The sequence below is a fragment of the Hippopotamus amphibius genome, chromosome 8, assembly GCF_030028045.1.
Source record: "Hippopotamus amphibius kiboko isolate mHipAmp2 chromosome 8, mHipAmp2.hap2, whole genome shotgun sequence".
NCBI classification, from domain to species: domain Eukaryota; kingdom Metazoa; phylum Chordata; class Mammalia; order Artiodactyla; family Hippopotamidae; genus Hippopotamus; species Hippopotamus amphibius.
In genome coordinates this window covers 125,508,015-125,652,193 of record NC_080193.1, presented here as the reverse complement: position 1 = coordinate 125,652,193, position 144,179 = coordinate 125,508,015, and the positions used below count along the sequence as shown (strand labels likewise).

The 144,179-nt window shown below is 36.1% G+C and overlaps 1 protein-coding gene across 2 annotated transcripts; it reads left to right on the top strand.

Annotated features, from left to right (window-relative positions):
* Positions 1-38,316: 38,316 nt before the first annotated feature.
* MTX2 (metaxin 2) lies at positions 38,317-104,290 on the top strand. 2 transcript variants are annotated; one of them, XM_057746554.1, is made up of 10 exons: positions 38,317-38,551; positions 63,029-63,076; positions 64,056-64,102; positions 88,275-88,347; positions 92,684-92,760; positions 94,059-94,151; positions 94,663-94,701; positions 95,087-95,212; positions 96,702-96,778; positions 103,830-104,290. In XM_057746554.1, exons 1-10 carry the CDS (start codon positions 38,512-38,514, stop codon positions 104,002-104,004), a joined length of 795 nt encoding a protein of 264 aa, XP_057602537.1. In that variant the 5' UTR covers positions 38,317-38,511; the 3' UTR covers positions 104,005-104,290. The 2 variants fall into 2 exon arrangements, with proteins under 2 accessions (XP_057602537.1, XP_057602538.1); XM_057746555.1 differs by lacking the exons at positions 63,029-63,076; positions 64,056-64,102.
* Positions 104,291-144,179: the final 39,889 nt, after the last annotated feature.

Genomic DNA, 144,179 nt, shown 5'->3' with positions numbered 1-144,179 from the left:
TATAGTATTTAATTTTATCATTAATTTTGTAACAAGCATTTAAAGCAACATATTAAAAAATCACTTTTTTTTACTTTGAAATATTTCTCTTTCCTTGTTGAATCCTTTAATTTTTTTTTGTTGTGGTAGAATATACATAACATAAAATTAACCATTTTAACAACTTTTAAGTGTACAGTTCAGTGGCATTAAGTACATTTACATTGTTGTGCAACCATCGCTACCATCTATTTCCAGATTGGTATTATCTTCTTCTGGATTAGGAATTTATTGTAGGTGTGATTACGGGGTTAGAGGGTTTGAATCATGTTCCTGCTTTGAAATTCAATAATATTGTACTGTCAAGCACATGAATTATAGAGCTAGACAAACCTAGATTTGAGTCTTCTTTTTTTTTTTTTTTATTATTATTTTTTTTGGGGGTACACCAAGTTCAATCATCTGTTTTTATACACACATCCCCGTATTCCCTCCCTTCCTTGACTCCCCCCACCTCGAGTCCCCCCCACCCTCCCCGCCCCAGTCCTCTAAGGCATCTTCCATCCTCGAGTTGGACTCCCTTTGTTATACAACAACTTCCCACTGACTATTTTACAGTTGGTAGTATATATATGTCTGTGCTACTCTCTCGCTTCGTCTCAGTTTCCCCTTCACCCCCCGCCCCCTCCTATACCTCGTAGATTTGAGTCTTGAATCTGAGTAATATTTTACAACATCGGGGAAGTTATCTAACTTCACTAAATCTCATTTTCCTGTTCTCCAAAGTGATGGTAATAATGGCACCTAATATACCTAGTAGTAATTGGTATGAAATTATATATATATAATATGTATATATATAAAGTACTTAGTATGATGCCTGGCACATAGGAAACACCCATTATTTATTTATGTAACATATGTAGTATGTAATTTATGTAAACATGTGTAGTATGTAAACCTATTATGCATCATCCTTATCATCGTATTCACAATCATGTAGAATCAATCGTTCTTTGAATACTGTGGCTTCTGGCATTTTACTGCTTTTGTCATATACCGTATGTTGTAAGGAGGTTTTAAACCACGTTTGCGTTTTGAACAAGTTGTGATGGTATCAGATTGTACACAGTGCCATTGGGGTGATTCTCATTAAACTTGAAGGATTACCTTTTTACAGAATTAAACCACGACAGTATTCACAGCACACCACAACGCAGATTTCAATATCAGTTGAAGTGCAGTGGGAAAGAATATAAAACGATGGGGGGGGGGGGGAGAAATAGATTGATTTTGAAGAAATGAGTAGGAAGAGAACTAGGGAAGCTCCCAGTTATTAAGGCATTCAGGAAAGCAACTGTAGAAAAAGAGGGGATCAACACATAATCAAGTCCTGCAAATATCCTCGCAATCCACTCATGAGACAGTGAAGAGTGATTAAGCCTAAACACAGAAAAGTTTACTGTTTCCAGCATTACACAGCCATTTATTGGCTGATTAGAATTTAGGCTCCCAATCCCATGATTCCATTTGTTTGCGGTTCACTGATTAAGGGCTGATTTTAGAAGGAGGTCCTTTTTACTTGGAATAAGTGGGTCTTTACACAGACACAGACTCATGGAGAATGGACAGAGCACAGCTGAGCCAGAGAGCTGGCATTGGTCCCCTGAGATCCCTGTCTACACTTCTCCACCTTGCTCCCTGCATCAGAACTGGTGGGCAGAGGTTGCATTAAAGGGCTCTCTTGCCCTCCAACTTCCTGTTGGTTTTGGCCAAAGAGACTGGAGGGACGAGAGTATTATCCTTTCAGTTTCCTCCCTGAGGGGTTTCTTCCGGCTGGCTGTGTCCTGGCTCCTGTCTGGCATCCCGCTGGGCACAATCTCTCAATTTTCAGCTTCCGATAACTTCTCTATACCCTTGTTATTGCAAGGTGAAAACAGCCCAGGGCACTACCATACTATTCTTTGTTGATTCCTTATACCCTGATCATACCCTTGTAGATAGTTCTTTTACCAAAATCACCTCAAACTATCTCCATGTTATCAGTTTAATGCTGAGACTCCAACTGATACACAAGCTTTATTGCTAGTAACTAGGACTTTGGGGGAAGAAAGAGGAGACGACCTAGCCTATGAGACAGTCTAATCTCTTACCATTCCAGACCGGGTTTGGCACTTGCTGATGGTAAAAGAAGGTGAGTGGAGTTATTCCAATAGCTATGAGTCCTCCAGAAAACTGCATGCTTCCTCTTCCAGTCAGAGGTTAGATGATATTTCCATTGATGGGGTCCTACCAGGTCAAGAAGAGAGGCCTGGACTGGGTGGTGTCCTGTTGCCCTGGGCTGTCCTGGAGAGATGGCCACGAGGTCCCTCCCCTGGGTATAACCTTTTGTCTAGAGTGGCCAGGCAACCTGGGGCTGGGCTGCCGAGACATCTACTGATTCTTTTTTTTTTTTTTTAAGAACTTTTATGGAGATAAAGTTAACATACAATAAATTGCATATATTTAGAGTGTACAATTTGGTATCCCAGCCTCCCAGTTCATTCCCCCCCAACCCTCCCTGCTTTTTTTTTTAAAGTCATAGAGCTAAAAGGCAGTTCAATACTTACATTTCAGATCTATCGTTAGCACCTAAACTACAGGGTTTTTTTTCACCGCACCATGCTGCATGCGGGATCTTAGTTCCAGGGATTGAACCCATGACCCCTGCAGTGGAAGCTCAGGGTCCTAACCATTGGACCACCAAATAATTCCTAAATTACAGTATTATAAGCTATATATTTTTATATCTAAGGCTTTCAGGCTTTGGATATTTTAAGGAACAGCCTAGAGACCAAAGTCATTTGTTTGGAGGTCTCTAGACTCCAGAGAAGAGTTGTCCTGGGAACCCCTACCACAATACCACTGTTGTCTTATATGCGGATGGCAGCTTTGACATTGGAGTTGCTGCTTTATGCTCTTTTTTGGGAATACTTTATACATCTGATAGGCTGCCAGGCTCTAGCCAGCAGGGAAAGCTACTTCTATTTTGTATGAAATGGGAAGACCCACTTCTAACCTTACCTTCAAACCCCCTGACTGTCATTTAGCCATCTTTGCTTCTCTAACCGCTTCAAGCTTCAGTTCTCTACCCCTCACTTTGGGACCTGCCCGTGTAGAGGCTACCTTTTGTTGTTACTTCAATGGTGTATGTTCATTTATTTATTCAAGCATTTATTGAGTGGGCAGGGACTGGGCTATAATGGGCAGCTGTGAATATGACTATAATCTCTACTGTCCTAGAATTTACAGTCTAGTGGAGGATACAGATACGTGAAAAGATAATTACACATGCCTGTTCCTTGTTTTGCCAAGTTTATTGTAAGCAGAAGGCAAAATTCATACCTACTCTTTCGTATCCATGGCGTACCAAGTACATAGTGACATTCAGTAAATAGTTTGTTTTATACATTTCCTGCTGATAGTTCCAAGTTTGTTACTCTGTATGCTTTGGTGTTAAAGGCATCAGATCTGGCCTTGAGGCAGAGAAGGAAATGAGATTGAAAACTGATGCTGGCTCGGCCCTCCCTCTACCCTCCAGGACAGCCGTCAAAGCAAACTAAGCTCACTCCGGGTGTCTGCTAGACCTGGCCAGCTCCCTCACTCCAGGCCTTCTTGCTGGAGGCACAGGTGCTCCCCATCACTGATGAGCCTCCCCAGCCCATTGGGAAGAACTCTTTTCCAGCAAGGAAAAGAAAAAAGAGGAAAGAACAGCAAGTCAAGCTCTGTAGCTAAACCAGTGGCATCTCTCAGGGATAAGGAGCTCTTCTCCAAATGACTTCATTGTAGAGAATGAGAAAGGAAAGACTCTAACTGAGGCTCACTGGAGGTCAGCCCCTCTCTCTCACCTTGATTTTCTTGCTGAATTCTGGATATTTATTGCCACTGTTTGATATATTTTACTATTGCTCTTTTTGGAACTAAAGCCCAGTTATTCCAACTAATATATTCTAAGATTGTTTGGGAATGGTTTATTTCAGTTGTTAGTTTAGGACTTCCTAGGTGGCACAGTGGTAAAGAATCTGCCTGCCAATGCAGGGGACCCGGGTTCGAGCCCTGCCCTGGGAAGATTCCACATGCCACGGAGCAGCTACGCCCGTGCGCCACAACTATTGAGCCTGTGCCCTAGAGCCTGTGAGCCACAACTACTGAGCCCATCTGCTGCAATTATTGAAGCCCATGCGCCTGGGGCCTGAGCTCCACAACAAGAGAAGCCACTACAGTGAGCAGCCTGTGCACCACAATGAAGAATAGCCCCCGCTCGCAGCAACGAGAGAAAGCCTGTGTGCAGCAACGAAGACCCGACGCAACCAATAAATAAATAAAATAAATAAATGTATATAAAAAATTGTTAATTTCCAACCTTCTTGATATTTTAAAACTTTTAATTAAAATGAATTTGTTAAACGCCTAGGATTTGCATGATGAAAATTGTTCTTTGCCAGGTTCTTTTTAAACTGAGTGATTTAAAATGTACAACAGCCCTTACACTGGTCACTGTCACCCTTCCATCTAGATCAAATCAAAGACTTAAATCTAATTCAAATTCAAGAGCTAAGTCAATTATAGTTATAATTACATTCATAAATTTCAAATTTTTATTTTTATGAAGTTACCTACTTATGTACCTTCCTTTTCATTCCTCTTAACCTGTTACGATTTTTATTTAAGATTGCTACCTTAACCTGTCAACATGTCCATTTTATATCTGCAGTAATTTGCTCATGATCTTAGGCTTTATTATGTGTGTATGTACTTATTTATTTCCAGTTTTGTTGAGAAATAATTGACATATATCACTGTATAAGTTTAAGGCACACGGCATAATGGTTTGACTTACATATATGGTGAAAAGTTTCAGCTAACATCCATCTTCTTATATAGACACAATAAAAAGAAAAGAAAGAAGAAAAGAATAACAGAAAAAATCTTTCTTCTCCTTGTGATGAGAACTCAGGATTTACTCTCTTAACTTTCCTGCATATCATACAGCAGGGTTAACTATAGTCATCATGTACATTACATCCCTAGTACTTATTTATCTTATAACTGGAAGTTGGTACCTTTTGACCACCTTCCTTCAGTTGCCCCTCACAAGTCTGATCTCTTTTTCTATGAGCTTGGTTTTTTCTCTTTTTAGATTCACGTGTAAGTGAGTTCACATAGTCATTGTCTTTCTCGTCTGATTTATTTCACTTAGCAAAATGCCTTCAAGATCCATCCACGCTGTTGCAAATGGCAAAATCTCATTCTGTTCTATGACTGAATAATATTCCATTACACACACACACGCCATATCTTCTTTTTTTTTCATTTTATTGGTGTATAATTGCTTCACAATGTTGTGTTACTTTCTGCTGTACAACAAAGTGAATCAGCTATATGTATACATATATCCTCACATACCCTCCCTCTTGAGGCTCCCTCCCACCATCCCTATCCCACCCCTTTAGGTCATCATAAAGCATTGAGCTGATCTCCCTTATGCTGTATCTTCTTTATCCATTCACCTGTTGATGGACATTTAGGTTTCTTCCATATCTTGTCTATTGTAAATAATGCTGCAATGCACACTGGGATGCATGTATCTTTCTGAATTAGTGTTTTCGTTTTCTTCGGATATATACCCAGGAGTGGAATTGTTGAATCATATAACACTTCTGTTTTTAGTTTTTTGAGGAACCTCCATACTGTTTTCCATAGCTGCTGCACCAATCTACATCCCCACCAACAGTATACGAGGGTTCCCTCTTCCACACATCCTGGCCAACATTTGTTATTCGTGGTCTTTGTTGATGATAGCTATTCTGACTATCCTAGGTGTGAGGCGATGTATCATAGTTTTGATTTGCATTTCTCTGATGAATAGTGATGTTGAGCATCTTTTCATGTGCCTGCTGGCCATCTGTATGTCTTCTTGGGAAGAATGCCTATTCAGGTCTTCTGGGTTAGGCTTTATTTTTAATTTTGAGGCCATTGGAACTTCTTCTATTACTGTCTGCAGGGAACTAGATAAAGGGCTCCTCTGCTCTTTACTCTGCTGCTAGACTAAATCCTAAACTACTCTGCTAGACCCAGTCTGGTGCTCCCCTATCCCACTGAGACTTTCTCCACAGGTAACTATAACTCATTTATCCACATAGTTCATTTATCCATCTAGTTCTCACCTTGTCCTTTGAATTGGAAGCACTCCAGTTGCTTTCTGGCCTACAACTTTGGCATCTCCCAACTTCCCCATTCCAGCAACAATTTCAATGGCTACCACAGGAAATGCTCTTCCAACCCCCACATCGGAAGGGAAATGATGCTTCCATCAGACTTGTCCCAGGCTTGAGGTGGAACCCAGACGCTCTGTTCCGGAAAAAAAAAAAATTTTTTTTTAACTAATTAAATGTTGAATTGTGGAAGCTGGTGGGATGGATAGTATCAGAAGCTAACCTAGAGGTGGGCTTAGGGCTGAATGCTTTAGATAGTTAGAATATAGTATGCTTTAGCAGAATTAGAATATGGCAGAAAGCCAATAACTGGTATTTTCAGCTATTACTTTAATATTTGCAGCTATTCTGCTGTTTAAATCCTTTTTGCAACTAGGATGAATTAGCTGGAGCTGTGAAAAGTGTAACTTTCCTTAAGGAATCTCTAGCAGAAGGAGCAATGATTTTCAAGATAGAGAAAAAAGTATAAGTATTGAAACTGAATTCACCTAAGATGGAATAAGCAAGGAATCTATACAAAAATATATTAGTTAGGATTAGACCTTGCAGCAAGTAACAGGAACCCCCAAATAGTAGTGGCTTTACCAAGGTGGAGCTTTATTTCTCTCCCTGTAAAAATATTTCTTGGTTTCTAGATTTCTACTTCTGTAGGCAGTCCTTGAAGTCATCAGGGAGTCAAGCTCCCCCTCTCTTATGGCTTTACTGTCTCTAGTGTTCCATTTCCTGGCCCAAAGTGGCTGCTAAAGCTCCAGCTGTCACATTTACATTCTGGCCACAGGAAAGAAGGCTATTACACACATATATTTTACTTATATCATGTTAGATATAACCTAGTCATATGGCCATCTGTAGCTGTTAGGGAAGCTGGGAAATGTCTTTTACCAGGTGGCCGCATGCCCAGCTAAAAATCAGTACTATTGCAAGGAAGAAGGAAAGATGTTGGGGAATAGATAAATATGATGTAACTGGGGACTGTTGGAGGTAAAAGATCCCTGAGCCTTTTATGAAAACAACTCCCAAAGAGTTTCTGCCTTCCAACATTAAGCAAATAATTTGAAATATATGTGAAATCATTTTCAGGAACATTTTAAAATTAGAACTACAGCACAACTCTCAAGAGCCTGGTAGCAGAAGCGCATCACAAGTTATAACTCTTAATGTAAGTGTTGAGAATGAAGAAGAGTGAGTGAAACAAAGACCTCAGAGACTTTTGGATGAAGCGACTCCAGAAGTGTAGCAGCAGCCTGTCACAACGTGAGGAATGATATCGATCATTGTCAGAGGAGTACCTCTGAATCGCAGGTTTGGGACTTGGAGAGTTTTATTCGGGTCAGATTCTCCTGGGTAGCATTTCTGTACTTAGATTTTCAAATCAGAGAAATGGAAATATCAGCTCCAAAGGATACCAGTTTTTTTCAAAGGAGCACTTTTCTTCCCAAGTGAGTCAATTTCAGTCCCACCTTGCTGTTTCCTGAAGCAATAATATATTTATCCAGTGTACTCCAGGTTACCTTAATGTGCTTAATTTGTTATGAGGGAATGACTTATGTACCCTGAAAAATAGAGTTCACTAGCTTGTGTGTGTGTGTGAAAACCCCAAAAGAATGTTCCCTGTGAACCACCAGATCACACACCATCACATCTGGCCTCACTTGTTCCCTCTGGAGGACTTTTAGATCAAAATCTCTGGAGGCTGGGGAGTCTTTCTATTTCACTTGGTATCCCAAGTACCTGGCACAGTGGCTCTCACAAAGCTAGCTCTCTGTAAACATTTGTTGAAATAGTCTGAAGATGGTTCATCAGAGATATTGACAGAAAAGCACACAATAAAAATTAACAACACAGCTCTTGGTTAGCCTTGGGTCATTTTTAGTATTTCTAAGAGAAAAGAAAATTCACAGCAAGACAGCCCTGGGAAGTCTTGAGCTTTTGTAAAGAAGTGATGAAGGAAAAATATTTATTTGACAACTGCTCTTCTGTGTGAAAAATCCACAGCTGTAAACCACAACAAAGCAAAGAAAACCTAATCTCTAAGAGCTTAAGCATTTTACCATACTAGATTTCAGGACACATGATTATTCCTTTTGCTACTTCTGTTTGCCAGTTCTGCCCATTTGCCAAAATAAAGATGTCCTTTCTCCAGCCAAACCTCAGCTGTGAGAGTGAACTAATGACTTCAGAATGGAAGACAGATGCTTCCTGCAGGAGGATTCCCCGGGGCAGATAAAGAACATGTAACCAGGACTGGCTACAGCGTTTGTGAGGCCTGGTGCAAAATGAAAGCATGGGGGACCTTTGTTCAAAAGTCAGGAAAAATATGCCATTAAAGGAACTAAAATATAAAGTTTTTTTCCTTTCTTCCACCGCCTCTCTCTTGATTTGATATTGCTTTTTATTGTTAATTTTGCTCTAAGAAGAATTAGACATTTAAATTACTGGCATGATTTTTACCATTCATCTTTTTATCGTAGAATTCCAGTTTTAAACGTAAATATGAGAATGTTTAACTTGCAAGCGGGATCACCGAAATCACACAATTTGTATTTTGTAGCTATTAGATGCATATGCATTTTGTTCTTACTAGAACACTGGAGATGCTGCAAAAAACAACCTCAACTGTTTTTTATTTCACTTCTTGATACATGCACATTCTACCAACACTCCACAGAGGCCAATGGCTCCCATAAAAAGCTTACCTTGTACTTGCTTTCAGTCCTGTGGAACTCCCACGCTGTGTCCACTGGAATTCTGTGCTTGTGCAGCACCAGGAATGCTATACGCGAATGGGCTGGCAAGGAACGACGGACACGCACATATTGTGCATATCTGCTCATGCTGCGCTACGTTGTGTGGACTTCACTTACAAAACACACGTTCGAAGATAAAATTATTATGAATCTCAACATAGTGACAGTAGAGCATTAAATCAAGTGTGGGGCCCTTCTGAATGTGGGACCTCGTGTGACTGCCCAGGTCACACACCCTTTGAAGCCAACCCTGTATGTAACCAAAGTAAGAGGTACTCTTTCTTTTTCAATAATTTGAAAAATGAGTAATCAGAGGAAGAGCACAAACAAAAGGGGCACATGACAATAGGGGCAAAATTAAAAATATTATTGTGATGGGTAACTCAAGCATGAGGTGACTCGAAATATTGTGAGAGTTAACAAGAAAAAAAGAGTCTCAAGGCAAAGTTCAATTGAGAGGCATTTGAAGTGCAATCATGACACAGTTGTGTGGAAAAGTAGTGGATAAAAAAATTTTAAAGGATGACACATTTTTGTTTATTGCTGCAAAACTTACAACTTTTTTAAAAATAAAATTTATTTATTTATTTATTTCTTTATTGGCCACATTGGGTCTTTGTTGCTGCGTGTGGGCTTTTCTCTAGTTGTGGCGAGCAGGGGCTACTCTTCATGGCAGTGCGCAGGCTTCTCATTGCAGTGGCTTCTCCTGTTGTGGAGCACAGGCTCTAGGCGCGCGGGCTCAGTTGCTCCACGTCATCTTTGGCAGGTAGATTCTTAACCACTGCACCACCAGGGAAGTTCCAACCTTACAACTTTTAAGGACTAAAGTTTAAAAATTATAGAGTGATAGTATTAAAAAACTACTCACAATTTTAATATATTTTGAAAAATTTGTTGCATATCTTTATGACATAACCATTTTTACTCCTAATTCGGGGAGATGATTTAAGAAAAAGCAATCTTGTTCTTTTCATGCACTAAAATTTTGTGTAACTTTGTTGCTGAGAGTTAGCACCATAATCGCCCCAAAGGAAAATCCATCTAAACATTTTCAACGTGAAGGGTTTAAAGAAACCATGATAAATAAGCCATTAATGTGTTTTCATTTTAATGTATCTTGTTTTATGTTAGGGTGAAAAATTCAGCTGTATTTTCAAATGATCAATAAAAATATAAATAACTATATCAGAATGATACGGAAAATCATTTGTGACAAGAGGGCCGTGATTAAGTTGTATGAATATACAGCTCTGTGGGTATTAAAGTGTTGCTGCAAAATAAAGATATATTATATACTCACTAATAATTGTTTATAATAAAATTAACCGAAAGCCAGATTATTCTTGTGCTTAATCAAATATTCCTTAAAAATAACTCTTCCAAACATATGCACATGCGCGCTCACACACACACACAGACACAGACACAGACACAGACACACACACACACTTGACTATCCACTAAATATTTCTGGAAGGGTATTCAAGAATGTGTAGTTAGGTGGTTCCACACCTCAGGGACTGAGATTGGGTGTTGAGAGAAAGGCTTTTACTTTTCACCTCTTCCCCATCTTCTGTGCTATTTGGGGTTTTTTGTCATGAGCTTGATTTTATTTTAATAATTTAAAAACTGGTTAATTAACAAAAGCAGTCATGTAATGCGTATAGAGTAAAACACAGTCTACAGGCACACAAGGTTCGTACACGCTTATACCTCGCCTTCATGTCTTTCTTAGGTTGGTTGCAGCTGGTCTGTGGCCTGAGGGGAATCTTTGCATTAATAATGTCATTGGGGGTCCCCAGAGGCACAAGCTTCTGCAAAGGAGAGGGACTTCTTGCAATCGAATGCTTAATCGTCAATCTTGAGGAAGAGCAGTATCCACCAACACTTTGCTGTTATGTGTTGTATGTAAATGATATACTCTCATACTGTTAAAACTTTTTTTAAATGGGAAAATTCAGATATATACAAAGGTAGAGAGAAATGAGGCCCCACATATCCATCACCCAACTTCAGCAATGGTCAACGTACACACAATCTTGTTTCGTGTATAACCTCACCCACTCCCCCCTCCCAGCTGAAGTATTTTGGAGTAAATCCAACTATCCCAACTTTTCATCCATAAATATTTCAGTATGTATTCTATGAGGACTTTAAAAAAAAATAACCACAGTATATTATCACAATTAAAAAAATTCTCAGGAATTACTCATTGTTGTTAAATATCCAGTTATTAAAATTTCCCTGATTGTCTCATAAATGTGTTTTATACCACTGACTGGTGTTGCTATTGCTTTTCCTTACCCTTTATTTGTTGAAGAAACAAGATACTTTTGTCCCACAGAGGTTTCCGTAGTCTGAGTTTTGCTGATTACACCCCCGCCCCCGTTATTGCTTACCATGTTTTCTGTCCCCCGCATGTCTTGTAAGTTAGTAGTTAGATCTAGAACTTGGTCAGAGCAGCGCTTGCTGGGGAAGACGACGTCACAAGTGGTGGTGTGTCTTCCCTGCGGCATCACCTCAGAAGTTGCGTGATGCCTGGCTGTCTCTCTCTGGGTGAGGTTAGCACTGATTGCCAGGTTAGGGGCTGTCAGCAGAGCCTGCTGCAGTAGCCTCCCCCCAGGTCCCCCCACTTTGCCCTTGCTCCCACCCCATAAGGGGTATTTTCCAGGGGGACTGAGCCGCGGGTTGGCTGGGTGATTCTACTGATCTCGGCTGGGTTTGGCTAGGTGATTCTTCTGGGCTCCTCTAGGGCTCACACACGAATTGGTCAACTAGCTGTTTGATCTAGGATGGCCTCCAGCGGAATGGGATGAGCCCAACCATGTTGTCTTGGTAATCCAAGAGCTTTCCATATTTGATATAACCTGACTCATTAAAAAGATCAGTCTTTCTTAGCAAAGTCTTCATCAGGCTTCCAATTAGTTTTCAATGTGAGCATTCAATACAGATATGCTATGTGATAGAGCTGACCTTTCTGAAGTTTTGGCAGTTCATTTTGTCTCATGTAACAGGATAAGGTTTAGTATTAACGTTTTCTAGTTCTTGTACTTACATAGTTTTATAGACTTTCTGATGTGATTAAAGGTCTTTATCATTTTATTCTTGAGCTTGTCAGTTCAATCCACACCAGAATTCTTTATTTCCTTTAATTTGTCTCATTGACTCTTTTACTTCCTGCACAATTCTTCTCTTTCTTTTGACAGCCCAAGCAGATTTATAGACAGTCCTGTTTTAGCTATGCCATCCTCTCTACTCAGTTTATCTTTGGGAGATTCAGTGGAAACCTGTTGCAGTTAGCATTTATAAGCTTTTGTGATAGTTACTTAACACATGTGGCCTTTAGGAGATCAGGGTAGGCATTGACTGAGTTGACAAATAAAAATAGTGAGATGGCAAACTCAGGCACAGGTAGACGAGCGAGTCACTCTGGAATGATGCTTATATGAGATCTGGAATATTTTCCCTCCAATGTTAGAAGCAGTGCTGCCAAATCATTCATTTCTTTAATAACTTACAACTTCCTGGGTCTCTTAAAGTATACAAATTATATCTATATCTATGCCTATATCTATATGTATTTCCCCCCCTTGGCTTGACCAAATATAATACCTTATTTGTTGTTTAATACTCTTCAAACTATTTTAAAAGTAATAATTCACTTAATAGTGACAAAACCTTGTGTCATACTTCAGAAAGTATCAATTCATAGGCAAAAAAAACAAAACAAAACAAGACAAAACAAAACCTAAAGCTCAGGAAGATGGCTTTCCTCTAACTCATGGCAGAGATGAGAGCACACAAGCCTAACTCTACGCTGACAGGCAACCCCTTACTTACCCCATATGCAAAGGCAAGATAACTTATAGCCTGAATTTGAAGGATGTAACATAATCAAGTATTTCCTGCAAATTAATAATTGAAAGCCTTGATTGGATTTTGCTAAACAACACAGTGATCTGTGAATGCCAAAGTAGAAAAGGAAAAGAAAAGCAACTCTTTTTTCAGAGCTTAGCCAGCCTTATGTAGGTCCTAAGGCACAAGCACAACAATAATTAAAAATGATAAAGGGCTTGAGTGTCTTACATGCTAAACATCCTTACAATCTGGAAACATCAAAAAGCCTTCTTGAATACCATTGTCACCAATCAGTTGAAAATATTATCAGTTTAACACTGATCATCAATAAAACACTATCAGCTTAAAAACATTTCTTGAATGTTTTAACACTGTGTTTAGTACTTTCAAGGAAGGCAGATGAAAAGAAATTTGCCTTTGTAACTTTTTAAAGAGACAGTAACCTCTTTTGAGTTATAGACTATTTTGTACCTTCTCTCCTCAAACTGCCACCACCTCCTTGACTGTCTTTACTCTCAGCCGATGACTTTTCTTCACCAAGACACTTGAATGAATCAGGAGAGAATTTTCACCATCATGTCTACTTATCTACCTGTGTCTGTGTGCATATGCACTGTCCTTTTTCACATTACTGTGGACGAAATGCTATGTTCCGAGAAAAGGCCAGTCCTTTCCCCCGGGCACGGTGTCATGCCCTCTCAACTCGAGGATGTTGCTCTGGCAATTCTCCCCCTCTTTCTTCCATCATTGTTCCCCCTCCGCCTCTCTATTACATCATTCCCATCAGCATGCAATTATGTTGTTATTGCTCCCAGCTTAGAAAACCTCCCTTGGCCCTCCCTTCCTGTCCAGCTACACACTTACCTCTATGTCCCTTTCCTGCAAGACTCCTTGAATCAGTTTAATACCACCCTCTCCAATTTATCTCCCTAATTCTTTCTTGGACCCACTTTAGGCAGATTTTCACCCCCAGCACTGCACTGAAACTGCTCTTTTTTTAATGACACCAATGGCATTCACATGTACAAACCAGTAGTCATTTCTCAGTCCTCATCTTCCTTGACCAATGGCAACATTTGACAGCTGATGATTCTGTTCCTTGGAAAGCTTTCTACTGTCTTTCAGGACACAATTTTAGTTTGCTTTTTCTCTGACTTCGCCTTTTCAGTTTCCTTTGGAAATGTTTGAGCATCCAGTCCTTCGACCTCTCTTTTTTCCTGTCTCCCCTTATTCTCTACATGATCTTATTCAACTTCATGACTTTAAATACCATCTATAGGCTGATGAATCTCAGGTTCCCGGAACCTCTCCCCTGAACCCCAGATCATCTACTTACCATCTCTCATTGGGTGTCTAGTAAGCATCTGAGCATCTCAAACTTAACATGTCCAAACATGGCTCCAGATGTTTCCTTCTGCCCCCAAATGCTTTCTCAGTCCTCTATTTTTGTTAACAGCAGCTCCATCCTTCCAAAGCTGTAAAACTTTGGTATCATCATTGCCATTTCTCTTTCTCTCACACATCACCTCTAATCCCTCAGTGAGTCTTGTTAGCTATCTTGGTTTATCCAAATGATGAAGAGTTTTAAAGATTGAAGAGTAATACTTTTTAAAAACAGAAATACTAGAAGAATGCCAATACAGCGTCTGTGCTCCTCGAATATGGGGATGGAAAATGAGCAGCCTTCGTTCCAGAGGGCTGCAGAGGGTTTTGGGGGCACAGAACATTCTCAGATTCTCCATAGGCAAGAGGTGAGTCAGATTTTGTAAAGAGACTGAGGACGAGAGGAATTTGCTAACGTTAGAATTACTGTTCCAGAGGGCACAAAGGAGAAGACTCAGGAGATAACACTGGGAGGTTATGTCATTACCACCACCACCACCATCATCATGTAGTCTAACATCCTATTAGAAGAAGAGTAGGGATATATATACGTATAGGTGCATTGGGTTGGACAACAACATCTTAAATGTGATATACATGTGGCAATGTTAACTTAATAATTTAATGCCAAGGCCAAGTAATCAATAATGATGTCCCAAATTACAGCTAATTTATAAGAACTGAAGAAAAAGGACAAATATTGTATGATTCCACTTACCTGAGATACCTAGAGTAGTCAAATTCATAGGGACAGAAAAGATGGTGGTTGCCAAGGGCTGAGGGAGGAAGGAGGCGAGTGAGTGCTTAGTGGGTAGAGAGTTTCAGTTTTGGGGAAGATGAGAAAATTCAGGAGATGGATGGTGGTGGTGGTGGTTGCACAACAACGTGCATGTTCTTTGTGCCACCGAACTGTACACTTAAAAATAGTTACATGGTACATTTTACGTCATTTATATTTTACCACAATAAAAAAATTGAAGCAGTGTGCATTTTAACACTAGCTAATCCAAGTGAGTTCACAGAACATCACCTGCACACCCTAATAGGGGTTTGATGCTGTGGAAAGTGTTCTATTCAGTTCCTCTTATTTAATCCTCAGTCGGCCTCAGCAGGGAAGCATAGCTATCTTCATCACAGAAGAAGGAAAACTGAGAACTAGAGAGTGTTCTTTTTTTTTTTTTTTTGGCCTTTTTTTCTTTTACAGTTGATTTATAATGTTGTGTTAGTTTCAGGTGTACAGCAAAGTGATTCGGTTGTATGTATAAAAGAATCTGAAAAGTGTATGTATAGTTTTTTAAAATAAATTTATTTATTTATTTGTGGCTGCATTGGGTCTTTGTTGCTATCTGCGGGCTTTCTCTAGTTGCTGCAAGCAGGGGCTACTCTTCATTGTGGTGCGAGGGCTTCTCATTGCAGTGGATTCTTTTGTTGCGGAGCACGGGGTCTAGGCACGCAGGCTTCAGTAGTTGTAGCATGGGGGCTCAGTAGTTGTGGCTTGTGGGCTCTAGAGCACAGGCTTGGTAGTTGTGGCACACGGACTTAGTTGCTCCAAGGCATGTGGGATCTTCCCGGACTAGGGCTTGAATCCATGTCTCCTGCATTGGCAGATGGATTCTTAACCTCTGTGCCACCAGGGAAGCCCATGAAAAAGTATATGTGTACTTTTTCAGATTCTTTTCCATTATAGGTTATTACAAGGTATTGAATATAGATCCCTGTGCTATACCGTAGGTCCTTGTTAGCCAGAGCGTATTCCTATCTAGTCATATAGCTAGTGAGCAATGGAGCTGGGAATTATATCCCAGCAAATGTGTCTCCAAAGTGTATGTGCTTTCTACATGCTAACTCCATCATAGTGCAATAGGGAGATGTCACTTTTGCTTTTAAGATGTTCTGAAGTCCACATTTTAAGCACGTGGCACAGTAGTGGACCACTGGCGAACACTAGCAACAGACAAGGCAGCTTCTTTTCGTCAAAAGCCAGATTGTGCTCAAGTTGAGAAGCCAGTGCTGTGAACCAGAGCAAGCTCCAGGAGAAGTGGCGGAGGCCTTGAATGACAGAACACTGCCCAGTGGGAACACTGCAGAAGGACTCACCATCCTACATCAGATTCCTCAGCCATCTCTGCACACACAGGCAGTAAGTGCTATCACGGAGCATCACCCTGTGGATAACGCACAGCCAGAACACGATGTGCTCAGAGGTAAAATTAAAATTTTATATCTGTACTTTAGAAATATAAGTGTTTCATAAATACAAGGCATTAAAATGATTTAGAGTCCACAAAGCAGTCTGGGAACAGGAACAGTTTTATCGGATGGGTGTCGTGAAACTTGTGAACCGCCGAAACAACAGTGCCCGAAAGGAATTAGGTACAGACCACTCAGGGAAGCTGTGTATAATGCCAACTTGAATTTTTTTTCTTTTTCCCATCAAAGCAAAGCGTGTTTTGGAAAATGTATGTATGTATCCTATTGTATAGAAAACTTCAAAAGACTAAAGTGGACCGCTGCAGAAACCTCAGAATACTGTCTTGAGAATACTTCAAATATTTCCAAAACACATCAGTATAAAACATCTGCACTGTAAATTCAAGATGCCAGTTGGGTTGCCAGTAAAGGCAAAGTTTAATATTCCCAGATGTTATTATACAGTATCTAGGATATGTTGGCTGAGTAGGGTATGCACATTTGTACATTGTGGTATTTTTTCAAAATGTAAATCTAGTCCCTGGAGATATAACAATAGCAAGACTGAATAAGTTGTCTGAAAAATAAAATTCATATTTCTTTTTTATTGTTAGTTTAAAAGATGGAGGAAGGTAAAGAGAAAGAAAGCTAATTCCTCTATTAAATGATATTTTTTTCTCATCAAGGGTATCAGCAAATTCTTAATAAGCATAGATATGAAATGAATAGTTTTTTTATATTGGCATTGATTATTCCTATTACAGATTTTTGGGAGGAAGTAATGGCAACTAAATATGCTCATTTACTTAATAAACTCTCTTGTTGAGGTATTGACTGTGTTATAGTATACTCCATTTTTAAAGCTTCCTATATTTTAAGACAATTAATTGAATTCTATCTAAGATGTTCAAAATGAAACGAAGCATCGTGATTTCACAACATCAAAAAGCCATACCTATGTTACAGAAGTATTTTGGAGGATTTAGTAATTCATAATATCCTCGCCCTTGTGGGAGTTGGTAGCAAGGATAGAATAGTAGAAGCAACTTCATTCTGGAAGCTTTCTCTTACTTAACTCCATTCGGAGTTGAAATTCAGTGGTAATAACCATAAAGAACATTTTTTAAGTGCAAAGTTATTTTGGTTAACCCAAAGGACAGTTTTTATCCAGTCACTGTCTCGTTCAATTGTTCAACAGATTTTGAACTCAAAATATCATTATAGAAAGCAGAAATGGAAAGTTGTCAAGTATGGATGTCCTTTGTAAAAGTAACATAGCTAATATGCCAGTCTCCAAACACTCTGGTGTTATGCAAAAATCTTCACAGTACAAGTCAGTAAACGAAGTTTCTAAACTCTAACACTAGCCAGTTGTGCAACCTTGGAAAAGTAATTTCAGTTCTTTGGAACTATGTTTATTTCTTTTCAAAGTAAGAAAGGCTAGACTGATGAAGTTAGCTTCAACATCAGGGTACTTCACTTCAGCAGTTGTCAGAGGAGTCCTAGTTGGGAACCTCCAGTTAGCTTATGTAGTCACTCTGAGGACAAATGCACAATGGCTCTTTGATTAACGTTAGGCTAGGATCGTGGGGTTTTCAAAGTTTCCTTCCAGCTCTAACCATCTACGATCCTATGACTTACCTGGTGGCTATCCTTCAATCATCTTCAACAATAATGTGTTATGGGTGCTATTGGGCTAGGCAAGGAGGATACTAAAAGGTTTAAAAGATTCCTCTTCACTTTGGTTGGCAAGAGACGTTAGATAGATGAAATTAACAGAATAGACTAATGTGTACTGGTTGGGAATGATACCCTAGGACCAGAGTGTTGAGGACGGCCTTCACAGATGGGACTGGAGAGCGTTAACAAGGTAGAAGAGTGTGGACCTGTGGAAAGGGGTGATAAGGTCTTTCTAGGTGGGATAAAGGGAGTCACTAGGAACATGGGAACAGGAATATTTAACATCTGTCTTGGAATAATGCATAGGCCAGTTCAGCTGGAAAGAATTGTGTTATTATTTAATGAGTCTTTAATCCCAAATTGTGTATAGCAGCTTAGCTGTTATTTTAGCAAATGTGGTAGTTATTATTGCTATATTTAGCCAGCCTGTGGTACATCAGACTATTCAACTGTTTACAATTACTTTTATTAACCCTAGGGAAATTATTGATGTGTCTCAGAATCTAACATTGACACAGTGGAACAATTGACAAATATTTATTGAATCCATATAGTGTGCAAGTCCTTATGGGGCATAAAGCTGGATTGAAAAGTTTCTGGCCCTAAGGGAGAAGACTAGTTGCTGTTATAAAATGCCCTCAAGGAAAAGCAAAATAAAATATAAGACCATACAACCAGTTTAGCATGTTAAAAAATAAACCTTCAAGTCACCTATACTTACAGAAATGATCTTACTCATACTTGTGTTGAGAAGGATTATCTTGGGGCACTGATCAGTCTAAATCTCTAGCTCTGGGCCAAGTCACTTTTTTTTTTTTTTGGGCCACACCACAGGGCTTGCAGGATCTTAGTTCCCTGACCAGGGATTGAACCTGGGCCCTTGGCAGTGAAAGTGAGGAGTCTTAGCCACTGGACCACCAGGGAATTCCCCAGTGACTTCTTATCCTCATAAGCTCTGAAACAGAATTTATTCTTTTTTTACCCTGCAGATCTCTACCTGGTATCTCACAAGCATGCCAAACTGTAAGCTCCCACAGAATACATAATCTCTCCCCAACACAACATCTCTCTCACATGAAATATAACAAAAGCAGAAAGCATTTCCATTGCCACTACCATCATAAAAAAACAACCATCAAAAACTTCAAACCAAGCAAATCCAAAGCCATCCTTTCTCTGACAATTCCTACCTTGGTGAATGGTACTACTTCCAATAACCCAGTCACTAGGTCAGAAATTGTGGACCCTGGAAGAAGGGCAGGATGAGATGAGGGAGCACTGCATACGTGAAGTGAGTAAGGATAAGGAACCATTAGGAGGCCAAGGGATGTGTGTGTCAATCACTGTATTTCTACAGTACCTGTCACTTAGTAATTGTCCAATAAATGTTTGTTAAATTAAGTAGAAAGTTGCCCAATAGCAGAAATTATTGTTTTATCAAAATGGAGGAGTAAATTAATATTCATCCTTTTGCTTTTTCTGGACAGCATAAAATTTTGACTCACAGATTCTTGAACTGATACTGAGTACTTGGATTCAGTTTACTTAAAAGCTAAGTAGACTTCTGTGAGCTAGCTTCAAAGTCTAACCAGATACAAATGAATTTATTTACAAAACAGAAACAGACTCACAGACTTAGAGAAGGAATTTATGGTTACCAGCAGGGAAGGGTGAGGGGAGGGATAGTCAGGGAGTCTGGGATTGATGTGTACACATTGCTGTATCTAAAATGGATAACCAGCAAGGACCTACTGCATAGCACAAGGAACTCTGCTCAATATTATGTAACAACCTAAATGGGAACAGAATTTGAAAAAGAATAAATACATGTATATATATACATAACTGAATCACTTTGCTGTATACCTGAAACTAACACAACATTGCTAATCAACTATACTCCAATATAAAATAAAAAGTTAAAAAAAGTCTAACTAGCATCTCACTTCTGAGGGATATCATATTCAGCACTTCAAGCAGTCAATTTACAAAGATACCTTTGGAATACAACTTGTATGTAAATCGGGGATTCTCTGTATTTTATGTGACAATGACAAGTGAGTATTTGAGATGCTAGACACTAATGGTGTACTCGGAAGGGCAAGATTACTTCCTGTGGGGAGGCGAGAGAGCTTTTCAAGATGAAAGATTTTAACAGAAACTTTAAAAGTGGACATGGATTGAAAAGGAATGGAGAAAGAAGAAGGGTGTTCTAGATGAGAACAAACTTATGAACAAAAGCAAGAATTAACAAAGAATATAGGGGGATAGTGAGTAAGTGTCTAAGTTGTGTAGGGAAGTATGAGAAATATGTAGAAATGATGTCACTGCAAGAGCAGCTTCTTAGGAAGATTAATCTGGTGGTTATCTGTGGCATGATTTGGAATTGAGAGAGACTAGAAATGGTAAAATCAGTTAAGAATCTATTCTATAAATCCTGGCATGGGGTACTGGCCTCAACCAGGGTAATAGTGGGTGTACAAGGAATATGAAAAAAGATAATAGGAAATGAATGATATTATTTCGCAGAGCAGAATTATATGCTAAGCCTTCGGATTTATAACAAATATATAAACTACAGTGAAACATTCTCTGAAATACATCACTGTAAGATCCTGTACTATTTTTCTTGTCTATGTAAAAACCATATTAAATGATATATAATTACACTCTTAGAGTGACCAGTTGAATTTTTCATTATTAAAAAGGCACACTGAATCAACTATACTTCAATAAAATAAATTTTTAAAAAAGGCACACTGAAACTTCTATTCCCAGCAAAACTGTGAATGAGGTAGCGTGAAAAACTCTCGCGTTACAAACCACTTGGAAATCAGGGAAAATACAACAATCCTCAAAAGTGAAGCGTGAATTGAGACGAAAATGATGAGGTGGAAGATGCTCTTACGGTGCCCTGGAGAGTCTGTTGGTCTTGTTAACCTTGAGCAAGAACACGAGAGGACTTGGGCTGGTGTCAGGTTAGATGCCCCCATAATGCTGCAACCTCCAAAAGGTAGTGCCCTCAGAGAAAGGGCAGGCAAACAAAAATCTGCCTGCCAACACATGGAGGCAACCAGGAGCTTGATGCTTTCCACCTGTGCCATAGGTGGACCGAAACAGCATCCACTTGAAGTTAATAACCACAAGTCCTCATATGGATTTATCATTTGAATTTACACCACCTGTGGAGGTCCAGGAACTCTCCCACACTGAGAAATCAACCAAAAACAGTGGTCTAGGCTAGGCTGGTATTACTTCTGGAGTGCTTGGTAGAAGCAAATGCAAAACCTTTCTGGGGAGATTATATCCTTAACCCTAGTTGTACATAATTGCCACAGAAGAAGCTACACAGATTAAAATTACAAAACACAAAGGGAAATAATCTACTGTGAGTGAGGGTCAGAAAATACATACATCCAATAGCATGATTAGACCCTAAGGACTTCAATTAATGCAAACATTTAGATATTACAAAATAGCTGATTTTTACAACCATAGACCTCAAAGAAGAAAGTAAGAACATAAAAAAAGTTATTAAAAAATTAAAAAGTATTTTGGAGCCTCATTCTGGGCAGATTGCTTGAGAAATGGGAGCAGTTTGGGCATAAGCAGGGCTAAGACCAATGGTTAGGAGTTGTCAGCATTCCAAATCATAATGTCCATGGGACTGGTATGAACTTCCATTCTATTCATTTAATGTTGGTATTTAAAATGTGAGACATTTTGGATGAGGCTTAGTGGCAGGGATCTCCATGAAGTAGTGATAATTTAAGTCAAATGATGAAAGAATAGTGGTTGTGAGATTTCTGTCCAGCTGGAAGCAAGACCCCATCCATCAGGTAGAGTATAGGGCTAGTGGTGGTGGTGATGGTGGTGGTTACAGGGGGTGGGGGTGGGGGAGTGGTGGAGGATAGCTGCTGACACTAGGGTGATTGTCAGGGCCCTAGTCGAGAGGGCTTGAGTTTAGAGTAGACGTATATTCTAGGAGAGAAATGGTTTACAGAAAAAAATTGGGAAAGAAGTCCTGTAATGCAAATTAGGCGTGCATAAAGAAGACAGTGAGCAGGGAAGACAGTGCATTCAGGATTTGAACTACAGGTGCCCTGGGTACCAGACTTCAAACAACAAGACTAACTCCAGACCCCGCATGCTGATGGGAGTGGGGTTTCCAGTATGCTGTCAGGCTTGGTTAGGAATATGATAAGAACTTGAGCAAATCTATTTATTTATTTATTTAAATTAATTTTTATTGGAGTATAGTTGCCTTACAATGTTGTATTAGTTTCTACTGTACAGCAAAATGAATCAGTTATACATATATACATATCCCCTCTTTTTAAGATTTCCTTCCCGTTTAGGTCATCACAGTGCATTAAGTAGAGTTCACTGTGGGATATAGTATGTTCTAATTAGTTGTCTATTTTATACATAGTATCAATAGTGTACACATGTCAATTCCAATCTCCCAATTCCTCCCATTCTGCACTCCCCTTTCCTCCTTGGTATCCATACATTTGTTCTCTAGAACTTGAGCAAATTTAAGACCTAAAGTTGGGTGAATTTCCATGAGGCAGGCACTGATATGTCTGTATTGGTAGACCCACTTATCTCTACAGACTGTGCAATGCCTTTAGGACTTAAAAAATGAAGATTCTCACTTTAGTACTGGGTAATAAAGTAACTGTCATCCTCTTTAATTTACTACAAAATAATCATACAAAGTATTTCCTTTTGTACACAGTATGGCCTCTGTTTAAACAAATGCTACATCTCAATGAACAGATTTATGATAACTTCATCCAACTCTTTGTTATCTGGCTTCCCCTGTCATTAGAATTTCTTTTTAGGTGTTTATTAAGAGAAGCACTTTGTCCTTTGCTGATAAAGTATCTTTTGAGGAGTGATTTTTCATTTTAGAAAATTAAAAATAAAATTTTAAATGACTGAGTTTAGAATATTTTGTTTGAGAGGGGCAATCCCAATCACCCCTGTCCCCACCCTAACTGTCTGGACAGGCCCTGTCAGGAGCTGCTCCCTTCTGCAAAAAGCCTGCAGCTGCTGGGCTCCCAGGGTTAAGGATCTGCTTCTGAGAACCAGAGTCTTTCTGACTTTTTGATTTCAAGGTCAACACTCTTGGGAACTGTGCTGACAGATTGCAGGGGAGTTTTTTCAAATACTCCTGGGCCTTTTGAGTCCATTGGTTCGGTGTTCTCCCTGCCCTCAACAGAGGCCCTCTCTTCCTCAGAGCGCCCTCCCACTCCCTCCAGCTCACAGGTGCCTGCTTTAGAGTAATTCTCAGCCTGCTGTTCAGCTGGGGCTGCAGGGTATCCACACTAGGAGTACTCTGTGGCAATCTTCCAGGGCAGGAAAGTTCTGTTTCCTGTAAAATAAAAATAAAATTCCTAGATTCTGTTTTGACTTTGAGGGCAGAGAGGAGGCTGAAGAAAATTGGTTTACAGTGTGCTTTGAAAATTTCAGAGTGTATTCCAAGATACATCTTGTCCTGAGAATCCCTTTGGAAAAAAAGATTGGTTAAGGCACCGTTAGATTAATTTACTACAAAACATTATGCAAAAATATTTCTTTTTGCACATAGTATGACCTCTGTTTAAATGAATGCTACATCTCAATGAACAGATTTATGAGAAATCCATCCAACTCTTTGTTATCTGGCTTCAACTGTTACTATAACTTCTTTAAATTCTAGTTGTTTAAAAAAAAAGTGTCAAAATTCTCTCTTATGGGAATTCATAATCCATGGAAGCATGTTAATAAATCTCTGAGAAATCCTGTTTAATTTTGATTAGCTCAATGTTTTTCAAAACTTTATCTCCATAACATTTTTTGAACAATACCTATTATCATCCTGAAAGAACTAGAATGCTGGGAACTAAGCTTTGGAAAACACCAGAATTACCTGCATTCAATGGCATTTGCTCAGGCCTCATTGACTTTGCAGCTTCTGCATAGAGGCCAACTTTTACTCTCTGGACGCTGCTTCTTTCTTGGCCTCTGTGACTTCCTTTATTCTGATGTTCCGCCTACCTCCACTCTGTGTCCTAAGCCTAGGTGTTCTTCAAGGTTCAGGCCTCAGCTTTCTTTTCCTCCTCCTCCTCCTCCTTCTTTTGTTAATAACTCTCTTCCTTTGGTATTACATTCCCTCTCCTGGTTTCAGTCACCCATATATAGATAAACATATCAATCCCTAATATATAGATAAAAGATATCAATCCCTAATACTCCTCCTAGCTCGAGTCCTGCATCTCAAAATGTCTCCAGAACATTTTCACTCATATATTGTTCTGCCACCTGAAATTCAACGTCTCTACACTTCTCTTCCCACAATATGTGCCCCTTTCTGTGTATATACACAAACAATAACCAGTTACAGTGCATAAATTTAGAGAAAACCCCATTTTAATAGCAATAAAGAGGGTTAAATACTCAGGAATAAACATAATAAGCAATGTGCAAAACCTAGCTGTGCACACTCCTGAAAGCCAAAAATGTAGACTTGAACAAATGGAAAGACATTCTCTACTCCTGGATAGGATGAGTCAACATTATAAAGATGTCAGTTCTTCTTAAATCAATTTATAGATTTAATGCAATTCCAATAAAAATACCAACAAGCTTTTTTTTATGGAGCAATATAAGTTGATACTAAAGTTCATGTGGAAAAATAAACATGCAAGAATATACAGGATAGCATTCAAAATTTATGAGAAAAGAAAGACATTGAAGACGATAAATTACTTCGTGTAAAAAAGGAGATTTTAAGAAAAGAAACATTTATCTGCTAACTTGTACAAAAGAAATGCAGGAACAATAAGCCAGAAGTAATGAGACTGGTTACCTACAGGCCGTGGATGAAAATGGGTAGAAAGAACGTGTACTATGAATGAGGGAGACTGACATTTCTCTGTGACTATCTTTTTATGTTGCTTTGACTCGTACATCCATGGTAATGTTTCACTTGCTCCGTCTTCCCCAAAACAAATAATTGAAATAAGCCAGGAGTTGGCAGTAACCTCAAACAGAACATGAAGAGTAATAAATGAACCTAAGTGTATTAAATGAATAACATAGTCACGCTGAAACGGATGGAGAAGAAAAGAACTAACTTAACTAACCTTGGAAAAATAGTTTTTTGACTATAAACTATAAGGTTAAAGGCAAAAATCCTGCACAGAAATATTGTACTCTATTTAGTAAATTTGTTTCTCGTGGGAATATGAGTTTGCAATTCTGAAACTGCTTTATGTGTACACCATGACTGAACAAAGAAGAAAATATATTGTGGATAATGAGAGCCAGGCTTCTCACCGTCAGAGAAAGAAGTTACAAATAAGGAAAGGGGGGAAGGCTAAAATGAATTTTGTGATGTTGGATTAAAATTGAAGGTATTAGTATGAACTCATGGTTTTATATATGTATAATATATATTTTATATGATATATACATATATGTATTGTGAAAATAAAGGAAACCTCATTTAAAATGGAGTGGGGGAGTCCTGAAGGGGGAGCTCTCATACACTACCACTTGCCACTCCTTGCAGACCCCAGCAGAAATAAGCTTGCTTTCTATCTCAGCAGATGGTGGAAAGATTTTTCTCCTTCCCTAGCAACAGCCCAGTCAACGAGAAACCACCACACTCAGCCAAGCTACCACCACCCTGAACTCCTGCTCTCCCCCAATAAACTTTCGTGACAGACAGCCCTTCCTAACCTCCTCCTTTTCTCTGTAAAAGAAGATGGCCTCTCCTCTGTTCTCTAGACTTGCCCATGGTTCACATGTCCTGAATTGTAATTCCGCTGCTATTCCTGAGTAAACTTGATTTTGCTGCCTAAATCACTTACCCTTTTGTTTTAAGAGTTGACGATATAGATATAGATATAGATATATACACACACACTGATAAATAGTTTTAGAAATATAGGTGTGCGTGTGTTACTATACACACATTTGTTTCCTAACTTCATCCACTGAATGGATCTGAAAGCAATAACAACTCAGAAGCACTGGGCATATCTAGCAAGCAGATCTTGGTTTCTAACTACCACTCCACTAAAAGAAATCAGGGTTCCTTAGAAACTGAAATTTGAGAATCAAAATAAACAATGATAGCTGTGGTTTATAACCAACAGAATACAATTAATATTCATGAGTCCATACTGATATAAATGAAAAATTGAATAAATAAATACAAGGGGAGAGAACACAGCTCTTTCTTGAAGTAGGATTCTATTTATAAATGTGGAAGGAAAGAAAAAAGTAGAAAATCACCATTAGGCAAACATCACAGTAATAATTGTTGCAGGCAAGAACCATCAATGGATATCAAATTAGTGGACAGAAGTATGATCAGAGACAGGATTTTGTATAGTCTCAAAGTATCTTCCACAATGTACTTATTAATTACAAAAAAAAAAAAGTAACTGTACAGCGGAGAAAACTTACAGATAGTATCTTAATGAAGTGATGAAATTGAATATGACCAGTAATAAGATGTGTTCATGAGTATGCCGATATGATTTACTGAGAAAGGCACAACATCACTTCTGGGGGACTCTTGCCGAAAATATATAACCTCAGTTTATCATGGAAATATCAGAGAAACTCAAATTGAGAGACATTCTACAGGATAACTGACGAGTATTTTTCAAAAGTGTCAATGTCAAGGAAGACACAGAAAAAGAAAACTGGAGAAACTGTCACATATTGGAGGCTAGAGACATGACAACTAAATGCTTGTGAGAGCCTGAACCAGAAAAAGGAAGTTAGTAGGAAAACTGGTGAAATTAGTATAGGTCTGTAGATTAGCTAATGGTATTATATCACTGTTAATTTCCTGGTTTCAGTAATTTTATTGTGTCTTATTTTACATTTACAAATGCACATACATTTTACAAATACATTACATTTACAAATACAATTTTGTATTTACATAAAATATAAAGTTATATTTTACTATAAGGTATTAACGTTATATAGAACTGAATAAAGTGTTTATGGGAATTCTACAATTTTTGTCACTTTCCTGTAAGTCTAAAATTATTCAAAACAAAAGTTAAAAGCAATTAGATAAAAAGACAACTTCAGCTACTAGGAGGACATACTTCAATACTCAACAACTGAAATTTAAAAAAATACTGGGAAGGCTATGATATTAATTTTTATTTTAGGCTTGTTATTGTGTGTTTTAACCCAACTTACACTTTCCTTAATATGCTTTTTTACCACAACACGACTAAGCAGTGCTGGTAAGCTTAAAGTGTTTTCCAGCGTGCCTTTCTTTTTCTAAAAGCCTTATATCTTTCTGTTAACATACACTTCAACATAATGGGCATTAAAGAAAAGTTGAAAGATGTATTTTTAGTTTATCATAAGAAAAATATATAGGCTACTTATATGACCTTTAAGTTGTTAGATGCCAAAGTAAATTTGTTATTATTAAAAAATATTCTCTTTGGTATCATTTTATTCACTCTGTCTTCATCTCATTTTAAGATATTGAAATTTGTTGTTTTTCATACTTATGTTTATGTATGTGTAAAACTATACTTATATATCTATATATATATATTACCCTGCACATTATATGTGCAGATTCTCTTTTCTCAGATATGGGGGAGTTTGGCTACAAATCCTCTGGAGAAAACTGGTTGAGGGAGTCCTGTGCAAGGAAACAGAATTCTCTTATCCCTCCTTCGCTAGGGAAAGGCCTTCTTATTTGAGTTTTAAATACTTCAGCCTTAGATTACAGTTTAGATGCGACTAATGTGCTTCCAGTGCTCCTTATATGGTATCTTTTTTTTTTTTTCCCTGATTGTGGAGGAGTAGCCTGACAACACTACTAGTGTTATAAATATGACTTTAAACAAAGCAAAGGCAGGTGTTCTTTGTGACTTTTATATTTGGAATTAGGTTTTTTACTGATAGTAAATACAGACAGAACTAAATAGAAGATCTCAGTAAAGTTCATGTGGGTTCATGTGAATGACTGGGTTCAACGGCAAAGAGAAGAATATTCAGTAACTTATAAAAAACTTTCCAGAGAAAAAATGGCAAACATTGCTGTGATTGGTGAGAAGTGCTGCTTTCCAATATTAGTTGCTTCTATTACTTTTGAGTTCCTGTGTTTTATTTCTGGGATACTGTTTTAAAAAAAGGGAAGCTGGTAAGATACCAAATGTTTCATGCTGAAATTTGAACTGACCAACAGCTTAAAATGGTTGCTTTTAATTTTGAGGAGTATACGGTGAGATGTTTTCACTTATCTAGAAAGGAAAAAAGTAATGAATTGCTGTGAACAGAAGCAGGTTGTGACCCTGAGAGACTGTGAAGTTCAAATACATGCCAAAATAGGGTTGTTCATTATCCCTTTGAAGGCTAAGATATCTGATGAGCTTTCAGGTTAGTGAAAGTGCACTTCGTACCAGCCTAAGCAGTTATTTTTCAGACATTTAATTTCAGAAAGGCAGTTGGTGTCCTGGCGAGGGCATTTCACTTACCCTGAAGAGTTGTGGCAGCTATGGCAACACAGCAACTTAAGACATTTCTTAGGTAACATTGCCTATGACTTTGAAAGGGTTTGGACACTCATAATCCTTATTACACTGTATTGAAATGGCTTGTTTGCTTGTCCATCTTCTCAACTGGGTCCATCTCAATTAGATTGTAATTCAGAGCAGACTCTGAATTTTGTTCACCATAGTACCTGCATGATCATATTAAGGGCCCAGCATTACAAAATTGGGTCCAATAATTACCTGATAAATGAATGAATGCGTGACTAAATCTCATTCTGTAGTACAGATTCTGACTTGAAAAAAAAGACAAAGGAAAATAGTGGTGGCCATGTTGATTGATATAATCTCATAGATGCCAACTTTATATCAGAGGTGACCTATTTTTCCATCATGGGAACCTTTCTCTCAAAGTGCCTCCAAGTGTTCAGGGGTCCTTTCAAATTTCTACTGTCTTAGGCTCATCTCTTTACCAGTTGCTGGTGACACACATGTTGTAGACACTCTTGCTTAGGTTTCTTAATCACCATCACCAACTCTTCAGCTTTGTTTAAGGGCTATAAAGTAAAATATGACAACTCAAAATTTAAAGTCAATGCCAAACCATCATCAAAAACAGGAACATCTAGGGCTTCCCTGATAGCACAGTCTTTAAGAATCTGCCTGCCAATGCAGGGGACATGGGTTCGAACCCTGGTCTGGAAAGATCCTACATGCCGAGGAGCAACTAAGCCTGTGTGCCACAACTACTGAGCCTGAGTGCTAGAGCCCGGAGCCACAACAACTGAGCCTGTGTGCTGCAGCTACTGAAGCCTGAGCGCCTTAGAGCCTGTGCTCTGCAATAAGAGAAGCCACTGCAATGAGAAAACCATGCACTGCAACAAAGAGTAGCCCTGGCCCGCCACAACTAGAGAAAGCCCATGCACAGCAACGAAGACCCAGTGCAGCCGAAACTAAAATAAAATAAATAAATAATCTTAAAAAAAAAAAAAGCAAGAGCATCTATAACGAGTCTACAAAGTTTGCCAGTTTCTCCCTATTCAACACACCAATCAGTATTTGACAATAGGAGTCACCCATTGAGATGTGTCTCTCTCAGGTGTGTACATGGATGTTGAAAAAAAATCAAAATCCCATCCCTTTGTAACAACAGCTTTATTGCATTTTAGAAATCCCACCCAGTTTTCTTCATACACATTTTTACATAGTGGTATTCACAATAAAATACATTTCCCATTCTGCTGTTACTACTTAACATGGCATCGTTCACATTTTCCATGTTGTTATATTCACACATATTATTTATAGCATCAGAAAGTGTATATCCTTGTTTGCCAGCTCTGGAAGGATAATATATACACCAAGGGATGAGACAGTTGTGTGTGGGTTTTTTGTTTTGTTTTACAAAACTGTAAGTTTACTGCTATAGTGATTTAGGACTGAGTTAGCTTATTACATTTATATAACTAATTACTTACTGTTATATAAATATAATAATGTCACAATAAATAGGTATAAATAATAAATATAACTTGTTGAAGGTATCCTCAGCTCTTCCTTTTAGTTAACACGATGTTCTGAATTTCTCTCTCCTCCCCCCACCTCAGAGGCTGTAGTTAAGGCATCATTACATTTTATTATCCCTTTGTGGAAATGAAAAATACCAAAGAGCTTAAACGGCTTTGCTAGTTTTAAAACAAGTGGCAGCCACAGTGTAGCACTCTTGAGCCTTACTGTAGACTGTGGTACTAAGGTTTTGGCTCCTAGCATTTTTTCTTCCATTTTTCCTTCTTGTAATAGGTCCCATTTCTCCCTGGCCTGGTTGAACACTGAACCCATTCACTTGGACAAAATATTTAAGCCAGAGGTGAGAACATCCAAGCAATTATCATTCTTCCCTGGGGTTATCATTAAGGAAGTTGGGGTTACCAAGCTGCTGGCAGCTATTTTTCCTGCCATCTGGGAGAAGGTGTGTCTTCAATTAAAAAAAAATAAAGCTAAACAGAGAAGAGAGGTGGCGAGACAGAAAGCTGAAGCACTAAGGTCCTGGTTCCTAGAGCTCTTCCTTTAGTTCTGGGAATTACCCTCATGTCTTTTCCGCCACTATGAGGCAAAAAACTTAAACTTTCTTATATTAGGTTTAATTGTGTTTTTATAACTTGCAACCAGAAAAGTCCTAACTCATCCAGTTCCTATAACTATAGAAAAGACATTTATCCACCACCAGCCATATCAGTAGATATGGCTAAAAGACTCAGCTCCCCAAAATAATGTAAAGCTATGAAAGTGAGGTAACATATAGTCTGCAGAATGTTTTGGAAATAAAGCATTTTAATTTCTTTGGAAAACAAGTCAATGCTTGAAGAATCTATGCCCACTAGAATCAATAATGTAGGTATTTCCCAAAGTGCAGGCCAATAGACTTGCAGTTCATATGAGGGCGTGCTAACCTAAAATACAAGAGGAGGGTGGGATCAGAAAGTGAGACAGAGGTAAGAACCTAATAGTCTTGGATTGACCATGATTTCTTAGGAATTAAACAAAATGCAGTAAAGAGGGGTTGAGAGAGATAAGAACCAACACCTGTCATATTTCTGTACCCTTTAAAAAACAATCTGTGTAATATACTAGGTTGCTTATAGTGCCTACAATTCCATTGTTTTTAAGGAAGTAAAATCTGTTAACAGATAAACAGAAAAGCTCTGGGGCATAACATGGTTACCTTAGTGTTTTTAACTGTATTAACACTCTATTTGGATTGATTGAATTAATCATAGTTAATTCTGTTGATGGGAGTTGGGGGGCACTAGCTTGATAAAAAAAGGCCTGAATTTATTATATCATTGTTAAGTAAGTAGTATAATTTTGAAGAAATTTCAGCCCCAAATTTTCTCTTGCACGCATTTTTGAAAAAAGAAAATATACATTTAAAATATTAACATTCTGTTACAGAAAAATGAAATGAAGATAAAATGCCTTAGTACTTTAGTCTTCATAAAGCACATACTCATCACCATCGCTGTATATTTTTTATTTAATGTGGTAATATAAAATCCAGATCAGAGACATGAAAATGACATTGACAGAACAGAACAGTTTTGCAAGAAAAGTGATTTTATTAGGGCAAACGATAAGGTTGTTAGCGTCATGCATTAATATTTTATTTTAAATAATTGTGTAATTATCCTTTTAGTAACATATGAATTCCCTAGCACTTTTGTTTTATAACCTCATTCTGAAAAATTCCAGTGGCTTGTTTTCTTGTATTTTCCTTAATTGTGGTGATCTTAAACAGATCTTCAGTTTTAAATCTGCCAGTTGTTCTAATACAGATGCATGAATGTATTTTCTCCAGTTGGCTATTTATTACAAAGACAGCTTGTTTGTGGGCACCGTCAGGACATCTGCATTTTATTGGATTTAATTTTTAGTAATAAAGACCTCCCACATTATAGATTCTTTCCAGCCCAAATTAGCCTGTGTGGAAAGCAAAGAACCGTCAGTCAGGGAGAAAAAGTGAATCCTTATGGAGCTGATGATTCTGTTTCCCTGGCTACAGTGAAGAAAGAGTTGAGTACAGACAGTTTCCCCCAGTAGATCTTTGTTTTTTTCTCAAAAGCTTGCTAGAACAGGATTGGTGTCAGTCTCAACCCAGTACCTTGTAGCCAGCCTAGCTCACATGTACCATGCATCGTCATAGGCGCTTAATTGAAATCTCGTGGGTCAATTCTCCTTTTCCTCTAATTTTGCTCTGTTTCTCTTACACGCATGCCCAGTCCCTGGCTCTCGCCATTCTCTTCCATTTGGGGGTTCACCTTTGCTCTTTGGATTGGTTTTATTTTGTTTCTGCCAGTCCAAATCCTCAGCGCTTTCTCAGGGCTTTGGTTCAGGTTCCCACACAGGATCTATAATATGGAGAAATCTCTAAAAAAAAAAAAACCTGCTTGTGTCAAAAAGCAGTCAAAATATTCTATCTTCAGCTTTTTAAAGGTGACATACTAAACTCGGTAGTAGAACTTGAATAGATGATGGATATTCTTCACTTTTAAAAGTTATGTATAATTCTCTGCTGTGAGAGGACAGGAACCGAAGCTTTTCTTTCAGTTGACACCAAAGTACCTGGAACAGTTCATTTCTCTTGGTCAATGTCAACCATGGGATGAGGAGGAGGAAACTGGACATAGCATACACTTTACTACCAGTGTTAACTCCTTCGGCACAAGAGAAAACTATTATCTCTGCCTCTTGGCAACTCTGAATCTCAGCCAGGGAGCAGATGCTTCTTAAACACTACTAAGTTTATGTCCACGTGAGTTTTTGGCAAATTTAAGTTTAGTTTAACAAGTTTCCTAGTTGCAGAGGGTGATACAAATATTGATGACTTAGCCTTAAAAAAATTATTGTCTAGTGTAGTGGGTAAGATTGTGTCCCCCTAAGGAGATCTGTACACATTTCTAACCCCTGGTACCTGTGAATGTGACCTTATTTGGAAATAGGGTCTTCGCAGAAGAAATCAATTTAAGATGAGGTCATACTGGATTAGGGTGGGCCCTAATCAAATGACTGGTGCCCTTATAAGAAGAGGGAAATGTGCCCACATAGACACATAGGGAGAGTGCCAGGGGATCATAGAGGCAGAGATTTGAGTGATGTGTTTATAAGCCAAAGAAGACCAAGGATTGCTGGCAACCCCCCGAAAGCTATAAAGAGTTCCCTAAGAATTCTTTTTTTTAAAAAATATTTTTCGTTTATTTATTTATTTTATTTTTTATTTATTGGATGCATTGAGTCTTCCTTGCTGCGCACAGGCTTTCTGTAGTTGCAGAGAGTGGGGGCTACTCTTCTTTGCGGTGCGTGGGCTTCTTATTGTGGAGCACTGGCTCTAGGCAGGTGGGCTTCAGTAGTTGTGGCACGTGGGCTCAAGAGTTGTGGCTCACGAGCTCTTGAGAGCAGGCTCAGTAGTTGTGGCACATGGGCTTAGTTGCTCTGAGGCATGTGGGATTTTCCTGGACCAGGGCTCAAACCTGTGTCCCCTGCATTGGCAGGTGGATTCTTAACCACTGCGCCACAAGGGAAGCCCAAGAATTCTTCCCTGTAGCTTGGAGAGAAAGCATGGCTCTCTTGACACCTTGATTTCACACTTCTAGCTTCCACATTTTTGAGAGAATAAATTTCTACTCTTTTTAGCCACCCAGTTTGTGGTTATCTGTTATGAAACTAATACACTAGTTAAGGAGGCAGAAATAGGAACAATAAACTGTAATAGAGTTTTAGAGAGCTATGGAAGCATAAAGAGAGGAGACACTGCTTTCTAAATGTCACGGACAATAATTTTTAGAACATCAGGTTTCTTTGCAGAAACTTAGTAAGATATCTGTCTTTTAAATTTACTGTGTGATTCTTTTTTTTTAATTAAGGTATGATTGACATACAGCATTATATTAGTTTCAGATGTGCAGCTAAATGATTTGATATTTGTATATACAATACTGCAAAATGATCACAAGTCTAGTTACATACATAGTTATAGAAGTTTTTTCTTGTGATGTGAACTTTTAAGATTTAGCAATTTTTAAATATGCAGTAAATTATTGTTAACAATAGTTGCCATGCTGTACATTATATCCCCTTGACTTATTTTATAACTGGAAGTTTGTACCTTTTGACTCCCTTCACCCATTTCACCCAGTACTTAACACCCTGTTCCTGGCAACCACCAATCTGCTCTCAGTATCTATAAGCTTTTCTTTTCTTTTCTTTCTTTTTTTCTATTGGCTGTGTTGGGTCTTTGTTGCTGTGTGTGGGCTTTCTTTTAGTTGCGGTGAGCGGGGGCTACTCTTCGTGGTGGTGCGCAGGCTCCTCATTGCCGTGGTTTCTCTTGTTGTGGAGCACGGGCTCTAGGCTTCAGTAGTTGCAGCACTTGGGCTCAATAGTTGTGGCTCACTGGTTCTAAAACGCAGGCTCAATAGTTGTGGCACTTGGGCTTAGTTGCTCCACGGCATGTGGGATCTTCCTGGAGCAGGGATCGAATCCATGTCCCCTGCATTGGCAGGTGGATTCTTAACCACTGCACCACCTAGGAAGCCCCATCTTTTCTCTTCTTTCCTTTCTTTTCTTTTCCTCTCTCTCTCCCTCCCTTTCTTTTTATTTCACCTATAAATGAGATCATATGTTGTCTTTCTCTGACTTATTTCAGTTAGCATAATGCCCTCAAATTCCATCTATGTTGTTGCAAATGTCAAGATTTCATTACTTTCTACAGCTGAATAATATCTCATTGTATGTATATACGTATACCACATCTTCTCTATCCATTCATCTGTTGATGGACACTTCAGTTGTTTCCATATCTTGGCTATTGTAAATAATGCTGCAAACATGGGGGTGCATAAGTCTTTTAAAGTTAGTGTTTTTTCTTCAAAAGAACACCCAGGAGTGGCATTGCTGGTTTGTATGGTAGTTCTATTTTTAATTTTTTTGAGGGAAGTTTATATTGTTTTCCATAGCAGCTACACCAATTTACATTCCCATCTAGAGTGTAGAACGTTCCCTTTTCTCCACATCCTTGCCAACACTTGTTATTTCTTGTCTTTTTGATGATAGCTGTTCTAACAGGTGTGAGGTCTACCTCATTGTGGTTTTGATTTGCATCTCCCTGATAATTAGATGTTGAACATCTTTTCATGTTGGCCATCTGTATGTCTTCTTTATAAAAAAGTCTGTTCAAGTTGTCTGCCCATTTCTATTTTATTTTATTTTATTCTATTTTATTTTGGCATGCACTGTGCAGCTTGTGGGATCTGAAGTCCCTGATCAGGGATTGAACCCAGGCCCTGGGCAGTGAAAGCGTGGAGTCCTAAACACTGGACTGCCAGGGAATTTCCACTGTCCATTTTTTAATCAGATGTTTTAAAAATATTGAGTTGTATGAGTTGTTTATCTATTATAGATATTAACCCCTTAACAGGTATAGGATTTGCAAATATTTTATCCCATTCATCAGGCTGCCTTTTCACTTTGTTGATGGTTTCCTTTGCTGTGCAGAAGCTTCTTAGTTTGATGTAGTCCCACTTATTTATTTTCTCTTTTGTTGCCTTTACTTTTGGTATCAAATCCAAAAAAATCATCACCAAGATCAATGTCAAGTTGCTTACTGCCCATGTTTTCTTCTAGAGGTTTATGGTTTCAGGTCTTATATTCAAGTCTTTAATCCATTTTGAGTTAAGTTTTGTGTAGGGTACATGATAGTGGTTGAGTTTCATTCTTTGCATGTGGCTGTCCAGTTTTCCCAGTATCACTTATTGAAGAGATTAACCTTTCCCCATTGTGTATTCTTGGCTCCTTTGTCATAAATTAATTGACCATATATACATTGGTTTATTTCTGAGCTCTCTATTCTGTTCTATTAATCCATGTGTTTGTTTTTATGCTAATACCATTTTCTTGTGATTACTATAGCTTTGTAATATAAATAGTTTGAAATCAGGAAGCATGATGTCTCCAGCTTTGTTCTTCATTCTCAAAATTACTTTGGCTATTTGGAGCTTTTTGTGGTTCCATATAAATTTTAGAATTGTTTGTTCTATTTCTGTGAAAAATGCCATTGGAATTTTCATAGGGATTGCATTGAATCTGTATATTGCTTTGAGCAATATGGACATTTAAAAAATATTAATTATTCCAATTCATAGCACAAAACATTTTTCCATTTATTTGTGTCTTCTTCAATTTTTTTAAATCAATGTCTTACAGTTTTCAGGGTACAGATCTTTTACTTTCTTGGTTAAATTGATTCCTATTTTATTATTATTTTTTGGTCATGTCAGGTCTTAGTTGCGGCACACAGGATGTTTGTTGAGGCATGTGGGATCTTTCTTTGCAGCAAGGGCTTCTCTCTAGTTGTGCTGTGTGAGTTTTCTCTTCTCTAGCTGTGGTGTGCAGGTTCCAGAGCTCATGGGCTTTGTAGTTTGTGGCATGTAGGTTCTCTAGTTGAGGCACCCAAACTCAGTAGTTGCAGTACACAGATTTATTTGCCCCATGGCACGTATGATCTTAGTTCCCTGACCATGGATCAAACCTGTGTCCCCTGCATTTGAAGGCAGATTCTTTACCACTGGACCACCAGGGAAGTCCCAATATTTTATTATTTTTGATGCAATTGTAAATGGGATTGTTTTCGTAATTTTTCTTATGACATTTTGTTGCTACTGTATAGGAACACAACAGATTTCTGTGTGTTGATTTTGTATCCTGCAACTGCACTGAATTCACTTATTAGTTTTAAGTTTTTTGGTGGTCTTTAGTGTTTTCTACATGTAATACCATAGCATCTACAAATAGTGACAATTTTACTACTTCATTTCCAAACTGGATTTCTATTATTCCCTTTTCTTGCCTAATTGCTATGCCTTGGACTTCCAATTACTGTGTGATTTAAAATGAGTCACCTCACCATTCTGAACCTGTTTCTCATCAGTGAAAGGAGGCTTTGGGCCTCCAGATGGTCTCTGAAGTCTGTTTCACTGTAATATTTCATGCCTCTAAATCTGTATTGTTTACGAATAATTTGAAGTTATTAGGTTAAGGGGTAAAAAGTCACTTATGGGATTTAGGTGTCTCCTCTTCCTACCCCTCTTACCCCTAAAAGGGATGAAATGAAGTCTGTGACTAGTGTATTTTATTCTCTGAGATGAGCTTCATTTCAAGTGTATAGAGCTGAACAGCAAACTTTTAGCTTAGTGCTGCTCAAGCCGCCTTCTTTCTGGCAAGCATGTCTGAATAAAGAAATAATTAGACACTAATGTCTGCCCGTGGACGAATCAACCTAGCAATACAGATGAACAGAGGAAATTAATGTGGGTTTGAATCTAGGCTTGCATGGACTCCCTGGGCAGGCCGTTTAAACTCCCTAAACCTGTTTCTTTATCTGTAAAGTGACAACATCATCTTATTGGGTTATTTAGAGGATGAAATGAAATAGAATACTGTATGTATTTTTTAAGTGCCTGGTGTCCACTGGACACTTAAAAGTGTTAACTTGCCTTAATGATATCACTTATATGTGGAATCTAAAAAATACAACAAACTAGTGAATATAACACAAAAGAAACAGACTCACAGATAGAACAAAGTAATGGTTACCAGTGGGGACTGGAGTAGGGGCAATATAGGGCTGGGGGCGTGGGAGGTACAAACTATGGGATGTAAGATAAGCTACAGAGATGTATCAATACAACACGGGGAATATAGCCAGCATTTTCTTTCTTTTTTTTTTTAATTTAATTTTTTTATTATTTTTTCGAGGCCAACATTTTCTAATAACTGTAAATGGAGTTTAACCTGTAAAAATTATATAAAAATTAAAAAAATCACCAACCTGTACCATCAAGAGCAAACAAATGCTTGTTTGAAACCACTTTAGAAAAAAAGTTACTTGCTTATACAGTTCTAGCTTAGAAAGGATACTGAAAACCTCTGGGGTACACTTGCCCGCAGGGTAGGCTGGAGCCCGGAGTCGGGAATCAAACACCCTTCTCCCCTCCCCCAATCCTCCCGCGGCCCCCAGCCCCCACCCCCGCGCTCCCCCCCACCCCCGCGGCCCCCGGCGGCGAGGAGAGCCGGATTGGAAAGCCCGGAGGAGTCAGAGGCGGGGCCGGCGGAAGCGCGCCCGCGCCGCTGTCAGCTGCGCCGGAAGTTGCCGGCCGGGCCTGGCGGTAACCTTGGGGTCCTCGCTGCCCGCGCAGTCACGGCTGCCGCAGGGGTGGGCTCTGCGAGTCCGAGCCTCAGCCGGGGCCAGGCCTGTGAGGTGACAGGAACCACCGGGCTGCGCAGGAGTTCGCTGAGGTTCCTGGGGAGTAGGGACCGCGGGCGCGGCGCAGCCCAGCCGACATGTCTCTAGTGGCGGAAGCCTTCGTCTCGCAGATCGCAGGTAGCGTGCATGGCCGCGAACCCGGACGGAGGCGGGGACCGGCGTGGGGCGGTCGAGGGGAGTAATGTGCGCTTTAGGGCTGCAGCTTTCCTCCAGCCTTGCAGCTTTAGACGCTGAACCCAGGCCTGGGGATGGAGGCGGGCACTGCCTCATCTCATGGATGAGAAAGCTGAGGGGGAGAAACTTGGCCAAGGTCACTCTGTAGGAGTGGGAGTCCCATCTGCTTTCGCTGGGCAGTGCTTTGTCCAGCCGCCCATTGGGTCTGGAGGTGTTGGGGTGCGTGGAGAACGCCGTGGCTTAGGGTTAAGGTGGGGGGCGTGGCCATAGGGGCGGGGCTTCCGAAGGCTTCACTGTTAAGAGTGGGGGCAGCCTCGGTGCGGCACCTGAAGTTTAAGGGGATTGTCACTAATGAGTCGCCATTGTTATTCGAGGGGCCACCGAAGTTTCCTCTCGGAGCAGCACAGTATTACCATTTGCTAGGTCTCTAGGATTCATGGGAATTTTTTGAAACACCTTTGACTTGACGGACTGAATATGACGGATGTAAATAGATTTATAATGTCTGTTATCGAGGTTCTTAATTACTGTAGTGAAAGAAATTAAATATTGTTGGGAAAGTGAGGGGACTGTTGTAGGTGTAGGTTGATGGGTAATAGTTAATCTTTAAATGGAATTAATCTTAAACGTCCTAGCAGTATTTTCACTGTGAGTACGGTAAATATTCAGTCAGGAGGATAAGTAGGTGCATTTGCAATAAGGTAGTATTTTTGAAATGGAAAGTACTGAATGTGTCATAGAATTTGACAAAATGATTTTCATTGCATTTGTGTGAACATACATTTGTTTTCCATTTTTCACCTAAAATAAAGACTGTTTTCTGAAAAGAGAGGGAAGCTCCCATTAGATTGCAAGCTTCATGAAAGCAGGGATAATACTTATTTTGTCTCTAGTATCTTGAGGACCTGTCAATTGGTGCTCGATAAACATTCGTGACCTGAATCAGTGAATAATCTTGAGATTTCAAACAACAATTATTTCTGTTTTTACCGTGTATGTTTTTTAAAAAGTTAGATCCTTAATTTAATTTAGATTGCTACTGTGTTAAAATATTTCACAGTGTATGCCAGTATTGGTACACTGTATGCAAGTTCCCTAATGTGTGGTTTCTTTTAAAGAAAAAACGGTTAATATCTTTTAATAAACTTTTAATAAGTTTGGAACTTTGCTTCAGTCAGTGAAATTTAAGAATTTCTAGGAATTTTATCAGTCTGCCATCTTAGCTGTTTGGAGTGATCACTCTAGCAGGAGGCATTTATAGATGGATAATTCAATAAATGGTGTTGGGACAACTCCCAAGTCCTAATACTGCAAGAATAAATTCCAGATGAATTAGAGATTTAAGTGTAAAATAAGAACAAAAACCAAATTGTAATAAAATAATTAGGAAAAAATGTAGGAGATGTAGCATAGGAGGCCCAAGCAAGACACAGAATTCAGAGTTAATGGAAGAAAAAATTGACAGATTTCATTTTAAAAAGCTTTGTATGATAAGAGATGAGATAAGTTTCTACAAATTAGTAAGAAAAAGACAATCCAACAGAATCAAAGATAAAGGACAGGAACAGGCAGTTCACAAAAAGGGAAATGCAGATCATCAGTGAACATATGAAAAGATGCTTTCCATCACTAATTTCTACTCAGGGCAGGGGTGAATACGATAATTTCAAGTACTGACACTGGCATGGGGAAAACCGTTACCCTCAAAGTATTGGTGAATCCGTAAGAAATCACTGCTTTTTGGGAACTTAACATCGCAATATTTATTTAAATGCGGTTAATTGACCCAGAAATTCTTCTTCATGGGATTTATCTGATAGAAATATAAGGACCAGTATTTAAAGAAATATACAACAGTAATAATTGTAGTAGTATTTGTAATAGCAGAAACCCAGGAACATCCTAAATATATATTGTTATGGCATGCCCACATTATTATAGATACTAAAAATGAAGAGGTATATCTGTTAAATATATTGGCTTGAAAACTCTGATTATCTTAAGTAAAAACAAGTTATAGAATAATATATATGTGTGTGTATATATATGTGTATATATATAGTATGAACCCATTGTTGTTAAATAAATGAACCCTGCATAAACATGTATATATAAGCAAAGAAAAATGCAGAATATTCAACTAATTTAAACTAGTAATTTCAGGGTAATAAGGATAGGGTGTTGGTGGAGTGAGAATATTTTACTTTTAAATTTAAATGGTTATAATTTTAAAAACTTGAAAGATTATATTTTGGCAAGAGCAAAAAAAGGGTGATTAAAACAATAATTTATATGCAACCTTGTATTTGACCAGCAAATGTGACTCAAATCCAACAACTATTCACAGTATTCTCCTTCTGGCAGTAATATGGTTTTCCTGGAAGAGATCAGCCTCAAGAGATTAGAGATATATATCCACATAGTCCTATTAAAACTTAATAAGTAAATGTGAATCTGTTTTTGTAGTTGAGAGATCTATTTTTAAATGTATAACACTTTGCTTATTATTCTTTCTTTCAGTGGGCCAACAAACTGGTATTTCTTTTGGAAACATTTAAAGGCCTCTTATTTACATCTATCTGTGATATTCATGAAGTGCCCTCCTTGAGAGCCTCGTTCATAAGGACATCTTTTTGAAAGCCTACTCTGATCTCCCCCATTTAAGTGAACCACTTCTGTCTCTTTACTACTAGTGTATCCCCTACCAAGTTCTCTCAGTTCTTACTCCTTACTGTGACTCAATAGCTATTCTCTCCATCTCCACTGCTATATTATTACCTTAGTTTAAGCCTTTGTTACTTCTTGGTTGAATTACTGTAGTAGTGTCTGAATAGATTTCCCTGCTTTCAGTCTGGTCTCTTTCTAGTACCGCCACTGCACTGCAAGCCTCAGTGGCTTTTTGTTTGTTTGTATTGTTTTATTTTTATTTTCCTAAAATATAGGTGTAATTCCTCTTGTTTTAACACCATCATTTAACACCATCATTGGTTGCCTGTTGTTAGTAGAACGGAGTGAGGCATACAGGAGGTTCCGTGAGTTATTCCGAGTCTGTCTGTCCAGCCTCATCTCTTGTCACCCCTTTCCTTGAACTCTTGCCTTTCAAAACTATTTGCAGTGTCCATCTTTGGCAAGTGTTGCCTTTTGCCTGAACTGTCCACTTTGCTTGGGTAACTCCTGTCTATCCTTTAAGACTCTGAGCACATTTTAGCTTGTAAGCCTACCTGACTTTTTTTCCCGTCAAATAAGAAAGGTTTATTGTTTTTTTTCCCTTGTAATAAAAATAATTGCTACTGTAGAAAATGAAAACAATCCAAAAGAATATAAAGTAAAAATCACATAAAATCATAAATTTAAAATCTCATCCTCATCATTAAAACTTTGGTGAACAAAGCTAGCTCATTTACTCTCCCTAAAAATAAAAAAAGGACATAAATAATATATAATATGCATACTTTTTTGTAATCTGTTTTGTCATATAGCATTTTTAGATCTCTTTCCATGTCTATGAATGGAATGACATATATAACATCATTGTTAAATGGTTGCATAGCTTATCTAGTCTTATGATGGATATTTGTGTATTATATTAGTTCAGCCTGAGAAGCAGAAGTGGTAGGAGCTCTAGCTCTAGTTCTAACTCTGTCTACACCTACATGCCCCGCCCTGGCCATGCAATTGGCTTATGCTTTTGTGGGGGTAGGCCAAGTAAATGCTTAGTCCACTAGGCAGACAGCCATGAAGGGGATCTAGGGGGAGGAGAGAGCACATGGAGCAGGTGCTGCTTCCAGAGCCTGAGCCCAGGGAGGACTTAGGTGCACTGTTAATAAGTCAGGTCCACACAGGATAATCTCCCTTTTGGTTAACATAAAGTCAGCTGATCCGGGAATTTAATGTATGTCAGCAAAATCCCTTCACAGCTGTGCCTAGATAAGCATTTGAATAACTGGGAGGTGTTTGCTACAAAGTGGCTGTTGCCTCCCTTCTGTTTCTCTAACACCTTCTGTTTCCCTTGCAGCTCACGCTAGTAAGAAACAGTAGAAAGGGTATACTGGCAAATGTAGTTCAGTCTAGCCAGTTTAATGCGCCTCAAAGCCATCACAGGTGTATATGATTTTGCTGATGTAAACAGTGCTTGCAAATACATATATTTGTGTATCTAACCGAGTAGTTAAATTTGTTAAACTGGGAGAGAATTTTGAATTTTTCTTTTAACTCTGTGGCATGGAAAGGAATGGTAACTTATGATTTTGAATTAATAGCTTGGATCTCTAGATAATGATATACTAGATTAAGAACTTTAAAGATTTAGAGGATGAAAATAGTCCTGGTTTTCAAAATCTTTTGTAACAGCCTGTGTATTTTAAATTTTCACTTGCTTGTTTTTTTAACTGACAAGATTTTCCAATACATTACTTGAGTTTCAGGTTAAAAAAATTATTTTTTATCGATAGCTGGGTATGAACATATCCTGGGGAAGGATTGAGTATTCCCATTTGGGTTGTATGACCACATTTGGAGTAGCCAGAAGGGTGGAGTACTGTGACGAACAGGCCTCACTTGCCCATCTCTTTACCAGGAGTGACTCCAGCTTTTAGGGCTCTACAGTGCCACTAGATTCTCGCAAAAAGTTAGAGAGGTGCTGAGGGCTAGACTGCAGGAATCTCCTGTAGTGTTGATCACTTCCTTCACCTTGGTTTCTTCCTGTGCACTTGAAAATGAGAGTCCGACCTGGGTTCTTATTCAGCTACTTGCTAAATGTGTGACCTTGGGCAAATTACTTGCCTTTTTAAGCCTCAGGTTTCTTGTTTGCAAAGTGGTAAAGATAATTATAGATTATTTAAGGATTAGATGAGAAAAGAGAAAATGCTTGGCATTGTGTCTGGCATATAGGAAGCACTCAATAAGTGTTTATTAATATTATTTTTAGCTCATTTACCTATCAGTTTTTCTCTTTTACTGGACTTTGCTTCTGTCCTGCTGTGTGAAGATACAAGTTTGGTAAAGCTTTTAAAATTACTTATAAATAGAATGCATAATTTATTTAAATAATATAAAACATCTATAAACAGTTACTACATTTATTAAAATTACTCCTCTAATAAATTATTCTAAGATATTTGTTTCAAGATTATACCTTTGATAAGTTCCAGCCATATTTATCTTCCTTATATAATTGAATCTTCAGTATAGGTCATAGGTATAAATACTGAGACTTTTTCAGTGGTGGTTTGTCTATTAGACATTGCCAAAAGGTTTTGGCTTTAAACACTTAACTGCTAAGCATCTGGTTGATGGTAAGAGTAAGCGTCCATTTTTGACCCACTGTGTAAGATGTTATATTGACATAGTTGCTAATATTAACAATTTGATCCTGTTAGGTATTATTCTTGTTTGATGGATGAGGAAATTGAAACTGTTAGGTAATAGAGTATAAAGGTTAGGAACTAGGCCTTTGCAGTAAGGCAACTTGAGTTCTAAGTTCAGTTCTGCCTTTCGTTTTATAATCTTGGGCAGGCCTTTCTAGGCCACAGTTTCCTTATTTGTGCAAGGGGGATAGTATGAGTATATTTTATAATGTATCCTAAGCACCTCATATAGGGTGGTACATGGTATGTTCAGTTCGTGGTAGTTTCTGTTACTACTTTTGTTTCCCGATGCCTTTGAGGATGCTGCCTTTGTAATGTTATCCCTTAACCATTTTGGAGAGCAAAATAATTCAAAGTGTTTTTATTTTTATTAACTTCTATACCATCTTTTCTGAATGATCTTATTACTTCACCAATATGTTGATATATTTTAAGCATATTAGTTAATTTCATCATGCTATAGTTATTAATCTTTTGAAATCAGGGCAATATCTGTTCTGTTCTTTATTTAGAAGCTCCCTGAACTATGTAAAGGATGAAAAAGAAGACTTGGAATATTTCATTTATCTCATTGTGAGCATGCAGGTGCTTAATTATTTAAATTTATTAATAATTTCATTCTAGCAGTAGCCTTAGTTTATGGTATGATCTAGGAAAGAAGTTTTACAGGGTTTCATGGCACCCATATGTAAGCATTTTAAAAGTAAGTATAATCAGTATAGCCATGTTTAAAAAATTTTGTTTTTATATCAGTAATAAAGTCCTTTTTATTCCGTCTTTCTTCCACATGAATACTGGGAAATCTGGACTTTGAAAGCATTTCAGAAGGCTCCTAGAGTCCCAAAGAAGTGGAAACTATGGGTTAAAAGTCCTTTGTAAAATGAAAGTGACGCTGTTGCTCACAAGATTTATTAAGAATGAAGAAAGTGGTAGTCACGGCTCTTACATCTGTATATCAGATATCTAATAATGATCATTGCAACAGATATTTGAAAAAATACGATGTGTTCCATTCTTTTGCTCTTGAAAATAAAGCTATTTTGTTAGTTATTTGTAGTCCACATTCTAAGGATTCTCCAGTATTGAGGAAGGCACCGAGGAATTATTGAGAAGTTATTGAACTGGCCATAACATTTCAGAGAATCTTTTTTCATTCATATGAGTTGTATGAATAGACTCATACTGCGGTGCTTATCACCTTGGCACATGTGAAGTTGATATTGAAGGGGCAGATGGAGAAGCAAAATAAAGACAATAGGTTATACTTCAGATTAGAGGCAAAATACAATTTATTGACAGCAGTGTGACCTGTTTTCCTTTATCATATTTGTATTCATGAATAGGTTGGAAACCGGAATCTTAGGGGGAATGTTTGTTTCCTTTTAGAAAACTTTGGTATGCTGTTAATATCCCTTGAAAGGCTTGTTTTTGATCTTGTAATAGTCCATATTAAGCATAAAGTGAGTTTTGGTTTTCTTGTGTGTTTTATTAACGTTCTGTACTCTGAAATTACATAACTTTTCATTTCAACTTAAAAGATTTTGGTGATGTGTGCCCCATGAAATTTGTCAGTCTTTATGCTGTGAAGACTTTTGAGTTATTAATGTTAGCTGAAGCCTTTCATGTTTGAGTCAAAATTGAAAGAAAACATCATCAAAATTCTTAACATTTTTCAAACATTTTTGATATTTCTTGATAAGCAGTTATCAGATGGACTGAAAATGTCAAATGAAGATGAGATATTAAATTCAGCCTTCTCATTTTTTGTTCAAAGACAGAAGTTATAATATTCAGCAGATCTAGCTACAGACATTTATGTGTAGAACTTTCTGCCTTGCCAGTAAGAGAAATGCATGTTTTAATTTTTTATTGCTTTGTAAATGATCCTGTACTCTATTCTTGAACACTTTTCTTATTTTTGTACGCTCTATAAATGAATCATGGTTTTGAACTTTTCTACATCAGTAATAAAAATGAAATTTGATTGGTTAGTAATAAAGAAGGTTCTTTTCATAAAAACAATCATTTTGTCATGGCAATTCCCATTAACTGTAACTGCGTTAGCAAAATAGAAACCATAAAAAGCATTTCATTATGCTTGTACACTTGGCTGTGTTTTTGTGCTGATTATATATTTTTATTTCCGAGAACTTTTATAAACCAAAAAGGTTTCTTCGTGACTTAACCTGAGATGTTATCATTCCTTAATTTGGTTAGATGGTTTTATTTCCAGACTTCTAACAATTTTTTGCTGTCAGATATTTTTTAGGCTTTAGATAGCAAAAGACCTGCTTGTATTTTCCACATGGTATATTTTTAGGTTGAGTGTCTGATTTACACTAGGTGCTCTGCTAGGTTAGGGTACAAAAATGAGTAACAGTTGTTGCTTTTGATAAACTTACATTCTTGTGTTGGACACATCCATTGAAACAGATAATTTCTGTACAAAGTGGTGTATCCTATAATAGAAATGCTAATTTAGGAAGTCTTTACTGAGCCTTTTACCTCCCTTCTCTCAAACTGAATTAGGGGTGTTAGGTATTTAGTGAACATCTCAACTCCTCTCCCTGCCCCTCACCTTCTGTCTGGTGCACTTGTGTTTATTTTTTTACCCAGTTCATATTTCATCTCCTCTTGTAAATTCTTTCCTGTCTTCCTCAAAGCAGATTGTTATGTCTTTAGGAGGATTCCTGTAGTGCTTTATACACGCCTCTGGTCTGATGCTTATATTAATAATTGTTCCTGAGTACATTCTGTGAGCCTAGAGACTGTATGTGACATTTACATAGTTCATCTAATTTTATTCTTCCAACAACCTTACAAGGTAGATCATATTTCCCCCTTTTACAGATGAAGTAAATTAGGCAAGAAGGGCTTATGCAGCTTGGCTAAGGTCACTTAGGCAATAAGTTGCAGAGTTGGGAGGGGAACCCAGGCATGTCTCACTTCAAGACCTATGTTTTTTCCCTACACCACCTGTATTCATTTATTGTGTTGTAAGTGGTTATGTGTATATGTTACCTCTTCTCATTCCCCCTGCTCTGTGCCCCCCACCTGCTCAACAAAATTAGCTGTTAGAGAGTAGTGGCAGTTTTATAGTCACCTTTGTCTGTTTAGCATAGTCTCTGGTACATTTTGCAAGTTTAATAACCTATGATTGTTTAGTTAAGTGCTTTAATATATTTTTTCTGCCTCTCCGAGGATTTTCTATCCCTGTGCTTCTGTTCATGAAGGGATTCTGTGATGGTTAGTCTATGTTATCTTATTTCTTGTTTGTTTTTTCTTGTTTTTTGTTGTTGTTGTTGGGGAATCTTCCAATTCTGCCAAGATTTCTGGAGGTATAACAACAGATTAGATCCTTTGTAGGGAATCATTTGTTTCATGGCTAGCTGAGACGAGTGAGGGAGGAGGAATAGAGAGTTCTTTGATCACCTGCCTTGATGTGAGAGAGTGAGTTAAGTACTAGAAAATAGTAGATACTTAAAATAATAGGTACTAGTATTACAGTGATTGTAGTTGGTTTGGAGTAGTGGGGAGGATTGCTTCTTAGTTGGGGGGACATTTATTTCCATTTTCCAGGATTAGATTTAGAGAACCATTAAATCTTGAAAGTTAACATTGTTAACAGTGTTGAGGTCTGATACTTGTGTGGGACTGTTTGTCTTCTCTGTTTTTCTGCCAGATGCTGCACTTCTAATCTTTTTTTAAAAATTATTTTATTTTATTTTATTTTATCTTATTATTTTTGGCTGAGTTGGGTCTTTGTTGCTGTGCGCAGGCTTTCTCTGATTGTGGTGAGTGGAGGCTACTCTTTATTGTGGTGCACAGGCTTCTCAGTGCAGTGGCTTCTCTTGTTGCAGAGCACGGGCTGTAGGCATGTGGGCTTCAGTAGTTGTGGTGCACAGGCTTAGTCGCTCTGTGGCACGTGGGATCTTCCTGGACTGGGGGTCGAACCCGTGTCTCCTGCATTGGTGGGTGGATCCTTCACCACTGCGTCACCAGGGAAGTCCCTGCACTTCAAATCTTAACCAGCTGTTTTTGAACAGTTCTGCTCTTGATCTCATGTTCATCTCTATTTCTGAGAAAAGTTCAGACCTGGTGTCAATGTTTCCTCTCTTATGAGTTACAGATTACCATTTTTAAAAAGAGAATTCAAATTTTGAGTCCTAGCTACAAGGTTCATATCTATTCATAGTCAGCTGGAGTTGGCCTGCTTTTTATTAGAAATTAATGAAAATGGTGAATCATTTTTGTAATGGGACAAAGTCTAAACATAACCATTTGAGAGGATGATACATGAATCCTTCCGGAGTAAGAATGGAAGGTTTTCAGTTTAACTTGTATTCACTTTAGCCTGGGTTACTGGCTTATTGATGCTGTGAATTTGTTTTCTTCACCCTTGTTAACCTCGAGAAGTTTGTCAGTTTTATGAAATTGATCCTTGAATACCATTTTGAAATTGATCTCTAGCATCACATAGATAGGTTCAGATGGCTCAAGTTCAAGTCTCATAACTACTAACTTAATTTTACTTTCCTTATTGATTACATCTAATGGAAACACTATCATTTAACCACTTTTTGGTTCCAAAACAAGTGCAGCCTCAGTTCATTAATCTTAAAAGCTTATTCTGGAACACTATTAAATTGCAACATGTTACTAAAGCATGTTTGAAAACATGGCTTTAAGCCATATCCACAAATACTTAAGTAGAATAAAATGGGCAAAAATCTTCTTGAATAAAATTAATCTGCATAGATCCTTACTGCCACATTCTCTAAGGCAAATGAATGAAAGGGGTGAAAAGTTGTTAATCTTACTTCAAGTGTACTCTATGTCCTGCAGACAGTCCTTTTTTTTTTTTTTTTTCGTGGTCACAGACCATCTGCATCAGATTTACTGGGAATGCTTGTGGCAAATTTGGATTCTTGGCCCTCGTTTCTACAGTATGAGAATCTCTGAGTTCAAGGTTTGGTGGAAATACACAATTTTATAAAGTTGCTTAGGGAGTTCTTATACATTAAGGGTTGAGAGCCATCGTTGTAGGATGATTATATCTGCTTTAATTATAATAATTATTACCCAAGAATGTTTATTTGTGGGCTCTGTGAGAGCTTAGCTAACACAGTTGTGTGTTCATTGAATCTGGAGCCAGACTACCTGGGTTCCAGCCCTGGCTCTTGTCACTTATTAGCACTATGACTTTAGTGAATTACTTATGGTTGTGTGTTAATTTTCATATTTTAAAATAGGGGTAATAATAGTAGTATCTGCCTCATAAAGTTGTTTTGAGATAGTTACTATGTCAAGCACTTAAGTGCACAATACATGCAATAAGTCTTTTAAAATGTATTTACTTCAGCTTCACTGAGGTATAATTTATATACCTTTTTAAAATGTGCAATTAAATACTTTTTTAGTGTATATATTTACAGAGTTGTGATTATTACCACAATCCAATTGTAGAAGAAACATTTTCATCACCCCGAAAAGAAATTTCTTGCCTATTTACAGTCATTCCCATTCCCATCCCAGCTTGAATCAGCCCCTAACCTATTTTCTGTCTCTATAGATTTGCCTGTTCTGGACATTTCATATAAATGGAATCATACAATGTTTTTTTTTAATGACTGGCTTTTTTCACTGGAAATACTGCTTTTGGAGTTCATCTGTGTTGTAACAGGTATTAATACTTGGTTCTTTTTTATTGCTAAATAGTATTCTGTAGTACGGACATACCACATTTTGTTTATCCACTCATCAGTTGATGGTCATTTAGGTTGTTTCCGCCTTTTGATTATTGTGAATAATGCTGCTGTGAACATCTTTGTACAAATCTTTGTGTGGTTTTCCACTTCTTCTGAGTGATTACCTAGGAGTGGAATTGCTGAGTCTTGATGGGAATTCTGTGTTTAACATTTTGAGAAACCACCAAACTTTTTATATTCCCACCAGCAATGTGTGAGAGTTCCAAATGCTCCACATCCTCTTAACATTTGTTATTGTCTGTCTGGTTGATTATAGCCATTCTAGTGGGTGTGAGGTGGCATCTCAATGTGGTTTTTAAAAGTTTGTTTATTTATTTATTGGCTGTGTTGGGTCTTTATTGCTGTGTGCGGGCTTTCTCTCTAATAGCAGCGAGCAGGGGCTACTCTTCATTGTGGTGCGCTGGCTCCTCATTTTGGTGGCTTCTCTTGTTGTGCAGCACGGGCTCTAGGTGCTCAGGCTTCAGTAGTTGTGGCACACAGGCTCCATAGTTGTGGCTCATGGGCTCTAGAGCGCAGACTCAGTAGTTGTGGCACACAGGCTTTGTTGCTCTACGGCATGTGGGATCTTCCTGGAGCAGGGATCAAACCTGTGTCCACTGCATTAGCAGGCAGATTCTTAACCACTGTGCCACCTAGGAAGTCCCCTCATGGTTTTGATTGTATTTCCCTAATGACTTATGATACTGAGTATCTTTTCATGTGCTTGTTGGCTATTCATGTATCTCCTTTGGAGAAATATCTATTCATATCCTATGCCCATTGAAAAGATTGTTACTTGTCATCTTTATTATTGAGTTGTAAGCTTTATTTATTTATTTATTTATTTATTTATTGGCTGTGTAGGGTCTTAGTTGTGGCACATGGACTTCTCTCTTACTTGTGGCATGCAGGCTTCTCTCTAGTTGTGGCGCGCAGGCTCCAGAGTGCACGGGCTCACTAGTTGTGGCATGTAGGCTCATTAGTTGTGGCGCACAGGCTCCAGAGTGCTTGGGCTCTGTAGTTGTGGCACACCAGCTCTCTAGTCGTGGCGTGCTGGGCTCAGTAGTTGCTGCATGCAGGCTTAGTGGCCCTGCAGTATGTGGGATTTTAGTTCCCAACCAGGGATCAAACCAGTGTCTGCTGCATTGTAAGACAGATTCTCAACCACTGGACTACCAGGGAAGTCCTTGTAAGCGTCTTTTATATATTCTAGATATTAGCTGTAAGTCTTAGGGGAATCTTAACTGCTGTCACCGTCACCACCACATTCACCATTATCATCTGCCTAAGTAGAAGTCTAGGTAGTTTTTGACCAGAAAGAGAGATTCTCATTATTCTCTAGTTTCATTTGGGCCCCAACTTTGGTTGTAAGCGAGAAGTTCTGCCCTTTACTAGTTTTCCTGAATTTTCAATCTGTTTAGCCTTCCTTCCTCTGCTTCCTGAATGGCAGGATATTAAAATCCATCTGCCTTGGATATTAATTCTAATGTATCATTCATTCACATGCCCTCACTTTGGGTCATTTTAGTCCTTTGTTTACCACTTTGTTCTAAATGCATAGGTGGTTGAAGATATTGATGAGGGATTTGTGGGGTTGATGATTTGTCTGCCTTGGGCTCAGTAAATTGGCGTTCATTTGGCATTCTGGAGATTGTACACTGTTGTATATATATATTTTTTCTTAGTTCTATGTAACATGTAGACAGAATTAAGCCTTGTTATGGGTGTATCAGAAATCTTTACTGTTATCTTAAGATAGGCTCCAGTATTGGTCAGAGTTTTAAACTTGACACATTATAAAGATAAATATGGAGATGGGCCACATGGTACCACTAAAGTCTAAGTGCCTTAAAGGCAGTTACTTGATTTTCTTTATAATTTTATCCCTAGTGCTTACAGTGGTGCCTGGCACATTATATTATGGATATATACACACACACACACACACATATACATATACAGATGTGTGTGTGTGTGTTCTATGAATATTTATTGAATGACTGATAAAACAGATTTGTAGAATGTGGCTAAATTTCTAAAATGAGAGCTATGTACAGTTTACTACACATATTTATATACAATCAAGCAGTAAAGAATATGCAGTGGATTCTGATGTCAATCAACACGTTTTTAAGGACTAATGATAATTTGTAGCCAAGGGAATGGTTTTAGTGTGAATCTTCTTCCAGAGTTTGGTAATCCCTTTGTATTTGTGTCTTAACACTTCTCCCGTCTGTCTTAGAATGTCTGCTGCTTGCTTCAGGGCCCTTATTTCAGTCTAAGATATTCTTTAATCTTTCTGTCTGTATGTCCTTGCAGTGTATTTTTTAAGTGGCTCCTGTGATCTGAATCTTTGTGTCCCCTCCAAATTCATGTATTGAAATCCAAATCCCCAAGGTGATGCTATTAGAAGGTACGGGTGATTAGGTCATGAAGGCAGAGACCTGATGATTGGAATTAGTGCCATTATAAAAGAGAGCCCAGAGAACTCCCTAGCCCCTTCTGCCATGTGAGGACCCAGCAAGAAGTCTTCAGTCAGCGACCTGGAAGAAGCCTTTTACCAGAACCCAACCATGTTGGACTTTGAGCTTCCAGAACTGTGAGAAATAAATTTCTGTTGTTTATAAGCCACCCAGTCAGTGGTATTTTGTTATAGTAGCCCAAGTGGACTAAAACAGAGAGTAGCCTTACCACTATGTTACAAAATACTGCCTGTCACTATTTTAGGTTTATGGAAATGACAGCATGGCACTACACCTCTTCGTTCTCTAACATGAGCCACTTTCTTTTATCCTTTTTTTAAAATTTTTAAAGAATTGAAGTATAGTTGATGTACAATATTGTATAAGTCATAGGTGTACAACATAGTGATTCACAATTTTTAAAGGTTATATTCCATTTATATTTATTATAAAATATTGGGTATATTCCCCAGGTTGTATAATACATGGGCCTCTTTCTGACATGAACATTGATCTTGAAGTGTTGAGGTGATGGGAGAATGGTTTTTAAAGTCTTGTGTGAAGAGTCACTTCCTGCTTACACATCCTATGTAGTATCATTAAACATCCGCTATGAGACAGCACCTCAGGGGCATCACTATTTAATCATTTCACTATCACTGTTATCTGAGATATAGTGTTGTCTTTGAATTGTACTATGGTTTGCAGGTTGAATTGTTGAATCTAATACATAGCTCTTAAAATTCTAGTTTTGATAAAGTCACATGTCATCATATTTTAAGTCTAAACATTTTAAAAATCTCTTTTAAATGAAGGCTTCATATCATAACTGCCTAAAACTTGACATGTTTTGAACTTAGTGTCTGTGTTGATATCAGTGAGATCAACAGTATAGTATTTATGTCAAACTAGTAAATTTCTTTCTTTTTTCTGTGTGTTTTGCAGTAACTTGTCCATGTTTAAGAGCTGCCAAATGTTCTTTGAGCATTTTGTTAAATTTACACCTTTGGCAGAAAGACATCCAAATTTGGGGATAGATTGCTTGTGCTTCTTATTCCTTTTAACTGTCTAAATAGTCTTTGGAAGCTGAAGAGATGACATCTATGAGCTTTTGGAATCTAGTTGCCTAAGGATAAACCGGGTTTGACTTCATTAGTGCACAAATGATAGGTTTGTGTAGAGTTATTATAGCATTAATCAATTTGATGGATTGGAAATATGACAGAACTGAAGCAGCATGTAATATTAGTGCCTATTATCCTACAAATTATGTCTTCACCTGCATTCATATGCCAGAGGAGTCATGTTGTACACTAAGAATGCAGAACTTAAAAAAAAAAAACAAAACCCCGACAACAGAGGGCATCTCTTTTCATGGCCCTTCTCTTGTCCTTTTAGATTAGATCATCAAGAGATGGACTTTGGAATTAGACCTGTTTATTAGGTCATAGCACTTTCTTAGACTGTGCAATACCCTGAATTGAATGGACTAGATAGATCATCTGCCACCAGAATGACTTATCACCCAACTTGATACTTTAGAGAATACAGCAGGTAAAATGGAGTCTTTAAGAAACCTAGGTATATACATATGTGAATTTGTTGTCCAGTAGTCATTTCATTAAAAATTGTGATAGATTAGTAGTAAAGAATATTGATGGTTTTGTTGTATTGGTTGATAAAGCTTAAAAGTAATAGGTACCTTAAAGATAATTAAATGAGAATCAAATATGTGTTTTGGGGGGCTATGGGTGTTGCTTTACCATATGTGCATTTCTAGCACAAATTTATTTATGCATTATTTATTTTATATTAGGGCTTTCAGAAGTCCAAGAGTATGTGTTCTGTCTCTTTCTAAGCTTTATTCTCCTCCAGCATAAATACTTACAGGAGGTAGGAAGTATCTTTAAAAAATTTAAAAACACCTATTTGCATAAAAAAGCTATCTCCCTAAAGGCTGAAACTTTAAGAGGAATCACCTTTGCTCTTGGTAAAAGAGACACTAGTGTAAAATACTCAGGGCAGTTTTACCTGGGCAAAATTGGAAAGAAAGTAAAGGACAAAGGGGTTAAAAGACTTTTAATAATGTTATTTGGAGACAAAGTTATGTGGTATTCTGATATTTGTTTTATTTCTAGATTTTTTTATTTATATCTATAAAATAGAAGTATATTTCTTCTTTATAAAAATAATGAACACTTTTATGGACCTTTTGCTAGGGAATAAGAAGTGATTCTAATTTTCAGGAATGAATTAAGGTAGGTCGCTAAGAGTATCTCAGAGTAAGTTATCGCTTTGGTTTGAAAATGATATAGTAGTTTCTGATTGTGAAAGAATTAATTTCTGAAAGGTGGGTAGTTTTACTTTGGAACTCTTATGATAAAAATTAGTTCTAAGTGATACTTAGACCAAAAAATTTAAATATTGCTTAATTTGAATTCCATATTTTGGCATGTATTGTATATATTATTGTAAATGCCATATTCAGTTTGGAGCAGTTGAGAAGCTGAGTCTTTAATAAATAATCTCAGGACCTAAGGAATTTTGACATTATAGGAGCTTAATGCCTAGAAAGGGAGATAAGATATTGACATAATAATAGAATAGAGTAGAAAGCAACATCTTGATATAAGACAAGTACAAACTGCTATGAGCAGTATAGATAAAGGAGAAATTAGGTTTGTTTGGTTACAAAAGCCTTCTTGATGAAGGTAGCATTTTAAGCTTGGTCTTGAAAAAGGTGTAGGATTTGGGTATGTGGTGGGGATGGAATATTCTGGACAGAGGGGAACAATTTGAGCAAAGTCACCAAGGCGAGAAAGTGTGAAGTATATAGAGGAGATTTTAAGTACTCTGGTAGGACACAAAGGTCCTATTATTAGGTAGATGGGTAGGTAGGCATCCCATCCTCCTCATTAATTTGTGTGTGTTCTTTCCAAGCTTTTTTCATGGTCAAAAAAGGTGATTTCATTAGAATAGAAGAGGACTCTTCTTTTGTTCAAGGGTACATGAATGGCTAGGTTCCCTGCTGAAACTTCAAATAAGGAGTTACTTAGTTAGAAAAATGTTTTCCAAAGTGGGGTGAGGTATGTATATGCCCTGTTTTATGCAGGACAATCCCTTGAAGTACAGGAAGAAAATATTGGAACTTGGTTTTCAATTTATTTTTTAACTGTTTTCTTTTTTAGTATATGTTTTATAATGTGCATGATTTATTAGCTTAGGAATACCAGCCATATGATTTTCAAATCTATTTGGATCTGCATGCTCCAGTATTTTATTGATGGGGACATGGGATTTTAAAAAGTGGTAATCCCTAGGTTAGAGTTAAAGAATGTGGAAAGGGGAATAGTGAGATGACTTGTCAGATGGTTGAGGGCCTTGTGCTGGTCTTAGGAGTGTGTTTCAACAGTAATATCCAATGAAAATTATATATTTGGTATAAAACATAGAAACAGAATTCCATTTTTAGGGTCAGCGCATAAGTGAGTTTACAGGATTAGATTCTGCCAGCTATTTCAGGCAGCTGTTTAATATTTTTATAGTTGTGTTATTGGTTGTAGTATAGGCGTTCTCTCGGTAAAAGTTTCCCTTTTTTTGGCCATGTTGTGTAGTTTTCTTATCTTCCCTGATGCATTCTTAGCCTAAACAGTACAGAATCATAACAATAACGATACTAGTAATAGTAAACACGAACATGTATTCAGCCAGCATTTACTGATTGCCCGTTTGGTGCTAGGATCTAGGAATGAAGGGGTAAGCAAAAATCAGACATGAGCACTGGATTCACGGTGCTTATGTTCTAGTGGGGGAGGTAAACAAGTAGTCCTCAAATCCCTGTAAAAATGTTGACTGTGATAAGTGGTACAGTGGAGTATCAATACTATTCAAGCTTGAAAAAGAGAGGGTTTGAACTATTCCGGGAGGTCACCGAAGTCTTCCCTGAGGACAGGACCAGCTATGTAATCTGTAGGGCCCAGTGCAAAATGAAAATGTGAGACCCCTGGTTTAAAAGAATTCCAAGACTGCCACAGCAGAACATAAAACCAAGCACACAGGCCTTCTAAGTACGGGCCCTGTGCTGCTCAGGTTGTGCGTCCATGAAACTGGCCCAGTCTGAGGAAGTGATGTTTTTGCTGAGATGAGGACACAATAGGAGGGGAAGATTGCTCCAGGGTAGAGGAAACAGCTGAAATGAATCTCTGGGGCAGGAAGGAACCTGATGCATTCAGAAACTGGGTGATAGCCAGTGTGGCTGATGTACAGAGTGGGTGGAGAGGAATGATGAGACCAGAGAGGTAGAGAGGGTGATCTTTATTCCAAGAACCACACAAACTATTGATATGTATTAAGGCATAAAGTTTACTTTCGATATGCTAATAATACCAATATATTGCGCCTTGACAACGTTCTCTCTCAATCCCCATTTTTTATCAGTCTCTTTTTCAGAAACCTTTAGTCTCACTTTCTATGTTTATTCTAAGGCTGGCCTTTAGTTACGGCACACTGGCTCCTTAGTTGTGGCACGTGGGCTCCTTTTTAGTTGGGGCATGAATGTGGGATCTAGTTCCCTGACGAGGGATTGAACCCAGGCCCCCTGCATTGGGAGTGTGGAGTCTTAACCACTGCGCCACCTGGGAAGTCCCATAAGGTAGGTTTAAAAAGGCTCTTCACATCAGGGAGAGCTTTTGGTAGTAGAAATTGAAAATACAATAGGTGAGTCATGAAATTTTATTCACTATTGAATGTCTGTGTTGAACATTTTAGGTTGAATAAAGTAAAACTAGTAAGAGATGAAAATGTTTTATTTTTTAAAAAAGATTTTTCTTCTTAAATGTTGCAGATTTTTAAAGCCTGCTGTCAGCACTATGATTTTGAATTCGTAGTCTCCCTCTCTTTTACATGTGATCAGGGGCAAGGGTGGGTATTGACTTGCTTTACCTTGGAAAAGGGGAGTGGGGAAGAAATTATATTTTTGGACTTTGTCTTTCACATAACAGGCATTCCCAGTGAAAAGGCTTTAATTAATATTACTCAAACCAAGAAATAGGCTTTGTACTTTGTTCTGTGTGGATAATGTTCATGATTCATGGACTTACTTATGAAGGCTCATTTCCTAGAAAGATACCTACATGGTTGATTTGTATATCCATTGCCATGCCACACAATTTAGGATTTTCACTATTGTCTCTCTATTGAATAACACACCAGCCATTTCTTCTCCCATGTTATGTTTAAAATGTAATTATTTGAGCTGGTTCACATAGGTGACGCGCTTAAATCAGTGATGTTTATATACTCTTAACTGCTCATGGGTGAGATAGGCAGCTGATCATTCCCTGCTTACTCTGCTATTTCTTGCCTCCTGGTTTGTGGATATACTGGAATACCAAGCTGCTAAAATAGCATGGTTATATAGATTTATATAAGCCTACTTGCCTTCTCTCTTTTTTTTTTAAAGAACTTTTATTGAGATACAGTTAACAGACAATGAGCAGCGTATATTTAGAGTGTACAATTTGGTATCCCAGTCTCCCAATTCATTCCCCCCCAACCCTCCCTACTTTCCCCACTTGGTGTCCATATGTTTGTTCTCTACATATGTGTCTCTATTTCTGCCTTGCATTTCCTCTTTCATAGTTGTTAGCATTTGCCTTATGTATTGAGGGGCTCCTATATTGGTTAACAGTTATATATTTGTAATTGTTATCTCTTCTTCTTGGATGGATCCCTTGATCTTTATGTAATGTCCTTTCTTGTCTCTTGTAACATTTTTTATTTTAAAGTCTATTTTATCTGATATGAGCATTGCTACTCCAGCTTTCTTTTGATTTCCATTTGCATGGAATATCCTTTTCCATCCCCTCACTTTGCGTCTGTATGTGTCCCTAGGTCTGAAGTGGGTCTCTTGTAGACAGCATATATATGGGTCTTGTTTTTGTATCCATTCAGCCAGTCTGTGTCTTTTGGTTGGTGCATTTAGTCCATTTACATTCAAGGTAATTATCGATATGTATGTTCCTGTTACCATGTTCTTAATTGTTTTGTTTGTGCTTCTGTAGGTCCTTTTCTTCTCTTATGTTTCCCGCTTAGAGAAGTTCTTTTAGCATTTGTTGTAGGGCTGGTTTGGTGGTGCTAGTTCTCTTAGCTGTTGCTTGTCTGTAAAGCTTTTGATTTCTCCATGGAATCTGAATGAGATCCTTGCTGGGTAGAGTATTCTTGGTTGTAGGTTCTTCCCTGTCATCACTTGAAATATATCATGCCACTCCCTTCTGGCTTGCAGAGTTTCTGCTGAGAAATCAGCTGTTACCCTGATGGGAGTTCCCTTGTATGTTATTTGTCGTTTTTCCCTTGTTGCTTTGAATAACTTTTCTCTGTCTTTCATTTTTGTCAACTTGACTACTGTATGTCTTGGCGTGTTTCTCCTTGGGTTTATCCTGCTTGGGACTCTCTGCGCTTCCTGGACTTGGGTGGCTATTTCCTTTCTCATGTTAGGGAAGTTTTCAGCTATAATCTCTTCCAATATTTTCTCGGGTCCTCTCTCTCTTCTCCTTCTGGGACCCCTATAATGTGAATGTTGGTGCATTTAATGTTGTCCCAGAGGCCTCTTAGGCTGTCTTCAGTTCTTTTCATTCTTTTTTCTTTATTCTTTTCCACATCAGTGATTATCACCATTCTGTCTTCAAGGTCACCTATTCGCCCTTCTGCCTCAGTTAATCTGCTGTTGGTTCCTTCTAGTGTATTTTTCATTTCAGTTATTGTGTTGCATATCTCTGTTTGTTTGCTCTTTACTTCTTCTAGGTCTTTGGTAAACTTTTTGATCTTTGCATCCAGTCTTTTTTCAAAGTCCTGGATCATCTTCACCATCATTATTCTGAATTCTTTTTCTGGAAGGGTGCCTGTCTCCTCTTCATTTAGTTATTTTTCTGGGGTTTTATCCTGTCCCTTCATCTGGTAAAAAGTCCTCTGCTTTTTCATTTTCTCTATCTTTCTGTGGCTGTGATTTTCAGTTCCACAAGACGAAATACTGCTGATACTGCTTGATGCTGCTGTCTGCCCTCTTGAGGAGGAAGCTATCTAGGAAGCTCGTGGGTGCTTCCTGATGGGAGGGACTGATGGTGGGTAGGACTGGGTGGGCGGAGCTCAGTAGGACTATAATCCAATTTGGTGGGCAGAGCTCTGTAAGACTTTATAATCTGCTTGTCTGCCAGTGGGTGAGGCTGTGTTCCCACCTTGTTGGTTGTTTGGCCTGAGGCTACCTAGCACTGGCGCTTACAGGCTCTTTGGTGGGGCTAATGGCGGACTCTGGGAGGGCTCACGCCAGTGAGCACTTCCCAGAACCCCTGCCACCAGTGCCCCTGTCTCCTCGGTGAGCCACAGCTGCCCCCCACCTCTGCAGGCAACCCTCCAACACCAGCAGGTAGGTCTGGTTCAGTCTCCTATGGGGTCACTGCTCCTTCCCCCTGGGTCCTGGTGAGCACCCTTTTTTGTGTGCCCTCCAAGAGTGGAGTCTCTCTTTCCCCCAGTCCTGTGGAGGTCCTGCAATCAAATCCCACTGGCTTTCAAAGTCTGATTCTCTGGGGATTCCTCCTCCTGTTGCTGGACTCCCAGGTTGGGAAGCCTGATGTGGGGCTCAGAACCCTCACTTTAGAGGGTGGACTTCTGCAGTATAACTGTTCTCCAGTTTGTGAGTCACCCATCCAGCATTTATGGGATTTGATTTGAACACGATTGTGCCCCTCCTACCGTCTCATTGTGGCTTCTCCTTTGTCTCTGGATGTGGGGTGTCTCTTTTGGTGAGTTCCAGTGTCTTTCTGTCGATGATTGTTCAGCAGTTAGTTGTAATTCTGGTGCTCTTGCAAGAGGGAGTGAGCGCACATCCTCCTACTCTGCCATCTTGATCCTATCTCCTTGCCGTCTCTTTTTAAATGATAGGTTGTGTTTGTGAAGATAACATCAAATGTTTTGGCAGAGTTACTTTCTGAGAATTTATTTTCAATAATAATTTATGACTTGGAACATAGTTTGTATATTGGATCAAGGAAAGTATAGTCTGTCATCCCTGTTTCCAGCTTTAGGCTCTTAATAACAGAGCTTTTAGTGTTTGTAGGTAGTTCCCTTTATTCTTATTTGCAGTCAGGTAACGTGTTGCAAGATTTCTGTTACTTTTATATATGTTGGTTGTATTAGATCAGGAGAATGGGGGTGAGGGTGATAAGTGAACTTTTAACTGGAATTACTGAACACATAAGTTCCTGTTCATATGAGAACTCTGATATTGCAGAGTAGTGACAGAGCTTCTGGTTTATCAAAGAACACTTAAATTATATTCAGCATATATTTAATGCTGAATGTATGTTATTCCGTTGTTTTGAAAATTTGTAATTCATGTCTAGCATGTACACAGAATAGCTAAGCAAAAGTTAAAATTACCAGAATATTTAATTAGAGCACTCTATTACTTTAATATAGTTGATAATATTAAGTTCAGTAAAACTTTGATTAGCCAGAATGTTTAGGGAATTGAGTGGTAGGTTTAATTAAATATCCCTTTTCTTTCTTTCCATGCACAATTAATGAACACCAGCTGTATGCAAAACATGGCACAGTGTGGCATACACAGATGCATATGACACATTTGCACCAAGAAACTTAATTTCAGTGTCTTTGAAACTTTTGTAAATTTTATTCCTATGCCTTATTGCTTTAATAAGATTAATATAATGGGTATAATTTAATCTTTGATGATGTAGAATCTCATAATGAATGAACCTCGCTGTATTGTTTCTCATATAGATGTAAACAGTGTAGGTGTGCTGACCATACATTTTATCCGAAAAGGTTATTTTTTACTAATTTGCTGATGTCAGCTTGTTTTTGTTTCCCTGACTTTTATATTTTTAAAACTGTTACACAGGTTAATTGGGTTCTTACTGAAATTTTACTTTGTTAAAAAGTTTACAGTAACATATGGTAATATTTAGTTGCACTGCCTTTTTGGTTTGTGAGTTGAAATTCAGTAGCCTTTACATATATGTATACAGATAGTCCCTAATTTACAGTGGTTTAACTTAATGATTTTTTGACATTACGATAGTGATACACATTCAGTAGAAGCTGTACTTCAAATTGTGAATTTTGATCTTCGCCCAGGCGAGTGATATGTAGTGAGATGCTCTCTCTTGACGCTGGGCAGCGGCAGGAGTTGCAACTCCCAGTCAGCCATGAAATCACGAAATCAAGAGGGTGAATAACCAATGTGCTTGCAACCATTCTGTACCCATAAAACCATTCTGTTTTTCACTTTCAGTGTGGTATTCCATAAATTGCATGAGATATTCAACACTTTATTACAAAACAGGCTTTGTGTTAAATGATTTTGCCAAACTGTGAGCTAATGTAAGTGTTTTGAGCACATTTAAGGTAGGTTAGGCTAGACTATGATGTTCGGTAGGTGAGGTATATTAAATACATTTTCAGCTTTCAGTGGGTTTATCAGGATGTAAACTCATGGTAGGTGGAGGAAGGCCTGTAATACTGTGGATAACAGTGTGCAAAACTGTGTATGGTCCGTTATTTGCTTGGTGACTTCATGGTATTATCCCTAAAGAGGAGTTTAATTTTGTGTAGCCCAGACCAAACCACAATTTATAATTTATAATAATACTACAGTGTTTTTCTTTTCATTTGAAGGTGGAAGTAAAAGCAAATTAAGGCTTCCACCTCTCTTCTCTCCAACTCCTGAATCTGTTTTAGTGTAATCATCATTTTAGTAAATGATTAGTCTTAAATCATGTGTATAAATGCTTCATGTGTATAAATTTTTTAAAAAAAAACAGCTAAAAGTATATGTTAAATAATTTGTTACTATGTCACAGAGACTGTATTAGTTTAAACACAGAAAAATACCAATAATTATCAAATTTCATATTTGACTTTCTTGTAGACAGCAAATATAGTTAGAGTGCTAGTTGGAATTGGTGAGTCTGATGTTTTATGGCTTTTACAAAGAAGAATTCAACAAATGATACTCTGTATGTTCTGTCAGTGGAGGCATTGCTTCTTAAGTGCAGTTGATTAGACAAATTCCTATCTAGTGCTTTTTCCAAGTCCTGGTAGGTTGCTGATATTCTCTTTGTAGCTGGAATCTTCTTGAAAGATTGAGTCAATGTCAAGCCTGGCTTCAGCCTAAAAGTAGCTTTACCAGCTTTATTTCACACTGTAAGTACTTACTGCTTCACCACACTACTTCCCTTCATTTTTGTGAGATGGTTTTGGTGGGGTCAAGGCAAGGAAATGTAGACAACAGGATTCCTCTTTCTGTTCCAATACTACCAGCTTATATGGAAAGATGCACAGCATGATATGTATGTATTTGATTCTTTCATACAGTGTTGTCATTTGAAAATTAACTTTGTTGAAAGTTTACAGTAAGATATAAATATTGTTTCACTAGTTTTCTTTTTGAGAGTGAAGTGAAATTCAATATCTTTTTATATGTATAAATAACATTTTGGATATGTTTGTGTTTGAAGGAGGCCAAAGGAATAGTAGCATATAAACTGTTTTATTTTTTTAATTTTCACTTTTGATTGGGCAAGATGTCTTCCACCTCCTCCCTATAAAAAATCAAACTGTCATCAAGCATTAATTTAAAAGAAATTATCTAACCTGCTTTACATAGGTTCCCATAGAGTCTAAAGTAGTGTGACTAGTTGCCGTATTTAAGGTATACTTGGCAATTGACTTTAAATGCTCTAGGTGAATGTATGTGATTATTAATTTGGTTGGTTACTGATATGTTTTTGCCCTATGTGCCTAATTATCACTGCTGTGTTTCTACAGCTGCAGAACCTTGGCCTGAAAATGCCACATTATATCAGCAACTGAAAGGTAGGTACTTGTTCTCAATTAAAAATGGCTTTGTATCAAAATATATTTGTTACCCAGAACACCGTTCAGTAATGTAATCCACTGCAAAGAGAACATAAAACATAAAGAAGGGATTCCCTTGTATAATTTGTCTAGGAGATTTTACCTAAACTTGTATCTGCCAGTGTAAACCAGCTATTCATGGCCTATAAGGTTCTTAGTTTATTATTGACTCATTATATTGGCTGCTCTAGGCAGTGTAAAATGATGTGGTTGCAGGAGCAGTTGGCAGATTTACTGTGCCAATAGCTGACACAGCAGATTTTTGAAGTCCTGTGGTAAAGTGGGCTCTCAGTAAAAAGGAACTGTTAAAATGTATAGGCTAGGATGGTTCAGGCTCCCTTTAGCAGCTCTTCATATATCATCAGATCACATTATGGACCCCATTTGGGGCTCAGCAGCCTGCTACAGTTGTCAGAAGACTGCAAAGTAATGAAGACTAATAGGCAGCAGCCCTAGTCTTCTAAGCATGGAATTTTTATTGCAGTGAACTTGTCATCTTTCTTTTGTGTGACAGACCTAGACACACTGTGCAATATTAACTGTAAGCTGGTTTTATGTGATTTTGAATGCTTTTACTTTTAACTAGAGAGGTTTGAGCAGAGATACTATTTTACTAAATTTTAATGAAAAGAAGAGGAATATTTCTTGAAAACTTTAAAAACAAATTTGTTTTTAAGTGAGCAGTTTTAATAACATTGTTGATAAAATACAATAAGTGATCAGATACTTTTAGGGGGAATAGTCTTGTTTCATTGTTATTTACATACTATGATAATTTAATAAAAATTATAACCACAACAGCATTGATATAGAACTTCATGATTACATTTCTTTTTTAGAAATAGGAATAGTTTTTAAGAATAAAAACATTTATGAGTGTATTTTACTTGTTTAGCAGCTATGCTTTTGACTTGGACTTTTCATTTTATTTCCACAGGGGAGCAAATTTTGCTTTCTGACAATGCAGCTTCTCTTGCTGTGCAGGTAAATATGTAAATAAAGTAATATTTTTTTTTTACTTTGAGTTGCATTTTTTTTTTCCTCTCCAGTCTGATACTGTATGTTTAGAATTTTTTATGTGCTTTATCATTATCAATATAGCATCTCTTTCTGAAGTGTAATTTTATTATGTAATATTATTCAGGTAATTGTCACTATATAAAAAAAATCTTCATTATTCTTTTTGTGAACATCACTTATGTTATAGGCACGTTCTCTTTATTAGTTTTGCTTTTTGGCTAGATATGATGTATTGATTATTTGGGGTGATATGTTCATTTATAGGCACAAAACTATTTTCTAACTTATTTGTAAAGATTTATTCACTACATATTTTTAAGCATCACTCTCTCATTGTACTCATTCTGGCCTTAATCCATTTGGTAATCATGAAGCAGACATATTCTTCTCCAGCCATTCCTTATATATTTATCGATTATGTTAGTGTCTGTTATCCCCGACCACTTATTGAATATAATAGCTCTTCAAGTTGTATATCACAGTTGTGTAATCCAAAGATTAGTGGCCCTGTAAACTTTAAACTGCACTGTAGGAAGAATAGGATACTTGGGGGATTGTTTGCTTAAAAAAAAAAAAGAGGAATGTTTATGTAGATGATGGAATTGTAATTATTGAAACATTTTACGTGTTTAGTTGCTGTTCGTTGGTTAGCTTACATAGTTACATAGTTTGAATCACAAAGAAGATTTTATTGTGTAGCACCTAAGAGATAAAAGAGAAATCTAAGGCGTGACATTTGTTGGAGATGAGACTGTGAGCTTCTTGAGGACAAAGGAAAGGAAGAAGAGGGACTGTTTTTGCTGCTTTCTAGGCATAAGGGTAGGCACTTGGCCATCTCATTTTTTTCTTTCTTTTTTTTAAACTTGATATCGTCTGGGCTTAAGAATTATGTCTGATACATAGTATGTCATTCAGTACATTTTAATTTTGTTTACTGCAGGGAAAGAAGGAAAAGATAGAAGTGTGTTTGGACAATAATTTATTTGTATGAGTATGAGTATTTTTAAGTTTCTTTCTTTTAGAAGGTTTATTTTATTTATTTTTACCAAGAATATAAATTTTGTTTATTTACTTACATTTATTTTATCTTTAGGCACTAGTTCTATAACTAGTGTATTTTCTTTCTTACGGTAATCTTTGAGAGGCAGAACTTCTCACTTGGTTATATTTAATGAATACGGACTTTATATTGCCTTTTTGGCAGGGGGATAAGGAAGTTGGAATTTAAGTTTAGTTTTCAGATACTGATGACATAGTGCCTAGCATATAAAATGTTCTCAGTAAATATTTGTTGAATGACGGGTTTATAAGTATGGTAGAAGCAATCTTGCTGGATAGCTGATAGCAAAAGTAAATTATTTGCTATGTATGAAATAGTCTTCAGTCTTTACTTTTGAAAAGATAGCTTCAGGGCACAGTGAATATTTTAGTTGAAGCACTAATTCTTAACCCTTTTTTTAGTTGCCATTTTTGGGATAACTCTTTCAAGATCTCATGAAAGCTAGGGAATATTTCTTCAGGAAACCATTCTAGTGCGTACACAAGTGTAAACATACCCAGGCAATTCTGCATGTGGTTTCAGGAGGTTTACTGATCTCCCTGTTGAAGCTATCTGGGAATCCCCTGTGAAGAGCCTCTAAAACTAAAGAATAATAGTTTAGGAGGCACTGAAGCAATTTTCACCAATAGGAAGGTTATTTTGGGTAGGAATAGACTAGTAGTTCTTAACTGAGGGAGGATTTCTACCCCACAGAGGACATTTGACAGTGTTTAGACACTTCTGATTGTCACAACTATTGGGAATGCCGTTTTTGACATCTGTTGGGTAGACGCCAGGGATGCTGTGAAAGAGTGCATGAGACAATCCCTCCACAGAAAGAATTACCAAGCTCCAAATATAAATGGTGTCGATGTTGAGAAACCCTAGAATAGATGGTTTAACTAGTTGTCAGCACAAACCGTGATGTCATTATATTACCGTTAAAAAAAATTAACCTTTTAAATAACCTGGGGAAGGAAAGAAAAAAGAGATCTTAGTGTGTTTCTTTTCTAGTATTCTGTTTTTATGGCTCCTGTTAATTTGCTTTCTTACCATGACGTCTCAAATCATAGTTAAAAATAAAACCAGAAAATAAGAACCTTTTAAAAATGCAGAATTTTGCATAACCATTTTAATTTTTTTTGTTATCCTACATATGTCACTTAGATGATAAATTAACCAGCGTATATTAAAAATTCTTGGTTTTCTTCAATATTCTTTGACTTGACAGCTGATAGTAGCCATGACTATAAATGTGACTTTTCCAGATATCTGATGTAAACTTTATGGAGTAATTTTCTTCTGTATAGTGGACCAGTATCCGTTTAGAAGAAATCAGTTAAATGTATAAAATTGATCAAAACAATGTGACAGGTATCCATAAACTGGATATTTTCTAGAAGATACCAGATATCAAACATCAGATATTTAATAGTCTGTCAGTTAAGCCATCAGGAAATTTAAATTTTACTTACCACATAGACTCGGCATTTATTATATTCCTGGAACTAAGTGGTTAGATCTTTTTTTTTTTTTTTTTTTGGTTAAAAGAACATTTATGATTTCAGTTTAAAAGAAAATGAATTTTTTCCCCCATGGCTGTTATTTCCTCTTAGATTTGCTTTCCTTCTTTCGTCCACAAAGTATTGGTATTACCTGAAGTGTTTGCCTAGTCATAAAAGAATCTTGTATGTTGAATATTTTGAAGGATTAGAGTAGTGTGTTCCTCTGGTTCTCATGAGCAGTGTGTGTGTGTGTGTGTGTGTGTGTACACACATATATATGGCAACGTGCACATATACAGTATTATACATACACAGACATGGGGGAGAGATATCTTCCATTTCATAACATTACTTCCACTTTGAAGCTTGTATTGATTGGGAGAAGAACTTTGATAGCAATTCTCTGTTACTATCCTCATCCCCTAAAGCTAAACTAATTGTCCAATAGATATATAATGTATATAATGTGGACCACATATGTAGTTTGAAATTATGTAGTAGCTCTACTAAAAGAAGTAAAAAGAAACAGGTGAAATTAATTTTAATGATATATTTTATTTAATATTATCAGATATTATCATTTTAACATGTAATGAGTACAAAATTTATTAATGTGATGTTTTCCGTTTTTTTATATTAAGTTCAAAATATGATGTGTATTTTACACTTACAGCACATCTCAATTTGTGCCAGCCACATTTCAAGTACTCAATATATTTGTGTGTAGCTGGCAGCTGTTATATTGGGCAGCACATGACTAGAAATACTGTATGAGGAAATACACATGAACTTCAAAGTTTTCTGCAGAAAATGTTTCCTCTGATTTTTCTTCAAAAAATGTTTACGTCTTTACCGATTCAGTGTATGTTGTCTTTTATAGCAGATCCCACAAATGAAATGGGTGGTTGGTCTCTGTTCCAGATACCTCAAACATTACTCTTTGTTTCAGGTTTCCTCATCTGTATAATGGAGGTATGATAGAAGCTATCCTGCTGGGTGTCATGAAGACTGAATGTGTTAAAAATATATAGAAAATATATAGAAAAATTAAAGCTTTTAGAAAAGTGCTGGCATATTGTAAACATGCAATGAATATTGGTTATTATTTCCTTCTCTCCTGATCCTTTTGACAGAGTGTATGTAAGCAGTGCCAGCAGCAGGAATGGAAGCTTGCAGGCTTTGTAACGTCTCATGTCATTAAAATCAATGTTAGGTGTAGGAATTATTTTTGGACATATTTAACTCTGTATGAACATTAATAATTTGTATAATCATTCTTTCATTCCATACCTGAAAGTTGTTAATATAGAGTGCTTTAATTCAAACAAACCATTACTTTAATAATACTAAACAAGGTTTGTTTTAAAATTGAGTATTTATTGAATGCTTTTATTGTATAAGGCGCTCTATTGAGAGCTTTTATGTGAGGTATCTCATTCAATCTTTACCATAACCCGAGTGTAGAGTACTATTATTAAGCTTGTGTTTGTTTTTTTTTTTTTTTTTAGTTAAGTAATTTTTTGTTGTGTTTGGTCTTCGTTGCTGCATGTGGGCTTTCTCTAGTTGCAGTGAGGGAGGCCTATTCTTGGTTGCAGTGCCTGGGCTTCTCACTGTGGTGGCTTCTCTTGTTGCAGAGCATGGGCTCTAAGCGGGCTTCAGTAGTTGTGGCATGTGGGCTCAGTAGTTGTGGCTCACAGGGTCTAGAGCGCAGGCTCAGTAGTTATGGCTCACGGGCTTAGTTGCTCTGCGGCATGTGAGATCTTCCCGGACGTGGGATCGAACCTCTGTCGCCTGGATTGGTAGGCAGATTCTTAACCACTGTGCCACCAGGGAAGTCCCTAAGCTCATTTTAAAGATCTGGAAACTGAAGCTCAGGAAAGCTCTGGCCAAGGTCCTAGAACCCACAAATTGTGGAGGTAAACAGACTCCAACAGCATTGGTTGAGTGCCTACTATGTACTCATCACTGTGCTGAGCACTTAATTCTTATGAACTCATTTAATCCTTATAATTGTATGAGGTCGGTGCTGTTATAATCCCCATTCTGCAGATAATAAGAACAACAATAATAACTGTAGCTAAAATTTAGCACTACTCCATGTGCCAGGTCTTGTTATATATACTTTAGGTATCAAGATAATCCTTTACACACAGCCACCATAAGGTAGGTAGCATTATTATTCTCATTTTACAGATTAGAAAGTTGAGGGAGAGAGGTTAAGCAGTTGGCCCAAACTTGCATAATCAGTGCTTGACAGAGCTGGAATGCAAACCCAGGGATTCTGGGTCCAGAGTCTAGCGTTGTAAACTTTGCTGCATACCTGTCCAGTCCAGTGATACAGATCTCAGGAGTTTTATCCAAAAATAAGTAGACACAATTAAAAAATCATTTCTGACATTTTCTAGTAAATTATATCTTACAGTTTATGGATTATATTAAGATGTGAGAGATAGATATGTTGCAGATTTTGGATCTCTGAAATGTGATAAAGGTAGTCTGTGTTATGGGTTACTAGGAAGTTCAAGTTAGGTAATAAATGGGAAATTCTTTTCCAAAAAATGAGAGCAGTAGAACTACAAGATGATGTTGAATGCTGAATTAGTGCCTATTTTTACTTCAGAGATTTATATATATATTTTGTGAATGTCTTTATATAAGATGTTACTTCTGATGTGTTAGGATTTTGTTTATTATATATGAAGCCAATTTAAAAAGAAACCTGTTTTTCTTTTTTGTATGGCTTAATCTAAATATTGTAAAAGTTTAGTTCTTGAATTCATTTTTTAGAGAGTGTCTCAAACTGATGATTATTAGAATGCTGTGTGGAAAAAGTAATCTTTTTACTTTTTCAGTTTTTACTTATTACTTCAAGTAAGAATGACATTTAAGCTCAGGTTAAAGGAAATAATATTCTTATTTTTTATTGTCCTTTGTGAATAAATACTTAATCTCTAAAAATGAAAGGGAACAGCAGAAAAAAGATGTATTCTTTCTGTTGAATATGTTTTAATAATTAAAAAAGTCAGCATTTTTATAGGCCCAGTGAATACTGGGCCATGAACACCAACCTGTTGGATCTGCTCATAAACAGTTAGCTGGCCCTCGTTTTTTCCTTTTCACAAATGATGCTTTTTAGGTGGACATATTAATTTGAGGTTAAATGGTAATATCCTAATGTAGTGATTGAGGAAGAACAGGAAAGAGGAGTATCTCTCTCTCCTTAGGAACTACAGGTCAGTTGTTGCATTGGAGAAACAATTGTGATTATGAAATTATAGCTGCTGTAAACTTGTGTGATTCAGATGGTCACAGTGGACAGCTTACCTGCAGAATTTTAGAGGAAATGATTTTGAATTTTCAGTTTGGTTTAATACATTTTTTACTTTAAACAACCTGTTCATGGTTGTATGCAATTTCTAAGCATCAGTTTAAACCTGATATAAATACAATAGGTAGGAATGCGCCAGTGCATTTATTTTAATAGAGAATTAATAGAATACTATTTTATGTAAAGCGTTTTTAAATTGATATAACTTTTTAAAGTTTCATAAAGTGTAAAATTGTAGTTTTTTAAAGTATGTTTATCCCTTCCATTTTGATCATTTTCTGCAAAATGAGGCTTCTGTGTTCCCTTTCAGGATTAGGAGAAGGAAAGCTAAGGGACAGAGAGAATTTAGTGGATCCTTTTCAGTGTTCTAAAATGAGCAAAATGGAGGCTGCAGATGTTTCCTTGATATCACTGAATTTAAGTTCTTCAGATTGAATGTGTTATGTTACATTACCTTTTTTATACCAGAAGCATTATAAAGCATTTTGGTGGTATATGCTTATAACACGTGGAATGATTTAAATGTAAAAAATGTGACTTTTAGAAAAGACAACTGTGAACTTAAATTGCAAATAGAAGTTAGCAGATTAAAAAAAATCTCAGTATTAATATTAATCCCTCAACACATAAATGGTATGGTGTATATAAAACATTTAAATTAATCTTACAGAATTTGTGAAAATGAGGTATATTCAAAATAGAATTAGGTGGCTATTAGAGTTCTCATTTTTTAGTAATTAGTGAAATAATATAAAATGGTTATACAGGGTAATGGTTTGCTCATACAAATATTTATTTAACTTAGCAAAAATTTATACTGAAGTTCTGAGAGATTGCAAGTTAGAATATCAACTGTATACTTTACAGTTTAAAAAGTAAATAGCTAGCAGGATTTTAAAATTTGTTGCTGTTAAACAGAGCAATAAAGACATAGCAGTAAGATGAAAAAAATGACAGTCTATTTTTTAAACAGAAAAAGGCTAGAATTCTTCATGATTAGATATACAGTATCAACATAATCGATCTAGCAGCATTATATTTGAGCTGAAAATACACTTAAAGTTGAGGCCATACACTACCTCATGTGAGTGAAACATCTTTCATATAGTTCTAAGATGAAATTACCCTTGAATGAATAGCATCTTCATTTATCTTCAAACCTCTTCTGTGCTTTTAGTGAATCTACTCTTTCAACATTCTACAACAAGAATTACATTATACCATTATACCAGAGTATTTCTGCAGTGTGAAATAGATTGGTTTGGAAAATGAACCTGGCTTTGCTATAAATTACATTCCCAGGTATAAAGGAATTTGTTATTTTGTTTAAAATAGTCACAAATATAATTAAGGTCTTAATTTATGTTAAACTACAGATATGGCTATTACTTTAACTGGATTAGGAACTTAATCTGTCACTTCAAGAATGATACCTAACACTTTTCATTTGTAACCTTAGATACATTATTTCAATTACAGGGTCTGCAGCTGTTTGATATAAAAAATGAATTATTTTGTAGATAGATTTGCTCATGGTTTTTAATTTTAAAACATGTCTCTTCAGTAAGGTGGAAAATAATTCTTCAGTTGTCACAGATTTTCCTTTGTGTCCTGGTAAAACAGGATATGAATTAAAATTCAGAACCATTTTTATTTTGTGCCCTGAAAATGACATTGCATGCTTTAGAATAGTCCTTAGTGAGTTCTTACCTAAAATATTTAAAATTTAATTATGAAATGAATAGAAGCTTTGTCCTAAAGAAGAAAACCTGAGGTCTGCTGTCTAAGGATAACTGGTAATGGTTGGACTGAAAACAGATTTTTCTCTATTTAGAATTTGGATAATTTTGTTAATGTTAAATATATATACATTTAGAAACTATGTTTATAATCCCTTAAATTTCACAGTGTTAATCAACGTAAAGCATCCAATCTTTTTAAAGTTTATTGAGGACAGTTCTTTAAAATTTTGAGTTATTTTAATGTTTTTATTGGCAAGCAATGTTGATTTTATTGCTTACGTGCAATTAATGAGTATCGTTATGTATTTAACATATAAAACAAATGTTCATTTTGTTCTGAAATAAAAAAGAGGAAATAAGTTAATTGGTGCTGCTCATTGGTGAATGATTCAGTATCAGGTTACCATTAGGTTATTAAAACGAAATGAATACATTTTATATTGCTGCCATCTACTATTTAACTTATACTAAGAATTTTAAATTTAGTGGATTTTTTGTTGTTATTGTTATTTTTCTCAGTTGGAAATATTTATTTTATCTGTAAATCACAAAACTTTACAACATTCATTATAGGAACTCAGGAAAAAAGTAGTTTCCTGTCATTACTTCCAGATTGTTCATTGAGTGCCAGCTGTGTGACTGGTATTATATTAGGTTCTTGGGTTACAAGAATTATTCTTTCTGTGTCTTTGACCATTTTATAACTCTTTTACTTAACTTTGATCCTACAATTTACTTTTATTTATATTTAATTCTAACAGGGAAAGCTTATGTCTTTTCCTATTCTGGTTATCTTTTTTGTTACTTTCTTTGTGAACTTGATTTTTTTCTACAGGAGTCAGATAGTCCAAGAATGGTATTCAGGTGAGAACTGTATTAATTAGGAAGGTCCTATTCTCTGATGTGATCTGTTTTGTATGTGCTCCCAATATCATTTCATGTTTTGGTAACAAATTTGCACTATTTAAAACTTTTTATGTTTATTGAACTGTGGTTTTTAATGATTTCTGCATAGGTAATTTTTTAAAAAGTTGAATTTCTGCTCTAGTTTTTCTAAAACATTACCTGTTTAAATACCTCTGAGTTTAACAGGAGTTACATTGATCTTTTTAATACAGTGAGCTTTGGTACCGTAAAATAACAAAATGCTAATCTTTGTTGTAACTTACTAGTTTTCTGTGAACTTAGGTATGTTTGTCTTTATTATTATGAATATCTGTCTTATTCATTAAGCAAATGTTTATTGAGAACCTATGGTGTGCGGAGAATAAAGTAGTGAACAAGATAGGCGTGGTCATCATGTGCTGATGGAACTTATGTTCTGGAGGGGAAGGCCTTTTATCCGTTTCATCAGTGTGTATGACTTTGAAAAATTATTTGTAACCTAAAAGCTTATGTCAGTATCAAAATGTCTTTATTCACTTGTTTTTGCCTTGCTGAAAGGATTTTATATTGTGTAAGCTTTTGTTATGTTCCTTGGTTCTTTTAATATCTACTTAGAGGTTTTTATCTTAGTGCACAATTTTTCTATTTTTATTATAAATAAATATAATTGAGTTACAGTGTATAACTATTATTTACCCTTTTCTCTTAAGGTGTTAATAGGTAATAAGTGAAGTTTTCTATTGAAATCACCAAAGTTAGATGTCTTTCTTCTTTTGCAGATAGATGGAGTATTTATTATTACTAATATTATTACTACAGATTTTAATAATACCTTATATTTATTGAAATACTATGTACCAGATGGTGTGTAAAGTGTTTTATATACAGCGCTTCAGTTTATCTGCCTAATAAGTTATCTTTATTTTAGAAATGGAAAAGCTTATGAGGTAAAGGAACTTTCTCAGACTAATATAGTCATCACCAAGATTCCACCCAGAGATGTCTCATGGGGAGGCTTCTGCTCTATTAACTCTTATTATTCTGTATTGACTCTTAGGACTGATGCAGAGGATTCCCATTTTTCAAAAGACAATCTAGCCTTCCACTTAAGCAGCTTACTTCTTAAATTTCTACTCTGTTAGGATCCATTAGGTTCTGCTAGGGCACTTAACCAGTGACAAATAAGGAGTGGGAGTGTGCAAATAGTAGCCCAGTCATAAAGTGGTATGGTTTATGAGTCAGCAAGAGAAAGTCAGATTACTCTAAATGATGGTAAGGACAGCATCTCAATGAGGCAGCATCCTCTGTGTGCAAATGCAGTGACCAGGGTGGGCCTGCTGTTGGCTGGCTGTGTTTCCATTCAGCCAGGGTTGAGCCCTGTTCACCATTTCATGAACTGAATATTTTTAATTACCTTTTTGGTTATTGTTAACATAATGGAATTGAAATGAAGGATATTTAATACTTTAAGGATTTTAGGGTTGTAGATTCTATTTCCTTACTTCTATCAGGGACCATCATCATCATTATTTTCTGTAAAAGAAATTGGTGACTTTTTTGCCTAAATTTAATTTTACTGATCTCCCCCTAGATTCTTTCTGGAATACTATTAGTATATTTATTTGAAAATAAAGACTTGAAGGAATTAGATATGTATACTATTTGAGATGTTTTGTTTTGTTTGATTTGCTCATTAATGTTACTCTGCTTACCTGCTTATATGAATTGTAAGACCTGCATGCTTATTTTAAATTTTCTGACAACTAGGCCACAGTTGCTGAGATTTTAAAGGACTCTGGCTGACAGTGGCTCATTCATGTGCTACTTCTCAGTAAATTTTCAGAAGATTGTACTGTTCTTATCAAATGGTTTCTTAGCTTCTTAAAGCTTCTTGTTTAACTAGGTGTTAAATTGACCTCTCAGTTTTTAAATTTGGTGGGCTATAGCTGCAGAAAAGATCAAAGATAAATACTGTCCTTGATTGTATTTTTATTCTGCATAATATCTGTAGCTCTACCCATTTCTTAATACCTTGATATTACCATACTTGCAGGAAAATGTTGACAAAGATGATATTGATTTATAGGTGTTTCTGTCACCTTTGTTCATAAAAGAGATGGGGTGGCCTTTAAAATTGGGCTTCTTAATGTTTCATTAGAATCTGCTTATCTGGTTTCCAAGCATGTAACTGTGCCACTGCAACTCCAGGCCTTTGAAAAGAGAGCAGAGTTGTCTGCTATTCATTGCCTGTCAGAAGTCTAACAGAGAAGTGATAGTTAGAGAAGACCATCTAAAGACCTCTGAATCCTCCTCCTCCAATCAAAACCTGCTCATCCCATAGTTTTTCCTATTTTGGTAAATGGCATTTCCATCTTTCTAATTGTTTATGTCAGAAACTTTGAGTCGTCTTTGGAGTCCTCTCTTTTTTGCTATGTCCACATCCAGTTATCAGCAAATCTTTTTGGCCCTACCTTAAAAACATAGCCAGAATCTGACTTCTTATCACCTCCAGATCGCCTACCCTGCTCTGGGCTACCATCACTTCTGCTTGGATTAGTGCAAAATTTTCCTAAATAGTTCTTGTGTTGCTACCCTTCTACTCTCTACAATCTAGTCTCTGTATAGTGGTTTGTAATCCTTTAAAATGTCAGTCAGATTCCAGCAGTCCTCAGCTCAACATCCTGTAATGATTGTTCATCTAACTCAAAGCAAAAGCCAAAATCCTTAACAATTATCTATGCATCCTACATGATCTCTTGGTTGTTTCTTTCAGCTTGTCTCTTACTACTCACTTCCGTAGTCTTCATCGTCACATGAATCTTGTTGCTGTTCCTCAAACACTTGAGTTGAAGCACAGAACTGCTTTGAACTTGGACTGCTCTTCTCCTAGAAACCTAGGTGGCTTGCTCCCTAACTTACTTCAGGTTTATGCTCAAATGTTATGTTGCTGGTGAACCCTTATCTGACAATGCTACATTTAATAGCAATACTCTCATACTGCTTTGTATTTCTAAGTAGCAGGAATCACAGTGGATCTATTCTGGTTTGCGTATCATCTGTCTCCATTAGAACATAAACTCCATGAGGTCTGGGACAGCTCTATTCCCAGTGCCTGAAGCAGTTTCTGATATATAGCATGTGCTCAATAATATGTATTGAGTAAGTGAATGAAGGAATAAGTGCTTTCCATTCATTCTTCTTGATATTCAAAATTATATCCTCCTACCAAATGAGTTCACAGGAAGCCACACAATGGACCAAATAAATTAGCTTGCAGGCCTTATTAAGCTATGGTTTTAGTGATTTGCTCCAGGCCTTTGAAAGGAAAATAACACAAAAAGAAATTCTACATTTGGTGTATATTGTCTTGTGTCATTCAGTAGCCCAGACGAGAAATGTCTTTGGAATTTAGTATGAGAAGTTCAGTTGAAGGGCAACCCCAGTCTTTTTTGAAGACTACAGATATTCCATTAATAGATTCATAACAGTTTACTGAACCAGTCTCTTATTGATGGGTATTAGGCTCTTGTTATAATTATTACTTGGCTACTGTAAATAGGGCTTAGATGTGAACATCCTTATATATATCTTACATAATCTTAGGTAAATATGCCCATATGATATATTTCTAGCAATACAATTGCTGGGTCAAAGGCTGTGTATATTCAGAATTTTGGTAGATGTTACCAAAGTGCCCTTTAAAAAGGTTACATTGGTTTATACCCTGACCAGTGGTTAAGTATAAATTTTGTTTCGAATTTTGACAAAAGCAGCCTTTCTCCTCTATGTTTGTTTTTTTTTTTTTTATTTTAGATTTTTTCTTTTTTGATATGGACCATTTTTAAAGTCTTTATTAAATTTGTTACAGTATTGCTTCTGTTTTGTTTTGGTTTTCTGGCCACAAGGTGTGGGATCTTAGCTCCCCTACCAGGGATTGAAGCCCCACCTCCATGCATTGGAAAGCAAAGTCTTAACCACTGGACCACCAGGGAAGACCCTTCCTATGTTTTTATTATCAGAAGTTTTTGTTGTTTCATTTAGAAAAATTCACATATGACTAGAACTACATGTACTGAGTTTTGGGTTCTGAGTTTTGGGTTCTTTACTCTTTGTTTATTTTGTGGTTTATGTATTGTTCAGATTTTTATATGTCCATTTTTTCATTGAGCTAATAATTATCATCTGCCAGTTATGCACCAGGTACGTAACTGGGAATTACAGCAGTAAAAGCTAGTTTTAGATGACAGAGAGAGGGTTCTGAAATGAGAAGGAAGAAGAATCAGAAGCCTTGCCACCTGTCTATATTCCTGACATTCTTTTTTTTTTTTTTTTGGCTGTGTGTGGTCCTTGTTGCTGCCTGCGGGCTTTCTCTAGTTGCAGCGAGTGGGGCTACTCTTCGTTGTGGGGTGCTCGCTTCTCATTGTGGTGGCTTCTCTTGTTGCAGAGCGTGGGCTCTAGGTGCACAGGCTTAGTTGCTCTGCAGTGTGTGGGATCTTCCTGGACCAGGGATCAAACCCGTGTTCCCTGCATCGACAGGCAGATTCTTAACCACTGCGCCACCAGGGAAGTCCCCTGACATCCTTTTTCTTTGTTTTTTCCCCTGAGATTCTTTTTTTTTTTTTTTCTCAGACAATAAACAGCATATATTTATGGTTATTTGGTAAGTATATCAGACAGACATTACTGTGTAACAAACAATCTAAAAACTAAGTGGCTTAAAAACTATAAACATTTGTTTTTGCTCATGAAAAAAAAAAAAACAGCATATATTTAGAGTGTACAATTTGGTATCCCAATCTCCCAATTCATTCCCCTCCAGCCCTCCCCGCTTTCCCCACTTGGTGTCCATATGTTTGTTCTCTACATCTGTGTCTCTATTTCTGCCTTGCAAACTGGTTGATTTGTACCATTTTTCTGTAGTCCACATATATGTGTTAATATACGATATTTGTTTTTCTCTTTCTGACTCATTTCACTCTGTATGACAGTCTCTAGGTTCATCCATGTCTCTACAGATGTCCCAGTTTGTCTACTAACTTTGGGTTTTGTTTGCTCTTCTTTCTCTAGTTTCTTTAGGTGTAAGGTTAGATTATTTATTTGGGATTTTTCTTGTTTCTTGAGGTAGGATTGTATCTCTATAAACTTCCCTCTTAGAACTGCCTTTGCTGCATCCCATAGGTTTTGGATCATTGTGTTTTCGTTGTCATTTGTCTCTAGGTATTTTTTGATTTCCTCTTTGATTTCTTCAGTGATTTCTTGGTTATTTAGTAGCATATTGTTTAGCCTCCATGTGTTTGTGTTTTTTACAGTTTTTTTCCTGTAATTGATTTCTAATCTCATAGCGTTGTGGTCAGAAAAGATGCTTGATATGATTTCAATTTTCTTGAATTTACCAAGGCTTGATTTATGACCCAAAATGTGATCTATCCTGGAGAATGTTCCATGTGCACTTGAGAAGAACGTGTAATCTGCTGTTTTTGGATGTAATGTCCTATAGATATCTATTAAATCAAGCTGATTTATTGTGTCATTTAAGGCTTGTGTTTCCTTATTAGTTTTCTGTAAGGATGATCTGTCCATTGGTGTAAGTGGGGTGTTAAAGTCCCCACTATGATTGTGTTCCTGTCGATTTCCTCTTTCATAGTTGTTAGGATTTGCCTTATGTATTGAGGTGTTCCTGTGTTGGGTGCATATATATTTATAATTATCTCCTTTTCTTGGATTAATCCCATGATCTTTATGTAATGTCCTTTCTTGTCTCTTGTAACATTTTTTATTTTAAAGTCTATTTTATCTTATATGAGTATTGCTACTCCAGCTTTCTTTTGATTTCCATTTGCATGGAATATCCTTTTCCATCCCCTCACTTTCAGTCTGTATGTGTCCCTAGGTCTGAAGTGGGTCTCTTGTAGACAGCATATATATGGGTCTTGTTTTTGTATCCATTCAGCCAGTCTGTGTCTTTTGGTTGGTGCATTTAGTCCATTTACATTCAAGGTAATTATTGATATGTATGTTCCTGTTACCATGTTCTTAATTGTTTTGTTTGTGCTTCTGTAGGTCCTTTTCTTCTCTTATGTTTCCCGCTTAGAGAAGTTCTTTTAGCATATGTTGTAGGGCTGGTTTGGTGGTGCTGAGTTCTCTTAGCTGTTGCTTGTCTGTAAAGCTTTTGATTTCTCCGTGGAATCTGAATGAGATCCTTGCTGGGTAGAGTATTCTTGGTTGTAGGTTCTTCCCTGTCATCACTTGAAATATATCATGCCACTCCCTTCTGGCTTGAGTTTCTGCTGAGAAATCAGCTGTTACCCTGATGGGAGTTCCCTTGTATGTTATTTGTCGTTTTTCCCTTGTTGCTTTGAATAACTTTTCTCTGTCTTTAATTTTTGTCAATTTGACTACTATATGTCTTGGCGTGTTCCTCCTTGAGCTTATCCTGCCTGGGACTCTCTGCACTTCCTGGACTTGGGTGGCTATTTCCTTTCCCATGTTAGGGAAGTTTTCAACTATAATCTCTTCCAGTATTTTCTCAGGTCCTTTCTCTCTCTCTTCTCCTTCTGGGACCCCTATAATGTGAATGTTGGTGTGTTTAACATTGCCCCAGAGGCCTTTTAGGCTGTCTTCAGTTCTTTTCATTCTTTTTTCTTTATTCTTTTCCACATCAGTGATTATCACCATTCTGTCTTCAAGGTCACCTATTCGCCCTTCTGCCTCAATTAATCTGCTGTTGGTTCCTTCTAGTGTATTTTTCATTTCAGTTATTGTGTTGCATATCTCTGTTTGTTTGCTCTTTACTTCTTCTAGGTCTTTGGTAAACTTTCTGATCTTTGCATCCAGTCTTTTTTCAAAGTCCTGGATCATCTTCACCATCATTATTCTGAATTCTTTTTCTGGAAGGGTGCCTGTCTCCTCTTCATTTAGTTGTTTTTCTGGGGTTTTATCCTGTCCCTTCATCTGGTAAAAAGTCCTCTGCTTTTTCATTTTCTCTATCTTTCTGTGGCTGTGATTTTCAGTTCCACAAGACGAAATACTGCTGATACTGCTTGATGCTGCTGTCTGCCCTCTTGAGGAGGAAGCTATCTAGGAGGCTGGTGGGTGCTTCCTGATGGGAGGGACTGATGGTGGGTAGGGCTGGGTGGGCGGAGCTCAGTAAAACTTTAGTCAGCTTGTCTGCCAATGGGTGGGGCTGTGTTCCCACCCTGGTGGTCATTTGGCCTGAGGCTGCCTAGCACTGGAGCTCACATGCTCTTTGGTGGGGCTAATGGTGGACTCTGGGAGGGCTGGCGCCATGAGCACTTCCGAGAACCCCTGCTGCCAGAGCCCCCTTCTTGGTGAGCCACAGCTGCCCCCAACCTCTGCAGGCAACCCTCCAACACCAGCAGGTAGGTCTGGTTCAGTCTCCTATGGGGTCACTGCTCCTTCCCCCTGGGTCCTGGTGAGCACACTATTTTTTGTGTGCCCTCCAAGAAGTGGAATCTCTGTTTCCCCCAGTCCTGTGGAGGTCCTGCAATCAAATCCCACTGGCTTTCAAAGTCTGATTCTCTGGGGATTCCTCCTCCTGTTGCTGGACTCCCAGGTTGGGAAGCCTGATGTGGGGCTCAGAACCCTCACTTTAGAGGGTGGACTTCTGCAGTATAACTGTTCTCCAGTTTGTGAGTCACCCACCCAGCATTTATGGGATTTGATTTGAACACGATTGCACCCCTCCTACCGTCTCATTGTGGCTTCTCCTTTGTCTCTGGATGTGGGGTGTCTTTTTTGGTGAGTTCCAGTGTCTTTCTGTCAATGACTGTTCATCAGTTAGTGGTAATTCCTGTGCTCTTGCATGTCCTCCTACTCCGCCATCTTGATCCTATCTCCCTGACATTCTTTTTTAAAAATTTGTTTTATTGAAGTATAGTTGATTGACGTTGTGTTAATTTCTACTGTACAGCAGAGTGATTGTTATACATATATACATTCTTTTTCATATTCTTTTCTGTTATTGTTTCTCACAGGATACTGAATATAGTTCCCCATGCTTATCTATTCGATATATAATAGTTTGCATCTACTAATCCCAAACTCCCAGTTCATCCTCCACTCTTCCTTGGCTCCCCACCCAGCAACCAGAAGTCTGTTGTCTACTGACATTCTTTTATTTGCAGCATGTGTTAGGTTTTTCCCCAACATTTAAGATGCTAGCTTTATAATCTAATCAAAGGACTGGCATTGTTATGTGCAATAACAACTTTAAATTTTTTTTAAATTTTACTTTATTATTATTATTATTGGCTGTGTTGAGACTATTGCTGTGCACAGGCTTTCTCTAGTTGTGGCGAGCAGGGGCTACTCTTCATTGCAGTGTGCAGGCTTCTCATTGCGGTGGCCTCTCTTGTTGGGGAGCACGGGCTCTAGGTGCGCAGGCTTCAGTAGTTGCAGCACGTGGGATTAGTAGTTGTGGCTTGCGGGCTCTAGAACCCAGGCTCAGTAGTTGTGGCACACGGGCTTAGTTGCTTTACAGCCTGTGGGATCTTCCCGGAGCAGGGCTTGAACCCATGTCCCCTGAATTAGCAGGTAGATTCTTAACCACTGCGCTACCAGGGAATTCCCCTACAATAACAACCTTTGAATATAGGATTTAAAGTATTTGTAAGGGTTGAATTGATTGGTAACAAATTGTTTTTATGTCTTTAGACTTCTGGCCTTAGTTGCAATTATATGTAAATACAATTTTATTTCTCAAACTAGTTTTTACAAAATAATTGAGCTGTAGTTCCCAGAAGACATAATTCAGAAGTAATTACTGAAGAAGTAGAATTTAGAGTCTTTATGCATAGGTGTCATTTTCTGGGACTGTTTCTAGAATTTCTCTGACTTAAAAGTTCTCAATATTTGCTATTTTTAAAGAATTTAGAGTTAAGAAAAATGTATAATCTTTTTATATTTACTTTTCCCTTTTTTATAATAGCAATTGGTAACATGTTAAATATCCTTTTTAGCTTGGAATTAGGAATTTTAGAATTGCTGCTCATGTTAATGGACATTTCAGCTCCCATTATTTGATTATATAGATGAAGTTGCTAGGAGCATCCTCGTATGTTAGTGGCTATATACCTCGTTTCTTTTTAGTATATTTTCTGGGAGGAGAATTGTTGGCTGATAGAGTAGGCATCTGCTTAGTAGTCGATATTACCAAACAGTTCAAAGTGTTTGGCTCGTTTATACTCCCACCATCAATGTATGGGAGTCTTATCACACAAGAAAACCAGTCTGCTGTCCCACCCTTACCTTACCTCAAATCCTGATACCCAGAAACAACTACTTTCAGTTCTTTTAGCTGTATTTTTTCCCCTGGGCATTTTACCTCTATATTTTAAAGTAAGATGCTTGTGTTGCTGTTTCATTTTTTAATTTAAATAATATCTATTGAATTCCACTACGAAGTTCACCATTTGCAACTCTCTTCCCCTTCTCCTTCACCATCTTCCCAATAAGTCTCTAACTTTTGTGGTTAAATTAATATTCAGTGTTTATATCATAATTGGAATGTAAATATTGATCCCAGCTCAGTGGCTTAGTGTACAATGAACATATTCTTTCTATATGATTTTTTTTCTGTTGAGTAAATAATTGCTTTGTTTAATTCATTTGGGTAGTTTTCTCTCCTAAATTCTTTGAACTATAAAACTCTCCCTCACAGTGGTCAAACACATCAGGTCCTTTTATTCATTCATTCATTCCTTCTTGGAGATATTACCTATGAAAGCCCTATTCCTTCTGCTTTAATTGGAATGGCTCCTTTCGTGGTTGGCTTCAGAGTTCTTTTCTTATGACTGCTATTCATCATCCTCCAGGGAGTTCTTTTTGCCTTCCTTTCATGTTAGATCCCCTAATTTTCTGCATCCCATGTTCTCTTCTTCTTGGCTTGTTATTTTTATTTTAGGTTTTTAAAGAAGACCTTCCTTGTATTATGTTGTTTTTATTCTATCTGCATACTTGATTGATACCTTGGCCATAAGTTGAATTTTAGGTTGGCAAGATTTTTCCTTAGAATTTTGAAGGCCTTTTGTCATCCTCTAGCTTTTGGAGTTGCTGTTGTGACATTCAGTGTCGTCTCAGTCCTTTGTGTGCTTTGCTTCTGTTCGTTTTTTCCCCCTTTTCTTTCTTTCCTTTTTTCCTTTCCCTTTTTCTCTCCTTTCTTCCCTCCCTCCCCCGTTTCCTTACTTCCTATATGCCTTGAATAGATTCCCTGACCTCTCTGTACTTCTGTTTTTTCATCTTAAAATTAGGGATTTTTTTTTTTGTACCCACTTCATAGGGTAAAGCTCTTATGCAAGTATCTGGCACATAGTAAGCGCTCAAGAAATATTCACCATTATAATTTTTCTTGTAGTTGTTCTGTGCTGTCTGCATTTTCTGTTTCCTCTCAACTCCTTTTTTTGTAGTTTGTTTTGACTCTGCATGTTTGAGGCTTTCCTCAAGTATCTATTGATCTCTGCTAACAATTTATATTTAAGAGTGAGGCACTAAAAAGCTGAGGGGGAGATGAGGGACTTTTTGATGTGCGGGCTTTACTATAGACTGATTGCACAGTGAGCTACCCTTTTTTTAGCCACTGTCCTACCCACTCCTACCCCTCACTAAAACCATCAGTATTTGTAGATGTTTTCTATGGAAAGATACTCTGGAGGGATTTAATTTGGCTGCCAGTGTTTGGGAGCTGAGAGGGAGTGGGGTGCTGTGGGTCTCTACAGTCAGTGTACATACTTTCCCTTAACATTCCTTTCATTGTGACTCTACTCAGAACCCTGAGTCAGGAGTCTCTCTGGTTGGGTTTCTCCAGAGAATGAACCCGTCTCCTGCCAGGTTGGGGGCCGGCTAGTTGTCTGATGCTTATACAGACTTTCATCCAGTTCTTCTGTTTTTAGTCTTTTACCTCATCTCTGCCTTCTGTGGTACTTGGTACCTCCCATTTTGGAATCTTCCTAGTTTCTGTGATGCAAATGTATTGATTTTCTCCTCTGCATAGCCTTAGGTTTCAGCTTCCTCTGCTCTGCTAAGTCTGCTTTTCATCTTACAAAAATAAGTTGACATCTCTGGTCTGCTTTGGTCTCCTCTTCCATTCTTTGTGCTTTTTTCTGGGTTTATACATTTTCTGTTTCTTCACTGTTATTTCACTGAATTTTTTTGAAAGGTTGCAGAGATAAATGTGTAAGTTCAATCCTTCATGTTTAACAGGTTATCAGTGATCTAGTATTTTTTACTTTGAATTTTTTTTTTGGAAATGAAAAAGTATATCAACACTCCACCCCTTCAGTGAATTTTTTGATGCTGTAAATTTAATTCATTCAATATGTTGAAACAACATCAAGCTTATTAAATTTCAGGGTCTTAGAAGTTAGGTACTGGGTATTATGTTCTGTGCATGTGTGTGTGTGTTTAAAAAATTCCTACCATGTCATGTGTTTAGGTACTCAGTAGATTTATACTCAAAGAATGTATTTATTTGCTGTGGTTTATTTTATTCATTCTAAAGTTCTTAGTTTTCACAGTTTAACAAACTTACCTGACCATTTTGTTGCTCAGTAAATGAGTAAACCCTATATTCTTTCTGAAAATTGAAAATGTTATGGTGTTTCATGTGTCACTGTCATCAGAAGTTGATCACTTGCAGTGTTTGTGGACACTGTAATGCTGTGCAGGTTGTTTTTCTGATACTTAGCCTAGTCTCTTTCAGGTGATGTCAGCCTGTTTTGCTAAAATGTCTTCTAGGCACTGATTACCATTGCTGTTGCTGTTGCTGTTACCGTTGCTATTGCAGTAGACCCGCACTGTCCAACAGAATTTTCTGTGATGATGGAAATATTCTGTTATTTGTACTGTCCAGTAAATATGGTAGCCACTAGCCTCATGTGGCTGTTGAGCATGTGAAATGGCTATTGCAACTGGGGAACTGAATTAAAAATTTTATTCAATTTAAATTTAAGTTAAATAGCCACAGGTGGCTAATGGATACAGTATTAGCACAGTTACAAATCATTGTTCTCACAGGATGTGCTAAGTTTTTGACTTAAATTATTTTATGTTGTCAGTCACTTGAATTAGTTTGGAATAATGTATCCAACAGAGGAATAGGAGCTGGCTGAGTTATGCTTACTTTCCTTATTATAATTAGAACTGCATTTTTCTTTGGATTTACATAAGAATAAAAGTATGAGATTGCTATTTCAGAATTGAAAATAAAATGTGTTTTAGGTTGGTGTATCATGTCTGTTTTATTTGGAGTATTTGAGGTGCTGATAAGAGATTGAAAATGCAAGTTAAAGGTGAAAGTACTATTTTGGAACTTCAGAGATTTCTCTCCCATCCTACAAGAGAAAGGAGAAATAGTTTTGAATCAAAGTCTGGTTTGAATTTAGAGTTTTTATATTCTTGAAGACAGTCATAGTAATGTTTTGTTTTGCATTTTTAATGTTTGTATGAAAATACTGTGTTTGTGACATCAGACTTCTTTGTGATTAATTCAGAAAATTTCTTTTGAATCAGGGTTGAAGAATAATTGCAGTAAATGCTATGATATTAATCTTTGGCTAAGTAGAATTGTGCTATCAATTGAGGTCTGTGGTAAGTTGAGTGTTGTTAAATTGGCCAAGATTAAGTCAGTTCTTTTTTAGTAAAGAAGTAAAACATTCACAGAACTGGAAACATGGCTTTGATTGTAGAACATTACAATTTTGCTTAATCTTTTTTAGTGAAACACAGCTTTTTGGAATAATGATTAGTACAGTTACCAATATACATGGAGGTTAGCAAAATATACCATATTTATATAGTATTTTATATTGTATTATGATTGTTAACTAACAACTGAATATTATTATGACCTTTGAGAAGATATATTAAGCAGTTCTTTCAGATTCTGGTTCTTCTGAAGGTCTAAACCCCCTCTTAGTCCTTCATTCTCAGCAGTTTCTCCTCCCATTTCACAGAATATGAGCACTCCTTCATACGCTTGTCCTCATTTGTCAGCTTGCAGTCATCATCACTGATGGTGACCACCCCTTGCAAGTACAGTGGAAAAAGTGTCCTGTTTCCTGAAAAAATCAGATGCTTCCACCTGTGCTCTTATTTCATACCTTTTATCTTCTCATGGATCTTGTATATAAGCTATTCTACCTGGTTCGTGTCATTTCAGGCTATTTCCACTGTTTTTATCCTATATATGTTTTAATGAGCTCAACGTTTTTCCATCATTGGGTACAGACACATATGTAATAGAGGGGAGTTGACCCTCCTTAATGCCCTTCTTCCTTTTCTTCTCAGTCTTCTGGAAAGATCTCTGTATACTTATTCTAATTCTTCCCTTCTTGGCAATCTGTGTTTTAACAGTCTTTCCACATGACTTTGATGCATGCTGAAGTTTGAGAACCACTGTCTCAAGTCCATACTTGTGGGTCAACCAAGAAGCTCAGTGTTATTGTTATAAACACGGAGCATAGGTTATAGTGTTTAGAGGACTGTTATACTTACGTAGACATAGAGGAGTCAGCTTTTGGTGGGGTGAGGTGCTGTTTAAACCTAGAAACAGTAATTGTTGGTAAATTAGTTAGGATTAGGTTTGGTCTTGAGTTTTGGAAAACCCAAAATAGCAGTGGCTTAAAAAAGTAGAAGTTTATTTCTTTCCTTTTCCTTTTCCTTCTTTCCTTTTTTTAATACAAGTAATCCAAATTTGGTGACTGCATGATTATCAAAGACTGAGGCTGCTTTCCTCTTGTTGTTCTACCATCTTCAACACTCAGCTTCTACTATGGTTCCGTTTGGCTACTGTGGCGGTAGTCAGCCTTTTCACATTCTAGTCAGCATGAAGGAAAAAGAGGAAAGGTCATATATCTCTCTTTTTAAAAAATATTTATTTATTTATTTTTGTTTGGCTGTGTCAGGTCTTGGTTGTTGCACATAGGATCTCTGTTGCGGCCTGTGGGATCTTTCGTTGTGGCTCGCGGACTCTTCGTTGCCTCATGTGGGCTTCTCTCTACTTGTGGCGTGTGGGCTCTAGAGCGTGTGGGCTCAGTAGTTGCGGCGCCTGGGCTTAGTTGCCCCATGACATGTGGGATCTTAGTTCCCCTACCAGGGATCAAATGCTCGTCCCTTGCATTGTAAGGTGGATTCTTAACCCCTGGACCACCAGTTTCCTTTTAAAGAAACTTCCCAAGCAGTTGGTTGCCCAGAACTTAAGTCCCATTGGCCAGAAGTTAGACATTGGTTAGACCCAGTTGTAAGGAAGCTTTGGAAATAGGCTTCTTATTTCAGGCAATCATGTGTGAAGATATAATTAACATCAGCTTATTTATTTATTTATTTATAATTTTGGCTGCATTGGGTATTAGTTGAGGCACTCAGGGTCTTCGGGATATTTCGTTGTGGCATGTGGGCTTCTCTCTAGTTGTGGCACGCAAGCTTCAGAGCGTGTGGGCTCTGTAGTTGTGGCACACAGGCTCCAGAGCATGTGGGCTCTATAGTGTGGCACTTGGGCTTAGTTGTCCCGTGGCATGTGGGGTCTTAGTTCCCTGACAAGGGGTCAAACCTGCATCTCCTGCATTGGAAGCGGATTCTTTTTTTTTAAACATATTTATTTATTGGCTGTGTTGGGTCTTCGTTACTGCACACCAGCTTTGTCTAGTTACGGCAATCGGACTGCACTTCATTGTGGTGTGTGGGCTCCTCATTGCCGTGGCTTCTTTTCTTGCAGAGCATGGGCTCTAGGCGCGTGGGCTTTAGTAGTTGCGGCACATGGGCTCAATAATTGTGGCTCACAGGCTCTAAAGCACAGGCCCAGTAGTTGTTGCACACGGGCTTAGTTGTTGCACATGGGCTTAGTTGCTGCGCATCATGTGGGATCTTCCTGGAGCAGGGATTGAACCCGTGTTCCCTGCATTGGCAGGCAGATTCTTAACCACTGTACCACCTAGGAAGCCCAGAAGGTGAATTCTTAACCACTGGACCACCAGGGAAGTCTCAGATATAATTAATGTTTTAAAAAATTGTTGTATGACATTGTATGGTTTGCATTTACCATAAATAATTTACCAGTTCCCTATTGTTAGACTGTTAAGTTGCTTATAAAATTTTTGTTGCTATAAACAAAATAAAAATAAACAATTCTATATCTTTAAAAAGTGAATTAAGAAGCATAAAAGCTGCACATTAGGATACTGAGTATTATTGGAGAGAACTTCAAAGTAGTGAAAGTAACATTCTGAGAGTTTGCCCCTGAGACAGGAAAGATAAGGGTCTTGTAAAGAGTAGTGGAGTAAGTAATAGCTTGTAAAGTTCAGATTTTAGTCATCTGTTAAAGAAAATTAAAGAAAATATACAGAATTGCTGACTTACATAAGCTAATGCAGTAAAATAAGTGTGGATAATTCACATTTCTGTGTAAATGCTGTTAAGTTTCATATGTTTACTGGTGTGTCATTGATTTTTTAGTATTGAAATGACATTTTATGTTTGTTTTAGAGTACAAGTCTTTCACTTTGAATTGATTCATTCTTTTTCTTTTCCTGAGCTATTACTTAAGCTTAGAAAAGAAATTAATAAAAAGTGTTCGAATATGCATATACTTTCACTAGACTTACTATAGACTTCTCTTGCTTGACAGGCCTTTTTGCAGATGTGTAATCTGCCTATCAAAGTTATTTGCAGAGCAAATGCAGAATATATGTCTCCATCTGGTAAGTGTTTTTTAGTTTTATTTTTCTTCTCTGTTAATATTCTGCATTGATAAAATTGCAATGATAGTCCAGTTTGTACCTAGATTTTTTAAAGGCCTATACTTTTTGTTTACCCTTTGAAGAATTTTCCCATTGTTTTATAAAGTAACAGTTGCAAACTTGACAATCTTGGGGTGACATGTTTACTCATTTCAACTCTGGTCAAAGATGATTACTGGAAAGTTAGGGGAATTGTTTCAAATAGTCAATGTTACGAAAATACATAATCTCAGATTTTCCCCAGTCTTATTTACATAAGACTGTTCCTTCTTCAGAAAACAGATTTTAATATTAATGAATCCATTCATTATTAAATACACTTCATTAAATTATATTCTCCCATTATGCTGATGGAAGAAGAGAGATTGTGGAATAATTAAATTAACTTGCCATAGATCTGAATATTTTTGGTTTCTAATTCTTTTTGTTTTATTTTAACAGGTTTTATGGTACTTTTTTAATTAAGGTTTTAGCCTTTCTGCCATTTTTTTTTATAATCAGTGTTGCCTTTTCTGTATATCACATATTAGTAGATTAAGGTACAATTTTAAATAAATATGATTTAGATAATTTTTAGTATGAAAATATAGTGCCACCAAATCTGATAAATAAATAGACTTGATGTGCGTTATTCTAATTATGGTTTTGCTGGAGCAATAACAACACATGGAACCTCTGCTTCTGAATAAATTTGTTGAATATAACTGATTGGTATAAGAATGTTACATTGCTTTTTAGGGAGACATTTATTGATTTCTTCATTGTGGTAATAACTCAGGAATGACTTGTATCGTTAAGAATGACATTTTTTTTATCATGAACTCAGTCTTAAGGGTAGTAATAATTGTCAAAAGCTGTGAAGATACCCTCCCTGTACACGCTGATAATTCTATATGAATACCTCTACATTTATAGGTTTATGAAAATACATTTAAAAAAGATTTTCATAAATGAATTTTTAGACTTATTTTAGATTCTTGAAGGCTATTAATTGAATCATTCTGTTTTAATTTCATACATAGGTTTTATAAACTTTACTGAATTCTGGTGAAATGAATTATATTGGGTTCTGTCCATCTTTTCCCTCTGTGTAGTCATATAAAGAATGTAGATATACATATAAAAAGGTTAGTTATCTAATACTGAAGTTAATATCTTTGACAAATCAAGGAGAAGCCATATAGCTTATCCACCCATTTCCTGAAATGACTGTACTATATATAGTATTACCTAGGTGGTTATCCATCTTTATAGCTTCTGTGAATGACAAAGATAAGTATTATAGAGACTACAGTACATGCATATATACATACATTCACAGGAGGAGAAGTCTCCTATAGGTAGATGAAAATGGCACTTTCTGTTAAGGTATTTAAATTTCATCATGTCTCTAGTTTTATTTTCTTTCATCGTATGATTTGGGTGACCATGGGAATGTCTTTTATTTTATTTGCTTGTTTGATCTTTTTGTTGGTATATTTTTAAAGCAGAGAGCAACATGGAATAGTCAGAAGACCACTTGGCAAAGAGTTAGGAAATTTTTACTCTAACCCTTCCATGACTTTGTCACATATTAATAGTTTTCTTGGGAAATTTCACTTCTCTTCTTTGAGCCTCAGTGACTTCATCTGTAATATTAGGAGGTTGGATTAGATGACATCCAAGGTCCTTTCTATTTCTAATACTCTCTGAACAAATAAACTTACTTGTCAACATCTTCTTGCTTTCTTTAAATATAAAAGTTCCAAAAATGATTATTCAGCCTAAAATGAGAAGCAGGGCCTTTGGTTTTCTTTTATGACTTTTGATTGGTGCCAGAAAATAACTGTCTCACTCTGCTTTTGTCTGATTACCTCCAATAATAAGGATATAACATTAACTCCACTTTGTCAGGCTAGTGATAGAAAACATTATTTACTTCTAATTTGTTGCCTTGATTTTTATTTCTTCCTTTATATTTAGAGATATATGAGTATTCAGTTGACTACCCACACTGCTTCCCTCCTTCAGAATCTACAGTACTCAAAGTATTTTTAAGAAAAGAAATAAGATACAGGCAGACCTTGGAGATATTGAGGATTTGGTTCCAGACCACCACAGTAAAGCGAATATCGCAATAAAGTGACTCACATGAACTTTTTGGTTTCCCAATGGATATAAAAGTTATGTTTACACTATACTGTAGTCTGTTAAGTGTGAAATAGCATTGTGGCTAAAAAACAATATCTATGTCTCAATTAGAAATACTTTGTTGCTAAAAAGTATTGTCTGAGCCTTCAGTGAGCCAAAACCTTTTTGCTGGTGGAGGGTCTTGCCTCCATGTTGACACATCAGGGTGGTGGCTGCTGAAGGCTGGGTGGCTGTGGCCATTTCTGAAAATAAGGCAACATTGAAGTCTGCCTCATCGGTTGACTCTTCCTTTCACAAACGATTTCTATGTAGCATGCGTTGCTGTCTGACAGCATTTTACCCACAGTAGAACATCTTTCAGAATTGGAGTTAATCCTGTCAAACGCTGCTGCTGTTTTTTGAACTAAGTTTATGTCATATTCTGAATCCCTTGTTGTCATTGCAGCAGTCTTCACAACGTGCTCACTAGGAGTTGACTGCATCTCAAGAAACCGCTTTCTTTGTTCGTCCATAAGAAGCAGCTCCTCATCCTTTAAAGTTTTATATTTATAACACATATAATAATAATGAAAATGTTTGAAGTATTGTGAAAATTACCTACCAAAATGTGACACAGAGACATAAAGTAAGCAAATGCTCTTGGAAAAATGGCGCCAATACACTTACTCAATGCAGGGTTGCCACGAACCTTCAGTTTGTAAAAACACGCAATATCTGCAAAACACAATAGAGCAAAGTGCAGTAAGACAAGTTATGGCTCTATAAACTGTCTTCCAAGAACCCCAGACTGGATGTTGAAGATGAGAAATACGCTTTGCTGTCAAAGTGTACCACCCCAAAATACTCTTCATTCTAGACATTCACTCACAAGTACGAGGGGGAGTCAAAAATTATCCGCGCTCCGGTTGTGTTAAAACTCTTGTTGGCCACACGGCGGGAGTGTGGATAATTTTTGACTCACCCTCGTAGTTTTCATTCTCTGATCATATTCTCTCAGAGGACCTGCACTATTTCTAGCAGTATAGTAGTTACGAAGATTTTATCCCAAGTTAAAAAAGAGTATGATGTAATACTTATGCAGATAAGAAATTTTTTTCTCTTTTGCAAGATATATAAAGCAGTAGAAAAAAGGAATGCAGAATTCAGTGTTTTTACATTGGGAAATGGAAATGTCTTCTAAATAGATCTGTTGAGTTGTATTCCAAAAGGCCTGCCTTTCCTTTGTAATGTTATCCTGTGGATGCAGATGAAGCTTTTGTTGGTGCTGTGCACCTCATCCATTACCCTTAGGCTGTCTGAGTCAGGGAGGAGTGAATCTGTTGAAAAGGACCATGAAGAAGCCTGCTGTTAGTGTGAACTCTATTTGAACTAGGTTTGACAAAATTTCATCCTCTAGCATTTGAGGTAGACTTCATTGCTGTTTGGAGATCATCATCTCTGATAATTTCATCAATTGTTAGTATTTATAAAAAACGAAGTATTACTTTTTAATGTGGCATTTATTTAGAGAAGCTGGTTTTTATAAGCATACCACTTATTCTTTTCTCCCCACATGTGTTGGGAGCATAGTTTGTATTATAATTCATAAGCTAGCATACTTTCAAAGATTGTTATTCTCTTAATTTCTGGTATTTTTGAGTCAGATACATTTATTAATGCACCATTATGTGCCTAAACACCCCTGAATGGGTACCTGAGATTTGAAGGTAGTAGATGTAAAAAAAAAAAAAAGGCTTCATAAATATAGTTTAAGTATAGATTCATTCATTGTACTCTGAAGAGAATGCCCAGTTAAATTTTTACAAAGCTGTTGGTGGTCATGAACCAGTGACTAGGCTTGGTTCGTATAAATTGAATAATTAGTATTTAGTGATATATAGTGATTTATTAGTGTTAGCTCTGAAAAGGGAATATTGTGATCTTTTATTATATGTGAGAACTCTAGAAATGAATCTCCTTGTTTTTCTCTTTTGTTTTAAAATTGGTCACTAATTAATGTTTAAAAATTTTTAGAATTTAACATATACATTTAACTATAATTTTCAAAAGTTATAGTGTTATGCAACTGTGTATTAATAAAACGTATGCCAGTTTTGTGTTGATTTCCTTTTTAGCACAAACTTTAATTTACTGAGAGTGTTTTCACATTTTTTTTCCCCCTCAACAGGTAAAGTACCTTTTATTCACGTAGGAAATCAAGTAGTATCAGAACTTGGTCCAATAGTCCAATTCGTTAAAGCCAAGGTAATAAAAAAGATATTAAATGCATTTGATCATAATTACTCTTAAATAAGTCACTCATCATTCTTTAGCATGTTGTAACATTTATGTTGATTTTAACCTAGTTTTATAAAATGCTAATGTAAACTACCAGAGAAATATTTCTAAAGAGTAAGTGTTTTTCCCCCATAATGTAAATCAATGGCAAAAGAGGCCATTTGATCTTTACAAAGAGATAGGTAATTTTCTAACTCATGCTTATGAGAATTGTAGTCACAAATGAAAACTATTAGGTTATTGTAAAGTACCAGATTAACCTTTGAGAAGGGAGTTATAGAATATGTTTAGAAGTTGAATGTATCAATACTTATTATTGATACATTTGAATTACCATTTACCATTTGAATTATTCAGTTTAGATTTTAACAGTTATCAAAGAACAAACCTCCATTAACATTTTGGGAAACATCCTTCTGGATTTTTTTTTTTTTTTTTGCATATGTAGAAAAATATAGGCCATAGTATTATGTATTATTTTACAACCTGCCTTTTAAAATCATCAATATGTTTGGAAATTCTTCCATGTTAATGACTATACATATGTATTATCCTTTTAAATTGTTGTATAATAGTCTATTATATGGATGTATTATAATTTATTTACTTAAGTCTTTATTGATGGACACTTAAGTTGTTGCCAACTTTTTGCTGTTATTGTGTGCAAAGATAAATATTCTTGTACATACATCTTTGTACACTTAAATTATCTCCTTAGGATAAATTCCTGAGAGTGATAATACAATGCTATAGCGTATGCATTTTTAAAATCTTACAGCAGATTATCAGATTGAACTAAAGCTTATACTGTTTTATGCATCCACTCATTACTGTAGTGTATTAGAATTTAAAAATTAGTGTCTGTTTCCCTATCTTTTACTAATAACATTTAGAAATTCTTTGCTTTATAAGCAACACATGTCAGTCTTTTGGAATTCATTTTATTACTAAGAAGGTTAGTCTCTTAAAAAAGAAGAAGGTTTACTGACCATCCTTGTTTTCTTCTTTTGTGAAATAATAATGTAATTTTGTTTCTTGAAAGATACATTTTTGTAATGACAAATATTTATTAATATTTTGTAGTGTTAGCAAAATATTAATTATTTTTTCACATAAAATAATTATGTTATACGGGGCATTTTGGAAATTAATCCATTGGACATTTGCAGTAAAACATTGATGTTGTAGTAGTTGGTAGTGAGATAACTGAAAGTTTTTGTGTATTTAATATGATGCTCTTTTACATTTTTTTAAATTCCCTTCAGGGCCATTCTCTTAGTGATGGGCTGGATGAAGTCCAAAAAGCAGAAATGAAAGCCTACATGGAATTAGTCAACAATATGCTGTTGACTGCAGAGGTATAATAGAAGATAACAGGCCTTGAAAATAAGCTTTCTCTCTCATAAAAGATTACCTTTCTTATGGGTTATATTAAAGTTACTGAATAATAGGAAAATAGTCAAGCAAATTCTAGGGCTAGTGTGGTTATCCAAATTATTTGAGCATTATCTTTGAACAAATTGCCTGATATTTTCATTTCTAGTTTTTCTATTTGTAAACAGGAGGGACTCTTGCCCACTCATTATTTTATTTTGGTCTTGTGAAATTCATTTAAATAGTATCTGTAAGATACTTTAGGTATTTAGAGATATATTTTATGAATAAGGAATGTTTTTATAAGTACCTCCATTAAGTTTAATAATTCTATATGTAGCAACATTAGCCAAGAAAAAAAAACACAAGAAAAACCTCACAATGTGACTTTTATGAAGTTGGCTTATAAAAAAATTACCCTGGCAAGCAATAACTTTCTTTATCCATTTTCTCTTTGATATTCTAAAGTTTTGGTGACTATTTTTTTTTTCCTAGTTGTATCTTCAGTGGTGTGATGAAGCTACTGTAGGGGAGGTGAGTGGTTCTGCAACATTTATCTTAATTAAAATTTAATGAAAAAACACTTTTGCTCAGAATCATAAGTCCCTGCTCATAAATGAAACATTGTGGTTTATACCATTAGTGGTATAGTTTTTCACTTACTTTAATTTTGCTTGCACATACATTTTAGGGAAGCTATGTGTCATTGTTTGATATAACTGGTTGCAGAATACATAAAAGTTTATATATTTTTAAAGGGAATGGTGTAAAATTTTAATTTTTAGATTGCAAGTTATGTTTTTGTTTTTTCAGATTGCTCTATTTGTGGTTTCTGAACATATATTTCCCTTAGAATTTCATTTGCAAAAACAGGCTTTGTTTTTAGAATCATATTTTTAACATAATCTTTTTGCTTTAGATCACTCATGCTAGGTATGGATCTCCTTACCCTTGGCCTCTGAACCATATTTTGGCCTATCAGAAACAGTGGGAAGTCAAACGTAAGATGAAAGCTATTGGATGGGGTAACAAGACTCTGGACCAGGTCAGTTCCGATTGAACTTGATAAAATTCTCAACTTTTAATACATAAAGAGAAGATTTTTCTAATTGATAGTCCTTTAAAAAAAATCCTAGGGAACTTCCCTGGTGGTCCAGTGGTTAAGACTCTGTTCTTTCAATGCAGAGGGCTCAGGTTCAATCCCTGGTTGGGGAACTAAGATCCCACATGCTGCGTGTTGAGGCCGAAAACAAAAACAAAAACAAAAACAGTTCCCAACACAATTAAAAAAAATTAACAAAACATTTACTCTTATTTTCTCTGAAATGAAGTATTTTTTCTTTTATAAAAATCACACGTGCTTATTGTAAAACAAATTATGTAATACAGAAAACTTCAAAAAGGGAATTAAAGTTGTTTGGAATCCTACCACCTAGAAATTGCCACTGTTAACTATATGGAAAACGATCTTCTAGGTGTCTCTTAATAACATTTTCTTTTCTTTTTTTAAATATTTACTTTGTTTCTTTTGGGTGCGTCAGGTCTTAGTTGCAGGCACACGGGATCTTCATTGAGCCATGTGGGATCGTTCCATTGTGGCGTGCGTGCTCTTCATTGCGGCACTCAGGCTTCTCTCTGGTTGTGGCATGCGGGTTTTCTCTTCTTTAGTTGAGGCATGTGAGCTCAGTAGTTGTGGCACATTGGCTTAGTTGCCCTGCGGCATGTGGGATCTTAGTTCCCCGACCAAGGATTCTTTACCCCTGGACCACCAGAGAAGTCCCGGTGACATTTTCTTTAAGTGGGATCATATACCTGCCACTCTATAACCTAATTTTTTTTCCATTCAGCAATACATTGTGGGCATTTTTTATGCCAATAAATATAGATCTGCAGCATCAGGGCTTAAAAAAAAAACCCAACCCTGTTAAATGCAGTGCTTAATATACTTGCTTTTCTTTGGTCTTAAATTTACTGAAGTAGCAAAATTATAAAAATATATATTTTGTCAAGGTCATGAGTTTGAGCATCCTTAAGCTAATTAATGTCTCTTTCAAAGATACCCCTTGTCCTAGTCAGCCAACTCATTGATGTGTACCATTGGCCACAAGGGGGATTGGGTAAATGAATAGGGATGGAGTAAATAAAATCTATTTAGTGGGAAGACAATTCAAATGCTTTTACTGAAACAGATTTTTTAATGTATGTGAAGTCATTTGATTATATGGATTCAGGAAAACATTTTTGTAGGGAGTAGAGTTTTGAGATGAAAACTTTCTTGATCATAATCTTTCTACGTAACTTAATTAAATGTATTTGCATTTAAAGGAAATTTGCTCTCAAATTTTCTTCCTATTTCATATATAGAAAGTATTGCTTATGTTCTCCATGCGGTCTATAGTCTGATTTAAATATACTATAAACAGTTACCTAAATTTATATTTTTATTTTAAACTATGATACAAATTAAATTTTAGACACATTTTATTGCTTTGCTAATTTAAATATTTTTCTTTGGGCTCTGTTGCTTGTGTTAGGTCTTAGAAGATGTAGACCAGTGCTGTCAAGCTCTTTCTCAGAGACTGGGAACGCAACCATATTTCTTCAATAAGCAGTAAGAATTTTATTCTTTTTCGTTTCTTTCTGTATTATTATTTTATTATACTTATCGTATCAAACATTTTATTATAGAGGAATTGTTTTATCAAGAACTATTTATGAAAAGAGTTATATTAAAGTTCATTTTTGCACTCATTAACCAGTAATTTCTTGGGTGTCAGGCATAGCACTAGCTTCTGGGAGACTAAGATTTCTGAAATGCAGTGCTAGCCATTAAGAATTTTCTCCTGAGGGCAGACATGTAAACCCATCATTACTGTATGTTATGCTAGAGGTTCTACTAGAGGTTGTTCAGGGTGCTTTGTATGGAACTATGACATCTTAACAAAATTCTGAGCTTGCAAAGTATTATTAAAACGAAGTGTAGCCATGCTTGTCTGTATAGGATGATACCCTGTGAACTAGAAAAGTGAATAAAACTAAACAGTAAAAAATTTTGTTGGATGGACAAGCACGATTATGAACTTTTCTTTTAAAATTTAATGAAAATATTTGTAAAGCATAGAAATAATTGTGGAGGATATAGATTAAATATATGTGTATATATATGTAAATTGAGTAATTCATGTTCTATTAGGACAATTTTTTTGTAATTTGGAAAATAATATCTAATGTAGGCAAAGAATTAATTTTTTTGTTATAATTTTAGTATATCAGAATCAGCTGTCCTGTGATCTAGCTTAAGATGGGTTTAAATTATCATTTTAACCTCATTGGTTTGCTTAGAATCTAATCTTTTTTTGGCTTTTTAATAAAAATCTCTTGACTTTTAGATTGATAATTTTTGAAAAGGTTTATTTGCTATTATTATATCTTCATAGGTATTCATCTATAGCTATATCAGACATCTTTTGGTGGAGATAATAATATTTGTAGCAAAAATGACTGATGATAGCTTGGAAATATTAAAGTTATATTAATGTATATGCTATATAACTGATAATAAAATAAAATTGAAGTCTGTTGATCTTTGAAGCAGAAAGGTCATAGAGTTCAAACTATGAAATCCTGGTAGGTAAAGTTTCTACAGCTATGTTCTTTTTTTTAAATTTTTTATTTATTTATTTTTTTTACAGCTATGTTCATATTTATGGTGATGTTTGCTATGCAGATTCTAGTTGTTTAGTCTCTAATACAGAAGGAATGTATCAAAATGTTAGTATTATGTAGTCCCTTTTCTTAGGAGCTGAAAAGCTCAGAAGGGATGTATTTTATTGTTTGAAGTGCATCATTTTGTTTTAGGAGTTAGTTTTGTTATGCATGCTGCTGTCTCCATGGGAGGCCAGGATAAGATCTAGCTTTTTTTTTCTCCTCATTTAAACTCAGTGTCAAAGAGTTAGTAACTAGGTATCATTTGGCATGTGATTCAGTGGAAATATCAAAAACTTTTTTTCTTCATAAGGGTATAATTATTTTTAAACTTGTAATGAAAATTCAAAATTTAGAATAGGTGCAAAAACAAAGGTTTGCAATTGGGAGACTATTTAGCTGGTATTAAGGTATAGGTTTTTGAAATAATTTTACCTTATACGAGACTTAGATAAACATTTTTATGATTGAAGTATAGCATAGTTTTAATTTTTAATTTTACCCAATTGTTGAATATTAAAATTCATTTCCTTGTGTATCTTCTCCTTACCCTCTAAAATTAGAATGAATCAACTTTTCTTCTAGCTTACCTGCTAGACCTGTTGAGAGGCCTTGTGGAAGAAACTGAGTTGCTTTACTTGATGAGAGAAAGAGAAAGTTGAGGGAGATCTTGTGGCCAGAATAGTAATTGAGAAAAGAGGACAAGGAAGCAAAATGGTGGAAAGGAAAAAGGAAAGTGAATTTGAAAGAAAATTAGAAATAATACAAAGTAGGTACTAACAATTGTTGGCCTTTTTATCCTCCATAATATATTGTGTTGGTAGCTTTTAAATATTTAAATCATATTTCTAAAATGCAACTCAAACAAAATCTGTGCTATCTGTTGCATACGTGTGATCTTGCTGATGTGGTATCTGTTAAGACACCTACACAAAGACTGGGTCATTTATTCCCTTTCACCTGGTGAATGGATTTGAAATAAAAAACTAAAACTTTCCTTAAAGTGATATTTTCACGTTACCTTTTTAATAAAGGGGAAGAGGAAGAAAAAAAATAATTTTTCTAAATGTAATCAGAATAGAAAGAGTTATACTACTTTAAAGCATTTATGAGCTCCTTGAGGGTCTATGTGTTTTCCAAACAAAACCTGCTAGAGGAAGCTCAGTAAATGTTGGTTAAGACTACATTAAATTGAATGAGAAATGGGAAAAGGAGTTAGGTTTGAAAAAGAAAAAGTACTGCTATTAACCATTAAGTAAATGGTAAAATTTGAAAATATACCTTCATATACTGATAAGAAAATATTTTGAAGAAATGATGCAAAAATTATACTTGGGAACCTTAAGAAAAATTTCAGGGCGGGAATAGGATTTCATTGAGGTTTATCCAATTGAGAAATTACCAGTTAAGAAAATTAAGGGAAAATTGCCTAAAAACATCCAAAGGCAATGTATAGCAAAGTTGATGGCAAGGCGCCTGATTTACAAATTTGAATGATAGTTCTGAAGATCAGTGATTGATATATAAAGAAAGGATATGTAGGTTATTTCTGTTAGTATGGAGAAATGACAAGTTAATAGTATAATGGGAAAGAAAAATGAGGGAACATTCAGACAAAATTAATGTTTTTGAAACTAGACTATGAGAGGTATCAGAGAAAGAAATGTGGAACCATAATAATTGAAGAAAACTTTCTAAAAATTTTTATTTATTTATTTATTTATTTATTTATTTATTCATTCATTCATTCATTGGCTGTGTTGGGTTTTCATTGCTGCAGTCAGGCTTTCTCTAATTGTGGCGAGCGGAGGCTACCCTTCGTTGTGGGTGCTCGGGCTTCTCATTGCAGTGGCTTCTCTTGTTGCAGAGCATGGGCTCTTGGCGCGTGGGCTTCAGTAGTTGTGGTACACAGGCTCAGTACTTGCGGGCTCTAGAGTGCAGGCTCAGTAGTTGTGGCACATGGGCTTAGTTGCTCCGCGGCATCTGGGATCTTCCCGGACCAGGGCTCCAACCTGTGTCCCCTGCATTGGCAGGCTGATTGTTAACCACTGTGCCACCAGGGAAATTCCTGAAGAAAACTTTGAAAAAGATAAGTGCAAAAAAATTTTTAATGGGAAAGGTTAGGAAAACATTCACATTTTGTGGTAGCATCTTTATTTTTATATTCAAATGAGAGAATAGTAGACAACCAATGGATGTTAGCTGAACCTGTTGTGGTAACAATTTTACGACATATTTATGTAAATCAAACCATCATGTTGTACACCTTAAACTTATACAGTGATGTATGTCAGTTATTTCTCAGTAAAACTGGAAAAAAAAAGAATAGTAGATAACCAGTGGAAATGTGGAAAGAGTGATAATGCAGGATGAGAAAGCAGCAATATGAAAGATGTTGAAGGTGTTAGGAGGAGAGTTGCTATCTATATCCAAATTACAATCCACAAACTGCTTAGTAAGCAGAAGGGTGGAATTGTTATATTTTCTCTCCATATTATATAGAAAAGGTAATTAAAACTGGAGGTACATGAAATCTTGGCCTGATTTAACAATTCAATAGAAATAGTGGGTAAAGTGTAATTTTTTGTCCTTGTCTCTCATAGGAGTTGCACATATTTTTCTGTGTTTATTGCTTTTTTTTAAAAGTCAGGTTTATTGTGGTATAATTTACAAAAAGTAAAATTGACACTTTCATGTGTATATTTCTGAGTTTTAGCTGTGATATACAGTTGTGTCCCCACTACCACAGTGTACTTTTTAAAAAGAAAGAATTGTGGGAATTGATAACATATGTCAGAGTCAGCTAATATAAGTAGTTGCAGAAATTTGTAAGGATTACAAAAAATATGCATTAAAAGCTATGTGTGTGTTTTTGTTTAGTATAATGTACTCTTTCCTGTTAGATGTTCTGAAAATAATTTGTCGCAAAGTTGCTATCTTTTGGTAACGTCAGATCAGTTTTTGTATGCTTGTTACCCGTATATAATTCAGCCCCTTTTGAGTTATGTGGATGTATGTATTTGCAGCAAATAACATTTTGACCACTTCAGGGGTACTTCTAGACCACTCTGGTTTGAACATACATTCACACCTGAGCTCATTCAGAGCCTTCATTTATTGATAAAAGATGTCCATCTACCCTACTGGAAGTTGCATCAGAGAATATATTCACCTTTTTTAGGCTCTAGTATAAGAAGCAAAGGGTAGTTAATCCTAAATAAGGATTAGGAAAATAAATCCTGAATTGGTGAGATAAGATACACATTTTAAGAAATACGTTTAGGGATCTGGAAGAGTTGGTGTTTGTATTACTTCTCACAGAGTGCCTTAGCTCAATGTTTATCTACGTTCTACATCCTTGGTTTTTTTCAGGTATCCATTTGTTATTGATTCTTCATCTGTAATGCTAGGATCATGGTGGTATTAAGTCCCAGGACATTTGTGCTTTTTTAAAACTATCCTGTTGACTACCCTCTTAAACATGGTCATAAATTGCACATTTGACTTTGATTAATACTTCATGAATGTGTCAAAAGAGGGAAGGCTTTGGAAGAATGTGAATAACTACTCTTGAAAAATTAAATATCCTATACAACTTAGGCAGGATGCTTTCTTTTCTATTTCATTTATTCATTCAGCAAATAACCATTCAGTTTCTTAGGTACTTTGCTAAGAACTGGGGTTATAAAGACATACACAGTGTTACCTTTAGAGAATTTAGAGTATAATGAGGGAAACATTAAGTAAACAGTTAAGTATGAAAAGTACTTCACCTTTTTATCGATTCATTAAATACATATTTATTGAGAACCTACTTTGGGCCAGACATTGTTCTAGGTGTTGGGGACACAGCAGGAAACAAGTAGACAATGTCCTGGTAGAAGGAGACAGATAATGAATTAAAAACAAATATTAGTTTTAAGTGCCATATAGAGAATTAAGATAGGATCACATCATGATAAGTGACTGTACGTCCACTTTAGTGTGAGTGGTCAGGGGAGGCTTTAAGATGTGACATTTAAGTTGTATTCTGAAAAACAGGGAGGAGCCAGGAATATGAAGTCAAGGGAAGAGTGTTCCAGGCAGCAGAAATAGTTGGGTCAGGGCCCTAAGATTGGCTAGAGCTTATGTTCAAATGGGAAAAGCAAAGCCATTTATGGTTGTGTGTTGAAAATGGAAGGAGATGAGGTAAGCAGGAGCCAGGTCATCTAAGAGTTGTATGCTTTGGGTAAGGAGTTTGGCATGTTAATATAAGTGGAGTGGAAATTCATTGGAATGTTTTATGCTTGGAGTGGTATGAGCTGGTGGTATTTTTTAAAAAGTAGCAGAAGCAGTAAGTAGAAGCAGGGAGACAGAGCAGGAGGCTAGCACAGTGGCCTAGGTGAGAATGATAGTGGCTCAGATGAGGAGGTGATAATAGATAAGTGGTAGTATTCAGGACGTATTTAGGTGGTTGTGTCTCACTTGCTGATGGATATGAGAGGGTAAGAGAAAGGACTCAAGAGTAACTCAGATTTTTGGCTTGAACAGGTGGTGGGTAGTGGTGACTTTTATTTTGGGAAGATGAGGGGACAAGCAGGTTTGAGATGCTTATTCAGCATTCAACTGGAGATGTTATGTAGGCTTTTGAATGTATGATTCTGGACTTTAGGGGAAAAACTCAGATTGGAGATAAATATTTAGGAATTAGTGGCATGAAGAGCTGTAAAGCCATGCAACTATTAAAAGAGGTCATTCATCAGAGGCGATGGAGGCCACAGAGCTAGTAAGTGACAGAATTAGGATTTGACGAATCCCCAAATCTATTCTGCCAAACCAGATTACTGCAATATATTTTTACATTTCAGGTCGACTAACGTGTTTTCTCAATAACGTTATCACTAAGACTGACAGCAATAATTAGTTCATAATAATGACGGTATTTTCCCCTTTTAGTAGTATTGTGCTAGTACAGTACAGCAAGGGGACTCGGGTGCTCACCCTCTGCTACAGTTGAAAATCCATGTATAACTTTACACTCAGACCTCTGTATCTGCGGTTCTACTTCCGCGGATCCAGTCAACCGTGGATTGTGTAGTATTGTAGTATGTATTTATTGAAAAAAACCTGCGTGTAAGTGGATCTTCACAGTTCAAACCAGTATTGTTCAAGGATCTACTGTGATTATTTTAATGTGATATCGATTGGTGATGTTCTGTTTATAGACTGTTAGTAGCAAGGTAGATATAAATTTCATCTTTTTGTTAGTAATATATAATTAAAGGGGGAAAAAAACCTAGAAAAAATTTTGTTGAAGCCATTCTTATATCTCCTTCAGAAAGCTAAATTTACTTTAAAAATGGTAATTTAAAATTAAATCACTTTACTATGATCAGGTAATCAGGTATCATTACATTGTCCTAGCACCACAGTGAAGTCTTCTGCTTTGACAGCATTTTGGTTATGCATCTGTAAAAGCACTTACTGAATTGTGTGGTGGTGATTTATGTTTTGTGTCCGTGTCTTAGAATATCTTTCTTGCTTTTATATCTTTAGCCTCTGGCACAGTTCTGGCACACTGGAGACCTGTTATATATATTTAGTGACTAAATTAATGATTAAAATGACTATGATCATTTACACCAATATTATTCTTATTTTCAGGTTACATACTATGTAATTCCTTTTGTATGACATTCTTTTTTTTTTACACCGATATTATTTTAACCCATTTAAATGATACTATTTAAAAAAGCAAGCCACACAACTAGTAAATCATAGTTTAAAACATTTTTTTCTTTTGTGTCTTACAACAGAAGCTCCAATAAAATAGAATAAATTCTATCAAGTTGGGGTAGCATTTATTTCTTATGTAACTTTTTTCTTTTAAATAGGTGAATAAAGTGTTTAAAAAAATAGTATATATTCTACCATACAAGTTAAATACCATGTTACTCTCATTTCTGCTTTTGTTTTAGGCCTACTGAACTAGATGCACTGGTGTTTGGCCATCTGTACACCATTCTTACTACACAGTTGACCAATGATGAACTTTCTGAGAAGGTGAAAAACTATAGCAACCTCCTTGCTTTCTGTAGAAGAATTGAACAACACTATTTTGGTAAAGGCAGCTCATCTATCAGATTGTCTTAGAGTTGTATGTTAATTTAGTTATTATTTTTAAAAAGTAACTTTTGAAATATATGTTACTTGAATGATATAATAGATAAAGGTATCAGAATTTTAAAACCAAAAATACTGCATTTCAAAAACCTCAGAACAGCTTATATAATGTATCGTATACATGTGCTTTATACTGTTACTTGTGTATACATTAAAATAATTTCGAATGCTTTCATTTGGTGTGTTGTAGTCTACATCTTGAAATTTTTGTTTTTTTGACATGTACGCATATAACAATAAAGCTCAAACAACTATAGGCTGGTGTATTTACTTCTTTCCATCTTTGTGAAAACTACCCTCTGAGCTTTATACATGGAATAAAGTGTCTTTTCTAAGGCAATAAGTTGTATTCCATACTCCCAAGATTACTTTGCTAGATATAATACATGGTGCACCTGGTCATGGGAAAGATGTTCTTAACAGTGTGCACTTAGAAAATGCAAATGATTAGAAAACAATGAAATCCTGGAACAGATTACCATTTAAGAGCATTTTTCTTATCTAAACTTTATTCAACTTAAAAACATTTCATCAGAGCAGCTGTAATTTACATTTGATAAAGGGATAGTTTCAAGGACCTTATTTTTTTGAAACTTTTTTTTTGGAGACAAGAATATGTTAATAATGCAGTTTTATTCCTTTTGTGGGGAAGGGAGGATAGTTTTCACAGAAGTGTCAATTTATATATAAGCACTAAGGATTATATGCTGTATTTCTTTGTTTTTCTAATATTTTATGTAAAACCAGGGCTGCTATAAAAGTCAGATGTAAAAATGATTTCTTGACAATGTCTAGAGTAGTAGTACTTTTATATTTCTTTTTATGTACCAGACATTTTAACTCAAGCAATCCTTACAAAAACTATGAAGGTTGTTAGTCCCAGTTCACAGAAGAGGAAATGGAGACACAAAAAGGATAATACCTTGCCCAAGGTCATAGGGTTAGTAAGTGGTAGAGTTGGAATTCAAACCCAGGCATCTGGCCTCTGTTTGGCTTTTAAAGAACACTAGGGTTTTTTTGTTTGTTTATTTGTTTGTTTTTAAGATTATAGATTTATACCTTATAATGGATGTATTAGATTCTCCTTAGCCACAGTCCCATGTGAACTTTGGGTACTCCCTTTTGACTATAGTGCTATTTATTATAGCTTTCCTGAACTAATTTTGTGATTTGTATTATTATTAAAATAAAAAATTCCAAATTACCTGTGCTTCTGTACAATTTTTATAACAGGGTTTTTTTTTGGGGGGTGGGGTATTTATTTTTGTATGCTTATTTTATACTGAAAAAGATGCTCTTTTCTTTTAATAATACCATAACATTTATTTCATAGAACAAGTACCTTTTGTACTCAGTTTATAAAATCTAGACTTTTTTTTCAAGTTTTTGAATATAAAGATATTACAGCGATATGAGCTGTATTATTTTAATCTAAATCATTACAACTGGCTCTATTATCTTAATATGAGAAACATTGGAAGACAATGGTTGTTTATTCCAAATTGAGATATTTACTCTTATTTAAGACTTAGTAACAATGGCTCACTCTGGTGGAGGTCTTGTTTCTCTCTAGTGTTGAGTGAATCACCATCAAAACAGAATACTTTAGAAAACAGAAACCTTGACGTTCAGTTATGGTTATTTAATTACCTGCTTTTATCTTCTAAATTTGAGTCCATCAAGCCAAGTCACAATAGCTAAAAATTATCACTGAAAAGCTAGTTTGCTGCCCAAAGAGTTAAAGGTTTTGCTGCCAAAACACTTAGGTGTGTATTGAATTTTAAAGTAAGTAGTATGATCCGTTATTTAAACTAAAATTTAAGTCATAAATAGTGAGAAGCTTTAAATCAAGATAGGTACAGTTTACTCTGTCATCTGATGACTTCTGAATGATATGCATTATTGGGTTTAATATAACTACAGTCATCCAGGGCCTCTCACAGATACCAAAATCTTTGAATGCTTAAGTCCCTCATATAGAATGGTATATTATTTGTAATAACCTACCACATTCTCCCATATACTTTAAATCATCTCTAGATTACTTATAATACCTCATACAATGTAAATGCCATGAAATACTGGTAAACACAATGTAAATAGTTGCTGGTGCAAGACAAATTCAAGTTTTGCTTTTTGAAACTTTCTGATTTCTTCTTCTTTTTTTTTTTTGAATATTTTTGATATGCAGTTGGTTGAATCTGCCAATGTGGAAACTGCGGATATGGAGGGCCAATTGTGTCTCCTATAAAACCCTTTAGAAGTCCAACTTGTTACATTTTAATTGACTTGAATGTTGGATGAGTAGATATTGTATTAACTCATTCGGTACCATAAGTCCAGGAAAAGTAGAAATTATAAAATATGTCAGTCTGAGAGACTAATTAATATATTTTGATACTTTTTTGATGAATAGATAATGAGTAGTTTTCTCACTGTTGTTTATGATTGTCATTTAGTGAGAATGGGTAAAAAGCAGTTGTACATTGAGATGTTTCAAGATATTACACTCTAAAGTAAAATTTAAGATGATATAACTTTTTTGCACTTGTTTTAAAGTATTACAACCAGTTGCTTCTTATGAGATAATTTGTAAATATTATTGAGTCAAAAGGAAATATTTAAAAAATTTGATTATATCTAGGTTGGTAGAAATATCTTCCTCATCTATTTTTAAGTTCCTAAGAATTGGAATCGAATTTCTATTTTTAATTTTTTTTATATTTTTGTCAAATTATGGTAATTAAATTAGTGATAAGGCTGTAGTGGAGTCTCTGGGTATTTCTTTTTCCTTTTTTTTTTTTTTTTTTTTTTTTTTTGACCGCACCAGCTTGTGGGATGTTAGTTTCCAGACCAGGGATTGAACCCAGGCCCTCAGCAGTGAAAGCGCAGAGTCCTAACTGCTGGACTGCCAGGGAGTTCCCAGTCTCTGATTATTTCTACTTAGTCTTGTTTTCTGTGAATAGAAATAGTTTTATTTAATTCTTTATAATCAGTATCCCCTTTGCTTGTTTTGCTTTATCACAGTAGGACTTCCAATACAGTGTTGAACAGGAGTAGTGAGAATGGACATTTTTGCCATATTCCTGATCTTAGGAGGAAAGTATTCAGTCTTTTACCATTAAGTATAATTGTAGGTTTTTGTAGATGCCCTTTATCAGGTTGAGAAAGTTTCTATTTCTAGTTTGCTCAGAGTTTGTGTGTGTGTGTGTGTTTAAATCATGAATGAATGGGATATTTTATCAAAGGCTTTTTCCATATCTATTGAGTTGATTATATATATTTTTTCCTTTAGTCTCTAGAAATGGTGAGTTAGGGAATTGATATTCAAGTGTTGAATCAACTTTAGTTTCCTGGGATAAATCCCATATGGCCACAATGTATTGCTCTTTTTATATATTGTTGGATTTGATTTCCTAGTATTTTATTAATGATTTTTGTGTCCATATTCAGGTGGCATGTTGGTCTCTGGTTTTCTTGTAATGTTTTTTTTTTTCTTTCTGGTTTTGGTATCAAGTTAATGCTGGTCTCATTAAATGAGTTGGGAAATATTCTTTCCTCTTCTATACTCTGGAGTTTAGACTTGGTACTATTTCTGCCTTGAAAGTTTGGTAGAATTTACCAATGCAGCTAACTAGGCCTGGAGGTTTCTATGCTGGAAGATTTTAAACTTAAAATTTTTATTTATTTAATAGATTTAGTACTATTCAGGTCATCTGTTTCTTCTTGACTGAGCTTTGGCATGTGCCTTTCAAAGAATTTATTTTCTCTAAGTTGTTGAATTTGTAGGCATGAGGTTGTTCTTGGTAATCCTTTTTTTTGTAGTACCTGTAGTGATGTGCCTTCTTTTCTTCTTCTTTGTAATTTTTGTCTTCTCTTTTTCTTGGTTAGTCTGTGCTAGGTTTATCAGTTTTATTGATTCTGCCCCCCCCCCCCCCCAATCCAGCTTCTGGTTTCATTGATTTTTCTCTGTAGTTTTGTTATTCTCACTTTCTTCTCTGCTCTTATCATTATTTCCTTCCTTCTACTTGCTTTGAGGTTACATTGCTCTACATTTTATAGTTTTTAGAAGCTTAGACTGATTCAAAGCTTTCCTTTCTAATATAAGCATTAATACTATAAATTTCCCTCAAAGCACTGTGGAGGGAATTTTAAAATGCTGTGCTTTTATTTTCATTTGGTTCAAAATATTTTCTAATTCCCTTGTGATTTCTTCTTTGACCCATGGGCTATTTGTAAGTGTAGTCTTTTTTTTTTTTTTTTTTTTTTTTTTTTTTTTTTTTTTTTTTTTTTGGCACACGGGCTTAGTTGCTCCGCGGCATGTGGGATCTTCCTGGAGCTGGGATCGAACCCGTGACCTCTGCATTGGCAGGCGGATTCTTAACCACTGCGCCACCTAGGAAGCCCTGTAAGTGTAGTCTTTAATTTGAAACTACTTGAGAATCTCCCAGATATCTATTATTGATTTCTTGTTTAATTCTCTTATATTTCTAGAACATATTTTATATTTCAGTTTGTTTAAATTTGTTAAAATTTGCATTATGGTTCAGAGTATGGTTTATCTTGGTGACTGTTCTACGTGTAATTGAAAAGTATGCATTTTTCTGTTATTGGAGGGAGAATTCTATAAATGTTAAGCTGATCTAATTGGTTGATAGGGTTGTTCTGGTCTTTTATATCCTTATTAATTTTCTGCCTACTCGTTCTGCATTGCTGAGAGAGGAGTGTCAATTTGCTTCATGCATTTTGAAGATCTCGTTAGGTGTGTGTATATTGGGATTATTATTTCTTCTTCAGAAATTGATCCCTTTATTCATATGTACTATCCTTCTTTATTCCTGGTATTATTTCTTGCTCTGAAGTTATTTGTCTGATATTAATTTAGTTATTTCAATTAATTTAGTTATTTGATATCACTACTCAGGGTTTCTTTAATGTTTGCAAGGTCTATATGTATTTTATCATTTTTCTTTTAGCCTTCTTATATACTTAAGAAAAAATTTTTTTCTTATAAACAGCTTAGAATTGGATCTTGGATTACCTGACAATTTCTGTCTCTTAATTGATATGTTTATCTTTAAAGTGTTAACATTTAATGTAATTATTGATAAAAATGGGTTAAAATATACCACTGTGCCAGATATTTTCTGTTTGCTTTTGTTCTGTGTTTCTTTTAATGCTTTTTTCTTTTTGGGGGGGTTAATTGAGCTATTTTTAAAAATAAGGCCATTTTATCTCTACTACTGGCTTATTATTTATACCTTAATTTTTTTTTTATACTGATTATCCACAGTTTACAATGTATATATTTAAGCAAGAGACTGTGTTCAAATAATATGTACTGCTTTACTCCCAGTCTATGGCTTGTCTGTTTGTTTTCTCATTGGCCTCTTTGGGAGAGCAGAAGTTTTAAATTTTGATGGAGGTCTAGTTTATCAAGTCTTTCTTTCTGGATTATGCTTTTGTTGTTATATCTAAGAAATCTTTGTCTAAGCCAAAGTCCTCAAGATTTTCTTCCATATTTTCTTTTAGAAGTTATATTGTCTTAGCTCTTATATCGTTTAAGTCTGTGATCCATATTGAGTTAATTTTAATGGGATGAGGTAAGAGTCTTAAGTGTTTGGGGGCTTTTTTTGCATGTGGATATACAATTGATTTGTTGATATATTTGTTCCATGTGAGAAATAGGGAAGAAGGATCTGGGTGGGGGTTATGCCTTTCCTGTAACTGCTGCTATTCTCTCCAAGGAACCACAAGGGACAATTTCTCAGATTCCCAACATGTCTCCAGGTTTTTTGTTTTTTTGGTGAACTTCTTGTGAGGTCCTTTGAGAAGATCCTGTGAGTAAATGTGAATTCCTCTTGTTTTGTGACCACCGGGGTTTTGATAGTCTTTTGTGAGCTCACACTTAGCCGTTAGCCACTAGTTTAAAATATTAGCTAAGTTCTTACTGTTATCCAGTAGTATCTGTTTCAGATAAATAAGCGCTTGTGTCCCTTCTCGCCTTAGATTTTGGGTTAGTTGGCCCTGCAACCTCAGCTCTCTGCTGGGTTCAAGAACCAGGGTGAATTTGCAGTTTGTATGGTGTTCATCCTTATTGTAAGGGAGGGAGCAATGCTCTTTTCAGCTTTCTACATTCTAAAATGAGAAATCTGGAAATCCGAGCTGCTTTTTATTCCTGAGGCAGGAAGAATACTCATTGAGAATTAAAAGTACTGACTTTTTAAAATGTTTTTATTATGAAAAATTTCAAACATGCAAAAAGATGAGACAATAAAACGAACTCCCATGTACCTGTGGACCACTACCTCACTTCAACAGTTACCAACTCAGGGCGGTCTGTACCCATATTCTTTTTTATGTGCTTTATTTACTTTATGAATTTAAAAGTTCATATGTCTGCTTTTCAAGATGTAGTATGTAAACATGTTCTTAAAAATATTTTGTTGTTATGTAGGTCATATGCACACCTAGGTTAAAAAATAGAACATTACTGGTGTCTTTAAAACCTGTTTGACACTATTTTCATCTAATCTCAACTCCTTACTCTACCACTGGATGTTGCCACTATTCTGAATTTTGTGTTAATCATTCCCATGATTTAATTTTTTGCTTTTGATATTTCTGTAAATGGAATCATACTATATGCGTTCTTCTGTGTTTTGCTTGTTTCATACAGTATTACATTTAAAAATTTTATCCATTTATTGTACCTAACAGTGGTTAATTACATAGTATTCTTTTATACACAAATACAACACCTTATTTCTCTGTTCTTTTGTCGGTGGACATTTTGGTTGTGCACGGAATTTTGGTGTTATAAAAAATGCTGTTTGTGAACAATTCTGTTCATATGTCCTAATATAAATATGTAAGAATTGTTCCAGGGTATATACTTAGGAGCTTAATTGCTGGGTTTTCAGGTATGTGTGTATTTAACTTCAGTAGGTAATTCCAAATTGTTTTCCTAAATGTTTGTGCCAGTTTACACACTGACACTTATATACCTCTTTGCAAACATTTGCAATTATGAGACAATTTTTTTCCAGTTGGGTTTTAATTACAATTTTCCAGATTACCAATGAGCTGAGTACATATTTACAAATTTATATGTTTATTGACCATTTTCTTCTTTTTTTTTTTTGAAATGACTCCTCAGTGGCTTTGCCTATTCTTACAATTTATAAGAGTCCTTTTTGTATTATAGATATTAATGCCTCCTTGGTTATATGTGTTACAAATATCTCCTAGTTTGTTGTTTGTCTTTTCACTCCCTTTATAGTATATTCTAATGTACAGATGTTCTTAATTTTTATAGAGTCAGTCATGATCAATCTTTTCCTTCATGACTGGGGCTTTTTGTGCCTTGTTTATAGAGGACATCCTTCCCAATCCTTATGTATAAGTCAGACTTCAATCTTACAGTCCTAAGTTGTACTTTTAGGAATGACTCCACAGAACTGAGTCACCAGTGGATCTCTTGCCTCTCCTATGATTAGGAAGCCATGGTCTCCACAACCATCTTATCACTGCTGTGATCAAGAAGTTACCACTGTTGGGATGCTCTTGCCACTGCTGCAGTATTCTGAGCAAGAATCAGATAATGCTTGCTGTAACATGCACTAGCAAAAACAGATGCCCACACCCTTCCTCTTAACTTCACAAAGCCTGTGACAGGATACCAGGACCTCTGCTGATGCTACTACAGAAGAAACAGAGCCTGTATGATAATGCTTGCCAGGCAAAGAGTAGAATTGTACTGTATCTCACCTCACTTTTGCTTTTCAAAACTTTAACAAATGCATCAGATTGGCTAGTCTAAATAACATCCAAAGCCCTATGTGTAAAGTGTCTGGGAAATGTAGGTGTTAACTTTATAGCTTCTGCATAAGAGGTATCCTAAAAGGATGATACAATGGGTGTTGAACACCAATCCACTGCACCACTGTATTCATCACCCTTGAGGTTATTGAACTGCTCCCCAACATATTCTTAGACAAGTTTTGCCTCTCACATTAAATTTCATAATGTATCTGAAATATTCTTTTTTTAATTGTGTGAGGTAGCTATTTAACTTCTTTTCTCAAATGGATAACTAATTTTCCCAGCACCATTTATTGACTTTATTATCTGGTCTGACTTTTTTCCTGCTGATACACAATCCCAGTTGTATTATCTACCAGGTTGTACATAGGATTGTTTCCTGGCTGTCCTATTACGTTGGTCTGTCCCATGTGTGGCTATCCTCTTTTGCATCAAAATCAAATTCTCTTAGTTACTATAGTTTATATAAAATTTTGATATAAGACAAATCCCCCATTTTATTCTTTACCTTCATAACTTGAAGTTGAACCTTTGCACTTCAATGTAAGTTTTAGGATCAACTTTTAAAATTCCATTGAAAACAGAAGGTAGAATTTTGATTGGATTTACATTGAATCTCTGGATTATTTTGGAAAGAATCACTATGTTTACAAAATTGCGTCTTTATATTCATGAATGTGTAATGCTTCCATATATCTCTTTAATGTCCTTCAATAAGGTTTTTTTCCATAGAGGTTTTGAACATCTTTTGTTGATTTGTTTCTATTTTCTCACTTTTTCTACTTTTTAACCATTATAAATAACTTAAGTAAAGATTTAAGTTGTTTATATAAAAAATGTTCATGACTTTTGTATGAAATCTACCTAGTAATCTTGTTGAATGTTTTTATTCTAATGATCTTTCTAAGGATCCTTTTTGGTTTCCTATAGCTAATATAATCCCTAGATAATGGCAGTTTTGTTTCTTTTAAACTTTAATTTCTTTTACTTATAATGCAGTAACTAGCACCTCTATGTTAATCTTAGATAAAAATGGGAGATCCTTTTCTTGTAGATTAATTAGATGGGAATTGACAGTTTAAAAATACTGAGTTTCTGCTCTTAAAACATGATAAATATCTCATTTAGATTTTCTTTTTTACTTCTGAGTACTTCTTGAAAGTTGTATATTTTGCTGCATATAAGCTGATTTCTTCCCTCATTACAGGTTGTGTTTTTCTGCTTATTTGCATACCTGGTAACTTTTGATGTCAGATATTGTTAATTTTGTCTTTTGGGGAGCCAGATATTTTTGTATTTCTATGAATATTCTTGAGCTTTGTTCTGGGATGTAGTTTTCTGTTGAATTTGGGGCTCTTTCTCTCATGGAATTGGTTTTCTTTATATGTTTACCAATTCTTGGTTGTCTGCTTATTTTTCTTTGTTTTTGAGAATTGCTGTACGTTTCTTTGTGGATGCTGGTTATATTACCTTATCTGGTTCTTCTCATTTTCCACGATGTGCTTCTAAATAGAGTGTGGTGGCAGTTTGTGAGTATGTTGTTCCTCATCCTTGGGATTAGTTGTTACTTGTGTGCTTCACTGTCTCTCTAATCCCAGATCTATGTTCACGACATCATTCTGGGAGCAAATACTGTACTCTGGTTGAGCACTTGCTTCTTAGGCAAAGCTGGAGATGGAGGAGAGCCCCATTTGCCCAGCTGCTCTAAATTCATTTTCCAAAGTAATCACTTGAATACCTAAAATCTCATCCTGCCCTTTGTATAAGGTGTAACCTACCAGTGGAGTTTCCTTGGATTCTTGCCAATTTTTTTGTGATACCCTTCTGCCTCTAGTTGGAGCTTTGGTTTCCTCCAGACTTGTGTGTGTGTAAATCTTGTGCCATCTGCATTATTTTTTAAAGTAGAAGTTCTTCAGAATTTCTGCCCCTCTGGTAGCTCTGTTTATTTGTTTTCCACTGTTGCTATAAATATATTCTTTTAAGATGTGTATCTTTCTGATAGTTTATGGGCTATAGGGTAGAATATTGTGAACACATGTTTAGTGGTTACATGTTTCATTATACGAAGGTGTACCGTAAGTAGTTTATCACCGTCATTAATAAGAGATTTAGGTGGTTTATAGTGTACTTAAGTTATAATAAACATTCTTGAACATATATCTTTAAATATATAAATATTTCTATACGGTAAACTTTTAATGGTGGAAATTTTTTGTCAAAGGGTATGTGTTTCTTGCTTTTGATAAATTTTACGAGGATACGTTGTCAAATTATCCTTCTAAAAAGTGTATTTACATTTGTCCAAACCCATAGAATGTATAATACCAAGAATGAACCGCAAACAGTGGACTTTGAGTGACCATGATGTGTCATTGTGAATTCATCAGTTGTAGCAATTGTACCACTCTGGTGAGAGATGTTGGTAATGGGGGAGAAGCTATGCATATGTGGGGGCAGGGAGTATATGGGAAATCTCTGTACTTTGCCTTCAATTTTGCTGTGAACCTAAAACTGCTCTAAAAAATAAAAATCTTAATTTTTAAAAAGTGTATTTATTTAGTAAAGACTTACAGTACTTGCAGATATGAGGCATTATTCTAAGCTCTTTACAGACATTAAATAATGTGTTCTTCACAATAACCCTGTGATGTAATATTATTCCTGTTTTAGAGATGAGGAAACTAAGGGAGCACAGAGAGATTAAGAAATTTGTTCAAGGTCACACAGTTAAATTGTATCAGTTTACATCCCACAAAACTGTGTTTCACCATGAAACATTTAAATGTTTGCCAATCCAAGTGAAAAATAGTATTTCATTACTCTTTGATTTTGTATCTCTATATAAGTAAGATTAAATGTATTTTCATATCTTTATATTAGTTATTTGTAACCTTTGATTTTGTTCATTGCCAGTTGGACTGTTTCTTTTCCTTACTGATTTACATGTGATCTTTGTGTCATGCATAAATTAACCCACTGCTTTCATAGATATTGTGGATCTTTGTCCTCAGCTTGCCATTTGCTTTTGACTTTTTTCTAGAAGTAAGTTAAAAATTTTTAAATATATTGTTATATATTCTTTTTTATTATGTCTTTCTGATTTGTATGCTTCTTTTGGTCTAACTGGAAGTTATCTTGAGGCAAGAATTGAGAGGGTTAAGGATTTGGCTTTATTATTTGTGTGTTCATTTATTTACTTATTCATACAAATGGCTAGCCAGTTGTTCCAACACCATTTTATGAATTCACTGATTAGAAATGCCACATTTACCATACTAAATTCCAATTTGAAATTTTGTCCAGAAGTGTTATACTAACTTTTGTTACTATGGTAAATCATAGTATTTCTTATTACATAGATTTTCAGTTTTCAAATAATTAAAATGTAGTAGAATGTAATTAATTGTGAAGTAGCATCAGGCATAACTTTAATTACTCAGGATGAGTCAGAAGTTATTCCAGGATATTGTAATGCTTCAGGTTATTTTTATTAAAATCAGCTATAATTAGAATAAAGAATTTTAGTGCCAATTGATACATCTATTGCTAGATACATCTGTTTATATCATAATTATTAATCTTTATAAAGTTCTAAAAAATAGTTTATTTGATTTGCTCACATTCTATTTAAACACTAAATGTATAAAGTATTCACTTTATCCTCCTACTTGATGGGATTGTATTGGAAGAAAAAATACTGATTCTAATTTGAAAAACAGTTTCTCCCTCCTGATTCCTAACTTTCTCCATTAGTGAGAGATAGTAAAAGTCTATACTTTAAAAAACAATCAAACCCTTTGTAATTACTAACTATTGTGAAAACTTTATACCAAATATATGAAATTACAAATAATACCTAATATCTTGGTCGATGGATTGTTAATTTATACTGAGTATGAGATCAGTATCCTCAGTTTGGTGTGATAGATATTATTCAGTATGTTTGTGGGTTTCACACCCAAATATTTAATATTTAGGTGCAGTTTTTTTTTTAAGAACTTTTATTGAGATATAATTGACATACAATAAACTGCATATATTTACAGTGTACAATTTGATTTTTTTTCTTATTTGTAATGTATATATGGCAATCCCAATCTCCCAATTCATCCCACCCCAACCCCCCTGACTTACCCCGCTTGGTGTCCATATGTTTATTCTCTACATCTGTGTCTCTGTTTCTGCCTTGCAAACCTGTTGATCTGTACCATTTTTCTAGATTCTGCATATGTGTGTTAATATATTTGTTTTCTCCTTCTGACTCACTTCACTCTGTATGACAGTCTCTAGGTTCATCCGTGTCTCTACAAATGTCCCAGTTTCATTCCCTTTTACAGCTGAGTAATATTCCATTGTATATATGTACTGCATCTTCTTTATCCGTTCATCTGTTGATAGATATTTAGGTTGCTTCCATGACCTGGCTATTGTAAGTAGTGCTGCAATGAACATTGGAGTGCATGTGCCTTTTTGAATTATGGTGTTCTCTGGGTATATGCCCAGTAGTGGGATTGCTGGGTCATATAGTAATTCTATTTTTAGTTTTTTAAGGCACCTCCATACTCTTCTCCATAGTGGCTGTATCAATTTACATTCCCATCAACAGTGCAAGAGCGTTCCCTTTTCTTCACACCCTCTCCAGCATTTATTGTTTCTATTCTAACTGGTGTGAGGTGATACCTCATTGTAGTTTTGATTTGCATTTCTCTAATAATTAGTGATGTTGAGCAGCTTTTCATGTGCCTCTTGGCCATCCGTATGTCTTCTTTGGAGAAATGCCTATTTAGATCTTCTGCCCATTTTTTGATTAGGTTGTTTTTTTTTTTTTTTTTTATTGAGCTGGATGAACTGTTTATATATTTTGGAGATTAATCCTTTGTCTGTTGATTCTTTTGCAAATATTTTCTCCCATTCTGAGGGTTGTCTTTTCATCTTGCTTATAGTTTCCTTTGCTGTGCAAAAGCTTTGAAGTTTCATTAGGTCCCACTTGTTTATTTTTGTTTTTAATTTCCATTGCTCTAGGAGGTGGGTCAATATGTGCAATTTCAGTGATTATTGAGTTGAAATTGTATTCCAGAGGGGAGAGCATACTTATATCTCTCAGCTTCCACATGACGTGTATTTTGTTAATGTTGAACATGTAATTATTTCATTTTGGTTTAATTATACATTCAAAAGAAATACCATTTATAGGCACAAAGTTGTTTTTAGGGGATAAGCTCCTTATTGTTTTTCATTGCCTAAGTTTTAAAACTAAACAAAAGTTATTTAAAAGGTAACGTATAAAAGACTATAATATAGCTTAGACCAGAAAAATGACTAATTTTATGGGTTTTTTTTTCTTTAAATCAGAAATGTTGGCTTACCAAGTTTAATACAAAGTACTTTCATCAGTGTAATGTTTCACTCCTATAAAACCAGAGAGAATTAAAAATAAAGTAGTAGGGATATTGCTATTTTTGCTTTTTATTGTAAACATTTAGTTTGAATTCCCAGTTCTATTTACTCTTTTCTATTGGAATAAGCAAGGTGTGTACTTAAGGATATTATTGAGAATTTGTATCACAAACAGGGAAACTGAAAGGCAAGAAGAAAGTGCATGAGGAAAAACATTTGAGAGTCTCATTATTGACCATACACGAGTTTCAAAGTGAAAAGACAAAGCTAATTAATTCAATTAATGAAATTTTATAAATGTCTAGGCTTTTAAATAGGAAAGATCTTTCTCTAACTAGCTATTTGTTTATTGTGGTAGTTGATTTTTTAAATAGACTGGAAAATTAGTTAACAATCTATGATATGTTCCTATATATAAAGCTATAATTGTGTAAACAATAATTTAACACATTATTCATATAGGGTAGATCCACTGTATCATTTATTGGCAGTCATTTGATTACGTGATGTTAAAAGTTTTTTCCAGCTAAAAGCAGTAACGGATTAGGCATCCATTATCTGTTCCCTTGGAGAATTTAGAAGTGCTGAATTTCTCATTAGCATAAGAAGCATTATTTCGACAAGTTACTGAATACCCATGTAGTCTTTATCCCTTGGTATCAGTCATATTCTTCATCACTAGATTAATACTCTTGAGAGTTAAGTTCTAATCACATTTCGTTTTTACATCCCCTGAAGTGCTTATATTCATTCATTCGTTCATTCAGTAAACAACTTTAATTTGCTGGGGACTGTGCAAGGTTAAATAGTCTGGATAAAGATCTGCTGTTTTCCTGTCCCCTATCTCCAGAAACTTATTAACTTGTTGAGAATATGGCAGGTGCTCAACAAATAGTAACTGAGTAGATTTAGGTCATGGATGATCCCCTAATATTTGGAAATTAAACAGAACACTTCAAAATAACCCATGGTGAAGGAAGAAACCACAAAGGATATTAGAAAATACTTTGAATTTAGGAATAATGAAAATATATCCAAGCTCATGGGATTTAATTTAATCAATGCCTAGAGGGAAAATTATACCTTTGCATTCTTATATTAGAAAAGCAAAAACGTTTATAATCAATTATCTCAGCTTCCACCTTTAGAAGCCAGAAAAAGAAGAGCAATTAATCCACAATAAGTACTATCAAATAACAGAATGAAAATTAAAAAATAGGAAATGGACAAACAGTAGAGAAAATAAACCCAAAATGGCATAGAAAACAGAGACAAAATAGAGAAAAACCAATAAAATGCTAGGTAATTCAAAGGGGAGAATGGATAGCTTTTTAGATAAATGATTCTGGAACAACTCAATATCATATGGGAAAAAAACCCCAATATTACCTCAGTCATACATAAAAATTAACCCAAAATGTATTATAGATCTAAATGTAAATGTTAAAATTCTAAAACTTCTAGAAAAAAACACTGGGAAGAAAATCTTTGTGTCCTTCGGTAGGCAAAGGTTTTATAGATAGGACACAGAAAGCACATGTGAAAAAAGAAAATACTGAAAAATTGGACTTCATTTAGAACTCTCTCTTTCTAAGACACTTTAAATATTTATTTATTTATTTATTTGGTTGCACCAGGTCTTAGTTGTGGCAGGCGGGCTCCTTAGTTGCAGCTCACTGGCTCCTTAGTTGTGGCATGCTAAACTCTTAGTTGCGGCATGTATATGGGATCTAGTTCCCTGACCAGGGATTGAAACTGGGCCCCCTGCATTGGGAGGGAGCATGGAGTCTTATCCACTGGGCCACCAGGGAAGTCCCAAGACAGTTTATACAATGAAAAGACTTGCCACAGAAAATATTTTGTGATAATATATCTGATAAAAGTCTTATATCCAGAACAGATAAAGAACTCTTAGAACTTAATAAAAAGACAACCTAGGTTAAAAAGTGAGCAAAGAAGGGACTTCCCTGGTGGCCCAGTGGCTAAGACTCCACACTCCCAATGCAGGGGGTCCAGGTTTGATCCCTGGTCAGGGAACTAAGATCCCACATGCTGCAACTAAGACCCGGTGCAGCCAAACAAACAAACACAAAACAAAACAAAACAAAAAGCTGAGCAAAGGACACACACAGACATTATGTAAAAGAGAAGTTATAAATGGCTAATAAATAGACAAAAACAAGCTTAATGTCATTAGCCTTTAGGTATAAGTAAATTAAACCACAAGATACAATTACACAATTATTAAAATGGCTAAAATTGGAAAGTTTGACATTACCAAGTGTTGACAAAAATGTGAAACAATTGGAATTCTTATACACTGACAGTGGGAGTAAAAATTGGTACAAGCATTTTGGAAAACTGTGTTTCTTAAATATACATTTACTGTATGACTGAGCAAATTCACTTCTAAGTATTCACCCTAAAGGAATGAAACCATGTCCATATAAAGATTTGTACCTGAATGTGCACAACAGTTTAATTTGTAATAGCCTGGAATTTGAAAAAAATCCCAAATTCCATCCACAGATAAATAGATAAATATGGTTTATTCAAACAATGGAATACTACTCATAATAAAAGGGGAAAACGACTATAACTTGCAACACCCAGAATGAATCTCAGAATCATTGTGTATGCTGAAGGTAAGAGGCTAGAAGTGAAAATATATACTCTGTATGGATATATGAAATTCTAGAATAGGAAAAGTTGATCTATAGTGACAGCAGATCAGTAGTTGCCTGGGCTAGGTATTTTGGGGAGGGGAAGATTTGTTTTTGATTGAATACAAAGGGGCACAAGGGAGTTTTGGGGGGGAATGAAAAAATTCTATGTTTTGATTTTGATGTTGTTTATAAGTTGTATACATTTGTCAAAACTCATCAAACTGCATTTTCTATGCAAATTATACCTCAATAAAGTTGATATAAAGTTATGAATTAGATGACACTGTTCTCTGAAACATAGGGATTGTCATTCTTAAAGTTTATTGGGTTTGGGGGAGGAGTAGATTTTTGACTACCAATTCAGTTTACATTTTTGTCATTATTTAGATTTTCTGTTTTCTCTTAATTTAAAGAGCAAATCAGTGATAAAAGTAGAATTTTAATTTAAGGTACTTTTCTTCACTTTTTATTAAGCATTGTGAGATGTTTGGTTACTGAGGGAAGAGGGTTCTTGTTTCATTCTGTTTCTTTCTGCGTTTATTTCAAATCTTGGCTAAAACTGTTCTTTATCCTGAGATCTAGGCTGGGTTACATTCCCCTCTTCTGTGTTTCATATCACTTACAACATTGTGCAATTTTCAAGAGATCTTGATGCCATGCCAGGCATTGCTTGTTTAGATAGAGCAGAGGTAAAATATTTCTTAACTGAAGAAACTGATGCTTAGATAATTTGTGATTCTTGAAAACTTTTGGATATATTTAGCCAGATATCTTGATCCAACTTACTTTCCTAGTTGTTGTTTTTTTTCTTAGTTGTTATTATTTATCTCTCTCCATTTAGCTAGGGATCACAAATTCAATTCAGAAGTCAGGATGAGTGAGACAGACAGGATATTAAGACAACAGAGAATAGTGGAGGCTGTGCCAAACTGGAGAATGCATCCCTCTACCCAAGGCATTTAAATAACATAAAAGAATTAAAACAACTTGCCTGCCAAACAATATGTCTTTAGGCCATGTTCAACTGGTTGACACCATTATGAATCCATTGACTTGTGACTTAAAATATATAGTATAATTTAAGGAAGTTTCTCAATTAGGAGGCAAGGAATATCCTGGGAAGCTTTTCAAACAATACATATTCCCCTTGCCATCTGCCTAATTGAGGACGACTGGTATACTACCTTGGTATCCAGCACTCAGTGATCATAATCAAGTTGATGGTGCCATGTGGCTTTAGTTACTGGCCATTACTAACAGTTTTCTTTTTGCCAGCAGAGGTTAATTTTGCTATGGGTTTTAGCAAAACTACATTTGTGCACAATCGCATTATCAGAGAAATGACAAGAGATAACCATATGTAGCTCTCAAATGACCCATATTACGATGTTGAGTACTTGGGCAAGAATTCTATTTTCTCATTTATTATTCATTCATCCATTCAATAAATATTTAAATGTATGCAAAAATGAGCTAGAGGTTTCTTTTCTCTGAAGATACTTAAAACAGTGTCAGGGTGGGAGAAAATCTAGCACTGGTATTCAAATGGCGAATGTCGCTGTGATGGGCTTAATAAAGCCTCTGAGGATCAGCTGGACTGCTAGCAAACGCTTCATTTCCTGTGGATTTCTTTCCTCACAAGCTGAGCAGAGCTTCAACAGTTCTCACAACAATTATCACCCGCTTGTTCTGTAGGTCTCAAGTTTTTTGCATTAGTCAGGTTGAAGGATTCATGGTATTAATCACGACTGAAGTTGTTATTTATCACCTGCTGGGTGAGAAATAATAATTTTGGCACTAGTGGGGCAGCAGGCCAGAGGTACCAAATTAAGTAAAACATCTAAACACTAGCAAGGATCATTTCTCTGATTAATGAATTGTTACAAAGAAAAAGTGCTACTCATTATCTGGTCTTACCAATACAAAGTGGGGCATGTAAGAAAAAAAAGTAACAGCTTGCTCAGAGCAATTTTTCTGTTTATTTCATTCCTTCCTTTCTTGCTCTTCATTCTCTTTTTTTTTTCTTTTTTTTTTTTTACTATGAAGAGACTTGTGTCACCAGTCACATTATTTTTTGGTTTTTGCTACCAAATAACACAAATGGACAAATACTTTATATTTTAATAGTACATCAGGAAATACTTCTGGCTATTGAAGCAATGTTTTTTGTGACCTTTAAGAAATTAAAGTGAGTTCAAAAGAGGTTAGGTAAATAGTTTTTAAATGTTGAATTATCTCCTCATATGTGTATAAATTAAAGATTTTACTATAAAGAGGCAATGTATTTTACTTTGTCAACTTTGAAATAAATACTGTTTCTGTAGGGCTTATTTTAGGAAGGGTAAATTTTCATTACGTTGGTTAGGCTTTTTGTTTGTTTTGGTGACAATTCCAAATAAGGAAAACTCATTTTTACTCTGACTCCTAGGGCAATCTTTACGTTTCATTAACGCCATCTAAGAGGTTCCATTTCCAGTCATAATGGGAGTAACAGGGACTGGATTTATTTTCCTGCCTTAACTAAAGAAACCAGACAAAATAGATGAAACAATGGTTTTCAGACGTGAAACGATAGTCAGTTTAGGACAGTGATCCTTGCATGAAGGGAAGCACAGGGGGAGCCCCTCAGGAGAGAGGAACCCAAACAGAGCCCAGCAGATTCCCTGAGTTGAGAAGACAAGAGCTGAGAGTTCACGAAGGCCAAGGTGGCTAGAGTTCACCAAGCAGAGTACTGGAGAGGAGCCAACTGCACTGAGGACTCCAGAGAGCTGTAGAGGGTTCCATGTCTAGTGTTCAACTGAGTGGTGGTCATCACAGGTGTATGAAGAAACTACCAAGACTCAGGAAAAAAACTGTTGGGAAAGAACAAGCAGAACAATCTTTAGAGCTCATGGAGGGCTGGAAAGAGTTTGTGTTCCCACCAGTTCAGAGTGGAAAGATCACTGGTAAACATGGGCATCAAATAAAGTCCTTAGAAGGCTATTGCCTCGGAAGGGGATTAGGGTCAAATTAGACCTAGACTGAAGACTGTCTGGACCTGCCTAATATAGCTTCAAAGCAAGACTCAAAAGAACTGAATTAATTCCAAATAATTAACTGCATCCCAGAACAAAACCTTAAAATAGTTAAGGAACATAAATATCTCCAGCACCCAATAATATAAAATTCATGTCTGAACATGCAAGAAAAAATTACCAGGCATGCAAAGAAACAGGAGGAGAAAAATTAGTCAGTAGAAATAGACCCAGAAACAACACAGATGACAGAATTAGTGTATGAGGATGTTACAACAGCTATTATAAATATACTTCTCATGTACAAGAAGGTAGACAAGAGAATGTTATGTAAAATAAGTGTTATTCTATGTAGACAATTGATTTTAGAGCTTTGAAAGTGTGCCAAGGACTGAATCAATACAAATAAGGCAGAATTAATATAACTGACTTTTCAGAAGGTGCATTTTAAAAAGTAGAGAAAGCCTTGAAAAATTTTCAAATACAAGGAAAATTATCCTGAATTGCAAATTGAAATGCTGAACTTTATTATATTTATGCTTGTGTTAAAATTATCCTAAAAAGATTAAAAACGTTTGAAGAAATAAACAAAATGTAGGCTTATGTCCTCTTCATTTGGCATGTCATCAAAGCTTTGCAACGTATTTAATAATTTCTACTAATTAATGACATTTCTCCTATAAAAGTTGTTTCAAGCGGTTTTCTAATGGTCAGTGAACACCAGCTCTGTGTAAATCTAATCAGAAAATAATGTCACATGAAAACTTGATTTCTAAAAGAGACCAAGAAAAAAGTTACTTTATTTTAAACTCTTCACTTAATGATGATTAATAATGTATAGTCTTTAAAATAAAATCTAAAAGAATATATCAAATTAGATTGAAAGTACCTAAGAAAGGGTAGTCAGGATATCTGTATATGGAATTCTATTATAAGGCCACAATGGGAATTCCAAATTTAAAAACCATTCCATCAAAATGAATTTAACTCACACATATTTGTTGAACATTTTAATATTACATTTGTTAGGTTCTGAAGGAAAAACAATGATAGACATAGCTCCTGCTGTCAAGATTATAATCTATATGGGTAGATCAGACAAAGATGTGTGAAAAGTTAAATGAGAGTAAAAAAAAGCAACAATTTAAGAAGGGACATGGTCATACGTAGTTAAATATTCAAAAATATGACACTGAGATTAAACATGTGAAAAGTTATAGACATTTAATAGAATGATGGTAGAAAGATTCATAGAGAAGGTCAACTAAACTACGTTTTAAAAGATAGGTAGCTAGACTTCGAATAGAGGAAAACTTTTATTAGAAGGTCATAGTATGAGTAAAAAATGCCCAGCAAGTTCATGGACAGTGGGTAAATCAATGTGTTTGGATCAGAAGATTCCTGTAGGATAGCTGTGAAAGATGAAGTTATAAATGTAAATTTGGACTAGATTACAAAAGATCTTAAGTGCACTTCAGAAATTTTGACATTTACGCAATGTGCAGTCATCCTAGATAGAATGGTGCAATGGAAATTGCTCCAGGCTTAGAGTCAAAAGACTTGAGTTGGACTCTTGGCCCCAGTTGGTAGCTGTGTACATGGTTTCAGGCAAGTCACACCCTCTACAAATTTTAACTTCCTGGTCTACAAAATGGAAATGTGAATACCTTTTCTGCTATCCTCACAGGCTTGGTGTGAAGATCAAACAAATTAATGTGAAAGTGCTTTGTGGATTATGAAGCATTCCACAAATCCAAAGTTATTTTTATTGGAGAGATGAATAAGATATGATTAAATTGGCTGTTGAGCAAGCTTGATCAGGAAGTGAGGTGTCGGATGCTTCCTGCAGCTAGGAGACAAAAATGAAAGGCTGTTTCATTAATTTAAATTGAGGTAATGAGACCTGGATTAGGAAGGTCGCCAAGTAGAAGGAAACAGAGGGCAGATCTAAGAAAAATGTGGAAAGAAAAGCTTACAGGGCTGATAGCTAATCAGATGTGAAGAAAAAAAAAAGTAGCATCGAAGGTTTTGAGCCTCAATAGCAGAAAAAGATGTAGTTTCTAGAAAAGCGGTCTTATGAGTCGTTGATAGTTTGGAGGCCAGTTTAGGCATGATAAGCTGGACATCCAAATGGAAATGTCCAGTAGGCAGTTTACAAACATGTTAGTTTTCACCATTTGAATTTAATGAATCTCCCAAAGAATCTTATGTACTTTGAGAAAATTTTAATAACCATTTCCTTGGTATTTTTAGGGTATAGGAGAGCAACAGTTTGGGGGGTGGGGGAGGGGTAAACTGGGTATAATTTAGCTCTGCCAACCTTGACAATGCTCATTCAAAAACATGTGAATTAAACTTGTCAGGATAAACTCCTGAGGGGCTGCTGGCCACATCTTAAAAAGTCCCCAAATGTAAATTCACAAAATCCGTCATGCTTGTTTTTCTGTGATTTTATTATTAACATATGTGTTTCCATTTTCTTCCCTCTTGTCATTAATTGAAAGAATTACAGGTAATCAGAAGTGACAAATATTGATGGAAATTCTGTTAACTGCCTGTTATTTTTAATTGAGAGTGTTCAATTTCTGGAAATCATATCATACTGAGTCACTATGAAGATGGCCTTGATGGCTTCTATTTCACGAACTCCCATAAGCATAACTGGTCCTAAGTGGAATGTTTCATTTTGGTAAGTACATAGATTTTCGTTTTACAAATTAATTTTTGAAGGATTTTTTTAAAAATTAAAATTAAGTACTTTTGGTCGAATGTTTAAAGTCCACGTTCAAAAATTTGTTTGTTTATGTCCAAATCTGATAAATGGTGGAGGACAAGAACTAAATATCATGTCTTCTTTTAGTGCCTGTCCCCTCCCCGCTGCCCACTCATCATTGAAAGAGGGAGGCTGGGGAGATATTTTATGTCCATGTGAATTTTATAGGAAAATAAATCCATGTGTTTCTGATGAACTTACACTTAACTCATCAAAATGTGTGGTTTTGTAAAAGCTATTTGATGTCTAAAAGGCTCCCTTTGGGACAATCTTTAAACGTCTTAGTTCCCCTCCTCTGTGATTCCTTCTCCCTCCCTGATAAAAACAGAGGAAAATGCTGTATTCTGCCTTGAATAGAGTGTCTGGATTCTGGAGAGCTCTTAAAAGATGCCTTAATCATTTAGAAATTATGTTCTATGATTTCATTCTTATCCCCTGTGTGTGTGTGTGTGTGTGTGTGTGTGTGAGATTCCGCAGGGATGACAATTCCCTCTACCTCCCGTCTACAGCAGTGGCACATCCCTAAAACGTATCACACCTTCTGGTTGCAGGTGTAGCCGATTGGGTTTACCACCGGTGATTTCAAGTATGCCTTACACCGCGTTCTCTTCCAAAGGAACAAAACACAGGCCGTTTCCGAGCCACCTGGCACAGCAGTTAAGCAGAGGATAGTTAAGAGTGCCCTTTGCTTTCCCCTTTATCAAAATATATTCATTCCAGTTTTCACATTGCCGTTTTTGAGTCCTAAATCCTTACCCACACTAATTTCTGCAGGTCAGACTTTGACCCCGATTGGAACAAAACCCGGAGCTGGATATTCACACCAGAGCGCCTCCGCGCCGCACGTCACAAGCCATATTGCGGCGAATGCCTCACCCACCTTGGAGCGCAGCGTGTGGAACTGATGAGGGGAGAGCGCGGCACAGCGGCGCGGGCCCGGTAATCACAGGACTGAGGAAACCATACATCATCTGCCACACAGGTTGGCATTTCAAGTAAAAAACCTTCACACTGTGTAAGATGTTGGACAAATGATGGCCATATGCATGTTTGTCTGGGTGCAGATGGCGCTGCGTTCTCAGAGAGGAGAGAGCTGAGCTCGGCTCTTTTTGCAGACAGTTTAATATTGGTGACACAGTTTATGTCCTCTGCAAAAACAATAATGGAGGGGAAGGGGACATAAATTATTTGCAAATCGTTTGACATATGCAGGGCATTGTCCTTGCAATAATCACCATCAGTCTGTCAGTTTAAGATATGAATCGTGCCACTGCCATTTTATATCACTGTGTTAAGCTTTCACATGTTGTAATTTTACAGATTTGTTCTTTGGAGAACACGGCAACACACATCAAATTGGATTATATTTAGTCCTGGACTGTATCGTGCGCATGGCTTAGAGAAAAATAAAATCGCGCGTTTTGGGGGATGGGGATCTTGAGGCAGTCTTCCGTTCCATATCTCGGTGAGGTGGTACTTAAATAAACCTTGCCATCCACACCGTTACTCAGCCGTACTTCATTTTTCAAGTTGGCCAAGCTATGTTTTTAGAATATTGACCTCTGTTTCTCACTATAAAGATATATAGAATGTGTATAAGATGAAAATGGCCCATCGTAAGGATTTTTCTTGTTTTTTTAATAAACTTAAGAAGCGAATATGCAGATGTTCAATGATACTCCATAGCCACCTCTAATTTTACTGGTGGTAAAATGACTGGATTTCTTTTTCAACCCAGTTTTCAACCCATTTTAAAGTGATTAAAATGAGACAGCGTGGTCCCTGTTTCTACCGAATGAACTTAATGTCATGTGGCCCTTTTTCCTATTGAGTTCTTGATGCCAATTGATATTGAAAATTGTGTTTTTCAGTGTAAACATACACAGCAAATATTGGAAACACTCCTGAGTCATTGCTCTGTTGCATATACTTAAGCCACTAATAAATGAACTTTAGAGACAGTTTCTCAATTTCCCAGAGTTTCCAACAAAACTATAAAGTCTAATTTATAGGAAACTACAAGTTCTAAAACAGGGCATTCAGAAATTGAGTACAAAAGTGTCTAAAGAGAAATATGATTTGTTTTCATTTGGAAACGTTTCTTGCATTCAGTTACATCAGTAGAGCTGTATCTGCCTTTTCTCATCACATAGTCTTTAAAACAAAGATTTATTACATTTCCATCTTTGAAATAACATTTTTTTCTCATTGAAGGTAGCCATTATCACTATGCTATTTTATATCTGTACTGATAAGTGCAGTCAGGCAAGCATTTATAAATAAATTGTTTTAATCTATCTTGATGCACATAAATGGTGCATCAGGGAATTTGACATTAGGTTTAGATGATTTCAGGAAGTCTTTATAGTAACATTAAATTAGAATATTCTTTACTTAGCATTCAGGAAGGATTTAAATAAATAAATAATTAAACTTGATGAAGATGCTGATAATAGCAAGTATTGTACTCACAGGACCAGAGTGTAAAGATGGCAGTTGTCTTCCAAGAAACTTAACTAGTCTGTTTATTTTGGAAGTTCTTGCCTGTATGCCGATGTATGACCTCTATGTCTAATCTCTATTAAACCTATTCAACAGAATGTCCCATAAGCACTGGAAAAAATACAGTCCTTTCTAAACTACTGTTCCTCCAGTATTTTCCCCATTTTGGTTAATATCACCATTTATTCAGTTGCTCCTTCATCTCTGTTCTTCTACAACTTTCATGCTAATTTTCATTATAAAACATTTGTATATGTTATAGTTTTAATTATTTATTTCTTCAAGAAGACTGTCAGGCCTTTGAGACCATGAAAGGCACTCAGTAAGTATTTATTGAATCGAATTGAATCAGCTTTGGCTCCTCTCTCTTCCTCACTGTAATATTAAGTATTGTAATTGTTCTTATGAATGGCCTCTGGAATTCATCCCATCATCTTTATTCCACTACTTTGTTCCTGGTTTCAGATCCTCACTGTTCTCTTATTTTTTGCTAACTATTCCCTGCAGACTGAGGCCCCTCCTTTCTGCCTCTGCTCTAGTTGGGTACCTGTTTCCTCATGGTCTACGTGCTGCTTTTCGCTTCCTGCTACAGAGAACTCATGGCCTTAATTAATTGATTAATTAATCAAATAGGACTTGTAAGATATTTATCTTATTAACTTTTTGCATTGACTGAGTTTTGGAACTAATTCTTTACATTTTACTATAGCTGTCATCAAGTCTGATTTCTCTTGTACATGACATCTATTTTTAGCTCACGTGTCTAGTTCTTGATTTCCCTTTTTCTTTCAACTGTTAACATATGGCACTTAAAAATCTTTTGTATTATGACAAATTTTAAACATACTAAAATCTAGAGAGACTAATGTAATAAACTCCCTGTACTCATTGCCCAGCTTCTACAGTAATGATCTCGCGGACAGTCTTGTTTGATCTATACCTCCATTCCCATTGTTTCTGGGAGTCATTGTGTTGAATCAGATCCTAGATGACATTTATCATCTTTAAACATAGTATATATTTCTAAATGACAAGGGCGCTCTTGAAACCTTATTAAGTAACAGTATAACACTTAGCAAAATTGACAATAACACCTTACCATCATCTCATATGCAGTCAGTGTTCATATTCCTTGGTTGTCTCATAAAGGTATTTTGAAAATTGTTTGTTTGAATAAAGATCTAAATAAAGTCCACACATTGCTGTCAGGTTGATGCATCACTTACTTTTGATTAAGCTATAGAGAACTCTTCCATCTCTTTTTAATTTTTTTTGGCATTTAGTTGTGGAAAAAACTGGGTGTTTGTCCTATAGCCTCTTCTGCAGTCTGAATTTGCTGATGGCATCTTCTTTCCCTTTATTTACCAATTTCCAAGTAAATGAATTTGTTCGCTAACACCCTTCAATGACCAATGAATGTACTTGTTGTTTTAGAATCATTATGAAGAAATGGATTTTTAAAAGTTTGTTTAATCCATGCATTTATCATCTTTGATGCTCAGATGGTCCCACCTTTGGCCAGTGGGAGGTATTACAGTTTGACCTCTGAGTCCTTTTGACTGGGGTAGTATTTGGTAGCTTCCTTGGTTTTTTATTGTGATGCATTTATATATATTTTTTCTCAGACCTGGGACAAGCTATCTCTCTTAAAATTTCTGGTTCTTTTTGGTGGTTAGTGGTGTTTAGAGATACTCATTGCTGCTGGGGCTGATCATCATTTTAGGCATTTTCAGCAAGCAGATCTAGAAACTATAAATACAAGTGTAATCATATATGTAAATGTTACACAGGAAATGTTCAGAGAAGTCTAGCTTGTATCTCTGTCCTGAATATACTATATTCTCTAGGTATTTAGGTGTTTTTCCGTTATTCTGCATTCTATTGCAGAACAAACTGTTCTTTAAGAAAAATTTATGTACATATTTTTCCGTATTTTTGCTCATATACCTTTGTAATAGATTCCTGTAAGTGAGATATATGGGATAAAGGTAAATGCACGTATCCTTTGGTAACTACTGGCAAATTTCTAGTGGATGATCCAATTTTGCATTGTCCCTCATAAGGTGTGAGTGTTCCTCTTCCCAGCCTCATCAACAAAATATGTTTTCTAACTTGTTGATTTTTACTAATCCGATAAGTGAGAAATAGTATCTCAGTCTAGTTTTCAAAATCAGTTTTATTGAGGTATAATTTACATATAGTAAATGTAAATTTTAGGTGGACGGTATTCAGGTTTAGAGAAGTACACATCTGTGTGACTGTCATCAAAATCAATACAGGGAGTAGTTCCATCATCCTCCAAAGTTCTTCATGAACTTTTGCAGTCAGTTCTCACACGCTACCCAACTCCTGATCTTAGACAACCACTAATTTGCTTTCTATCACTGTAGATTAATTTTACCTATTCTAGAATTTCATATAAATGGAATCATATGGTATGTGCTCTTTTGTGTCTGACTTCTTTCAATCAACACTATGTGAGATTGATCCCTGTTGTCCCATGTATCAGTTGTTCATTTTTAAAAATCCATTTTGTAAGTCATGCGGATATAGTGCAGTTTGTTTATACATTTGCCCGTTGATGGACATTTGTGTTGTTTTAAGTTTTTGACTATTTTGCCCAAAGTTGTTATAAACATTCACATTTGTGTATAAATTTTTGTGTGCATATATATTTCCATTTGGGTGAACATTTAGGAGTTTAATTGCTGAGTCATATGACACATGTAGGTTTAACTTCATTAATAACTACAAAATATTTTCCAAAGTGGTTGTGCTATGTGGCATTCCTACCAGCAATGTTTGAAAGTTTCAGTTGCTCCTCATCCCTGCTATTACTTGGTGTTGGCAGTCATTTAAATTTTAGCCAATCTAGTGCATAAGTAGTGGTATCTCGCTGTGATTTTATTTTGTGTTTTCCTGATGACAGTGGTGTTGATCATCTTTTGTCGGCTCACTGGCCAGTCACGTGTCTCCTTTTGTGAAGTGTCTGTTTAATCTCTTGTCCAATTTCAATTGGGTTCTAAGAGTTTATTTTTAAAAATATTCTGGGTATAAACCTTTTGTCATCATTATGAATATATTCTCCCAGGCCATGGCTTGCCATTTCATTTTAAAAAGAATGTTTTTGGAAGAGCGAAAGTTATAAGTTTTGATAAAGTACAGTTAATTATTATTTTCTTTCTAGGTTTGTACTGTCTGTGTCTCATTTAAAAAAATTTTCCTCACCCCAAAGCCACAAAGATTTTCTATTATTTTCTTCTGGAAATTTTAGAGTCTTAACTTTTACATTTATTTCTGTGTATTTTTACATTTATTTCTGTGTATGGTGGGAGGGTCAGAGACCATTTTTTGTTTTCATATGGATATTCAGCTGTTGTAGCACCATTTGTTGAAAAGACAATTATTTCCATATTTAATTACTTTTGTACCTTTGTTGTGAATCAGTTGACCACATATGTAATAGTTTGTTGTTAGACACTTTACTCTGTTCCATCAATTTATATGTCTGTTCTTATGCCAGTACCACACTGTTTGGATTACTGTGGTTTTATAGTAAGTCTTAAAATCAGGCAGAGTAAGTCCTCCTGTGTTATTCTTCTTTAACAAAATAGTTTAGGTGATTCTAGGTACTTTGCATTTCTATATAAGTTTTAGAATCCATTTTACTAAAAAAAAAAAAAAAAACCTTTCTGGGATTTTTACTGGGATTTCCTAAATTTAGAGAAATTGACATCTAAATAATATTGTTTCCTCCATCTACTTATCATAGTATTTATCTAGGTCTTCTTTAATTTTTCTTAGCAATATTTTATAGTTTTCAGTGTATAGTTCTTATACATTTTGTTAACTTTATCACTAAGTAATCCATGTTTTTATACTATTGTAATTGTTACTACTTTTAAATTTTATTTTCTAATTATTCACTGTTAGTATATAGACAGTGAATTGTTTTGTGTGTTTCTCTTGTACTTTACAACTTTGCTAAGTTTACTTATAAGTACTAGTAGTGTCTTTGCACATTAGTTAGGATTTTTTAACATATATGATTACATTATCTACAAATAAAGACAATTTTCTTCTTCCCTTCCCATCTGTATGCCCCTTATTACTTTTTTGTGCCTATTGTGCTGGCTTGGGCTTCCAGTGTTCTATTGAATAGAAATAATGAGATCAAACATCGTCTTATTCTCAATATTAGAATCTCAGATGCTCACCATTTCATGACATTTTTTTGTAATTTTTTTCATAGATTCCCTTTACCAAGTTGAGAAAGTTCCCTTCTAGTTGTATTGGGTTGGCCACAAAGTTCCTTTGGGTTTTTCTGTAACATCTTACAGAAAAGCCTGAACAAACTTTGTGGCCAACCCAATATTTTGTTGTGGGGTTTTTCTTTCTGTTTAATTTCTATTAAAATGGAATTTTCTCTTTTGTTCTGTTACCATAATGAATTACATTGGTTGGTTTAAAGTATTAATCCATCCTTGAATTGCTGAGATAAACCCATTTGGTCATAGAATAGTATGTTTTATTTAGATATTGCTGAATTCAAATTGCATACGTTTTGTTAAGGAATTTTGCACCTGTGTTCTTGAGGGATTTGTAATGTCTTTGCCTTATTTTGGTATCAAGGTTGGTATAATGTTGGCCTCATAAAATGATTTAGAAAAATTTCCCCCTCATCTGTTTTCTATGTAGGCATTATTTCTTCCTTAAACATTTAATAGAATTCACTAGTGAAACCATCTGGTCCTGGACTTTTCTTTCTGGGAGTTTTGATAATGATTACAATATATTTAGTAGATATAGGAATATTCAGAATTTCTGTTTCTTCTTGTGTTGCTTTAGTAATTGTGTCTTTAAAAGCAGTTGTCCACTTCATCTGCGTTATCAAATTTGTTGGTCTAAACTTGTTCATAAAATTCCCTTCTTATCCTCTTAATATTTGTAAGATATGTAGTGATGTCCCCTATTTTATACATAGTATTATTAATTTCTGTTTTCTCTGCTTTTTCTTGATCAGTCTGGCCAAAGGTTTATAATTTTATTGATGTTATTAAAGAACCAGTGTTTGGATTCATTGATTTTTGCTATTTTTTGTCTATTTCCTATTTCAGTTAGCTCCATACTCATCTTTATGATTACCTTCTCTCTACTCACTTTGGGTTTTATTTATTCTTCTTCTTCTACCTTCTTAAGGTGGAAGCATAGTTTATTTTAGACATTTTTTTCTTTGCTAGTATAAGAATTTGAAGCTATAAAGTCCCTCTTGTCAGTGCTTAGATTTATGACAGTTAGTATCCTTCAGTTCAAAATATCATGTCATTTCCCTTGTGATTTCTTCTTCAATCCATATATGTATTATTTACAAATATTTGAGGATTTTCCAAGTATCTTTTTATTACTGATTTCTAATTTAATCCCGTTATGGTCAGAAAACATGCTCTAAAAGGATTCAATCTTTTACATTTATTGAGACTTGTTTTATGGTCCAGCCTAAGGTCTATCTTGGTGAATGTTCTATATGCACTTGAAAAAAATTTCTGTTTTGTTGTTCTTGTCTATATGGTTCTATAAATGTCAATTTGACCAAATTGGTTACAGTGTTGTTTGTCTTCTATATTCTTACTGATTTTATGTATACTTGTTCTATCAATTACTAGAACAGGAGTGTTGGTCTTTGGCGAAACTTGTGGATTGTAAATCCTCCATTAATATCTGTTAGTTCTTGCTTTCGTATATTTTGAAGCTTTCTTATTAAGTGAATACACATTTAATATTGTTGCTTCTTTATGCTTTTACTCTCTTATCATTATGAAATGTTCCTCTTTGTTCCTTGTTCTGATGTCTACTATGTCTGATATTAATGTGCCTACTCCAGTTTTCTTATAATTAGTGTTTGCATGATATATTTTCCCCATACTTTTACTTTTTAGCTTATAAAGTACATTTCTTTAGACAGCATATAGTTGGATATTACTTTTTAAAAAAATCCAGTGTGACAATCTGACTTCTAATTATCTATTCCATTAACTTTTAATGTAATCCTCAATGTATTTGGGTTTAAATCTACCATAGTAAAAAAAAAAAATCTACCATAGTCCTCTTTGTTTTCTATTGATCCTATCTGTTCTTCATTCCTTCTCTTTTCCTATTCTTGTTTGAGTTTGAGGTTTTCTTTTCTTTCTTTTTCTTTTTTTTTTTTGTATTCCATTTGATTTTAACTATTGGCTTCTAATTGCTCCCTCTCTGTTTATTATTATTATTATTATTATTATTATTATTTTCAGTGGTTGCTGTTGGCTTTGGAATAAGCATCTTTAACTTGTTACAGTCTACATTCAAATAATAATGCACCACTTCCTGTATAACATAAGGACTTTACAATGGTATACTTCTGTTTTCCCCTCCCATCCTTTGATTATTATTGTCATTTATTTTACTGATACATATATTATAAACCCCAAAATATATTGTTATTATTTTTGCTCTTAGTCAATTGTCTTTTAATGAAATTAATAAATGAGAAAAAAGTCTTTCACATAAATCCTCATATTTGCCATTGCCAGGTGTTTTTCATTCTCTTTTGTGCTTTTCGTCTGAGAACCTTCCTTGCAGTGCAGTCTGCTGATGACAGATTCCCTCAGCTTTTATTTGTCTCTAAAAGTGTCTATTTGCCTTCATTTTGAAGGATTTTTTTAGGCATAGAATTTTAAATTGGCAATAATTTCTTTAAACATTTTAAAGATATTGTCTTTTTGTTATATTCTTTTGGACGTGAATCTGTGGTCATTCTTTTTTTGTTCCTCTTTATGTAATGTCTTTTTCCCTCTGTCTATATTTAAGATATTCTAATTTTTCCTAGTTTTCAGCAATTTGATACCTTGGTGTGGTGGGGTGTGTGTGTGTGTGTGCATGCATGTACACTTATTCTTACTGAGATTTATTGAACTTCTGGGATCTCTGTATTTATATTATTCTCAGGTTTGGAAAACTTACACATAGCTCTCAAGTTCATCCAGTGCTACTTATTGAAAAGCCCATTTTTCCCTACTGATTTGAGATGCTGCCTTTATCATATACTAAGTTTCCATATACAGCTGGATCTACTTGTGGATTTATATTCAGTTCATTGTTCTGTTTATTAGTGCATCAAAATAATACTGTTTGAATATTTGAGCCTTGATAGTATGTACTATATTTGGTAGCACTAGCTTCCTCACCATTGCTCTTTTTTTTCCTTGCTATTATTTGTTTGTTTGTTCTCTCAAACGAACTTTAAATCAACTTGTTTAACTCCAAAAGTGAGTGGAAGATGAGTGGGAGGTGCTTATTTTTTAGCACAGATCTATAGAAAAAGTTCCTTTTCAGGAGCATTTTGAAGGTTAATTTTTCTAAAGCAGGTGTTGCATCAAAGGGTAATTGGGATAAAGGTCATTTGGGAAGTTGGAACCTGACTGAGACATTAACCTTGATGTTTCAGCAATCTAGTATGAAAAATGCAGAGAACAGAAATCCAAAAATAACAGTGAAAGAAATAATGATGTATCTCATTCTTTTTGTACTAATCTGATTTTATGTGCCCCTTTGCAGTTTTTAGTGAGAGCTGATTAGTCCTAACTTTGGCATTTCTCATCCTATAAAAGAACAGAATTGTCTGCTGCCCTTTCAGATAGGAAAAGACACCCCTGATCCAGCCTTAATCAGATATGTATACCAAATTAACTAGCCACTAGTAGTGATGGCCTGCTGTAAGCCATCTGCCGTTGGTGTAATGGGGGGGCATCCTGATGCCTTAGCAAAAGCACTGCTTTTGGAATCAATCAGACCTGGGTTCAAATCTTAGCCTTTATTCCTGGATATGACCTTGGGCAGTCAGTTTCTTCGTTTGTAAGATGAGTATACAAATGCTTACCTTATAGGTGCTGAGCTAGTTAAATGTGAAGTGTGTAGTAGTCTCTTCTCTTGTCTTTTATTAAGGCATCATTAATGCAGGTGTGAGTGGAGAGGACTATGGTTTATTTTCATGCCCTGGTCTTTCTCTGTAGTATGCCAATGGACACATCCAGGAGTTAAAACTGTGATCTTGGGTTTGTTATCACTGTGTTGGTGAAGAAACTCACATTTAGTTTTTATTTCATTTTATTTGGAGTTGGAATGTTATAGAAAAAAAGAATATGTTTGACTTTTTGCTAGAATGGTATTTGAAACAAGAGCTGGCAAAGTAGAAAGTGGTAGGCAAACTTCCTCCTTTCATGGGGGAGTCTCCTTGAAGATGTGAATAGATCCAGGAATGTCTACAGCTCACCTCCACAGACACAAACGGAATCCTTCCTAGATGCCAAGAAAACCAGTACACCATTTTTTGGCTTAGAGCTCAAGCTTGACTTCAGTTTTTTTGTTTTTAGACTCCCCAGTTATATAGACTTAAAAAAAAAAAAAAAAAAACTCATTTCAAATCTTATCTGATGAAACCCATGCCAAAAGGCAGTTGACATTTTTTAGTATTGTATATAATATCTGAATTATTTTCCAAACAAATCTTGCTGGAATCATTGATTCAGACTATTGACACAGCTTACTGAGTGCCTATGGTGAGTAAGGCACTGCTAGGTTGCAGGGACATAGAAAACAATTAAGGTGAATTTCTTTTGCTTAAGTGATTTCTGGATAAAAGGAGGGAAACTAATGTGTGTAATAAAGTTCAATATCAGTTTTATTTTGGAATCAGTTTCTGATTTCCAGGTGCATAATGGGAAATAGGATTCCATGTATACTAAAAAAAATCCAAATACCCAAGAAATATAGTAGCTGGCTGAATGATTTTTTCCTTCAGTCTCAAAGATATCCCATGTAATTGGAAATGAATGATATATGGTAATCTTTGCTCTTGAGTCACCTTCGTATTTTTACTACAAATTAATTTCTTAAATAAATGTTTAATTAGAGCTATTCTGTGCCCTTTACAGTTACCTATTTATAAAAAGAGACAAACATATTCTGCGTTGCCCAAAATACTTATAATTTTATTTTTTATTGCTGACTTAAAAGAACAATTTGTTCATATTAGTGCAATAGTCAGTGCTTTTCAGAGATTTATTCTGTTGTAAGGGAGAACCCTGAAGCACAGCCATATACACAAACCTTAAACACAGACAAGTCAACCCACCCCAAATTTGCCCATCTATAGGTGTAAGGGCCACATCAACAACCCCTTCCTTCCCTATGTTAAATATAAGTGAGATGTGTACTTAGTCCCTTGTCACTATAGTCTCGTGAGAAATGTACATAAACTCTCATAGAGATGACATTCCTCACACAGGCTACTATAAAATGCTAAGGATTATGTTTTTGTATTATGTTAACTCAAGGGAATTTAACAAAAATAAAAGCATTATTATAACATGCAGTGTCTTTCTACTTTAGGAAAGGACAAGATTATCACTGAGGTTTTCTTTTGTACCAAATCTACTGCTCTTGGCCTAAGCACTCATGGTCTTCAGCCAATATTGAACCAGGCAAATTAGTTCAGATTTAGTTTCTTATGGTAGACTCAAGTGTGGTCTCCCTTTGTGGCAGTGAGCTGGTAGAGTCACCAGATAAAATATAGGATGCCTAGTTAAATTTGAATTTCAGATAAAGAATGAATATATTTTTCTATGTTCCAAGTATTGTATGGGACATACTCAAATACTAAAAATTTATCGGTTACCTGAAATTCTATTTTAACTGGTATTCAGTATTTTTCTTTGCTAAGTTTGGCAACCCTAGTTGTTGGGCTTCTTGGCAAGAGACCCTTCTTACCATATTCATGTTTACATATCTCTGAAGTTTAACATAGAACTGTGGCTAAAATAAGCCCAAACCTATGTATTTCGTCTTTATAGACATCTGTCCGTAATTCTTGTCCAGAGGCCCTGCTACAACTTACTTGTGTTCTGAGAATGTAACTCCCCACACCCCCCTTCCCCCCACTCCCCGTCCCCCACCCCCGGCCATCTGCAGCGAGTTGAGTCTCTCTGAGCTGGATCACACTGCCACTTTCTGCTGTCTGGCTCCATGTGAGACTGGGTATTTCCATTTCACCTCCAACAGGTCACAATAGGAACAGAGTCATCTTTCCCCAGTCTAAGTTCAATATTTGGCTTTTGTTAAATATTTCACTGTGGATTTTGCATGCCCAGTGTTCTTTTTATTGGATTTTGATGTCTGATTCTGTCTCCTTCATAGGCCTTGAATCCACTCATACAAAGATATAATTTGAAACTTGTTTTAAGGAACCCCCCCATACCCTTACATCTGGATATCCAGGGCCACCAGCAATGGTATTGTTCTCCCATGTTACCCCCATTGTAATGAGTTTACAATCCTGAGTCTTTAGATCTACTGCAAGCTTAATTGAAAGAAGCATTTCAGCACTAAGATCTATCATTCAGTGAATTGAGGGGAAATAAGAAAATAACATTGATGTGTGTCTAGGGTCCACAAATATACCAGATGAACAAGTATATTGGCTCATAATTTATTTTGAAAAGGGTCTCGTAATACAAAGTGTTGAATAATGAAAGGTGGTTGATAGGTACCTACGACTAGGGCTGACATTTTGAGAACTATTCCCTTTTCTAAATAAGGGTCCCCATCGCAAGTGGCCAGTCTTTAGTTATATGGAGAAACGGAAATGATAGAATGAACACAATCCGTTCCTGGGAAAGCATCTGAATAGGTGAATTACCATTGTCAAATGGCCTACACACTCAGCACGTGGGGGCAATACATGTTTTAAAAACAACGGGTGCCTCCTTTTGGAGATAGTGTCTTTTCCCTATTATATAAGAAATTCAAGTAATTCTCTTAAGAAGTTACTTGGCTATCGTAGGGTGATCCTGATCTTGACTGGCAACCTTTATTAAGTTGTAAACATAGTTTGTACATTTATTGCACTTGTTTAGGATTTGAGAAATTTTTCCCAGAAGAAACTTTTCTTGTTCTTCTATGTTATCCAGGAAAAGGTCTTTCTGGACTTTTCAGACTGTGGGTGTCCCTGTATAGTGAATCAACATCTGTCCTTGATTGATTTGTGATGTTTCCTCTGCCATTTGTTGGAGGATTTAGCAAGCAGTGAAATGACCCAAAAACAAGGGATCAAATTTGACTCAGACTAATGAAGATCGTCCTCTTGCTCCAACCCTTTGGAGTTTGGGATTTGGGCTTTGAAACTGTTGTATTTGTTATTCTAATTAGCTGAGCTCTAACTTAAAACATATTCATTTATTACATACTATTGAAATGTTAGTATGTTTTAGAAGCACCTACATATCATATTCATGAAGCTGTATATGTCTTGCCTAAGTGTAAGAAGCATCTGAGACATTTGTTAAAGTATAAATTTCAAGGCCCATCTTTTGGAGATTCTACAAGTTTAGGAGACATTGACTTAGATAGGGTTAATGTGTGAAACGCCCTGCTTGGCTGGATTTTGCCTAGAATTTTTCTGTGTGATTTGATGAGCAAGTACATCACATTACCCTACTTATTATTTACTTTAATTTCATAGACTTTGGTACATTTTCCAATTTACCCTTTATGAGGTAGGGACTCTTAATTGTTTAAGTCCTTCTTTCTATGGAAACTGCTTCATGCACATGATATTTTAGTTGCCTTTTATCTAAGCTCTAGCCATATGTGGATGGTAAGTACAAACACCAGAATCACATGCGCTTTTCCAGATATGGATGTATCATTGTACCCAGGAGGATAAGAACAAATATTTACCTCTCACCCCTCGTCACTCCCAGACCCCATCTCTCCACCTCTGTTCCGGCCACTCAGAACAGCTTCTTCAATACTTCCTAGGCTCCCTGTGGGCCTTTTCCCTTCTAGTTTTTTTCTTTCTGGGACATCAGATCCTTTCAACCCATCTGCATCCAGCTAACTTCCACCACTTCTTTTACCTTCCTTGCCCCTGATCATCTAGGCTGTGTGTTCTTTTTCCATAGAGCGTCGTGTGGTGTCATCTATGAGAGAATTCATCACATTCCATCAATTTGTCATTCTGTAAGACTATGAGCTTTATATTTCCAACAGCAAACAGTCTGTTTCAGTGTGTGCAGTACATATTCATTTGAAAGAATGTTTATTTGTTACATTTTCTGATGCCATCCTGCATTTATTGACTTCTTTGCTCCCATGGCAAGGGGGCAGTATCTGTAGAGAAAGCCTCTGAACTCTTTGGCAAAACTGAAAGCCCAGATCCTGGAGTTTCATAGGTACATTTTCCATGACTTCTAAATGCTGACACTCATCTCTCAATTTTATATGAAATCACAGAGTTTTGAGAGATTCTTCTAGTATTTCATTTCTATGGGCATTCCACATGTTAGCTATCTTAGTATCATCTATAATCCAGGAGTTTTTTCTTGTGCTCTCTTGCAGGATACTTATAAAACATTAGACCGTCCCAATTCTGATCTCTATGGAAACTCATTTTTTGCATCCAGGAAAATGTTCACTTCTACTTGCTTTTTGTCTTTAGCCTTTATACTTTTTTCTCCTTGACAAAATGACAAAGCTTTTAAGAACAGAGCTCTTAAACTCATAAATAGACATTTGGATAAAAATGATTCTAATAGGACTTATATTGGGTTATTAAAATGGGAAGAAGGTTTATAACAATGCATCAGTGAGAACACATACCAAGGAATTTTATTTGGAGCATGGGGACTTCAGAAAGAAGTGGGTACTTTCAGAATGTGTATGAAAGCATCTATTAAGAGCTCATGTCTACCAACTCAACTCAAAGTCCTTACAAAGGTGTATTAAGTCCAACACGATCTGGCCCCTGCTACTTCTCTGAACACACCTTTTGCTACGTCCTTCTTCACCCACCAGGCTCCAGCCAAATGGACCTCCGTGCTGTTTCTTGTTCACTCAGCCAGGACCACTTTCTTACCTCTCTTCCTTCAATCTCTGCTCAAATATCACCTTCTCACTGAATTATTCCTTGGTTATTCTAGAGAAAAATAGTACCTCCCCCATCCTGTCAGACACTACCTGTGTCCCTCTCAAGCTTTTTCTCAAGTACCATCACCTTCTGATATAAATACTTTATGTTTATCTGTGCATTTGTTTTGCTGCCTCCTCTGCTGGCAGGTAAACTCCATGAAGGCTGAAGCTGGTCTCTTTTGTTCACTGCTGTATCTTCGGCACTTAAATCAATGCCTGGAAATAGCCTAGGGAGTCAGTCAACATTCATTGTTCAATATCGAATTTATTTTCTATCATCCCGTATTTGTAAAGTCTGCATTACTTAAGAAAAGTGGAATAGAATATGAACAAGGAAGAATGAACAAGTTATGGAATAATCACATCCTAAACTATTGGGTTTTAACAATTTTATTGAGTTTTAAAAATCTTTCATGGAATATTTCAACTCAATACTGTTAAACTCTTTTAGGAGATAGGAAAAAATACGCATCACAATTTACTATAGTGAAAAATGGAAGCAGTGGAAATGTCCAACAATAGGGAGTTAACGGATATTTAGTGTATTCTTATAAGGCAAGAGAAATAATATTAACATGGAATAATGCTTCTGATGTATCCTTTAGTGTATAAAATATGATATAAATATGCAAAAAATATGATTTCAACTTTGTTGTATGTATATGTGTATATATATTAGACACAGACACACTCGAGGACTGGAAAGAAATACATCAAAATAGTAATGAAACAGATACAGATGGTTTAAGTAAACTGCCTACGGTCGCTCTCCACACTAAATGGAGGAGTCAAATCTAGGCAGACTGGCTCTAGCCTGTATCTTAGCATCTTCTGTACCTTACACTCCTTACACTGCTGGTTCTACATGTGTCATGCTGTACTCCTAAGCCTCACCAGCACCGCTCCCTCTAACAGTGAGCTTCTGCAGTGCAAAGCTGGGTATCTGTAATCCAGCACCTAGCACACGCACCAGCTCACCACACTGTAGAGTTGAATTACAGCCCAATATAACTTTGGGTCCTATGTCTCTCTCTAGGATAATAGGGTTAGATTACAGCAGGCACAAATCAGTCCTTTAGTTTTACTTGCAAAATACTATTGAACAGTAGTATTCAATACTCTGCAGGCTAATAATGTAGTGCTTTCTTTAATGGCAATGAATGAGCCCATGAGTATTGAGTTTTTTTTTCTTTTTCAGGACTGGGACTACTGCTGTTGATGAGTGTGGAAAGGATTTAGCTAAAAAGCAGATCCAGTCACTCAGTTGTGAGAATATAAGTTAACACCTAGGGCAACTCTTAGGTTATGACATCAGTTTATTTGAGGGCAAGCTCAGACAAAACATCTTCCAAAGTATCATCATTGGTAAAGTCTATTTGGATATTTAATCAAAACCCAATGTCGGTACGTACAGCCCTAGACTAGAGTTTGTAGTCCTAGGCAAGATGATCACCATTTGTTCTTCTGTTTCCTTAAGCAGCTATCTTGATAGCCAAGATGTCCTGTTTGTAAACTGTCATCTACGAGGCCAGGGAGCAGAGTGAGCCCTGTGATGGATCACCCTCAACAGGCTGACTCCCCCTGTCGTTCTTGCTGCTCTAATTAAAAGACGGCGAAGTCAGGGGTCTAAGGCAGGGATGACAATAGGGCAGCAGTCCCCAAAATAGCAGCAAAGGAAAATGGATGCCTTTGAGTGATTGCTTGATGTCTGAATTAATGGCCAGGAAATGAGCGATTATTGCATACTTAAAGCTGGGCCGTTTTATAAAGCTTGTGGTGTGCTCAAAGCCTTGTACTTGAACTTGGGGAAATTTAAGAGAGGATTTTGTTCAGTTATTGCTTGGCTGGATATGATGCATATCCGAGCAGGGCTTAAACTAAGGGGGAAAACTGTTACTGTTGTTTTAGTATTGATGTTTCTAAAATAAGCATGATCTTATGAAACTCATTTTGTAGACACATGTAGTCTCTAGCCAGTTGTTGACTTAGAGAAACTGCTTTTATTGCCACTGCCTCTGTTCTTGACTTAAAATAATATTCGTTGGTATTTAAATAGATGTTTTACTGTGGAAGCAAAGCGTCTAAGATCACCCTTCTTTCTTTCTTTTTTTTTGAAAAATATATTCTCAGAGCACTTCTATTTGGCAAGTCAGGGATAAGCACCCTTATTTTTCCGTGGCTGATGAGTTCAGCAGGTTAAGGCATCACACAAAAGAGGCCACGGTCCAGCGTTTGAGTCCGCCGTGGGGGTGAGCTCCCCTAGGCTGCACTGCTAACCCCAGACGCCATCTTGTAATGGTGTCCATTCATCATGGGCGGAAACAGGAGCGGGTGAGGGTGGACCACAGCAAATCCATCACCGCTGCTGGAAGCCCAACGGATCATGCTGGCCTCACAGACTGGGGGCTGGGAGGGGTCAGGGCAGTTGTTTTATGCAAACAACAGTGAGGCATGCGGTTGGGGCAATTGACATATGGCTACATTATATTACTGAATTTTTAAAAAATTGATCGATTTAATAAATTTCAAATCCACATTATTGTTTCCTATTTTTCAGTCAGTTTGAAATTTTTAGATGTAATCCTAAAAACGTGTGCTGCTCTCTGGCCTGTATCACATATGGGCACCTAATTATTTCTTAAACTATCTTTTGCTCTAAAAATAACCACCACAAATTTAATAGCTGGAAAACGGATGTCAGATGAAACCTTGCTCACATATATCTTCTCACAGAGAATGGCCTACCTTAGAAGAACCCATAGGGAATAAAGGAGAAAAAAATACAGAAACATAACACTGACTTCAAAAGGCAGACGATTTGGGCTGAGGTAGGGGACGTTATATTTGGCCTGGTTTTGTTTTTGCAGGACAGTTATTCTTAGAGTGGCTGACCTTCCTATTGTGGATTTCTTTTATCTTGACTAACATTGGCTCCTCTGTTTTTTTCCCCATTTATTTATTTATTTT

Excerpts from the sequence above, each read along its gene's own strand:
- MTX2 (XM_057746554.1), top strand. The coding sequence starts at position 38,512 with ATGTCTCTAGTGGCGGAAGCCTTCGTCTCGCAGATCGCAG. Across the intron at positions 64,103-88,274 it reads CAGCTTCTCTTGCTGTGCAG|GCCTTTTTGCAGATGTGTAA; the intron begins GTAAATATGTAA and ends CTTGCTTGACAG. Across the intron at positions 96,779-103,829 it reads CCATATTTCTTCAATAAGCA|GCCTACTGAACTAGATGCAC; the intron begins GTAAGAATTTTA and ends CTTTTGTTTTAG.